This window comes from Phascolarctos cinereus, unplaced genomic scaffold, assembly GCF_003287225.1.
Source record: "Phascolarctos cinereus isolate Bilbo 61053 unplaced genomic scaffold, phaCin_HiC Scaffold_7;HRSCAF=346, whole genome shotgun sequence".
Lineage (NCBI taxonomy): Eukaryota > Metazoa > Chordata > Mammalia > Diprotodontia > Phascolarctidae > Phascolarctos > Phascolarctos cinereus.
This window is the reverse complement of record NW_027556180.1, coordinates 67,616,019-67,759,194: the sequence shown is the minus strand read 5'-3', so window position 1 is coordinate 67,759,194 and position 143,176 is coordinate 67,616,019. Positions and strand designations below refer to the sequence as shown.

General features: G+C 42.8%; 5 protein-coding genes across 8 annotated transcripts; 3 read left to right on the top strand and 2 right to left on the bottom strand.

Annotated features, from left to right (window-relative positions):
* The first annotated feature begins 25,487 nt into the window (after positions 1-25,487).
* ARPC2 (actin related protein 2/3 complex subunit 2) lies at positions 25,488-66,431 on the top strand. The gene is made up of 10 exons (XM_021002765.2): positions 25,488-25,854; positions 33,422-33,456; positions 35,153-35,265; positions 41,902-41,947; positions 45,201-45,387; positions 47,549-47,642; positions 60,415-60,541; positions 62,022-62,122; positions 62,592-62,692; positions 65,953-66,431. Exons 1-10 carry the CDS (start codon positions 25,781-25,783, stop codon positions 65,975-65,977), a joined length of 903 nt encoding a protein of 300 aa, XP_020858424.1. The 5' UTR covers positions 25,488-25,780; the 3' UTR covers positions 65,978-66,431.
* A 12,847-nt stretch (positions 66,432-79,278) lies between these two features.
* Positions 79,279-83,850, top strand: GPBAR1 (G protein-coupled bile acid receptor 1). Its single transcript, XM_021002867.2, is given in 3 exon segments — positions 79,279-79,834; positions 81,536-82,154; positions 82,156-83,850. Coding segments are annotated over 2 exon segments (999 nt in total). The 5' UTR covers positions 79,279-79,834; positions 81,536-81,555; the 3' UTR covers positions 82,556-83,850.
* Positions 83,070-88,444, bottom strand: AAMP (angio associated migratory cell protein). 2 transcript variants are annotated; one of them, XM_021002864.2, is made up of 11 exons: positions 88,214-88,444; positions 87,602-87,763; positions 87,260-87,379; positions 86,774-86,913; positions 86,343-86,487; positions 85,362-85,445; positions 85,106-85,221; positions 84,717-84,820; positions 84,474-84,564; positions 84,169-84,323; positions 83,070-83,564 (listed from the first exon to the last, which is right to left on the bottom strand). In XM_021002864.2, exons 1-11 carry the CDS (start codon positions 88,332-88,334, stop codon positions 83,489-83,491), a joined length of 1,314 nt encoding a protein of 437 aa, XP_020858523.1. In that variant the 5' UTR covers positions 88,335-88,444; the 3' UTR covers positions 83,070-83,488. The 2 variants fall into 2 exon arrangements, with proteins under 2 accessions (XP_020858523.1, XP_020858524.1); XM_021002865.2 differs by having other exon boundaries at positions 87,602-87,760.
* Positions 88,445-88,632: 188 nt separating this feature from the next.
* On the top strand, positions 88,633-90,425 carry LOC144454748 (uncharacterized). The gene is made up of 3 exons (XM_078147219.1): positions 88,633-88,853; positions 89,279-89,431; positions 90,074-90,425. The coding sequence occupies exons 1-3, from the start codon at positions 88,648-88,650 to the stop codon at positions 90,264-90,266; spliced, it is 552 nt and encodes a 183-aa protein (XP_078003345.1). The 5' UTR covers positions 88,633-88,647; the 3' UTR covers positions 90,267-90,425.
* Positions 90,426-91,931: 1,506 nt separating this feature from the next.
* TMBIM1 (transmembrane BAX inhibitor motif containing 1) lies at positions 91,932-119,905 on the bottom strand. 3 transcript variants are annotated; one of them, XM_021002868.2, is made up of 12 exons: positions 119,797-119,905; positions 103,453-103,679; positions 98,271-98,371; positions 97,409-97,473; positions 97,114-97,167; positions 96,519-96,569; positions 96,225-96,264; positions 95,924-95,961; positions 95,543-95,630; positions 95,149-95,244; positions 93,962-94,015; positions 91,932-93,513 (listed from the first exon to the last, which is right to left on the bottom strand). In XM_021002868.2, the coding sequence occupies exons 2-12, from the start codon at positions 103,640-103,642 to the stop codon at positions 93,367-93,369; spliced, it is 924 nt and encodes a 307-aa protein (XP_020858527.1). In that variant the 5' UTR covers positions 103,643-103,679; positions 119,797-119,905; the 3' UTR covers positions 91,932-93,366. The 3 variants fall into 3 exon arrangements, with proteins under 3 accessions (XP_020858527.1, XP_020858528.1, XP_078003344.1); XM_021002869.2 differs by lacking the exon at positions 119,797-119,905 and adding an exon at positions 119,345-119,542; XM_078147218.1 differs by lacking the exon at positions 119,797-119,905 and adding an exon at positions 114,022-114,082.
* Between the last annotated feature and the right edge of the window lie 23,271 nt (positions 119,906-143,176).

The following is a 143,176-nucleotide window of genomic DNA, read 5'->3' as shown; positions in this document are numbered from 1 at the left end:
TCTTCTTAATCACCATTTACCTGCTGTCTTCTATGCCCTGCCATCTCTTATAGATTTTTTTAAAATTTAAGTTGGTCAAAGAGTCATCACAGTTTTTAGCAAGAACAGGTCATGCCTGACTAACTTCATTTCCTCATTTTTTTTCATAGCTGCTAGGCTGGTAGATAAGGAGAATTCTACAGCCAAAATTTACTTAGACTTTAGCAAGTATTTGATTAAGTCTTACATGCTCTTCTTGTGAAAATGATAAAGACACCATGTTAATATGATGACTAAGCTTAGCCTTGAAGAAAAGTTGAGAAAATGTTCTTCCCTCCCTTCATTTGCAGAGATGGGATACTAAGCTTGTGTATCATTAAGTGTCAGAGTTAATTTACTCAATTTAATTGTCAAAAGGGGTAATAGCCCTGTTGGCCACACACTGCCCTTCCCCAGCCCAGCCGTGGAGGATTCTGCCTTCCTGCTTCAGGAAGGTTATTTCAGGATTGTGCTTTTCAAACTGATAATCAGGATGCCTGGAGGGTCTAGAGTAAATTCCAAGAACCATGACCTCTTAACCTCCTTTACTACTGTTATTGTTCAATTCACTCTTCATGACCCCATTTGGGATTTTCTTGGTAAAGATACTGGGGTGGTATGCCATTTCCTTCACCAGCTCGTTTTCTGGATGAGGAAGCTGAGGCAAACAGGATTAAGCGACTTGACCAGTCACACAGCTAGTAAGTGTCTGAGGCCAGATTTGAACTCAGGAAAATGAGCCTTCCTGATTCATGGCCCAGCTCTCTATCCACCGCACTACCTAGCTGCAACCTCCCTACCACATACGATCAAATGTGGCCAAGGTATTGAGTGGTTTTCCTGAACCAGTTTTTCCCCCCTTTTATTCTTTTAAAATCTTTGTTGCAAGGAAAGGCGTTCACCTTCACAAAGAAGAGATATATTCAGAAATTAACATGATAGAGAGGCTCAGAAGTACAAGAAGTTGGATTCAGAACTAGTGGATTGGTCAGAAAGGTGCAGTGGAAACAGCTCTGGAGTGAGAGACCTGGGCTCAAATCCTAGCTCTGCCCCTTTGCAGTCATTTAATCTCTGTGCCTCAGTTTCTTTATCTGTAAAATGAAGGAGTTGGACTAAGTGATCTCCAAGGTCCCTTCTAGCTCTAAATTAATGATGTTAAGAGTAATGATGAGTGATCTGAAGTCAGCTTTAAAAACTATATCCAGTGGAGGATCCTAGGAGTCTTTATCTGGCCTTGCATTTAAAATTTTCTAAATAAAAAATTAATTAGGTAAGTGTTTGTGAATGGAGATAGGTGTCTGACTAAGACAGGCGAAGCCATCTCACTCATCCGTTGCTACACCTAAGAAAATAAGAGAGGTGGGGGGTGGCCTAAAGGCTGGAAGGATGAAACCAGTGGCCGACTCATTTTAAGTCATCGTGAGAGTGGTTGAACTCCGTGTCAGTTCTCCATGGAGGATGCCAAGGTATCCATTATCTGGTCCTTCCAGCTCCCTCCTGCCCCCCACCCTCCTCATCCTGGGTAACTGAGTGTGGGCCAGACAATTGCCCCTTTCCTCTTCCTTCCCTCTCTGTCCTTATCTGGGAGGCAAGGTCTTGTCACAGGACAGCATGCCCTATCAAGGGTCATCGTGGTTCCAGAAGCACAAGAGGAATATTAAGGCAGATGTCCCTAAAAGACATCCTGGTGAAGGTCCAGTATGAACCTGGAAACGCTGTGACCTGGCCTGGCTTCCATCTGCTCTACATTTACTTTTAAAGCCTAAGTTGGTTGGTGAGTTCTCTGTGCCTCCATATTGATTTTCCAGACAAATCCCATTTTCCCTCCTCATTGGCATTGTTTCCCTTTCATCTTCAGAATGTAATTCCTGAGCATCTCCCATCCCTCCTGGCCTGACTTCCTCTCAAGCATTTAAGTCCATGGGAGCTTATCTAGCTCAGGGAGGACTAGCACCTCTGCTGCAAGGGCTTGCCGAGCCCTTTTCAGGGATGTTCATCCGCCTTTGGTGTCCACCTGTGCCCTAACTCTTACCAATGGCTCCAAGAAGCTGTAGAATTGCAGTGGCCAAATCTGATAAACTGTCTCCACAGACTGGCTAAACCAGGTTGAGGGTAACTGACAGGCCTCAAACCCATTGGTGAATTAGGGGGATGTCTGTCCCAAGCATGTGAAGACTTTCCCCAGCAGAATAAACGGATGAAAACAATTTGTTCTAACAAGGCAATTAAAGGAGGTGCTTTGGAGCACTTAAAGCTTGGTCAGGCATCAAAGACACCAAGGTCATCGAATGCATCCTGGGCCATCGCCAGTCATCTTGACCTTTGTCTTGCCACTGGACTTACTATAATTTTGGAAGAGACAGTAAGGCTGACAACTTTGTGCATCTCTTGCCTCACTTAAATCCAGTTCACTTGAGAGTCAAGATATCACCCCATAATGTCACTGGTCCTCTTGGAAAACCAAGAACAAAAGACAACAGTTTAAAATTTGTAACAGTGACTTAGATAAAGGCATAGATATTATGCTTATCAAGTTTGCAGATGAGATAAAACTAGAAGAAATAACTAATATACCAGATGATAGAATCAAGATTGAAAAAGTTCTTGACTGCCTAGAATATGGATCAAACCAAATAAGATGAGATTTAGTAGGGTAAATGTAAAATTTCACAGTTAAACTCAAAAAATCACAAGTAGCAAGTTATGGAGCAGTTTGTCAGAAAAAGATGGGTGGATGGCGAGGTATATGTGAGTCAACAATGTGACATAGTAGCCAAAAAGGCTAATGTAATACTGAACTGTCATGAGACAGGTATAGCATCCAAGAAGAAGGTGGTGATAGTTCTTCTGCAGTATGGTATTCAGTTCTAAGCACTCCATTTTGGAAAGACACTGATAAACTAGAGAGTATTCTAAGGAGGACAACCAAGATGGTGGAGTACCCAAGTTCATGCCATATGAAGATCATGTGAAAGAAGCAGGGATGTTTGGTCTGGAGAGGAGACGATTCAGGGGGAACATGAAAGCTATCTTCATGAAACAGGGACTGGATTTATTCTGTTTGGACTCAGAGAGTAAAAACTGGAAATAATAAGTGAATGTTGCAGAAAAGCAATTTGCCTGAATATATATTCATATAAGAATATATAAGAAAAAATATATATATATATATTTATTTATTTTCCTCAATTAATCTCTGGGGAAATCTCCAAATATTGCTTGTGTCTTACTTCACCATTTAAAGTATTATCTCTGTCCCATCTTTTCTAAACCCAAAAGGAAAACACACTTATACTAAAGTTTAGATGCATTTACCGCAAGAAGTCGTATCTGTAAGAAAAAACTGAATTATTCAAAACTAGAATAGGTTGTTAACAAGTCAAGTCAACAATTTGTTAAATTCCTACTATGTGCCAGGCACTGCACTGAGCAATAGAAATAGTTCCCAGAAGTAGTGGGTTCTTCCTCATCTGAACTCTTTGAATGAAGGCTGTATGACCATTTGTCAAGTACAATGCAAAGGGATTATTATTCTGATACAAGTTAGATTACATGCGGCCTCTAAGTTATCTTCCACCTCTGAGATTCTGTGATTCTTAGTTCTTGGTCTATCCACATTAGTCTCTTTACAGCCTTTCCCCTTTTCTTCCTCATCAGGATCATTTGTGTGTAGCAAGTTCACCCAAGAATGGACCAGGAAGCTGGGTGTGCTCCTTCTCTTTGTTGTATCTCCAAGACAATATGTAAACTGCCTAAGCAAAGTGAATATAGTAGAGCTGCTTAAAGATGCCTCTGGAGGAACCACTGCTTCCTCTACTATAAATTCCCCTTGTCTAAGTCCTTGTTGCCTCAATAATGAGTCTTTTGTTCTGACATAGTTGGTGTCTCCTTGACAAGGCATGAACTGGCTAGTCCATACATTGGAGCTATTCCTTGAACTGGGTCTTTAAAAGAAGCTACTCAGGAACTCCAGGATCTGGAAAGCTGGGGAGAGAAAAATGCAGTGACTTTACATAGACATAGACTCAGCTCTCCAAGGGGAAGTTTGTGAATCTACATAGGCCCCCCCACCAAGGAAAACTTGTGCACTGGGAACCCAGTGCCAAATGAACATAAGAGGGGAGAGTAGGTCCTAGAGCAATTAGAAGACCTCCTGAAATATGCAGGAGTCAAAGTCAAACAGCAGTATGAAACAAAACCACAATGCAGAGAAACAAACCACCCTTCACTGGGACTAGGAATGATGAGATATGTGCAGATCTAGGAATGAGGTCAATTCTGTAATGATTCTCACCACAATATCAGAGGACCAATGTTAAAACATTCTACCTACCTCCTGACACAAAGGTCATTGACCCAGGATACAGAATGAGACATGTAATTTTTGGATGTGGTCAACGAGGGAATTTTTTTTACTTGATTATGCATATTTATTCCAAGAGTTTTGTTTTTCTATGTTTTCCCCCATTGGGGTGGGGGAGAGATAAAATAGATTTTTTTAATTGGAGAAAATTTAATTAATTTCAATCAATCAATAAACATTTATTAAGTACCTACAACGTTTCAGACACTGAGGATACAAGGAACTTATAATCTAATGTGTAGGGGGGAGGGTGGGGAGAAGAGAACAGTATCCAACAAATATATACAAAGCAAGCTATATATGGAATAAATAGGAAATAATGAGCAGAGGAAAGGTACTAGAATCAAGAGGGACCAGGAAAGTCTTCTTGTAAAAGATGTCCTTTATTCAATGTTTTATGAGCCTACGGGCTTACAGGGAACCTGACTATAACATGAACCAAATTCAAATGTTCCCAGAGGAAATTCTAAGCTGGGTTGGGTAACAAGAACCAAAGAGGTTCATTATTAAGGAACCTCCAAGATTAAATGTAGTCAGTGTGAGCTTAGAGCTTATGTGTTCTGTGTTCTTGAGAACATCCCATTCTCCAGGAGTTGACCTTTCCTATAGAAATGTAGCTCATAGAATCCTACTTATCTTTTCTCTAAATTTTTAGGAATTTGGTCTCCCTAAATTTAAGCTTTCCTGTCCTTACTTATCCTTAACTCTAAAATGGCATAGTCATCTCCTCTCAAAGTTACTATCATTTTCAAATCCGTATAAGTTCTGACTTATTCTTCAGAATCAGGTCCAGAATATCAGTTCCCCTCATTAGTTCCTCTACTTTTTAGAGAATGAAATTATTATTAAGACAAGTCAAAAATATATCAGCTGTTCTGTTTTTAACAGAAAGCTCAAGGAGAGATATCCAGATAATTGAAATTACATATCACCACTAAAGCATGCTTCCTTGTGAGATTTATTATCTATTCTGAAATTCATTATCCATTTTCTCCTTCTTTCCAAGTGGCCTGTAGCCTACCTCCACCACAGTATTACTTCTATTTCCCCCCTCTATTGATCCTCATCTAAATGTTCTCTACCATGCCTCCCCTCTCAGGTTCATGGCTTTCTTCAAAGAAAGTAAAAGCTACTCTACCATGCCTTTTATCTGCTCTATTCTTTTCAAATATGATATGTATATTTGACCTCAGGTCTTTTTTACTTCACATCCAGTATAATTTCTACTTTATCACTTGCTTAGTTTCTGATTCAGATGGAAGAATTCCTATCCCTATCCATCTCAAAGTCCAGAGGATTGAGGCTACACCCACCTAGAATGCTAGGGAGAAATTGAAACATCTCTGAGCATAGTTAGAGAAGATACAGGGCCAGAATGCCTAAAGGGGGTGTTTGTTGGAACCCAGAGATTTCCTGGGTCACAGAGTGGGTAATAGAAGGTAATCAGTTGTATCTACAAGAGTTGAAGTGGAATGCTACTCATGCTGTGTTGTGAGATAGTCCCTTTTTTCCCTGTTGATGGTGTGATACTGAAAAGAGGAATAAGCAATAGTTTCTGTTTGTCATTTGCCAAAAGCTTCTAGAGTTCAGCATATCCAGTGGTGCCCTCAGGAAGGAAGAAGTGTGAATTTAGTCATTTGATGTGACAAGTGGGACTGGACAGAATTATAGCTGTTTGGTTTTTTTTTTTACCAGACCAGGGAGCAGTGTGGAGGAAGTCTCAATACTATACCCTATTATCTTTTGATTTCTTGCAGTAAATATACCTAAACTTTAGTATGAGTGTGTTTTTTTTGGGTTTAGAGAAACTGGGATAGAGGTAATACTTCAAATGGTGAAATAAAACAGAAGCCATATTTGGAGATTTCCCTAGAGATTAACTGAGGAAAGCACGGGCAGAATTTGTGAAAAATTTATGACATATTATGTGAAATGATTATTTTACCTTTTAAAACTCTAGACTAAACCTAGAGGAACATGGATCAAAATGAGGCAAATGCTCACAGCAGTTCAGATAACTTCCTATCTCGCCCAATAAGGAAGGTAAATTCTCTGCTCCTACCCATCTTTAATGATGGGATTAAATCTCTTATCTCATGAATATCTAGTCTCACTTATATATGTGATAAACACAGTACAATAAGATAAGAAAGGAGAAAGGTATTTAGTGAAGGGATGTAATAGATTTCTCAATGCAGAGTCTAGCCAAGAGTTTGGGATGACTTGAGCTCAGAAAACTCAGCATCTCGTCAGGAACTGGACATCAAGAAAGCTTAGAAATTAGTTAAGGAGTATGCACAGGACCAAGGGTGAGAGAATGGATACCCGAAGACACTTACATGATCTATAAATCCCATGGCAAAGGACCAGTCTTTTACAGAGCCAAGCCTCAGAGCCAGGCAGAACAGTACAGCTGTGATTTGGGGAGAAGTAGAGTGTCCACTCTTCTGTCTTCAACCTAAGTGAATGGTCTACTAGCTGTTACACCAGCACAGTCTCTACTAACCAGGTCCTTTTCACTTGCCAGTTCCCATCCCTCTATGCTTCAAGTTGCTGTTTGATTTTTTTTGCTATTTGATTTTCAGGTAATGCTTCCCTCTGCTGGAAATGTCTTTCCATTACAGCCCTGGGGCCCAAGGAAGTGACTCTTCGAATGAATAAATGAATGAATAGGTATTTATTAAATATTTACTATGTGCCAGGCACAAGAAAAGTGGTCCCTGCCCACAAAGAGGTTATATTCTACGATAGGGCAATTGATTGACTTGTCCTTTCCAGGAATGGTAATGTTGATTTGATTACCACTTTAGAGGTATAGGTAGAAGGTGGGAGGTTGGGGTGGTAGATTTCTTTTTTTTTTTTTACTCTATTTATTTTATTATTATTGGGGGTTTTTTTTGGTTAGGCAATGGGGTTAAGTGACTTGCCCAGGACCACACAGCTAGTAAGTGCTATGTGTCCTGAATCCAGGGCCAGTGCTCTAACCACTGCACCACCTAGCTGTCCCTGGGAGATTTTTGAGAGCATAAATACAGTCTGACTGAGAGCTAAAGATAGAGGACGCTCACCAATCAGAATCTTAGGTGTCCTCAATCAGTCTCTTGTCTGGGACATTCACTGGGCCCAATCTATGAACCATGAAAGAAACCTAAAATTTGCAGTGTAGTACAATGCAGTCTTACTGCTGAACTGAGTAAATCTTTTCTCCAGTTTCATTTTCCAAGGGCCAGAGGTGGGGGAAACTGAGATGCCAGAAAGGCGAGTAACTAGTGAGTCACCTTGTACATAAGCGATGAAACAGAAATAAAAATTCCCATGGGATCAGTTTTCCTTCTGTTCTTTATCTTCTCCTTTATCCATGGTACCTCTTACAACTCAATTGAATTCAGCAAACATTTACTAATTCAACAACTACTTATTTAATCTCTTCCTAATAGAGGAGGCAGTACCTGTTCTGTTCTGTCTTTTGAGAAAACAATGCCTCAGCCCTCCATGTCCACTAAGCATCAGATACTAGGCCTCTTAAAACCAAAAGAACGTAAGGCTGGGAATACGGTGTGCAGAGTATCTCCCAAATATAGATCATCCCCTATCATACTGGCATGAGGCAAAGGAACTGGGGCCAATATGAGTTCACTCAAACCCCTAAGGATCCTGATTACCACATATTTATGAGTCAGACATGAAACGTAATTTCCCTCCTGCCTCCTCCCATAGAAAGCAGGCCAACACAACCATCTCAAAACAAACACTGTCCTCCATCCATCATCAAAAGAACCTGAAAGGTAAGGGCCTCAGTCAACTAGTAATTCGGTGATTCCCTCAGTCTTTGTATAGTATAAGATTGGCTAATATAAGATTCAGAGTTACTATCTGCCAAGTCAAAAACCCCTTCCACCACTCTCTGCACCCTCAAACCCCATCAAGCTCAGCTCTAGCCTTCTCTTTGCACTGTGACCCCGGGAATCACCCACTCTGTTGTTAACAATCTCCTGACCACCACAGATCTCTTCCTCTTATACTTCCTCCACAGAAACCTATCTTCCTCTTCCAGTACCAGATGTACCTTCTTTCCTGCCTCCCAACTCATTGGCCCAGGAGAAGTAAGCATACTCATTGGTTCTCACTGGTACTTCTAGACTCCCCCTCTACCACCATCACTTCTCCTTTATGGATCACTTTAACTCTATTTCACCCTTTCCTTTTCAATTGTTGGCTATAGTCTCTAGGCCTCTGGGTCACCCTCCTTTCTCAAGGAAGTCTACATCTGCCTTAATCTTCCTTTCACTACAATATGGAGCTCTTATAAACTCAGAGGATGCTTATCCCAGTTCCCACTAATGAGTAAGATTCCTAGAGCCTGGATATTATGTCTCCTCAGGGCTTCTAGGGGTAGCACTGAGAAGTCCAAAGTGATTCTCTAATGCTAATCAGCTTGAGCCTTTACCAGTGTGTTCTCCCCAATATTATCAATTAAGAATCATTTCAGTCAGTCAGACTTAAGCAACTCTGAAAAAAAAAAAAGGATATTTACTGAAGTGGTATAGTAAGAACAGGAGATGCAAAAATTTCCCCCCCAAAAGAAAAAAAGTCCCTGGCACTCTCCCACAAGTGACAGAATCTAGTAATCGTCAAAAAACTTTTATTAAGCATGTATTATGTGCCAGACACAGAAAGAGGTCAAACAATACTCCCTGACCTCAAGGAACTCACAATCTAGTGGGGGATACAACAGTCAAACAAATACATACAAAGCAAGCTAAGCTATACACGGGATAAATAGGAGATAATTAACAGAGGGAAGGCACTAGAATTAAGAGGGGTTGGGAAAGGCTTCTTGTAGAGGGTAGGATTTTAATTGGGACTTAAAAGTAAGCCAGGGACTTCAGGAGATGAAGATGAGGAGAAAGGATTCCAGGCATGTGGGACAGCCAAGAGATGGGATGTTTTAAGGAACAGAAATGTGGGTCTGAGGTCAGAGAGTACAAATGGCGAAGGGGTAACTCACAGTTTCTGACTGCTGGAAGTTCTTTTTCTCACATCCATGGGGTTTCTCAAGAAGTTCTCCATAAGAAAAGGGTAGTTTCTTTACTAGCTTCCTCATAGAGCTGTGAACCTATGTTCACGCCTTTCCACAGTTCCCAATTAGTATGCTAACATTGGCTGATCTAGATACACTACCAGATCACTGATGGGAAGATGGAAAGTCCAATATCCTCTTCACCCTGTGAAGGTTGAACAGTCGTCCTCCAGCCAAATGGGATGAGGTGAAGGAGACCTAGGCCAGGGCCAAAGCTAAGACCTCTCTTTTCTCTCCTTTCCCCCAAGCAGATCATCCTCTTGGGTTTTACTTGAATACCCAGTTCATTGGAATCTCTCAAATGATTCCCTTCTTAACTCACTTGTTATTTTAAAGATGACCCCTGGGATATGACCAAGTTTCCTCAGCCTATCTATTATACTAGTCAAGTGCAAGATCATTCCAATTCCAAGAACCTTTTGTACTTAATTTAAAGACTATGATTACAATTGATTGCTTGGGCATCTTATCACTTGGAAGCCATGACTTGGTGGATTAAAACAATCAGTCTCACCTTTACAAATATTTTATTTCCGGGGTGGAGCCAAGATGGTGGAGTAAAAGCAGTGACTTACTTGAGCTCTCCCCCAAGACCCTCCAAATACCTATAAAAAATGGCTCTAAACAAGTATTTTACTTCTATTCAAATAATGTTTAAAAGATAAAAGATTTACAAGTATCATTGTAAAATGATTCATTTCAGAATTCTCTGATACACATTACTGATAATAGCAAAACATAAGTTTAAATTCTGTGCATATATGCATATAAACAACATCTATATGTCATTTTTAAATGAGAAAAATAAAATAATTCATATACTTTAAAGCCCTCTAAAACACCCTAGCTTCCCAAATCAACCTCCTCCCCTCTTCAACTATATCTACGTACAACTACAACTACATAGAACCACAGCTACATCAGCAATTCAGTTCAACTCAATAATCAGTATTTAAGCACTGTAAGTACAATGTGTGAGACACTGGGAATCTAAACAGTCCCTGACCTCAAGGAGTCAAGTCTAATACAATGCTATTTCCCCCTGCAATGACAGCCCTCTCTTTACATATGGGCTCTCTACCTGTACACTTGGAGTCTCTCACATTAGCAAAATAAAATACAAGCACCACATAAAAAATTATCATGACCAAGTATTATTTATACCAATGTAAGTTTTCTATCCAGTCAATCAACTAACTCCACTTAAAGTAACTAATAAAATACCCTAACCCTAAAACCTTTATCACATGAGAACATGTCTATGGAATCTATCAAAGGCATTAAACTAATTTATGCCCCGTGGGTCTTCTATAAAATAGCAAGCCAGTTTGGAACCCAGATTTCAAGTGTCTGACAGTTTAGAAGACAGAACAATTCTAGCCAAGCCCTTGCTATTAAATTACTATGAGGTATGGAGAGGAGAAAGCCAGCCTCAATCTTCTCTCCTCACCTCACTTTCTCAGTACCTTCAGTCACCTCACCCAGCTGATTGAAGGGCTAGGGCTGGGAGGCCCAGGAAAAAACTCCTCCCAGAGCCTCCCTTCATAAAAGGGCTCAGAAATTTCCAACCCTTCATTTCCCACCAGCTTCTTGCCCCTGTTAAGCTGGCAGCCCCACCTCTCCATTTTCCTTTTATTTAATGTCTTCTTGCATCAGATTGTAAGCTTCTTAAAGGCTACGACTGTCATTCTTTTTCTTATTTTTATTCTCAGCACTTAGCACAGCACCTCTGGCATGTTGTAAGTGCTTAATAAGTATTTACTGTTTGTTAAATTGACTATAGATCAGAGCATAACCTTATGAACTTCAGAGGACTGGAGGATTTGGACTGCTCAGGGTAGTCCAAGCAGCATCTCAGAGATAGCAGCAAACAGAAGAAATCTAAACTAAGCCTAAGGGAAAAGGGCTTCCTGGAATTGGGATTTAGTTACCACTTTACCACATCCTGTGCTCTAGGTTTGAACTCATCTTCCCTTGGATTCTGTATGTACTTTTGGGCAAGTGTGGCTTCATTTTAGAGAGATGTTTGTATCAAAAATTCTTACTAAACCACTTTAGTAAATACTTTCTAAAATGCTAATTGGCTGACTAAGGGATATCAATAGTTATGATTAATGGTGGAAGCACACCAGTGGGCAAGAGAGGAGAAGGGGAGGGAAAGAAGGCTCATGAACACCACACACACACACACACACACACACACACACACACACACACACACTCTCTCTCTCTCTCTCTCTCTCTCTCTCTCTCTCTCAAAAATAAATACTACAAAGTTACAAAGAATAGGTATGGCCCCAAAGAAAAGATATGAAAAACACCTCCCCCCACTCCTTTACAGAAGTGGGAGGTCAACAGGTGTGAAAGATTATATGTATTTTCAGTGTATCCATGAGTTTTGATCATTATTTTTTGTCTTCCTCATTTTTTTTCCCATTCAAAAGATTATCTGTTCTACAGGATAGTTCTGTGGGAGGAGAAGAGAAACAGAAGGGGAAATTTAGGGATTGTAAAAGCCAAAGGTATTAATAAAAATGTAATTTTAAAAAGAAAGAAAATCAATCCAACCCTTCAGGGTACTCTAGAACATGGGGGAAGAAGTAGCTCTCTTGGCTTAGGGAGCCCAGACTGCTAGTGTGAGTAGGGGTTGAGAGAGTGAGCCTAGAATGTGTGTTGTAATAGGAACGACAGGATGATTCATTATAAGAAAAATAATCAATATAAAATTAACTATACTTATAATATATACACACACAGATGTGCATGACTCAATATTAGTAGACAAAGAAAAGTCCTTTAATCAACAAGCACTTATGTGTGCAGACACTGCTAGATACTGGTGTGGGGGGAGAGGGTTACAAAGATTTAAGCACAACAAGCCTTACCCTTAAGAAGCTTCCTTTTTTTTTTTCTTTTTTAGGAGACACTAGAAGGCGCAATGAAAAGACCATCGGCCCTGGACTCAGGAGGACCTGAGTTCAAATTCAGCTTCACACACTTACTAGCTGTATGACTCTGGACAAGTCACTTAACCCCAGTTGAGATATCAAAAAAAAAAACAGCTTCCATTGTCATGCGGAGATACCTGTGACTAAGAGTGCACCCCAGGTGCTCTTGTTGCACTTCTGTGGACCATGGCCAGTCCTGAGGAGCCTGACCGCAAAAGAGAAGGGATCCAGTTTTTCTCTCATCTCTGATTCACCTTGAATTACTCCAAGAAAATCTCCTTAAACAAATATTGCGTTTGGCCCATGCCTAGGTTCTCCACAAAAGGGATTAACAAGACTCCCTTCCGAGAGTCAATGTACAAAGTAGAAAATATCAGCTATAGGGCAGTTATTTCTCTCTCTCTCTCTCTTTCTCTCTCTCTCTCTCTCTCTCTCTCTCTCTCTCTCTCTCTCTCTCTCTCACACACACACACACACACACACACACACACACCCCATAAAAGAAACACTTAAAATGCAAAAGACTCAAAAGTGTGCATTGATAGTTAAAACATGAATCTATGGTCCAACACTCCTATTAAGGTCTTCCAGGAGGCTGATATTTAAAACATGAAACACTTTTGCAACTGCTGAACAGGTATTTCACTCAGATCTATATTATGCGGTCAATTCACTCCAAGTCCACATCTTCTTTTAGGCCTGACATGCATGACTCATTCCTCTGTTGAGGATCATCTCCTCCAACGAAAGTATATATACTTCAGGAAGAATATCCTTCTGGGTAACCAGCGCCTAGATACATCAGTGATTCCACACCTCTTAAACCCACAAGATACCTACTGAGTGGAATAGAGACCACTTACCCAAATAAAAACTCAGAGGTATCTCCAGGTAGAAAACAGGTGGTTTTATTCTAGCAAGTCTCGCACGAGAGTTGGGCATCTCCTACCCAGGACAGACTGGTGTACAGAGGAGAGGCACAAACAACAGCAGGCAGTGTATATAGTCTTAGACAAACCACTCCAAAAAGCCCCTCCCCACCTGTCTGTCTCAATCTCTTTATCCTCATTGGCTGAAGCAAGAGACCTCACAGTCTACTTTCAGAACCCAAGAGATACATTTTACTCAAAACTAGCTTGGGAGCTAGAAGATTGCTTTATCTGGTAAAGTTAAGGCACAAAACAACAGAGGGGGTGGTTACAAAACAAGGGAGGGGGTGGGCAGCTGGTGCACAACCCCCTTCCCCAAAAACAAAAGTGAAACTTAGGCCCAGCTCATGCTGAAGCCTTACTACATTTATAGAGCATAGCTTACATCTTACATGAGAAACTTTCACTTGTCCCATACAGTTCCCCCCTCTCATTTCATAGTTGAAAGTTTCTCGCACCAAAACTGGTAAGTTTCTTCAGCTTCCCTATGTGTGCTACAGCTACCCAAAAATAACTCTCAGAGATTTTCTAGGTATAAAGTGAAAGATTTATTATGTTCTTGCGAGAAGCGGGCATCTGCTTTGTCCGCAGTCAAAGCGAAGCGAGGCAAGGCACAAAGGCCAGGACAAAGGTTATATAGCCCTAACACAGAGATACCCACCCACCACTGGCTTTGAATTCCCATTGGACAGGAATTTCTGCCTTACAATCAAAAACGCAAAAATCTACCCCAGAAACAAGGAATCTCATTATAATACTACCAATCCTAGCTATTTTATCCTTTTTAGTAATTAGCCATTACCTAATGCTGATATAACTAGGAACCTGAAACTTAGGCCTATTCAGGCTAGTGTAACCAACCTTGAGTTTGTAACAGTCTAAGACATTGCTACACTCAGTCCATCTGAGAGCTCTCACATTGTTTACATTGTTTCACTCAGTTAAAAAAAAAACAGAGTCTTGACAAAAGTTTGTAAAAGGAGAGATCTCCCCATTGACTTTCTCGAGAAAGTGCACCCCCATGCTGCCTCAGCTGCCCTGAGAGTTTGAGTGCTCTTTGTTCAGGGCAAGACTACATAGACCCCAATGTAGCAGCCCACCCTAACCCCTTCCCGTCGGCTCATTGACTGAGCCTCAGGTATACAATCTATTTGTGTAAAAACTACCCCAGCAACAGAGAGAACAAAGAGATATAGAAATTATGTTAGCATGTTCCCCTTTCCAGGGCCTCACAGTTTCAGCAGTCTTTTACCCAAGGTCATACAACCAGCTAAAGGACGAGATAGACAGGATGCTCCCATGTCTCAGGAATTTCTGCTAACACTATCCAAGAGCAGGAGAGGGAGAAGGCTAGGGGAGGGGGTCTTGCATTCTGAGGGGTCTTCACTTAGTGTTGGTACACATGTGCCACTCAAAAGCGACAATACCAGAACCATTAACAAGAACTAATGACCCTTTGAGGAGGCTTCACTTCTGAGAGATCATCTCTCACACCTATTTGCTATTTCATCAAAATCGGGCCTTCCTTCTTCCTGATTGACTGTCATCCACTCTTGATTCCTTAACATCATTAGTCTAATAGACTCACTGACAGGTTCGTTTGATGTAATCATTCTAGAGACGGTCTTTTGTACAGTAGTAATAATTAATTGCACCATGCAAGGGACACACATTGGGAGAAATATGACTCCACTTATTGCTATTAACAAAAACCATAATACCAGCTTCCACCAAGATCCCCCAAACCAGGACCCCCAGGGAGTATTAAATGAAGAGGACCAGATCTGAACTGGAACATGGGCAATCTTTCAAATTTCCTTATTGATATCTCTAATGGTTTGTCCCACACCATCTATTTTCATACAACAGGTGAACAGGTTTGATTTTCCACAGACACTCCCTTCCTCAGCTAAAAGGTAATCCAAAACTAACCTGTGTTGTAGGATAGCTTCCCTGCTTTGGTCCACGAAGGTGGACAGGATGTCAGTAGCCTCAGCAGTTTGATTGGCAATGATTTCTACCACCTCTTGGAGTCTAATTATCCTATTAAGCATGTATATCCGAGTTCTATACCCCCAGCTCCCATCTTGTGCCCAGGTAGTAGGTCCATATTCCTTTATAATTCTGTTAGGAGGCCAAATATCACCCCATCCATTTGCATTTCCCATGCTAGCAACAGAGGTACCAATGATTCGTTTGTTCCTTTCTAAATCATCATATACTTTTACCCCCAGATGTTTGCCTCCTTGTCCCGGGAGGAAGAAGAATTTAGGTCAAATTAGTTGCATTGTGGGGAGACATACCAGGAGTAGGACAATAACTCCTCTCAAATTTTACAATCTAAGAATTTTAGAAACACAATACAATTTAGAAACAATAATAACTTTTGTAATACAGACTATAAACTTCAGATAACATCAATTGTATCTTCATATCATCACATACAGAAATTATCATTCTTATGATATCTTTAATACTTGGCACTCTTGGTACCTTTTACAATCACATTAAATAATTCAAATTTTTCTCCGCTCTTTTTCTTCTCTCTCTAACCATCACCTTTCAGTAAATATAGGCATTAATCTAAACATTGACAAATTAAAAGAGCAGTCCCTTCATAAATGCAGATACAGAGACCCAAAAGAAAACAACAATGCAATTGTCCCTTTAAGAATCAAAAAGTCTTTTCTTATACAGCTGTCCAGCAGGGAACACCATCAATGAAGTCCTCTTGTCCTTGGTATTTGTTCCAGCCATCTTCAGCACAGCATCTCAGCATCTTCCTCTTCTTGTCTTCTTGTAGGAACCAGCTTTCTGTCCATTCTCCTATAAAAGGGACCTTAGCACAATATTAAATTACCATTTCTAATCATTTTACAGACTCAAAATTGGAACCATGGCCAATTGTCATGTTTAAGAAATTCACATCAGAACCCAGTGTCTTATACTTTACATTAATCCATTATTAATTTCCTTACCAGAGGGATGAGACTTCACTATAGAATTAATCACAGGCTCCAGTACATACATATCAATTTTTAACAATATATATATATATATATATAAAATTTAAAACTTTAGTCATGCCTTGTTTCTTTGATGGCATTTCCTCAAGCCATTCTTCTTTTAACATTATTAATCAATGGCGACAAAACTTTAGACGAGTGTGATATTATCCAAACAACAAAATAACATTCTCACAAGCCCCTGATTATCTCCATACCATTACCAAGAATTAAAAGACCCTAACTCATACCGGAACACTAGTCCCAGTTCTATAACAACCTAAGATGCACCATAATCAATAATTTTAGTAAATTTGTTAAATCTTCTGATTATAGAAACTTGCTATAGAAGGAAAAAGAGCAGGGACATGTGACATATCATGTTATGACAGGATAAAACATCTTTAGCTTTGTTTAAATTCAGACAAGAGTCGGAGTTCTCCAATCATACAGTATCTGTTCCACATCATAGCCAGACTCAGAAATAGTCAGGTGGGAAACATTCCTTTCCAAAGGAACACAATGGGGAAACTGAGCCAGGAGGATCCCATCCTAGATTGAGGCTAAGATTGTCCCCTCGGCTTTTTCCCAAATAAATCACATTTCCTCTAAGCAGACCTCCACCTGTTCTTGTGGCATTTCTCTCAGATACTGATTTAATGCAGACAACTATAACCAAATTCAAGCTCAAAACAAAATCAGTTATAGTCCCAAAAGCCTTTTTCCCTCAAACAGATACAGTTACTTTCACTCTCATGCAGTTGCAATAAGCAATAAGGATCTACCAGGACTCACATACATAGGAGCTCTCACTTTACATCTTTCCTTTCCAAATTCAAACTTGCCCTGGTATAAAAGCCAATCATCAAAAGTCATTTTTATCTACTGTACATAAACTTGCAACTTCCCAGCAAACCAAGGTCATTGTCTAGGAACTGCATAATCCTAACAAGTTCTCTTCTCAGGGCAGATAATCTTGCCCCCTTATTTGGGTCAAGACCCCCCAGTGCTACCCCTTTGTCCACATTCACAAATAAGTGAAAGGGTTTCTCCAGTGAGGGGAGTGTCAAAACAGGAGGGGAGGTGAGGACCTCCTTTAACTTCTTAAATCTCCCCTCCCCTTGTTCTGGTTCTTCTTCCAATAAGTATTGGTGCAAGGGTTTTATGAGGGACACATACAAATCAATCCAATTTCTACAGTATCCTACTAGCCCCAGGAACTTTCTGAGTTCCCTTTCAGTTTTTGGGAGGGGAGTTTGAAGGATTCCTGCCACCCGCTCTGGGTCCAGCTTCTTCTTCCCCTCACTTGTTAAATGTCCCAGATATTTCACCTCTCTGTTCCACAAATTGTAATTTATGTTTGGAAATCCTCAAACCTTCTGATCCCAAATAGTTTATCAATTTGATCGAAGCCTCACTGGTTTCTATTCTCTTTTTACCTGCCACCATCAAATCATCTACATATTGAAATACCTGTGTCCCAAGAGGAGCTCTAAACCCTTCCAGGATTCTCTCAAGAACTTGTCCAAACAAATTTGGTGATTCAGTATACCCCCGGGGCAGGATGCACCACCTATACTGCTGCTTCCTCCCAGTCTCAGGATCCTCCCACTGGAAGGTGAAGATATCCCTACTACTAGGGTCTAAGGGACAGGCCCAGAATGCATCTAAATCAATTACACTGAACCACCTACTGTCTTCATTTATTCTTCCCAAAATCTTGTAGGGGTCAGGGACCACTGGGTGGGATGGTAATACAACCTTGTTAACTTCCCTTAAGTCTTGGACTAGTCTATATGTTCCATCCCCTTTCCGGACTGGCAAGGTGGGGGTATTGAAGGGGGAAATACAGGGTTCCAGAAGTCCCCCTTCCAATAGACCCTGAATCACCGGTCTGAGTCCTCGCCTCGCCTCTCCTGTAGAGATATAGGATATTGTTTTACTCTCACCACTGTAGTGGGTTCCCTCAATTTGATCTTGAGAGGGGTTATGTTAACCCTCCCCCTGTTGGTTTCCAGGGACCTTGGCAAGTTTTCAACATAAGGAGTAATTGCCTTGTGCCCCTTCTTTTCACACACAAATAATCAATTAACAATTCTAGGTTTTAGCATTGAAACAGTAAACACAAAATTTGGAAATTTTATGCTTTCTTCAATTACATTACTTAAAAAGGAAATGTTACAAAATAGGATCATATAGAATGCCCCAACAGCCAGATTCATTCCTTTTTCTCTTTTCCCTGAAGGCACAACTAATTTAACATTCCAGATTATAAAAGAAATTGCCCTTCCAGCAACATAACTAATACAATTGAAAACAGACTCAATAAAAAATCTTTCTTTCTTTCTAGACCCCTTCATCAGATTCAACAGTCTCCTGGGGCACATAGTTAATAAATTTCTTAATGCCAAATAACAATAGGTGCTCTCAAAATTATACAAATACACATTTCTAAATTCAGGTGAGTTTAAAAATGTACTGGACCAGTATTCTACTTCTTTTTGCTTTCCCACAATAACTAATCCATATTAGATCCAATAGAACCCACCCACAGATTTAGCCTGAAAGGTGGATGGGCATAATTCCTTCCATCTTTCCACAACTTTATCTATTGGTTTTTAAATTAGACCAAAAAAAAGAATTTTATTTTTCCACCTTTCTACTTTAAACAGACCACTTCCTCACACCTTCTCAACTTACTTAAACCATCTAAAGCTATTCAGCTTTCTTTTTTGCAAATCTGAAGGGAGATAATTGAATAGGGCTCTCCCTCCCTCTCTCTTCCCAAACTGATTGTGTTCTGGTACACAAAAACTTCTCTCTTTGTCTCTACACTCAAATTTGGCCAGAATTAGAATGCAGAGAGAGAGAGAAATTACTATTTTTTCCAAAGGTTTCAAAACCTTCTTACTTTCAAAACCCTCTATTCACACTGTGCAAATAAATTATACCTTTCTTAAGCTTTCTACACATACTCCCTCTCCTGCGAGCTTAAACTCTCTTGCCTTTCTTTTCAATGGACTTTGATTAAAGTCCCTTTAAAACTGCACATATCTTATTTCTTTCTAATTCTGACCTGACACTTCGAAAATCCTTCTCAACTTGCTTTTTACCAATCATATAACCTAAATAATAAAGTATTTTTCTCTCTTTCTCTCTTCCATCCAGCCCCACCCCTGTGAGGCTGCTGTTATCAGTGAGTGAGAGGGGAGAGAAAGAAAGCCGCACTCTAGAGTCCAGCTGCAAGCATTCAGAATGCTCTTCTTGCCAAATCTTTTACTATTAAACACTGTTAACACCCATCCTTTTTCTGAACCACTTCAAAAGCTTTCTTTATATTTTGGGGTTTTGGGGTGGCATTCTTGATTCCAACAATAATTCCCTCAAATCCTGCAAATGTGTTCTGTTAGCCGGATTATTATGATCCCACCTAGGATCAAGGGTTTGATATTTTTGTTGGGCCGTATCACCCCGGCCGCAGGCAGGTGCCTCTGTTCCCATTCTACCATAGCGCCCCTTCAAATCATCCCTCTCTCCTCCTGAGAGAATAGGACATTCATAATGGACATTAGTTCACTCCAAGTATACATATTCGGCCCAGAAACTGATCTAATTGTTTTGAAAGGCCACTTGGGTCTTCCATCAAGATTTTCATTTCTCTCTTAAAGCTCCTGACCTCAGTGGTGCTCAAAGGAGCATTCACAAACCCGAAACCCCCTTGGGCCAGAGGAACTTCCCTTAAAGGGAACAGGCTTAATTGCTTTGGCTCAAGGGGTAGGTTCTCCTGGTCCTTCAGGAGCTGCTTCAACTCCCTTTTCAAGGGCCCTCGAGGAGACTCCTGCAAATCTATAAGATCGCCCTTTGGTTCCTCCTCAGGGGGAGCCAGGCTTGGCATGGGATCAGGAGGAGCAGCCTCCAGAGGAGGAGTAACATAGGGAGGGGGAAGAGAAAGGAGAGGGTCCTAAGGGTGGGGCCGAATCTCTTCCCTCTTTCCCTCCCTGTCCTTCACCAACATCTGCTGCAGCTCAGGCACCCAAAGTGCTGCATAGGAACTCTCCTCCTAATTGAAAGGTCCCTTAGCATTCACATACAAATTTAGCTTTTGGCATACCCAATCTTTGGAGGATCCAAATTTTGGCCACATGGTGCCACCCCCGTTATCCATTCTGCCCCAGATAAAACAACAATATTTAATCATTTTCTTCCTATGTTTTCCTCTTTATTTTGCTAGTCCATTCCAATTCTGCAATCAATTGCCTAAAGGACTATCTATAGGTACCTAACATTTGCGCTCCGGCTATGCTGATTTAGATTGCCCCTTTCCCATTCTTAGGGAACCCCTAGGCCCTCACCTAGGGAATTTATGGGAGCCGTCACCAAACTCCCCGAGTCTAAAGATAGACTCAGCCAAATTACCGAGGAGGGTGGCCCACTCCTCACCAGTCACCCATGAGGCCTTCTCAACGGCGTCCTTCCGATGAGGTATCTATTCCAAAATTTGACCAGGCCCGGACACCGCCCAAACTAGAGTCGTCCTAAAGGGCCCTCAACCCGTGCCAATTACCTCCAGACCCCTGAGTGCTCACCTCTGGGCTGCACATGTACAACTTACGTGACTGCTCTCAGCAACCAGCTGGCCCGAATTTCACAGTTTTCTCCCTAATCATTGGAGCCCTAACAAACCTTCTGTTTCTCTGAGTCCCTCTCTTCGGGTATATTTCAATGACTGGGTGGTAACCTCCCTCCAGGGCTCAAGACCTCCGAAAAATCTTGGATGCAAGCTTGGTCTTGACCCCAGCAAGGAAGCCCCCTCCCTAATCAAAGAAAATTCCGAACAAGTCACCAATTGAGTGGAATAGAGACCACTTACCCAAATAAAAACTCAGAGGTATCTCCAGGTAGAAAACAGGTGGTCTTATTCTAGCAAGTCTCACGCGAGAGTTGGGCATCTCCTACCCAGGACAGACTGGTGTACAGAGGAGAGGCACAAACAACAGCAAGCAGTGTACATAGTCTTAGACAAACCACTCCAAAAAGCCCCTCCCCACCTGTCTGTCTCAATCTCTTTATCCTCATTGGCTGAAGCAAGAGACCTCACAGTCTACTTTCAGAACCCAAGAGATACATTTTACTCAAAACTAGCTTGGGAGCTAGAAGATTGCTTTATCTGGTAAAGTTAAGGCACAAAACAACAGAGGGGGTGGTTACAAAACAAGGGAGGGGGTGGGCAGCTGGTGCACAACCCCCTTCCCCAAGAATGAAAGTGAAACTTAGGCCCAGCTCATGCTGAAGAAATTTTCACTTGTCCCATACACTATCAAAGATGGGAACCTCCAGCTGTCAGAATCGCTGCTTGGTCACCTGGGATCAGGAAAAGAAACAAAGCAGAAAAAGCAGCCAGAGATTTGAGATCCGGTCCTAGGCTCACCCAATCAAGCATATAATCTTGCAGCCACGTTTGTGCAGCCTAGAGCTGCTGCTGGAGAGGGAGGAGACACACACACACATGCTGTCAGAGTCTCAATCCACACATTCCCCAAGAGAGGAAGAGAGACAGAGATGGAGAGACTCAGAGAAAGAAAGAAGAGAAAGGCAAAAGGAAGACCAGAAAGTAGTCTATTGGTTCCCTTTTAAAGGCCAGCACAAAAAGGTAATACCTCCCAGGAGTCTGTTATTATTGGGTTTGCCCAAGTCATAGACTTAATCGGATGTCTTAAGGCTTCTCAACAAGGTGCCAATTGGCATGTCCATACCCTCTCTAGGGGGAGTCAGTCAAAAGTTTAGAAACAAAAGCTCAATCCCAATAAACTCATCAAGTTGATTAGGGAACTGCCAAGACCAACCCTTACATTTGTAAAATGGGAATGATAATAATAATACCTGTACTACCTACTGCCTTTGTTGTTGTGAGGAAAGTGTCTAGTAAACATTAAAACATGTAAATATGAGCTATTATTATTCCTAAGTGAGGAGTACTGACTGAATAGCCTGGGGAAAGAGTAGGAAGTCAATCACTGATGCCTGGATACTTTGGCCCAGACAATTTACTTATTCCTGAAGTCTCTCGATCTGCCCAGCACATTGCCTGGCACATAGTAGACATTCAATAATTGCCTGGTAATTTATTGCTACATAAGCTCTCTAGATCTCTGGGCTTCTGTTTCCTCCCCTGTAAAATGAGAATGGACTGGACACTTTGGCCCCAGCAATTATCTGTGTAACCTAAAGTCTCCTTCAACCATTCTTCATAAGCTCTTGGAGTTTCACTATCTCAGCTGTAGAACTTTATTACCAGTTTACAATCTAAACTCCTTGAGGGCAGAATTATCTTCATTCCAAAATTCCTTATTACATAAATATTTGTGGAAAGAACTCAATGTCTTCAGGCAAGAGGTGTTAGGAGGTGCTAGAATAGGTAGGACAAAATGAGACATAGGGGAGATGGGCCAGGTTTAGCTATAACACTGTTCATATTTATATAGCACTCAACTCCATGTTACACACAAGGAAACAGGATTTAGCTCAATTTCACAAGGCACAATCAAGATTTGAACCCACTGTTCTTCTGAATCCAAGTCTATTTCATCAAGGTCATTTGTTCCACGTCACAGAAAGCAAGAAGTGGTCTAGCTAGCACATTATGGTGCCTAGGTCTTTTTACTCCAATGTTCTCCCTACTTCAGAAGTGTCTTCTCTGGGACTGTTTCCTCATCTGGAAAACTTGGAAGGTTGGATAATCTCTGAGTTCCTTCCTCCTCTATGCTTCTCTCTCCAGGTTAGTGGATGAATAACCCACTCATTTGCATTAATTCATTTGACATTTGCGATGTATCTCTGTACAGAGCACTGTACTAGGAAGAAGGGAAGAGGCAACATTTAGATAACAAGAGAAGCTGACACATAGTTTTTAAAGCATACGGAGTACTTAACATGTATTATATTTGATCATACCATCTGTAAAATCAGCAAAGAGGTATTATTATCCCCTTTAAAATGAGAAAACTGAGGCTCAGAGATATTGAGTCAATTAATAAACCTTTATTAAGTAGTTGCTGGGCATTGTGCAAGGCACTAAGGATACAAAAAGAAACAGTCCCTGCTGTCCAAGAGTTCACATTCTATCAGAGGAGACAACATGCACATATATAAGTATATACAAGACATATACAAGGCACATAACGAAGTAACCGAAGGCGGACAGGAAAAGCCTCCTGAAAATGGAACTTGAACTGAGTTTCGAAGGACGTCAGGGACTCCAAATGGCAGAAATGAAGACTATTCTAGGCATGAGGGACAACCAACACAAAGACACAGAGACAAAAGTAGGTCAGAAGGGACCATAGAGTGTGTGGAAGACAGTAATGACTAAGAAGATTGGAAAAGCAGGAAGGGGCCCTGTTGTGAAGAGCTTTAAAAGTCAAACTAAATCCATATTTGATCCTAGAGGTAATAGGGGTCCACTAGAGTTTGAACGTATATACAGCAGGGGATTACTCTGTCATATCTCTGCTTTGGGAAAATCACCATGGTGGAGGATGATGGGCTAAAGTAGAGAAAGGCTTGAAGCAAGGAGTTCAATTAGGTCAAGAAGCCAGTAACCCAGCTCCCTCCTGACTCCAGAATTGCTTCCAATGTACCATAATGTTTTGATATATGAAAAGTCTCCCCTTTCTTGTCACAATCAAGTGCACACTACAAGCCAAAACCACAGGATTCTGGGCTGGAAGAGATCTTAGGGATCATCTCATCCTACCCCCTTAAGTCCCAGTGAGGTTGTGACTTGTCCGAGGGCAAACAGGTGGCAGCAGGGCCAGATTGCAAGCCTCCGCTTCTGAATCCAGGACTTTTCCCAACACTTTCCAGTGACTCCTTAGTCCCTCCTTCAGGGATCTTATAGACCTAGCAGAAGTACAAGACTCAAGTACAGGATATCCTACACAGCACAGCCTATATGATAGAATTCTAATACAGGAACTTTCTGCAAAAGGTGAAAAATGTGTCATGAAGTCTAGGAAGAGAATCAAAGAAGGCTTCCTGCAAGAGGCACTCCAGCACCTTTTGAAAAGGAAGGAACCCTAAAAACTAGTAATCCCTTCATTTTACATATCTATATATCTATCTATATAGGGAAAAGGGGTGGGGGGAAGAGAGAAGGAAGCTAGGTAGGACAGTGGATGATAGAGCATTGGAACTCGAGTTAGGAGACCTGAGTTAAAATCTAGCCCTGTGTGACCCTGGGCAAATCAGTTCTCAAGCTCCACCTGCCTCAGTTTCCCCATCTCTAAAAAACGCAGATAGCAGTACCAACTCCTGGAATCAAATGAGAATTATATTTGTAAATAATTTTGTAATTTGTAGATAATATTTGTAAAGCACCTGGTACATAGTAAGGTAGCTTTTATTTTGAATGATGAAATGATTGTAAAGTAGCTGCTTATAGACAGTACTTTACATGACATCTCATTTTTTTTAATTGGGGGGGCTAGGCAATGGGGTTAAGTGACTTGCCCAGGGTCACACAGCTAGTAAGTGTCAGTCAAGTTTCTGAGATGATGTCTCATTTGATGCTGACGGCGGCCCCCGGGAGCCAGGCGTTGTTATTAACCCCATTTTACAGACTGGGGAAACAGAGGCAGGAGGCAGCCTACTCAGGGTCAGTCAGCATTTGAACTCGGGACTTTCTTCCTGCCTCGAGGCAGGGGGCTCAGAGACCGGCCACCCGGCGGCCTAGCCGGAGGGGAGGTCCAAGACTAGTTCCCCGGGCAGGCGCGTAGGCCGCGGCCCCGGAGGAAGGCAGCTGAAATTGGGACGCAGCGACCGCGGGAGGCGGCGCTCCGCAATGACAGTTGGAAGGGCGGGGCGGCCCCGAGGCACCATGGGAAAGCGGAGGCGAGCGTGCGTGCGTGCGCGGGCGTGCTGGCGGGCGTGGCCCGCGCGCGCCAAGTTTGGGCGTAGCGGGGCAGAGACAAGCCGGCCAGGGCCGCCGGTGCGTGCACCCGCCCGCTCACGGAGGCTGAGAGGGAGAGGGGAGGGGGGAAAGAGGAGCGGAAATGGCGCCAAGGGGCCGCGCGCCGCGGCGGCGAGCGGAAGTGGGTGTGAGAGCGGAAGTGGCCGGCTAGAGCCGGGGCTGGGCGGGGACCGGGGGCGCTCGGTGAGGCGGCGGCGGCGGCGGCGGCAGCAGCAGCGGCGGCTGCTGGGCGAGTGGGTGCAGGCCAGGTCCAGGTGGTCAGGTCGCCGAGGCGGGAGGGCAGGGGAGGAGGGCTCGAGCCGCTGTGCGTGTGTGGAGGCGTGCGCCCTGCCCCCTCCCCCCTCACCCCGCTCCCTCTCCCCACCTCCCCGCCCCGGCCGGGGGGCAGCCTCGCGGCTCCCTCCTTCCCCCCCAACCCGCCCTCTCTCTCCTTCCCCGGACCGGGGCAGCCCCCGCAGCCGCCGCCGCCATGATCCTGCTGGAGGTGAACAACCGCATCATCGAGGAGACGCTCGCGCTCAAGTTCGAGAACGCGGCCGCCGGGTGGGTGAGCGCGCCGGGGCCAGGGGCGCCCGGACCGACCCCTCTTCCTCCCCTTCCCCCGGGCACCGGGGTCGAGAAGCCCGCAGGGAGGGGGCGGGGGACCACTGGGTGAGGTGGGGAAGGGGTTGGGGGTTAGAGCCGGGGTGGGCGGAGGGAGTCGGGGGAGCAGCCACCCATCGTCGTTTTGTGGGATGGGGTGCGGAAGGACCCGGGGGACCCCCGGCGCTCCCCTGCACAGGGCGGAGAGGAAGTGTGGGTGGCTTTCTCCCCCGTTCCCTCTCCCAGGTCAGACCTCCAGCTGGGAAGGTGGGATTTCTCTGGCTCCCCTTTGCTCTGGGCCAAGCAGGAGAGACATGGACCACCTTCTTCTCATTTTTAAGGCAAATCTGCTGCTACCTACACACTCACACTCACGCGCACAAATCTGCTGCTACACACACACACCCTTCCTTATCTCTTGCCTGAGTTTCTCCTGCCCCTTTCCCCACCCAGTGGCCTTCCTCTTGTGATTTATCCTTTAAATTCTTAAAGTCTGCACCCCGGTGCCCTGTAAGGCTCTAGTCCTACTGGCTTGCATTCTGTCCCCACTCTTGGTCAAGTTACTAAATGACATTTCTTCTCACCCTGTGATTGTCCTGCAGGCATCTTCATTTTCTGCACATGGCAGACATCTAATAAACATGGGTTGAATTAAATCTTTCCAAGGCAAGCATTTCTGACCAGCCTGAGAAGCTGCAGATGGCAGAAAATTCTCCATAACCCTCCTTCCTCTCTCCTCCCCCCACAAAAAAATCAGGTTGCTCTTTTAATATTTAGAGCATAGGGCCAGGGAATTGGGTTCTAATTCTGTGTGACCTGTAGCAGTCTATCTTTGTGGACCTGTTTTCCTCAGCTGTGGGGCTCGTTGTCTCTGTTTTATAGAGAAAGAAATGGGTAAAGAATCCCCTTACTGACTTGAGAACTAAAAATGTCACTGCTTTGAGATTCACAGAAGTAATGCAGTGGGGGAAATATTAAGCAGTTTAAAATAAGCTAATTCAAGAAGCAGTGAAAAGAAGTATTTTTAACCCATTGTTTCACTCCAGTACACTCTGTACAGTAGTTAATCCATATAGTGGGCCCATATATTTTATCATTATAAAACAAAGCATTTTTGTTGTTGTTGAAGGGATATGTGAAAGGAATATATGTTCTTCTGGAGGGAATTTTACAGTTTAGTTTTCAGGTGGTTATTTTCATGCCTTCAGTTTTCCCTCTAAACTGCTTTTGCATTTTAAAAGTTGAAGTGAATCAGCTCCAGTCCTTTGGGTGACTTTATTGTACCTTGAGCAGTCTAGCATTTAGGAGGAAGTTGAATTAACTTCTGCATTTTCACAGCTGATTTTAGTGCCATCAAGTCTTGACAGGCTTGAAGCTGAGGAAGGTTGGTTATGTGTAGATCTGTGTGATAAATGTGTGTGTGTGTTTTCAAGCAGAGGCCTGTCTTGTGGTGAAGGAATGCGTTTACTTCTAATTATGTTTTAATTTATGACTGAACCATCCCATTATTCAGGCTTTAGCTTTTTATTTTTCTCTTAAAACTACTGCTACAAATAGCAGGTGGTTATTTCAGAGGGACCAAAACTAATTGGGAATACATTAAGTAGATAGTTCAGAATTGATCACAAAGATGAGGTGTAGCAAAACATGAATTGGCTTTTTTTGAGTGATATGACTTAGGACAAGAGAGCTGTGGAAGGCAGCCAGGATGAAAACTGGTAGGATTCTGCTGAAAATTTTAGTGGAAATGGCAAAAAAATCCCATCTGCATAAAAAAGAAGTGTATTCTCAGGCCTTATTGAATATAGGTTCTCTGAGATTACAAAAGCAGCACCTCCCAAATACATGTCCTCAGACATGCTAGTGGAGTGGTTGCCCAGACTGAAGGCCTACCAGAACTTCCAGCAAAGATAGACGCTTGTGATTACCATGTTCTAGCAGTGCTTTAAATCACAGGCAGGAAAGAAAAGAGATGTGTTGTGGGTAAAGAGCTCGTAGCCAAAATTACAAGAGTTTGGAAAGATGGTGTCTTGGGGTGAAAGGTCAGAGAAAGACATCTAGGAAACTACAGATTGGGATTCTTCTTACTATTAAGGAGAACTCCTGATTCATAGCCTTTTCCAAAGTGTGAATCTTGTGTTCAGACTATTTAAACACAAGAAATACCAGGAGAACTCTTTGGAATTCTTATTCAAAATTCAACTATCCTAATTTTCTCTTTTTGTGAATGATTTTTTCCCAGTCATCTGGTCACCCAGTGCTTATTATAGTGATATCTTAAAAAAAATGACCGAATTCCCATCTACTTAGAGTACTGTTATCTAAACAGTTTAAATGAACACATTTGAACAGTGGAAACCTTTTAATTTGGAGGCCATGCAAATAAAGGTTAACATTTACTCCAAACAATTTACCTTTCATTGTTTATTATTAATTTTGTGGGTATTGGCGTATTAGAGGCAACCAGATTTCTTCCCTAAATAACACACTTATCTGTAAGTTGACATCTTCTTGACAGCCTTCAAACTAAGATGGCATCACAGACTAGAAATAGCCAAAGTATCATGAATATCCATGAAAATTAGCATGGATTTTTTTCATTGCCTTTTCCTCTACTATTCTGGATGTTGGAAAGATGGCATTTGTCAGGTCACATCTTCACATCCTATCAGCAGCACTGCCCTTCTTTTGAAGAGCAGCTTTTGCTTGAAGAAAGGGCTTCCAATCCAAGCAGAGGTTACACAGCAAATTAGTTTGTCTATTCATCACTATATACACCATAAGAATCTTATTAGACTAAAAAGTCTGGCTTTCAACTTGTCCAGAGTTTGAGTCCAAAATTTAGGAAATGCTGTCAGATGAAGATGGCTAGGGTGGCTATTGATTTTATGTGTACATTGGCCACTTACCACAACCTGTGTACATTTGGGGGAGCTGTGGTTATGTGAAAGGGAACAAAGTTGCTTGGGAACTCAGCAAATAGCCATGCCAATTGAGGTGGGCAACTACTGTAGGAAGACAAATTTGAGCAAAAAATAAATTCTGCTCTTACCTTTCCTTATTTTCATTCCTAAACACACTACAGATGTCCTCTGAGAGGCAGTCTGGCCTAGAGTGATTTGAAATTTGTTTAGCACTTAAGGAAAGATGGAATAAAGTGAGTGATTTAGGTAGATTTGAGAGAAAATAATCTAACTGGTCTTCAAGTTCATCTACCCTAACCTCACCCTGGATGTAGCCAAGTGAAATTATTCCCATTTCTTAGAAACTTGAAATTAGAGGCAGGGTAGTGCCTTGGAAAGACCAGTGGATTTGGATTAAAAGAACCTGAGTTCATTTCCTGACTCTGCCCCTACCTGTGACCTTGGAAATATCACTAAACCTCCTTGGGCCTTAGTTTCACAATCCCCAAAATATGAAGGTTGGACCTCTAATATCCTAACCTGATTCTAGGTTCCTGGGACCTCACAGATCATATAGTCTGGCTTCTTCCTCTTTAGAAATCTTATCTCATCCCTGATTTTCTGTGACTCTGCCCTTGATTTTGGCAGTTTTGGGGTATGGGTGTGGTACTGCTTTGGGAGGTGTCTGGTTCTTGGCACTTAAAAATTTGGTTCCACACTATTTACTGAAGGCCTACAGTGCCTGCCCATGAGCAAGGTACAATCACCTTGGAAACTGGGCAATGATTAGAAACCTTTAAAGTGAGAAGTGCCTCATTTTACTGCAAAAGGAAGGAAAAGCAAAGGAGAGGTATATGCATACTGATACTATAAATTTTCAGATGGACCAGCATTTAGGGATGACATCTCCACGATCTCTAAAAGACAGGCTAAGCTGTTAGTTCTTTTGGTAGTACACTACATTGTAGTGGCCAGAATACTGGATCTGGCATCCAAGGGTCTGGGATTCTGCCTTTACTGTGTATCTTAACTAGCTCTGTGACCTTAGTTGTAAAATGAGGGTATTAAACTAGATGACTTATAAAAGCCTTTCAGCTTTCAGTATAGTATGCTCTGAATTTAATTGCCAGGGTCATTGACAGATCAGTGATACATAGGAAGTTCAGAACCATAGGAAAGAAGGTAAACTCTTCTTTGTAAGAGGTTTTAATAATAGTTCAGGAAATTTTTGAATGAATTGAATGACTGGTGTCACATGAGAACCTTTCCTATTGAGTGATATATTTTAGTCATCAGATAATCTGACACTAAATGAGTCTCTGTTTTCATCATTTTTGTGCCACTGACCAATTCTTGATTTTGTGGGGTAATCTCATAAGCTCCTGCCATAGTTTCAAGATTCAGAAACTTTGGGCAGAAGTTAGATTGGGTTTTATCTTTTTACCTCCTTCCATCAGCCTGTGTCCATGATGGTAAATCAAAAGCTACAAGCACCCTGCTTTTGGATTGAGAAATTATATTTCAAAATGAGAGACTGCCTTGAGTTATAATAATTTTCTTTGGGACACAGTTATTAAGCCTGTAACTCCCAAGGTGACTCCTTATGAAACTTCTTTGGTGATTGAACATGCTACTTTGACTCCGAAGATCTTGAAAATTTTTTTCATTTAGCTCCTTTTTTTATGTCATTCTCCTTAGCCTCTCCTTGTTCCCCTTTTATGTAGCCTTAAATAGTCAACTAAAATATTAATGGCAGTGATTTGACAAATATTTTGTAGTCAGACACAAACCACTTAGCATAGATCACAGCATTTTCTGCCTTTGGCAAATGTGCTTCTGGAATCTTGTAGTCCAGAGAAACTTTTCAGAGTTCTGTATTAGGATTAGCACTATAACTACAGATTTAGAGCTGAAAGGGACATTAGAAGTTATGTAGTCTAAATTCATTTTACAGAAAACCAGGTCCTATGAATGTTGGTTAAATGATTTGTCCAAGGTCACACAGTAAGTGATAAAGCTGGGAGTCAAACCCAGGTTCTCTGACTCTAGATCTAGTGCCATTTTCCTGCACCAGTGCTTATCACTGATGTTTCATGCTTGGTGGTAAAGAAAGGAAATTAATTCAGTTACTAGGTCCCTGCGCTTCTTCTGAAGCCATATGGTTAGGTGTCTACAGCCTGTCCCTGTGCTGAACCGAGCAACGCTACTCATGCGGGCACAGCTCAACTTCTTAACCAGCTGGCTGTCTTTATTATTCATCTTTTTTATTTGTATTCTTCTTGAAGAAGGTAGCACTATATTGGCTCTCATTTCATCTCTACTTCTAAAAGAAATCTCAATCAGGTTCTACTAAATATGTGCTATAGGTCCTACCTAGTACCTTCATTCTTAGGACCCCAGAAGGGGCTGTAAATACAATGTAACTTTGTGTGCAGTTAATATATTTTATTTTTTCAGTGTATGTCTATCATATAGAATCATAAGATTTAGAACTGGAAGAGGCCTAAGTGAGCATTTAATGTTGATTTAGTGGAATCCCGTTTCCTTTAAGAATTATAAACCCCTTTTTTCTGTTATTCCCCTGTAGTCCTGAAAGGCAACTAAGCGTTAGTCCATTTCACAGGAGAAACAGCTATAGTACAAAAGAGGTTATCAACTTAATTGTGTGATCTTGAGCAAATTAGAATGAAGAACTAAGAGTGAGAACCTGGATTTCTTCTCTCCTGGCCATGTTGCCAGTTTGGAAAGCAAGGTGGAACCAGTTTGATTGCAGGAAGTTGAGAAGGCTGGCTAGTGTATGTTCTCATCTGTGTCCTGTCATTATACTTAAAGAAGAAAGAAGAGTTCAGTCATTCTTAATAGCTTTTCTATTAAGCTATTGTGTTGAATGATCATCAGTTATTTACAACTGAGAGATGTGATAGGCTCTCTTAACTGATGAGCCAGTATTTATCAAATGCCTACTGTGTGGAAAGTACAGAGAAAATAATAGAAAAATTCAGTAATATCCACTATTCTTTTGGTTAGACAAAACATACATGAAAAATAGAGAACTTAATTACATTTATACAGGGTGTTCCAAAAGATTTTTTTAAAATTTTTTATTAATTTATTTTGATTTATCAGCAATCACATCCATAAGCTTTTGAGTTTTAAATTTTTCTCTCCCTCCCCAAGAGGGCACACAGTCTGATATAGGCTATACATATACATTCCTATTAAACATATTTTCACATCCCAAAAGATTTATCAGTCCCTTCATATTCATTTACACTTTGTCCTCAATAATAATGTGAATGAGTTAAGGAAGCCATTGTTATACCCTTTTTGTAGATGGAAAAGCTAAGACTCAGATGTTAAATGACTTGTCTGTGATCATCCAATCAATCAGGAGTGACATTGGTACCAAATTTTATAAAATACTGACTTTTAGACTAGTATCTTAGAAGATACCACCTTATTTATCCCATATTAGAAAACTGATAGACATTTAATAAGCACCTGTGGTATATAAGAGCACTGTGCTAAGTGTGGGGAGATAAAAGCACAAACAAGACTAGTTCTTGCTCTCAGGGACCTTATAGTCTAGTAGGGGGGCATAAGACACAAAAGCTAGATAGCTGTAATACACAGTACTATGCAATATTATGAAAACAAAGGTTGTTAGCTTTGGAGGGAAGAGGCAGATCAGAAGAGGTGTGGTGTATGTTGGGCTTTAAAGGATGGTTAAGAATTTGTCAGTCAGGGGCAGCTAGGTGGCTCAGTGGTGGATAGAGCACTGGCCCTGGATTCAGGAGGACCTGAGTTCAAATCCGGACTCAGCCACATAACACTAGCTGTGTGACCCTGGGCAAGTCACTTAATCACATTGCCTAACTGAAAAAATAAGTATTTGTCAGGCAAAGGGAGGAAGGACTTTTAAAGCATATGAACATAGAAGTATGAATGCAAAGCAGTAGCTTGTGTTTCAGGAGCAAACTTGTCCAAGTTTTGTGTGGATTACTAGATAACTGAAGTAGAGATAGTCTGAGAAGACTTCATGAAGGTGCAGATCTGAAGAGAAGGCTATGATTTGGCAAAGAAGAGTGAAGTGGACATTTTAAGGTGTGGTAAAATGGGATCTTGTAGCTTGAAATAAATCCACTTGCTGTTTTGTTCTGAAATAAAATTTAAATCATCCTGGAATGGTGCCTGTGTGGTTATCTTATTGCCTGTTAGAATATACTTCCCTTATCACAGGTGGGATTAGAAAAGCAACCAAGAGTTTTGTTATGTTATTTTTTGTTTTTCAAATTGTCAGCACCGCTATCCTGCTCTCAGAAACTAAACTGTCAGCCAAGTAAAGAACATAATAGTAGCAGCCAATATTTGAGATGACCCTGAAGTAATCATGCTTCCTTTTTCCCCCACCTCAAGCACTGACTGTGTACACAGACTGAGAGGGCTTTATTCAGTGAGCTGTGCAGTAGGATCAGTAATAAGTTGAAGAATGGTTCACATAATTGGCTTTTTCAGAGGCTCATTTTAAAGGTTGAGGAAAACCAGATTCTTTTCCCAGTCTTATTAAAGGTAAACTGCAAGATGATTTTATTAATTGATTTAGGAAATTTCTTTCTGTTTTACAGAAACAAACCAGAAGCAGTAGAAGTAACATTTGCAGGTAAGTTTTATGACTTCAGTTATATTGTGGGAAAGTGGAAGACATATGTAAAACAGAACCATTTGTAAAACAAATGCTAAGAGTCTTAATACGTTCGCCAGCAATCAGCCTATATTCACCAACAGTCAGAAGAAATTTTTAGGTGAAAATTAAAGGTGTTAATGAACATCAAATAGCAGCTGGAAAAAGCACAGAAGACACGAGATTTAATCCAGGCTTTACTAAACATACTCATGCAAGCTTGAGCAAGTGATTTTTTATTTTTGTTTTTTCATCAGTGAAGGAAAGAGGTTAACCTAGATCATCTTTAAGGCTCTAACTACCTATCTTGGCAGAGTAGGCTTCATTCTGTTTTTGTCATCTCTCTGGGTTTTGTCATCCCAGAAAATGTTGTACAAAGCCAGTGAATAGGATATCTTCACTAAAACTTCATAAATAAAAGGTTACCTGACAATAACTAAAGAATTCTTTTGTTTTGCAAGTCTTCTCTAATGTTTCCCTCACCTAAATATCCTGTAAATTAGGATTGATGATCCCATTGTCTCCAAGTGGTCCTCTTGTTTGCTTTTACACTACGTTGACTTGCATAGATAAAACCTACTGGTTTGTTAAAACAGATGGATTTCTCTTTTCTTTACCATATATATTTTGGCATCTATGAATTATATTTACACTTTTATTTCCTACCTGTATTTGTGTTCTGAATTTCCTTATTCATATATGAACAGCCTTCTTGAGTGCCCTGATCTAATTAGAAATCTTTCTCTCTCTCTCTTTTTTTTATTCTTTTAGGCAATTGGGGTTAAGTGACTTGCCCAGGGTCACACAGCTAAGTGTCAAGTGTTTGGTCTAAGGCCGGATTTGAACTCAGGTCCTCCTGACTTCCAGCCACCTGGCTTCCCCCTTTTTTTTTTTTTAAAGCTGTATCCAAAAATGTTATACCTGCCCGTGAAAACTGAAACACCTTTTTTGTCACTATAGAGGAAGTTTTGAGAGATAATGGCTACTGAGGTTTAAATATAAAGTACATTCTGGTTCTGACAAGATAAATCATCAGTTGACTGGCTTTGGAAGTACCTTACTTGGCTCTTTATGAATCTTGTTACATCTTTTAAAAATGGCTGGGATGTGTGTGTGGTTCACAAAACTAGGTTGTTCAGTCTTGTTTTATGAACCAGACAGTATAAGTACTTCATAAGATGGTTTAGTTTAGTTTGGTTTCATGAACCACACAGTGTGGTTGTACCATTCAGTCTGTAAACCAAAATACAGTGAACCGTTGGGTAGGTAAATACTTTAAAACTAAGCAAAGTAGCCTGGAAGTGGCCAGGAAGAAAGAAGGCTGCCAGGATTGAAGAGCTTGGAAAGGCTTTTTGTCTGTTCTTTATGGCAAATGAGGGCTTAAAATCATTTCTACCAAGCTACGAGGTGTGACTAGTATAAGAATAGTTTAATGGGTTTAGATAAGATTAGGGAAGCCAGTACTTAGAACTTCTAATCATAGTATTACCTCTGACTTCCACATAAAAGTAAAATGTTATGTTTTACTCCAGTTTTCATTTTTTGTTTCATTTCATGCTGACTGTCTTAAGAGAGCATAAGGATAAGCTAATGATCACAGAGCTTTCATGGAGAATGTGCTGAGTAATATGCCCCCTGGCCCACTAAACATCCTCACCCTGTGCTTTTCCCATAGACTTTGATGGAGTCCTTTATCATATTTCAAATCCCAATGGAGACAAAACAAAAGTGATGGTCAGTATTTCTTTGAAATTCTACAAGGAGCTACAAGCACATGGAGCTGATGAGGTGAGTGCCTCGTGATTCTTTTGTGTTCCACCTTGCCTTTCATTGGCTGCTTCCCACTGAACAGTATAAGATAAATCAACTCCACCCTCTTCAATGCACCACACCTAGCAAAGGCCAGTCTGAACTGTTGACCCTACCTAACCAGTGACTGTCAAACTCTTTATCTCATAGTGAAGTGTGATATTTGGTTGGGTTTTTTTTAATGATTGCCCCCTCCAAAACTCTGGAGAATTTGACAATCTCTAAGCAGAGTAGATTGACTAAAGATTGAGTGATATACTGACATTTTTGAAGATGAGCATTGTCCATATTTCTTGACCGTTAGAAGAAAGAATAGCTAAGGACAAGATGCCTTTGATTATGCTTTTGGTTTTTTTATAGGGTTATTAGTTGTTAGAAGCATTCTGACTAAGGATGCTAAACAAAATAGAGCTTCTCTACCAGATTTTTTAAAAAAAAGTTTAGGCTTAGTTCCCCATTCTAGAAGTTAGAAGAAAAGCCCCTTTCTTTTTGGTTTTGCAAACTGAGTATTCTTTGTGCCTGGACTCCTTTCTGGCTTTCGCTATCTTAGAGGAAGTAAGATGGGGTGTCTAGGCATTACGAAACCCTTAACTGCCATACTTTGTTCATTGGCTGTTGGCTGATCTCTACAGTGACAGGTTTAGTTCCTGTTGAACTATATTTGCTCTGGGGAGGGCCATTTATGGAAGAAAGAAAATGCTTTTACATTACTGTATGCATGCTGTGGTTGGGTTTCAAAGCAGGAAGTATGACTCAGTTCCTGAATTAGTTTTCAAATATCCTAGTTTTAACAAACTCAGTCCTTGCAGTATTGAAGGAAGATGTAGCAATTTCCATTCATTTTCTTTCAAGATAAGGGAAAACAATTATTGAAGGATCACCAAAAGGAGTTTAATAATATTTTAAGGTTTCTAAATAACTTTTAATAGACTGGGATTTGTCTAAATATTTTTCTTCAAGTTTGAAGCTTCAGCAAAGTACAGGTGGTCACTTCCCTTGGCGGTTATGATTTGCTCTATCATGAGAAGTTCAAGAGGAAAAAATGTTTACAGGGTAAAGTTCTTTTACCTAGAAAAGAGATCGGGAAAGGGGGAACTGACACTCAAAACACAGTCTTTAAGTGCAGGTTTGTCATAGGAAAGTTCCAGTCAACCTCCTCTCCCCTGAATTCAGCAAAGAAGAAATGAGCTGATGTTCTAAGAAGGGGTTTTACTGGCAGAGTTAGTAAATGCATCAGGCAGCTGAAAAACCTTATGTAATAATTTTCCCCAGCATAGAAAACCATCTCTTTAAAGGTCTTGATGAAGAAAGTGGAAAATTACTGAGCTCAGGTTCTTCAGGCTCCTCTCCTGCTCCGTGATCCTGGGAGGAAGAGACGTGACAGCAGGTTGCTCAGTTTAACTGCTGGGGGTCAAAGAACAAGCACCTGCTGCTTGGGTGGAGTGAGTGGAGTGAGGAACGTTCACAGGCTTGGAGCCTCATCAGCACGAATCACTCCCTGAGTCAGTTAAACAGTGACCAGAGTGTGATAATGAGAAGCAGTTTGTTCCACATCTGAGGATTTAGCAGGCTTCTTCAGAACAGAAGGCATCTCCCGCTGATAGGGGAAAGATGTGACAGTGACAGGCTGCCTCCTGATGTCACATTAGAAGAGAGGGTGCAAGTTGAAAAGTGAATCATGGTTAAAGTGCATTTCTGGAATCATGTTGAGGAGGCAGGTTTGCTGAGGTGGGAGGAAAGGGGTGATGACAAAGTGGTTAGTTACAATATGAATTGGGTCTTGAGTACCTGTTAGATCTTTGTGGAACTTAACTAAATCTTGAGATTTAGTTTTTGCCTACCTCTCATTCACCTTTTTCTCACATTCTTCAGGAAGTGAGAGGAGTATAAAGTACTTAGAGGACCAAATTATAATTTATCAGCTTCTTTTAACTCTCTGGGTATACATACGGCTTATTTTTCAAACACTTTAAGGTCTGAGGATTTTATGGTCAGCTCCCTCTGTACCGCTTAGAAGTCTATGACCTTAAGGCTCTCACTTCACTTACTCTTCTGTAACACATAAAGAATAGATTCAGTGCAACAAGCATTTATTAAATGGCTTGCTAGGTGCTAAGGGTACTGTACTAGGAACTGGGGAATACAAAGACAGACTGAATGTCTCATTTAGCTACAAGTCACAGAGAAGGCTATATAATTGATCTCTGATTTTCTTAGTGGACTGGTTTTACGGAGACCCTCAAGTACCAGTTAGGTGTTGGCCTGGTCATTAGAAAGGAGAGGACATTTACGTGAACCTAAACAAGTTAATGTGGTTATAGTGAGATTAGAATATAGACCTAGCCTCCCAACCTGAATCTGTTGCTGACTTTTGTTGCCTCTGCTTTAATTTGGCCCATTAGAAAAAGAGTAATTACTTCACCTTATCTACCAATGATTAGGGTTAAATATGTTGTGTCTGTATAGTATAATGAATTACATTGTAAATGCAAAATGTTATTTCTTTGTAAAGACCAGAGAATACTGAAAAAGTTGTTATATTCTTGACAGCTTCATTACTGATGTGTCTTCTATCTCTATATGTAGTCATCCCTCAGTATTTGCAGGTTTCATATTGACAAATTTCACAATCACTGTTTTGGTTGACCATCAATAACTAAGTGGAAATTTTTGGAGATTTGCAGGGACACGTGTATGCTAAAAAAAAATTTAGTAAGTCATAAAAAGCATATATTTTTAATCTGTTTATCATTTACTGCTGTAAGTATACACACATAAATTTATTATCAACACTTTTATGTGTGTAATATGTTTTACTTATTTTGTGTGTTGAATATCAGAATTATTCAAAATAGCAGTTTGGAGTGTGGCCTAGAATTATTTGTAGCTTTTCACATTTGCAGGGGTCCTATGCTCCTAATACTCTGCCAACGCTGAGAGACAACTATAGCTGCTGTACTTCTCTCCTTTGCCTCTTTTCCTTCTTTCCCTCCATTCTAGCTCTTAGATGCAGGAGTGAAAGGAGTCTTCTGCTTACTCTGCTTAAAAACATCAAGGCTTTCAATTGCACATGGTAAGAAAGAGGCAAGAGGGAGGGGCCAGGCCTCGAAGACAGCTTGGAGAAATCACTAGCCTCTTACTGTATGGTGGGTAAATAGTGAAATGACTGAGGAAAACAAAAGTTCGATCTTCTGAATATATCAGTTTATTAAGCAGTGAATGCCATTTGCCCAGCAAATCAGGACCAGGCCCCTTCCTCACTTTAGGGCTGGACCTATATAGGGAGACAGACTTTTGTCATTAAAAACATTGGAGCAAATAAGGCTAGTTAATTAAAAGGAAACACTACAGTATCAGGTAATGTGATTTAGAATTGTAGAAAAGATAAGGGACTTTCCAGGTTGGGAAGGGAAGAGCAAACAGGTACAATTCCTTGAAATCAGAAAAAGAAGTGTTCCATTCCCTACAAGTGTCTGTAAATAATCAGAGGTACATGGAAACAATATCTGATCAGTACAGGGCCACTTTTCAGGTGTAAGATACATGGGTTGCTTGAGATGTACATTTGTGAGAAAACTCCTTGCATCAGTCTTTGGACCTGGTCCAATAACCTAGGTCCTTAGTTAAGAGTCTCTAAGCAGTGGAGAGAGGTGGTCCAGTTTCCCAGCCACCCATGGCTAAATTCAAACAAAACAATAAGGTTTTCTCCTGATTTCCACAACTGAATGAAATAGTCTCACAAGACAGAAGTTGAACTAGAGTCAGTGTGGTTTTACTCAGTTCCCACAATTAACACTTGCTGTCCTAATCCCCTCAATTCCCTCTGCTGCATAGATGGGGGGTGGTGGGTATGGAGTCAGACTGGGTGCTAACTTGTTCCAGCACCAGGAAGCTGTGTTTTTCCTCTGGCTCTTCCCTTCCCCCCTCACTTTCTCCTTACCCCACCCCCCTTTTTGGAAACGTGTGAGAAAGGAAACTCTCCAGGGTCATTGTGCTAATAAAACTGAGGTAGAGACTGGAGGCAAATGGATAGTATCAGCAGAGTACCCTCTTTCTCTCCAGCAGGGAGATTAGTGTGAGGTGAGACAGGGTATCTGAGATAGGGTGGTGGGAAAGTAGTTCCTTGGATCTAGGGAGGAGAGTGTTACAAGCTGTCAGAGGGACAAAAAGCAGCTATTTAAATACCTACCTAGACCCAGCTCAGGACAAAACAACCAGACTCACTGTTAAGGCATTATCTTAGAACCGCTGGTGTCTAACCTCTGTTAACTCTTCTATCAGTAGGGTCATTGTTTCCTCACCTGCCTGCAGTGATTGGCACCACCTAAGGAAGTGGCCTTTGTTACATTTAAGGTTAAGTTATTGACCTCTAGAAGAAACTTTTCAGTCCTTGAAGGGCAAGGAACTGAATAGTAGTCATTCTGGAAAGTCAACCCAACAGTGTAGTTTTAACATATTATGTTCTTTTCTTTGTTGTCTTCTGCAGGTATGGAAGGAAAGCTCTTATGTTGGTTAAAGATTTCCTGGGTCCTTGAAAATAATAGCTTTTCTGAATTGAATAACCTGTACCTCAAAGCATTAATTAAATATAATCACAGCTACATATCTTCTAAATGAAACTTTAGGGGCAGGAACTGTATCATACTCAGTATCTTTGTAACCCAAAGTATAACTAGCACAGTCTGTTGCTACCTAGTAGACACTCCATAAATACTTGTTGAACAGCCTCTCCCACATCACTGGGGGCCATCTGCAAGCTTCAGAACAGTCAGTGTTCACCAAGGGAGGAAATCAAAACTAAGTGCTGAGGAAAGATGGTGCTAGGACAAGCCATAGTAAAATCCTGAATATATATCTCAGCTATGCTTTCACCTTGTCTCTGAATGTTGACTATAAAATGTTAGAACTAGAATCTTACCTGATTCTACCTAAGAGATCATGTAGTACAGCCCCTTATTTTACAGATGACCATACAGGTTCGTGGAAGCTAAACAATTTGCCCAGGGTGGCCAGAGCTTCAACCCAAACCTTGGTTTCTTAAAAGTAGATTTGTTGGAAATGTAAGCTATCAAAGATGGGACTGTAATGGCTGGGATCCAGCTATCTATGCCCCCCCCTTTTTTTTTTAATTTTTAATTAATTTATTTTGAATTATCAACAATCACTTCCATTTAAGTTTTTGAGTTTTAAATTTTTCTCCCCCTCATTCCTTCCCTATCTCCCCAAGACAGTGTGCAATCTGATATAGACTATACATATATGTTCCTATTAAATAGGAATTCCTATTAAATACTTTCATATTAGTGATGTAAGTAAGAATTAGAACCAATAGGAGGAACTGTCAGAAAGAAGAAACAAAACACAACAGAAGGAAAAAAATAGCAAATATTATGCTTCGATCTACATTCAAACTCCATAGTTCTTTCTTTGGATGTGGATAGCATTTTCCATCTAGAGGCTTTTGGAGATATCTTAGATCCTTGTATTGCTGAGAAGGGTTAAGTCTGTCTATATTAGTCCTCGAACAACGTGGCTGTTACTATCTACAATGTTCTCCTGGTTCTGCTCATTTCACTCAGCATCACACCATACAAGTCTTTCCAGGTTTTTCTGAAGTCAGCCTGGTCATAATTTCTTATAGCACAATAGTATTCCGTTAAATTCATATACCACAACTTGTTCAGCCATTCCCCAGTTGATGTATGCTTTTTTTTTTTTTGGCACGAGGCAGTTGGGGTTAAGTGATTTGCCCAGGTCACATAGCTAGTGAGTGTCAAGTGTTTGGTCTGAGACCTGATTTGAACTCAGGACCTCCTGACTTCAGAATCGGTGCTCTATCCACTGCGCCACCTAGCTGTCCCCGCCCTTTATTTCTTTATTTTTTTAAGCTGACTACAACTTTGTAATTTTTAAGAACACATGACAAGCTACTTACTGAAATCAGTCAGGGTGGTCTTGGTTTTTATCTTGGCATTTACTTAAAGTTAGGGTATTGACTCAGTGAACTGATAAGTAACACAATCTGTTCTCACACTCAGGGTTAGAGGACAGTTGTGCATAATGTAGCAGGACTTTGAGAAAAGGTGGACAATATAGAGGGGAGATATCGTCCTAAAGGGATAGGTGACAAGACTCTGAGAAGACAGTGTCAGATCTGTCTTGCTTGGTTATTCTTGAATGAGTGTCTCCTACTCTGCCCATAAAATAGAGGTGGAGGATGAGATTATGGACCTTTATTTCAGCAGGAATAATGACTTGATTTCCCCCTCATTTTGAAATTATTTCTTTTCCTCAGATCTCTCATACCACCCAGAGCATCTCAGAGAGTGTGTGTGCTTGTGTGTACATACATACATACATACATACATACATACATACATACATACATACATACATATATGTATATTTTTTTTCCTGTAATTACTTTAATAAAGGTGTCTTATTTCCCTGTCTCCCTTCATACCAGATTGTTAAATTCCTGGAAAGCAAGCTTTGTCTCCCCAGGACTTGGCATATAGTAGACTCTTAATAAATGGGTTGAATTGAACTTTACAAATAAGTTATTTTTTAAAAGTAACCTTTGAGATGACATTATGTTATTTTTTTATTTTCTAGTTGTTGAAGAGGGTATATGGAAGTTTCTTGGTAAATCCAGAATCAGGTAAGCTTCTGTAGACTAACACTTATACCTTAGCTTTTGCTAAGGACAAAAAGATTTAATCTGAGTGTTGTACCTTTCTCTCCCTTTTTTTTTAAAACGTTTACATTTCATGGACCCAGTTTTTCCTCTGTATAAAAAATAGTACTCATGGCACTACTCTTTCCAGTGATGGATATGTCACCAAAAAATAGCATGGACAACTGTTGCCTAGATTTCCAGCCTGAAGGCTGCCATTGTTTGCCTGTTATGATTAAACTGTCTTTTGGATGAATTAAGCAAGCATTGGTTTTTCTTTTACTACTTCTTTCTTGTCTCCTGCACAATTGGAGGAAGATTATGGCTGAAATTGGGAGAAAAATATTGTCTTCTCTTAACCTACTATTGATGCTCGACCATGGACTAACTCCAGAAGAGTTGGAAATGTCTGTGACCCACTTTGATGAGCACAGCAATGAGTTATTAGAACTTTTATTTGGGAAGAACTGGTCACTTTGTTATATCTGTGATTGAATTATATTCCCATGCCCTAAAACAGTCAGCCTGGCTCCATGCTGAAATAAGATTTTAAGTTGTAAAGCTGTTTGAAGATAAGCTATTTTCAGAAATATGACCATCATTTGATATTCAGGTCATGCCACAATTATGCCTCATTTTAAAAGTCTTCCGGAAATGAAGTTGGCTACTTTTTTAATGTAAAAAAAATATGTAAATAATACAAAACAGTATTCTTGTGTTTAATGATTTTATTTTTAAACTAAAACACCTATAATTCCCCACTTCCGCCCCCTTTTCTTCCTTGGAATGTATTCTTTGCAGCCTATTATATTACTACATCTGGTAACAGTTTCTGACAAAAAAGAGTGTCGTTGAAATGCATGCTCTTTGTAATGAGTGTATTATAAAAGAGACACACAGAAGAAAACAACTTATTGTGCTAGCCTCTCCTTTCATTACCAAGGACCAAATAAAATACAAAAGTTAAAATTTAGAGGCAGAAACCTGATTTTGATAGATTGGTTAGGAAGGAAATGCTTTCTGGAGAGAGAGAATAACAAATCTTTGCTCTTCCCTCCCACCCCACACCGCTGGCAGAGGACCATCATGTAGTAATGTATATGATTGCCACAGAAACTGTATACAGTATACTAGTAAATGCCAAATTAAAAAAAACTGAAATGCCTACCTCCCATTACTTTGGGATCATTTGTGTAATCCAATTTAGAAATCTTAATCATGCAGTACTGAATTTTTACTCCATCACACTGCCTAGCATTTTCCTTTCATTTTTCTTCCTTAAAATCTGAGACTTGCTTTAGTCTTGCCTGTATTTTTTTTGTCTGGCTTCTAAAATTCAGTGAACCCCAACTCTGAAAATATTCGCTTTCTTATCTTCTACCAGCTCATCTATTTAACTGGTACCCAGGTACCCAAAATGAGGAGGTTATTGTAATTATTTAATGTTAGCGTGCCAACAGTGTGCTAAACACAGTCCAGAACAGAAATTTAAAGAGCTCATAACCTTAAAGTTCATGATCAGAATGGGACAGTCCCAACAAAAACAGAGAATGGAGACACTCTTGGAGAGTAACAGCACAGAAGTCTGGAACGTGCAGCAACTTGAAATTCATACCATGCTGGTAGAAATCTATTCTGTGCCCAAGTCTCATCAGTTGCCTAGGATATGAATCAGCTCTATTGAGATCTCTCTCATTCATACCCAAATGTCTCTTTATACACAACTCCATATCATTTGGACCTTTTGGCTCCTGTTAGCAGCATATCTAATCACTAGTTGCTGCAGTTACTTATTTTCACATGCTTATTAGATGTTAATTATGTAAGTTCTTGGTATGTTACCCTGGTAAGAAAATGTCTCTTAACTTACCCTGAACCTAAAGGACTATTTTATGGATGCATTTATCAACTTACATTTCTGGCTTTATATTCATGGTTTTTAATAGCATGTTCCTTTTTCACAAATGTGTCTAGAACAAGCCAAATTTCTGATTGCAGTTCCCAGATTGTGTTCTTGGAAGCATTGTCTTTGCTCTAAACTGGAGGTGTCAAACATGTCAGTAACACTCAAGGGAACCAGATTAAAATGAGTAGACGGTTAATGTGTGGTTTTCTAAATCAATATGCCACTTTTTGCAAGGATCCTTACGTATAGTTTAGTATGTCCCTCATTCTATGTGGGCTTGATAACAGTGCTCTCAACTATCAGGCATTTTGGTGTAACTTAGAGTTTTATTTTATAATTGTTAAGTGTTTTATATTTGTAAGCATCTTAGAATATAAGATTGACTTTACTTCAGCCTAGTGTGGTAAAAGGAAATGGGTAGTATTCTGCTTGTTTTAGTTATAGGGAAATGAGTCTAGAAATAACTTTAAGTTAATGTTAAAACTCTAGAGCTTTTGTCAAAAGAGATTAGTGAGGAGAATTTGGTAGACTTTTTTTTTCAGTTAGCAAAAATGTGTTTTCCCTCCACACTTCCTGTCAAGCCAAACAGATTCCCACATTGACTGTGTCCAAAAAACATATTTCAGTCTGCACTCTTGAGTGCATCATCTCTCCGTCCACAGACGGGTAGCAAAGTTTCAGCATAGGTACTCTGAAATTATGGTTGATCATTTCATTGTTCAGAGTTTTTAAGTCTTTCAGAGTTGTAAAATTGTTCTGATTTTGCTCTGTAGAATCTTTATTCTGCATCAGTTCACACAAGTCTTCCCAGGTTTCTTTGAAACTGTTTCCTTAGATCATTACTTATAACACCACAGTATTTCATTACATTCACATACCGTAATTTGTTCATCCAATCTCCATTTGACAAGTATCTCCTTAGTTTCCAATTCTTTGCCACCACAAAAAAAGCACTGTGTAAATATTTTTTATGCATGAGTCCTTTTCCTCTTTCTTTGTTCTCTTTAGGATATGGGCCTAATAGTAGTATGACTGGGTATGTAGTTGAATAACTTCGTGGGCATAGTTGCAATTTGCTTTCCAGAATGGTTGGACCAGTTTACACTTCCACCAACAGTCTAGTACTGTACCTATTTTCCAAAGCCCCTCCAACATTTCTCTTTTTTTAATCACTTTTGCCATTCTGATAAATGTGAGACAAAACCTCAGAATGGCTTTAATTTGCATTTCTCTAGTTTTTAGTGATTTGAAGCATTTTTTTCACATGACAGCTTAGAATTCTTTGCTAGACATTTTAAATAAGATTACAGTTGATGGATTTTCCTTCCTTAGGATACAATGTCTCATTGCTGTATGACCTTGAGAACCTGCCTGCATCAAAAGACTCCATCGTGCATCAGGCTGGAATGTTGAAACGAAACTGTTTTGCCTCTGTCTTTGAGAAATACTTCAAATTCCAAGAAGAGGGAAAGGAGGGAGAGAACAGGGCAGTAATCCATTACAGAGATGATGAGACAATGTGAGTATAGACCGTCATGCCTACATATCACTCTTTACAGTTGCAGACTAAGGAATGATCCTAAGAAGATGAAATTATTGTGATTTAGTATGCAGTTTGGGAAAATTGTATGTCTATCAAAATAATAGTCCCTTTGGAAGTCACTACATTTTAAGTTATTCTTCCTGTGGCTGTGGGAGGCCAAAAGTGCTATAGCTAAAATGGTTGGCCTGAGGACTTCAGCTTTGATGCCTTTGTTTTTTTATTTCTCCTGCCCTCCTGTCTCTCACACATTCCAGAGGATCATATTAGGAGCAGCCCGTTTATTTGTGGCTTTTGTTGTCAAGACAAGGTTATTTTTTTAAAAAGGCATTTACTATGTGTCAGGCATTGCGTTAAACATAGTCAAGCAACACAAATTCTCACATTGGCAGTGTCCAAAAATATGTCTTAATTTGCACACTTGAGTTCATCCCCTCTTTTTGAAGAGGTGAATAGCATGCTTGGAATCATAACTGCTGAATAATAATTCTGAATTATCAGGCTTACCCTTGATTTTCATTTACAGTGCCATTTGGGGAGAGAAGAGGAATAATGTGACATTGTAAAATGCATTTGTTAGCGTAAGGGATATACGTAACTGATAACCTTTACAAGAAAAAAAGGAATTAATTTTATACTTTCATATGAAGCCATCTTTATCTCTACCTCATGGAATTTCCTAAGCCACTGCTGATAGAAGAGAGAAAGTTAGGAAGTATACTGATTAATACTTATGTGTACTATATTTAAAGTGTTGAGAACGAGAGAGAAAAAAAGAGGTATTTCCATTTGAGGAGCCCACATTGTGAGAACTCTGAATGATAGCTTAGCATCAAAAGCTCTTGAAAGCTATAGAAAAAGTCTACTATGTCTCAGTTTCTGTGATAGAAAAACAAGGACTGGATTGATGTGCGACATAGGAATATATGTAGAAGGCTATGAATCCCAGATTCCATCTTAAAAATAATGCTGGAAACCCAAAGAACTCTTAATTTTCCATTGGTATATAGTGCTCTCTCCTACAAACAAGTTCTTGGATGTAGAGCTCCCTTCTCCCAGGCTGGGTCGCCTGTGATTGTCCACCACAGCCCACTTCCTGATTGAGACTACTCAGGAGCCACCACTAGGGCTCCTACATCCTTACAGGAAGTACGAACAAGCAACATGACAGCACTCCTGTCTAAGAAGGCATTTGGGTTCCACTTTCAGCAGCAGCATCTGTGGTAGTGCCATGTACTCTGGGGAGGTGTGTTACCTTCCATCTCAGTCTTCAGTGGGCAAGCTTCTTCTTGGAGAAAGTGAATCCCTAGAGTACTTGGGAGCTTTCCAGTTTGCTAATAACACCATACTTTTTTCTTTTTTTTTTTTTAACTATCCAAGTCTAACAGCCTCAGTAACTTTATTTACTTTGTACTCAACAGAAGCTTTTGAGCAGGCTTTTAAATATATAAACTACTACTTTTAGTGTGAGATGAAATTAAGTGAAATTAAACACAAGTTCAAAAATTTTTATTTCAGAAAAGTTAAAATGGCGTCAGAATTAAATTGCAGAAACTGAATACTCCATTGTGTATATAAAGTACTTCACAAACCTTAATTTGCTATAGAAATGTTAATTAAGGTAAAGGTTAATTGGAGGCTTGAATGGTTCTTTCCATAGTTCTTTGTAGGCTGCCCTTGCTTCTGGGGCATTACACCATAATCAGGTTGACTGTTGGTATTCTGTCAGCTTACAGATTTTTAGATTTGCTTTCTTGCCTTCAGTTTCTTATTGTGCTCTCAAAGTTAATTTTACTGAATTAAAAATTAAAGATCTTAGAGTTTTATTCCTTAATACAATTTCTTTGTAGTCATTAATACTGTGTATGTAAAATGAAAATTTGCTTTACTCAGTGATTTATCATATAATCTCTTGTCTACAAACTCTATTAATGCATAGACATATCTCACTGTTGTCCCCTCTAGAGAAAAGCTTTTAGTGTCACCTTCTTAACACACTCTATGGTTCATAGAAGTAAATTGGCTCTTAACCTTCATGGTTTCTCCATAGTTTCTTCCTATTCTTCTTCATCAATAAAATATTTGATATGGCCCCATGGTGACTTGCTTTTTTCACCATCCTCTGTTTTCTTCTCCACAGGTATGTTGAATCTAAGAAGGATCGAGTCACCGTTGTCTTTAGCACAGTATTTAAGGATGATGATGATGTGGTGATTGGAAAGGTATTCATGCAGGTACGGAGGAAAATAAGGCACCCTAAGGATATGCTTTTATACTATCAGAGCAGGAGTTGTTCAGTTGTGTCCAACTTTTTGTGACCCCGTTTGTGGTTTTCTTGACAGAGATATTAGAGTAGTTTGCCATTTCCTTCTCCAGTTCATTTTATAGATGAGGAAACTGAGGCAAACAGGGTTAAATGACTTACCCAAGGTCACATAGCTAGGAAGTATCTGAGACCAGATTTGAACTCAGGAAGATGCATACCGTTCGCTGTGCCACCTAGCTATCTTAGAGCAAGAGTAGTTTCACCTATTATAAAAGACCAGACTTTTATCTTTAGGGGCTTAGTTTTGGAAGGGGAACCAGTTTATATAGTCCTGCCCACCCCACCTAGTAGCACAACTTGTTTTCCAGGTAGTGATGGCTCAGAGAGCCACCAGAATCAGTTAAACAGAGGATGAATTCAACACTAACTCTTCTGAATAAAGAAGTGTAGTAGATGCGACAGTTAGTAAATAAGGGTAACGCATCAGATAAGTCTTTTACCATCTCTTACTAGTTCCTTAACTCTGTTAAAGTGTGTCTGTGCCTTAATACAGTTCTGTGTGAGGATTCTCTAAAATATTCACATAAAGCAGTACACACCACAGAAATAAGAAAGAGGGCAGAATTGCTTGACAAATGTAGCCTGAACTTGAGTGAGATCACCATAGGGCATACCTAATCACCCTCCTCCAAAAAAGCTGTTTTAATAAAAAGCACTAAAAAGGTTTAGTGGGATATTTTATAATTGGGTTCTTGGTACTGTTGAGCTCAGCCATTAGGCTCATGGCCATCTTGTTATGGTATGTGTCAGTCATTGAATACATGTATCTAAGCTTTTTTTTTTTCTACTTCTGAGATAGAGCATCATTTAGATTTCAATACAGTGGTTAAAGTTTAAGAAAATAAAATAGTGCTTTGGTTTTTTTATTATGTGACAGTGTGATAAGATTTGGAAAGGTGAAAGAACCAGAATTTGCCACTGGGAAACTTGCTTATAAGGGAACTGCATTAGGGATAATAAGAATAATTTATGTGTTCTCCTTTGAGCAAGAAAAGTGCCATCTGGGTGCAGCTTCAATGTACTGTCAGTTTTTTTTTCTGTTCAGGAAGGGAAGCTAATCAGAAATTCTAATATTTTTAGATGTTTTATGTTTTATTCTGTATTTAGGAAAATTTAGATTAATACTTTGGCACTGTGGAGCAAGTAGGAAAGTAACTAGATGTGAATATACATTTTCAGACCTAGAAGTCGGCCTCTTAGACAAGCTTCCATGGTAGTTTATGCAAAATTGATGGAAGAGTTAAGACCAGGAACATGGGAATTGGGCTAAATCCAGAGCCACAGGCTAATTTTAAAGGCCACAAATATGCTGCCATGCATAATATAGAATTGGCTGCATTTACCAATCCTGTTCATTTATTAGAAGAGATGTCTTAAATTTATTTGTACTTTACACAGATCTTATCATGGATGATTTATCAACGATTAGGTCCTTTGAAGAATTTGGAACACTTAACCTTTGTCTATAAATTTAAACCCCTCTTTGAAAGTGAGGGCATTAGTAGGATAGTTATCTAAAAGGAAAAGAAAGAAAACCACTTGCTTTTTGTTGCTAACTTATTTGAGGCATATTTGAAAAAATGCTCTGGAAACATGGATGTGAAGTTGTCATAAAGATTTCTGCCCATTTGCTCTCTGCAAATTCAGAGAACTGAGAGAATTTACTGGTAATGACCAAAAGACACACTTGCTGTTTTGTTGGAGTCTTTAAAACCATCCACCTGAGACCTGCTTCTGGGCTCTGGTAGTTTAAATGTTTAAGATGAGAGATACAGACACACAGCACAAAAGAAGCATGTGGTTGGACTCAAACAGGGTCACTGCTTTTTTTGTTGTAGCTACCCATACTGCTATCTAGATACCTCTTGAACAAAATAAGTTGACATTATCATTTAGCAGAAAGACTTGTAATTTGCTTTTCTGCTTTGAGCCCCTTAATTGAATTCTTTGTTGCGTTTCACTGTACTTAAAGTAAAAGGGCCTAGAGTTCCATCCTCTCACCCCATCTCAAATAATGTAGTGTTCCACTTTGACATATTTCCTTTGTACTCATATAGAACTAACTTAAAATTGTAATCTAGAACTAAGAAGAGTCTGATAAATGTTCAGTATTATAGAAAGCTCATGATTTTAGAGACAGCAGTCTTATTCTGGTGTTTAAAGATCAGGGCTTAATTAGCTGTACTTCCTTTTATATCATGAAGTGCAAGGAATTAGAGTAGCTAGGAAAAATACTCATCTCTTCTAGGATTAAATAAATTAATGCCTTTTAGATTTACATGCCATTGCAGTTTTGAAGAAGGAGAAAGATGGCATGTTGTACCCAAATCTGAAGAGTTGTAACTTTTCATGGTTACAGTGGAGTATGCCAATGAGAAATAGATGGAAAGTAGAGGGTATGTGATTTAGGAAACCAAGTAGGAGACTTGAAAAATAATGACACTAAATAGACTGGACTGTTTACAAAGTTTTTCAGTATATTTCAAAATGTACAGAATTGATTTCTAAGTTATTAATGTCTTAAAAACATCTCTGCGTCTGGACACAAGTACTGAGTGTGTCATTGAGTCTTGAGGTGTACAAGGCAAAAGACATTGACGTGGTGCATCAACAGAACCTCATGTAGGGGAATTCAGACTGAGACTGTAATTGAGTTACAGTGCTAAGGTATCCAAGCTGGAGTTTACCAGTCTTGAAATAGTGCATCTTGTTCTTCCCAGGTTTGTGGATAGACCTGTTACTGCTGTATTCAGAGCTGTTTGTATATCCCAGTAGATAATCCGTAGTAATATACTCTCTTGTCCTATTTACACAAATTATTTTCCAAAAACCCTCTACTAAAAAATTGTATTTATAGTTCTGTTTCTGCTAGTCATGCTAACAAAACAATTAGATTATATTTTGAGCTTTTTGTAGCTCTCTTGTTCTGTCTGCAGCCACAGTTATTCTTAAAGCCTGGCCATCCCTTTAAGAAAAAAACACCAGAACTTACATATTATTTAAAAGATGAAATAAATAATCAAAAAACCTGGAGAACAAAGAAAGTGGTGATGGAGTCACATATATAACTTCTTTCTCCTAATAGGGTTTTGTCAGTTAACTCCAGGAGGATGTTGTCACTTATTTCACTATGCAGATTGAGAGTGTGATTTACAGCAAAGTGTTCAGTGTTGGTCAGTTGTTGTTCCTCATTCTCGGAGAGGACCAAAATGACATCACTATGCTAGAGTCAAGTTACAGTGTGTCTGAATGTGACTGATCAGACCAATTGGAGCTTGGAATGTTTTACCCCAGGTTGGACACAAATAGTCCATGTGAACATTTAGGGGGGATTCTCTAGGTTTACTTATCTCACATTTCTTTTGAGTTATTTCAGTTCTGCTTTGCTATAGGAAATAATGGATAGTTCAGCCAGATTCCTGACTTTAATGCAGACCTGTGAGTAAGTTCAGTAATGTTTACCAGCCAGAAATATCTCCTGGATGCTTCCCACCTGAGATCAGTCACAGAGTCTGGTAGAAAACAGGAGCACAGTGTCCATGCCAGTACCATATGCTGTATTTTCAGCAGTTGTCCAAATAGATTTTTATTTATAGAATCATAGAATCAGCCAGACATACTGGTACATGCCTAGAATCCTGCTGCCAGGGAAACTGAAGTTGGTGGATCACTGAAAAGCTCACATTTATCTAGATTTTAACCTACAGAATTCCTTATAATAAGTTTACATGTAATTATCTCTTCTTACAAATGAGGAAACTGAGGGTCCTAGTGGTTAAGTAACTTGCTCGTGTTAACCCAGCTGTTGTTGTTTAGTCCAGGGCTTCTTAAACTTTTTCTACTCTCGACCCCTTCAGCCCTTCTTAAACTGTTTAAGAAGCAGCAGTTTAGTCATTTTTAGGAGTGTCCAACTCTTCATGACCCCTTTTGAGGGTCACAAGATACTAACAAAGGTACTAGAGTGATTTGCCATTTCCTTCTCTGAGTCATTTTACAGATGAGGAAACTGAGGTAAACAGGGTCATATAGCTAGTAAGTGTCTGGGGACAGTTTTGAACTCAGGTCTTCCTGACTCCAGACCTAACTAACACTATCCGCTGTGCCACCTAGCTGTCTTATTAACCCAGCTCAGAAATGGTATAGCCTGGACTCTTGACTCCCAGATTTTAGATTCATTCCACAATAGCACAGCTGCTGCCAACTATACTTACCCCTATTTCTACTCCTCTACTTTTCTTTAAGCGAAATAGCCTCATTTCTCTTACCCTCGTTTTGAGTGTCTTTATTCTAGGCACCCTTTTTCATACCTCAGCATGTCAGTGTCTGACCGGAGCAGACCTCAAACTGAACACTCACTTTTTTTGCCTGCTCTGTAACAGTTGACATCATTTCGAGCTTGCAGTAAAATAAGTTGGGTTGTTCTTCTTTCTCTCTATCTAATCTTTTCTCTCTGTCCTGCCCGCTCTGAGCAATCAGTCCTGTTCTTTCTTGGCTCTTCTTGTAACCCCTAATATAATCAAAGGCATCCATGATCTCGGCAGTTTCAGTGTTCCCTCCAGTGGAGCACCTTTGAACCCACGCATGCCGATCTTGGGTGCATGTCATGCAGTTGTTTCCCTACCCTGCCAACCACAAACTGAAATCAGTGCCGCCTTATGCTCAAATATCTGTTATTCCTTCTATTAACAGTTCTTCCTTATTGACTAGAATTAGGTACGGAATAGCACTTCGTTTTGTTACTGAAGTGAGGTAAACCAGAAGAATAATGTGTATGAGGACAACAGCTTGAAGCACTGTCGCTATAAGAATGGCCAGTCAGGTCTCCAGTGGACGTAAGATAAAACAGTTACCTGCCTCCTGACAGAGGCCCTGAACTCAAAGTAGAGAACAGCGTGCGTTTTTTTTTAACTTGGGCACTGTGTGTATTTGAGTTACTTGATGATGAGGGTCCGCTTTTCCTGATTTTTAGCAGAGGGGAGAAGGAGAGTCAACACAAATGCCAAAAAGAAGACCGTCGAAACTTTTTTTTTTAAGTGCACAGGTGGAAGCCCAGAAGACAGCACTGACAGGCAGGGCAATTGTGAAAGCAACATGTGGCATTATATACTTTTTTTCCCCAAAAAAGCAATCCTCTTGTGTTCTATGTATATAGTACTTTTGGCCTTTTAGTGTTTAAGTTCAGGATAAAAAAGTAGACCTTTTTAAGAGAATGAACTGCACACAAGCGTCAAGATTGTATTCACAGCTTGCTCGTTGCAGAAAGTCTCAATAGGTCACTGCTCGTCCTGCCTCCTTAGTTTGTGGTCTCTTTCCAGGACTCAGCATCTATTTTCTTGTTCTCTTTGGGTTTTCAGTGCCTGAATTCCCATCAGAACAGCACGTATTCCTCCTGTTAGCTGTCCTTACCCACAGTTCGCCACGGTGTATCTTCCCTTTGTTTGTGGTTGTACTCACAGGAGTGCATCTCTTGAAGTATGCTGCTAATCCAGTTTCTTGTTTCACCTTCTTGTGTATGAAGTGTATGTGCTTTTGTTGTCATGTTGTAGTAACCAGTCACATCCAGACAAATCAGCAGTACCAGTGTTGTTGAATCTATTTTTTGTGTTGATTTCTAGTTCATTTAATTCTCTTAGTCTGCATTTGTAGATAGTCACTTTGGAAATAAAGGTTATTAGAATTTCCTGTCTTCTTGGACGTTGTCTCCTGGGAAGTAATAGATATCTCCACTAATAGTCCTCTTCCTATGTTCTGGCTTTTCCTGTTTGTATTTGAGGTTTATGGCAATTTTTACGTCCCTCTCCATTTTAAGTTTAAAGCAGGGTTTCTTAATGGGTTTGTTGTTGTTACAAGGAGCCTTTTGGCAGTCTGAAGCTTATGGACCCTTTTTCTTCTTTTTATGACCAGTGTCTCTGATAAGGGCTCATTTCTAAAACATATAGAGAACTAAGTCAAATTTATAAGAAATGCAAGTGATTTCCCAATTGATAAATGGTCAAAGGATATGACTGGCGGTTTTAAGATGAAGAAATTAAAGCTGTCTATAGTCACGTGAAAAAATGCTCTATGTCACTATTGATTTAGATTAATATAAAGTATTTCTTCTTCTTTTTTTTTAAAAGGCAATTGGGGTTAAGTGACTTGCCCAGGGTCACACAGCTAATAAGTGTCAAGTGTTTGGTTTGAGGCTGGATTTGAACTCAGGTGTCCTCCTGACTTCAGGGCAGGTCCTCTATCCACTGCGCCACCTAGCTGCCCCTGGTGGTAGAGTATTTTTAAACGCATAAAATACATAGGATTACAAAGGAAACTAGTTGTACTGAAGTAATTAATAAAATATTTTAAAAGAAGGTGGTGTACCCTAGGTTAAGAACCCCTCCTTTAAGGCTTCTTGATCAGACCTAAAAGCCTCCAAGAAAATAAATCTTCATTATTGCTTTCAATCTCCAGACAAGGATAACTCAGATAAAGTGGTGCTCTAGCTAGAGGTTTTTTCCCATTCCCCTAGCTGTTAATGCCTTCCCCTGTAAGGCTTCCTTCTTTCTAATTTGTTTTTATGTTCTGCAAACCAGTTTATATACACATTATGTTACTTATTAGAATTTAAACTTCTTGAGGGCAGGCTTTGTTGCTTTTCATATTCGTGTGTGTGTGTATTAGATTCTTCAACACGAGGCTGGAGTTACAGTGGTTTAAAAAAAAGTATCTCTGTTTCTTCTTAGCAGTTCCAGTCTTAGTTGAAGTTAATATTTGTATGAAGTTTGAGATAATACTTTTAAGTTTTCAGTCCATATTTTTATACCTATAAAGTTTCTTAAACACAGTAGGGTAGTGATGCAGTGCGTGGCCCCTACATAATAAGCACTGAACAAATTCTTGATTGGTCATTTCTTTGCCTTAAGTCCTGGTCCAGAAACCTAAATCCTATTAATAATAACTCAGGTTTATATAGCACTTTAAGGTTTTTGAAGTCCTTTACATACATTTTATCTTATTTGGTCTTCAGAATAACCCTGTAAAGTAAATGAGTTATCCCCATTTTATAGGTGTGGTAATTGGCTTGGATGTTAAGTATATGAAGCAGGATTCAAACCCAGGTCTTTCTCACTTCTTATCCAGCCATTTGTCTACTATGCATACGTTCTCTGACACTTAACTTTTTAACTAGCTGCCCCAGTTTTTTTCCTCACTCAAAAAGAAATTTACCCACAACCTGAATCCTTAGCCAGCGGACCTGCTATTAGTAGATAAAAGTTAAGAAGTTGTTTAAACCTGTGGCAGAAGGAAAAGGTGTTTTCACCTAGAAAGATTTGTATGTACTGATGCTGAGTGAAGTGAGCAGAACCAAGAGAACATTGTACACAGTAACAGCCACATTGTGCAGTGACTAACTTTGATAGACAGCCCTTCTCAGCAGTGCAAGGACCTAAGACATCTCCAAAGGTCTCATGATGGAAAATGCTGTCCACATCCAGAGAAAGAACTATGGAGTTTGAATGCAGATTGGAACATACTATTTGGTCTTTTTTTTTCTTCTGTTTTGTTTTGTTTCCTCTTGTGGTTCCTATTCTTCCTGTCAACATGACTAATGTGGAAAACATGTTTAATAGAATGTATAGCCTATATCAGATTGCATGCCATCTTGGGGAGGGAGGGGGAGAAAAAATTTAAAATTCAAAGATTATGAAAGTAATTGTTGATAAATCAAAAAAATTTTTTAAAAAGAAATAAAAAGGTGTTTTCTAGAGTAAGTAAGTTCCAAAAAACCTTACTTAGCTGTTCAAGAGCATCTGTAAAAACTTACTCCCAAGCCACAGGAATTTCCATTCTGAGTCAACTTAACTCCCTCCCTCTCTCTCTCTCTCTCTCTGACCTTTCCAACAATCAGCTGAGTAAGAAAATGTGAGCCTGTTTCTTCTGAAGTTTTTTCCTTTTGAGGAGAGAATACATGTAAAAGGAAACCGAACGTGCCCAAATCAAGTCCACAAGCATTTAGTAAGTGCTTACTACGTGACAAGCCACTGTGCTAAGCACTAGTCACAACCAAACTGCCCTTAAGTATCTTATATTCTAAGGGAAAATAGCATGTAAACATTGAGGTGTATGCAAAAGATATATGGTGGAGATGGAAGGCACAACCTGAAGTAGATAGGATTTGATCTGGGTTTTCAAGGAAATCAGGTAACCTGAAGTTTAGAAGTAAGACATTCAGGTGTTCCAAGAAGAGAGGCAACCAGTGCCAGGATTATGGAATAGGAGGTGAAACATCCTGATTGAGGAATTCCACGTAGGCCAGTATTGTTATGATGTAGAGTGAGCAGAAGAGACTGTAAAATAGATTGTGGAAAAGTAGGAAAGGGCCAGGTGATGAAGAGCTTTGATTGCAAAAAAAGGAGTTAGTATAGGATCCTAGAGATAATAGTGAGCCATGTTGAGTTTGAAATGGGGACATCCAGTTCCTTTTTTTTTCCTTGATAATTAATTTATTTTTAGTTTTCAACAGTCACTTCCATAATATTTTGAGTTTTAAATTTTCTTCCCCTTTCACTCTTTTCTCTCCACCCCCCCCCGAAAGATTGCATGCAATCTGATATAGGCTCTACTTATACACTCATATTAAGCATATTTTCACATTAGTCATGATGTAAAGAACAGTTAGAACTAATGGGAGGAATCACAAGAATAAAGCAGTAAAACAAAACAACAAAGAAAAAGGAGAGCAAATAGGCTGCTTCCCTCTGCAGTCAGACTCCACAGTTCTTTGTCTGGGTGTGGAGAGCGTTTTCCATCATGAATCTTGTGGAGTTGTCTCAGATATTTGCATTTGCTGTGAGGAGCCAAATCCATCAAAGTCAGGCATTGTACAGTGTGGCTTTACTGTGTACAGTGCTTTCCTGGTTCTGCTGATTTTACTCTGCGCCAGTTCATGTAAGTCTTTCCAGGTTTTTTTGCAGTCTGCCTGCTCCTCATTTCTTATTCCATAACAGTATTCCATTACATTCATATTCTACAACTTGCTCAGCCATTCCCCAGTTGATGGGCATCCCCTCAGTTTCCAGTTCTTTGCCACCACAAAAAGAGCTGCTATGAATATTTTTGTACATGTGGGTCCTTTTCCTATTTTTATGATCTCTTTGGGTTACAGCCCTGAAAGTGGTATTGCTGGGTCAAAGGGTATGCACAATTTTACAGTCCTTTGGGCATAGTTCCAAATTGCTCTCCAAAATGGTTGGATCCACCAACAATGCGTTCAGTGTTCCAGTTTTCCCACATCTTCTCCAACATTTATCATTGTCCTGTTTTGTCATGTTAGCCAATCTGATAGGTGTGATGTGGTACCTTAGAGTCATTTTGATTTGCACTTCTTTAATCAGTAGTGATTTAGAACATTTTTTCATATGACTATAGATACCTTTAGTTTCTTCCTCTGAAAACTGCCTGTTCATGTTCTTTGACTACCAATTGGGGAATGACTTGTGTTTATAAATTTCACTCATTTCTCTATGTATTTTAGAAATGAAGCTTTTATCAGAGACACTGGTTGTAAAAAAATTTTTCCCAGTTTTCTGCTTCTCTCCTAATCTTGGATGCATTGTCTTTGTGCGAAAACTTTTCAATTTAATGTAATCAAAATTATCCGTTTTGCATTTCACAGTGTTCTCTATCTCTTGTTTGGTCATAAGTTCTTCCCTTCTCCATAGATCTGAAAGGTAAACTATTCCTTGCTCTTCCAGTTTGCTTATAGTATGTCCTTATATCTAAATCCTGTACCCATATTGACTTTATCTTGGTGTAGGGTATAAGATGTTGGTCTGTGCCCAGTTTCTGCCATACATTTTTCCAGTTTTCCCAGCAGTTTTTGTTAAATAGTGATTTCTTATCCCAGAAGCTGAGAAGTCTTTGGATTGATCAAATAGTAGATCAACATAGTCATTGACCATTGTATCTTGCATACCTAACGTGTTCCACTGACCCACCACTCCATTTCTTAGCCAGTACCAAGTAGTTTTGATGATTGTTGCTTTATAATGCAATTTAAGATCTGGTACAGCTAGGCCACCTTCTCTAGCATTTTTCATTAGTTCCCTTGATATTCTGGACTTTTTGCTCTTCCAGATAAATTTTATTACTATTTTTTCTAGCTCTGTAAAATAATATTTTGGTAGTTTGATTGATATGACACTGAACAAGTAAATTAATTTAGGTAGAATTATATTAGCTCAGCCTACCCATGAGCAACTGATATTTTTCCAGTTATTTAGCTCTGACTTTATTTGCATGAAAAGTGTTTTGTAATTGTGTTCATATAGTTCCTGGTTTTGTTTTGGCAGATAGACTCCCAAATATTTTATAATGTCTACAGTAATTTTAAATGGAGGGACATCCAGAAGGCAGTTGGTGATACAAGAATAAAACTTAATTCCTAGAAGTTGTTGAGGTCACTAAGCAGTAGTTTAGAATGAAAATAAAAGGGGGCCCAGGACAGGATCTTGGAGACAGCCACATTTAGCAGTCCTAACGTGAATGAAGGACCAAGAGCAGACCCTGGGGAAAGGAGGGATTAGATGGATAGTTAGAGGACAGCAGTGTCAAGAAAGAGAAGAAAGTCTCCAGAAGGAGATGGTGATGAATAAATAATGTCAGAGGCTGCAGAGAAAGAGAGCTGAAGAAGGATCAGAATTGAAAAAGGCCATTAGATTTGGCAGTTAGATCATTGGACGGTACAGAGTAATGTAAGATTTTTTTTCAATATGCTGATTGGTTTTTGCAAGGTTTTTTTTCCCTTTAATTCTTTGTTATAAGATGTGATTATCTGGGAAAGAGGTAGTAGATATACAGAGAAAGTCTGTATAAAAGTGATATAAAAACAATATCTAAAATCTTTTTTTTTTTTTAAATTTAAAAGAGATCATTGGTAACCTTGGAGAGGGCAGTTTAGATTGAATGGTGGCATCATAAACCAGATTGCAAGGTTTAGAGGCAAGGAAGAGGAGAGAAAGTGGAGGCACCAAGTGCCTTCCCCCATCTCCCTAAGGCATCAGTTATTTCATAAGCCACTCAAGCCTGGGAGACCAACAGAGTGAAAATGCAGAATGGGAGTCGTGGAGAGAAGTGTAAAAAGCCTGGCAGGGCAAGAAGGGATCTACCTGTGAAGAGTTTATCTGAGGAGTTTATTTATGTTTGATCCTAGAGCAGGAGTTCTTAACATTTTTGTGTGTCTAGACCCCCATGGCAGTTCTCTGAAGCTGTGGACCCTCTCCCAGAATCACATTTTTAAATGTTTGAAATACATAGAATTACAGGAAATATGTTGAAATATAGTACGCAATTAAAAAAAAAAAAGAAGTTCATAGATCCCAGAACTCTTACTCAGAACTTCTGTCCTGGAAATACTGGGGAGGCATCGGGAGGGGTAATATAATCAGACCTTTCTTTTGCTTCAAGTAAAAGTAGCAGATAATTACAGTTGTTTTTAATTTATTGGCAATCTGCTGGGATATAGTATTGGCATTTACTCCCTGTTTGTATTGACCCAGGTCCTCAAGGCCAAAAGCCTTTAAATGTTAAGCACTTGGTTTTTAACTTGGTCTTCTCCTTTAAAAAGCAGTGGTTAACCTCATACCTTGGAGATGTTGCAGGTTCCATTCTAGACCAACACAGTAAAGCAAATAGTACAATAAAGTGAGTCACATGAATTTTTTGTTTTCCCAGTGCATATGCAAGTTGTGTTTGCTGTATACTGTAGCCTGTTAAGAGTGCAATCATATTATGTCTAAAAAAAACCAATGTGCAGACCTTAATTAAAAAATACTTTATTGCTAAAAAAAAAATGCTAACCATCTTCTGAGCCTTCAGCAAGTCATAATCTTTTTGCTAGTGAGGGGGGGGATCTTGCTTCGATGTTGATGGCTGCCAACTGATTAGGGTGGTGGTTGCTGAAGGTTGGAGTAGTTGTGGCAGTTTCTTACAATAAGACAACAGTGAAGTTTACTGAATCGATTGACTCTTCCTTTAACAAAAGATTTGTGTAGCATGTGATGCTGGAACCCTGCCACTGCTTTATCAGTTAAGTTTATGTAATATTCTTCAATATTGTTGTGTCTTAGGGAATAGGAAGGCCATAGTCGAGGGAGAGAGTTGGAGGAACAGCCAGGTAGTGGGAGCAGTGAGAACATAACATTTATCAGTTAAGTTTGCTGTCTTATGTGGGCATGGTTCATCACAAAATAATTACGCCATGGTTCATTACAAAATAATTACAATAGTAACATCTAAAATCACAGATCAGTGTAACAGACATAATAACAATGGGGAAAGTTTGAAACATTATGAGAATTACCAGAATGTGACTCAGAGACATGATGTGAGCACATGCTTTTAGAAAAATGGCACCCTTAGACTTGTTTGACGAAGGCTTGCCAAAAGTCTTTAGTTTGTTTTTTAAAAAAAGCATTATCTGCAAAGCACAATAAGATGAGGTTTGCCTGCAGTACATATTTAAGTTTTGCTACAAGCAGACATAAGAAGTTTTTCAATGACATCCTCCGAAAGGACAGATAAACCCATAATTTTACTTCCTTTCCCTGCCTCACCTAACCCAACAGTTCCAGGTTTCCTTCAAGCGTGTATTTGCCTCCCATTTGATGCTAAGCTATCTTCTTTACCTTTTCTTTTCTTTGAAGGAGTTCAAAGAAGGACGCAGGGCCAGCCACACAGCTCCACAGGTCCTCTTCAGCCACAGGGAACCTCCTTTAGAGCTGAAAGACACAGATGCAGCTGTAGGAGACAATATTGGCTACATCACCTTTGGTGAGTTGGACAGAATTGGGACCTTCATGCACTTGTCTTAGTAGTGAACTCAGAATACTGAGCACTGAAAGAGCTTGTTCATATTGGGATATAGTATTGGCATTTACTCCCTGTTTTGTGTTGACCCAGGTCCTCAAGGCCAAAAGCCTTTGAATGTTAAGTACTTGGTTTTTAACTTGGTGTTCTCCTTTAAAAAGCAGACGACTAGTGGTTAACCTCATACCTTGGAGATGTTGCAGGTTCAGTTCTAGACCAGCACAGTAAAGCAAATAGTACAATAAAGTGAGTCACATGAATTTTTTGTTTTCCCAGTGCATATGAAGAATTCTCCGACCTCATTACTGGCAGAGTGGGATCTGTAGGTGGGGGGTGTCCAATTAAAGTGAAAGACAAAACCTACCATAAACAACTACAAGTACTTCAGTAATTGCCTGGACCTAAAAAGTAGGGCCCCCTCCCCAATAACTGGAACACAGGATCCATTAGATAAATAGGAACAAGAGATCAAGCTGTCTGTGCCTTACATTGGAATTAACACCTGTACCATAGGAGTAAAAGGATCTCCAAACCATTTGTGTGTCTTGCCTCCTTTCTAGTTAGGGCTTCCAGGGGTTTTGCTAATAGGATTTTAAAAATATTTTTAAATTTTTTTTTATACATTTCCCAGTTAAATGTAAGACAATTTTTAATGGTTTTTTAAAATGCTGAGTTCCACATTCTTTCTCCCTCCTGCCACACTGCCTTCTTGAGAAAGCAAGCAATTAAATATCAATTATACATATGAAGTCACAAAACATTTCCATATTAGCCATGTTGCGAAAGAAAACACAGAAAAAATAAAGTTTAAAAAGATATGCTTCAGTCTGTATTCAGAGTTAATCAGTTCTCTCTCTGGAGGTAGAGAGCATTTTTCAGCATAGATGCTTGGAAGTACTGACAGAGGTTTAAAGGATATACAAAGTGTCTCTCACGAACATCTCCTTACTTCGGTAACAAGATGACTAGACAGGTGGTTTGGCTCTTTTCCTGAGTGATTAATGTAGATTATCTACCACAAAGTCAGTCTGATACTACCTCCGCCCCACAGAGAATTGTCTAATGCCTTAGGAACCAGTAACCCTGGCATGAATAGGGGACAAATTCCAAAAAGAAATATGCATTCCTAGAGTTGTGAATTAGAATGACAGTTCAGAGGGGAGAGCCCATCCCTTTGTGGAGTTGGATTCTGAACTAGGCTCCCCTTTGCTTTTGGTATATGCAGAGTTTCCTCTTTACCCTCACTTCATAATGCAGCCATTCATTGCCACAAGGAATAACTGAGATTACCTAGGAAGCAGCCCCCATAGCTTGTATGTGATTAAGTGAGTGGGTTGTGCTTAAGGAAAAATGGATCAAGCTGAAACCTTCTGTTCCTTCTACACTTCTTGGAATCCTACAAAGCATACTGGTGACTTCTTTTGTTCTTTTGTTCCTTCTCCAGTGCTGTTCCCCCGCCATACCAATGCTAATGCCAGAGACAATACCATTAACTTGATTCACACATTCCGAGATTACCTGCACTATCACATCAAATGCTCTAAGGTAAGAGGCACCCACCAGGACTTAATGAGCAGCCAGAGGAAATTTTCATGTCTTCCAGACTCCAGCATTGACGATCTGAAAAACTTTCCCTGCCACAGACTTGAATTCTTAACTGTGGGAAATTTCTATCAAAGTTTTCCCACTTGCCCTTATGCATTATCCTATCCTACCTCCTATGAACACCTCCATGTTAGAGATTTCAGCCTAGATCCCATGTCTTCAAGGTTATTACAGATCTCCACACCCATGCCAACCCCCAAGGTGTATCTGCCACACTTTAGGTCTTATCTATCTGAAAAAGACAAAGATCACCAATGGGATTTCCAGTTCCCAACTCCAGTGGGAATACTACTTCCTAGCATCAGAATTTCCCTTAGAATCTCTTCCCTAATGAGAATCAAAATAACTTTATATAATTTTAATTTCAAAGCTGAACCTCCCCTTCAGCGTATAATTTGTTTGTCTCCAGGCCTATATTCACACACGAATGCGGGCAAAAACGTCTGACTTCCTCAAGGTGCTGAATCGTGCACGCCCAGATGCAGAAAAAAAGGAAATGAAAACAATCACGTAAGTGGAGGCCCACATCAGCAGGGTTTCTATCCTTTATTCTATAGAAAAGAACATTGTGTCTATTGACAGTCTTTCTTAGGGCTTGGGTGCACAGTCTAACGAAGGATTTAAGAACATTTATAGGGATGGCTTAGCTTGCTTGTAGCCAAACTCAAGCATCAGTTAAGGATAAATAGAGAGAATTTGTGTGAACCTTCTTTAATAAACTAGACATTCTTAAATTGAAGAGTAGTCCTTTAGGCCATTGGAGAACTGAAGCCTTTTCAAGGGAATGGACTTATTGATTGGCAAGACTAGGACCGAGGCAGAGCCATGCTAGATTCCAAGCTACTTCTCCAAAGAAGTCTTTTTCACTTGAAGATGCTTGGCTCTTCTGCTGCTGTCAAAGAAGGGATAAGGCAGAGTAGAAGCGTAAGCTCCCTGTCACAGCCCTCAGAACAGAGATCAGATAACCTCAAGAGAGCCAGCTGGGACCCCCAGAGAGCCTGGCCAAAAGGTAGCTCCTCTGTCTGTCTACAGTGTTTGCCCCGTAGAAGCAGATTCCCCTAGCAGATATTAAGTACCTGCCACGTGTACTAGACAGTGGAGGGAAATCCAAAATAAAAAAGATGCTCTTTGCCTTCAAGGAGAGAATGGTCTAGTACACTTACCAGTTTTCAGCTCCCAAGTCATGTTTGATGAGATGTTGAAACTCAACTGAATCTGCCTTATGCTTTACTGCACTGGAGTCTTTGTGTTCCCTCTTACTTTCCCTTCTTTGTCCTGGTCTGCATTTGGCAGGTGAACACCTGCCTAGGACCATTCTGAGGTGTACTGTCCCTCTTCTTCTGCCCCCCGACTTCTGGATGTGAGACGGGTTCTCTCTAACTGAATCTGCCACTGCTGCCATTTTATTGGAGTGAGGAGGGTGCCTGCCCCATATCTCAGTACCAGAGGCTTGTGCTAGGAGTTTTCATTTACAAAAGTGTTAGGAATTCTGCCCAAAGCATTCTTTTAAGTTCTGACCTCTGGGGAATAAGGCCATGCCAGTTATATGACAGCAGTGAATTGATACTGGGAGACTTTTTCAGCTCTTTGAATTAAGCTTGCTCCAGTAGACTTGTCACTCAGATCTGAGTGGGTCCTCCTGAAGAGATGACTGAGTGCTGAAGCAAGAGTGTCAGGATGTCCTGTCTGCTGCTTCTGGACAGATCCCTGCATGAGCAGTACAGCCTGTCTGTACCTGGGATAGGAAGGTGATAAGCTGTGCCCTGCGGCCAAAGCAGATTCTCCTACTATTATGTGTTTCAGTTCTTGTCCCTTCCTGAAGTTCACGATTTCCCCTCTTCCTGCTTGCTCTTCACAGGAGTTCCTATTTCAACAGGTACCACATGGGTGACCTCAGTCGTGAGGCCACCAGCTTCGAGCTGCATTCAGGGCCCAGTGGAGAGCCAGTCAGTTCAGTTGAGGCCAGGAGATGAGACGAGATAGGTACAGCAGAAGGGAAGCTTGTGTCGGTCAGCCTGTCAGAACCCAGACAGGAAGGCCAGTAGCGTAAGTAGATAGTATGAGGATTGCCTTTGGGACGATTCTACCCTGGTAGCGGCTTGTCCACCTGGAGGAAGAACCAAACGTAAATCTCACTAGGTACCACCTGTTTGCCAGCCAGTAAACAGTCAGCATCTCTTAATGGAAATATTTTCCATTCCAGAAGGTTTCCTTACATAACCACATAGCCATCAAGTGTTCTCTGGGGCCAGAAGTCCCCATAATTGCCAGTGGTTTTCCCTTTCCTGCCCACCAAACTTTTAATAAAAGCTATTAAAAAAGTAACGGGGTGAGTGTAATACTTGTTTCCTCTGTTTACTTTCTGAATAAAGTCTAACAAATAGGAAAATGACAAAGACAGTGGCAGCAGATAATTAGGGAGGAAGCAGAGGAAATGGGTAATTCCCAAACTCTTTGGCCCTGACCAGGAATCAGACAGATCCATTTCCCAGATGGAGACTGAATACACATTAAAAATGATTCCTCCTAATGAAGTGCAGACATTTTCCTGAGTTGGAAGAAAACATAATTCTTGAAGAAGTCTTGTAGGCAGAGTTAGCCTTTTTCCACATCTTGTCTTCACTGTAGCCCCAGGGGGACTGGATAGCTATGGAAATTAAGTGAAAGTAGATAAGGTGGTCTTTCTTTGATAGAAACACCTGGGTAAGAGCATGATGCATACCTGCTCTGGATCTTTTGGTCTAGCATCTAGCACTCAAAACTTTTTGAAGGACTTGTTTGGGGTGGGGTTTTTGTCAAGGAGGAGATTTAATGGGGCCTAAATTCAAAGTAATTAATCAAAATAAGTATTAAGCATCTAATAAATAGCAGGCACTGTGCAAGGCAACAGAGTTACATTTCCCACATAAGATCTGGCTTCCTGGGGTTCCAGCTCTAGCAGAGAAGCTTTACAGACTGGCATACAAAATTACTTCTCAATTCCACATAAAAGTTAGGGGTGCTTTCAACCCTGGTCTCTGTCACAATCATGGGGAAGAGGGAAACTTCCTTTTAGTACTGGAGGTCAGGGGACAAGACCCATAGAGACCCTAGGGACCCTTAGGTCACCATCTGGGGCTCTTTTATAGAGCTGGCTTCCTCACAATCTAGTAGTCAGAAATAATGATGACGTGACATCCTTCTTTAATAACATTGAACTAGATGACCCCCCTGATGTCCCTTTCAACCCTAGATCTGTCATTTTATGATCTGATGCTATCCACATTGCAAAAGGTACAAGACTGGCATGTCTCACTCATGGACATATATGCCCAGTCTGACTAAAGGGGAACACCCCAACTGGTTTAAGGACTGAAAAAATCCTAGAAAGACAGATTGTTGTAGTCCAAAATGTGTATGATTACAGTGTGGAGCTGTCCCCAGTCTTCCTCCCATTCTGTCTTAATGCCCTTATGTGTCTTTCCTGGCTTCTCATGGTCATTCTTTGAAACCACTGAGGTGCTCAGCAGCTTCAGAAAAGTACTCTGTGAGAAGGCTGGTAAAAACCGTCTCCAAATTCCCTCTGGCTGGGCTTCTGTGGCAATGAAAATATACCTCACATGCAGATGCCTTTCACATTCCTTACCCAAGGTTGCCCAAGAACCTGGCTCTTCTCTTCCCTTTCTTCTCTCTTTTTCCTGTCTTATCTTGGGTGGTCACCTTAGAAACATCGTGAGGTGGGATGACCAGCCAGCAAGAGACCGGCCCTCATGTTTCTTCTCTTTTCCAAGGGGGAAGACGTTTTCATCCCGTTAAACTCATGGGAACAGACGGAGTAGAAGGCTGACAGCAGAAGGCTGGAGCACTTGCTACCGGATAATCGTAGCTTTTAATATTGCACCTCTCCAGATTCTAAAGGAATTCTCCCATTTTTGGTTCTATTTTGTACACGTTTGGAAAATAATCTGCAGAATCGAGCTGTGCTTGCAAGGACTTCATAGTTCCCAAGAATTTAAAAAAAAAAAAGAAAGAATTCCACTTTGATCAATTTAATTCCTTTTCTTTATCCCCCCCTCACCGCCACCACCTCCCCTCCCTACTCCCCTCCCTTTTCTTTCCAAGCTGTTTTCGCTTTTGCAATACGTTACTGGTAATGAGTTGCAGGAAATACAATATTAACTTGTTTTTCTCCTAAGTATTTGAGTTTAAAACTCCTGTATCTAAAAATACGGTTGGGGTCATTAATAAAGAAAAATCTTTCTATCTTAAATGAGAAGTTGGTGAATTTCTGATCTGATTGCAAAGCAGAGGGACCTAGGAAGGGGAGCCTGATCCAGTGAAAAGAATGCCAGATTTAAAGGCAGAGACCGAGTTCAGATTTTGCCTCTGGTGCTTGTGGGGATTTGGGGCAACTCCCTAAACCTCTCTGGACCTCACTTTGCTCATCTGTCAAATGGGAGTGTTGGACTAAAACCTCTGACATTCCCTCTGGGTCTAAAGCTGTGATCCTGTTCTAGCGTTCTGCTTGACTTGAGACCTAACTTGCCTTGAACCATTGGGGCCAGGTGGGAAGTCTGCAAGCCTAAGAGGTACCTCCAGAACACGGGTATTAAGTACGATAAGGAAAGGTAGCTAGCCAATAAAGCCGTTGAGAGGAATCCTAGAGCAGGGGTGGGGATGGATCCAGAAGGCCAGTTGATTAGCTAGCTAAAAACACTCTCTTTCCTCTTCCCCCTGCCCCCCAGTAGTCCTCCAGCCCAGGCTTACATAAATCTGACAAACCAGAATATAAACTTACTTTACCATCAATTTTCTGCATGTCCTGTACTGAGTGTTGGAAATACACACATAAAAGGCAGTCCCAGCCCTTCCAGAGCTTATGCTCAAACAGGAGGAAAGGAAGTTGTGGTGTGGAGTCCTTAGGTTGGCAATGCACGGAATAGCCAGTTAGCATGCCCTCTACAGAAGCAATAGTATTGATGCATTGATTTGATTACTGTGCCCAGAGCAGAAAGTGGGAAGGAGAATGTGTGTAGTGGCCAGACAGATGGCAAGATGGCCAAAGTGGATGACTAGATGACATGACGCGAGCATGGTCTGGCCTGGGGCTGCCCAGAGCTGGTTAATTTGTTTCTCACTCATCAAAACATCTTGGCCCCCAGGGGATGTTCTCAAAAGAACACTGGCCAGGAAACCTACTTGTAAGATTAGAAAGTACTTCTGATCACTGATAGAAGGAAAGAACCTTGTTCAGGTTTGGGGTGGAATCTGGTGAGTCACTTTTCTCCACAGACACTTCCATGTAAGTTGATATCTACCCTTCCACCCTGTTCAGTACAGCTCTCCAAAGACCATTAATCGTGTAAGTTTATCTTTGGAGAATCAAGGTTCCAAGTGAGGAGATGTCTTAGAGTGTTAATAGTACCAATGGTGCCATTCCATTCATCTCATTAAGACCAGTTGTTTATAGGACTTGTATGTATCTTGGGGTTTTTACGCCTGATTTCATCTAAGACTTTGGAGCCTTGTGCACTCCTATTCCCCTGCCAAGAGTACATATCTTGAAATTTCAATGGAGCCAGCATGTTTACACACTGAGGAGGGAAGAAGACAGAAGGGGAAAACATGGTGGGGACACACACCCTCAAGCCACTGGTGGTGGCCTACTGGAAGCCCAGGCGCTAGTCTGGCTTGGGGGAATCTCAGGCGATCCAAAAGCTCCTGTCCTCCCTCTTCCCCACAGGGCCAAGAAGTGGCCCCTTGCTTTCCAAGAGTTTACAATTTGAAAACAATGCTGTAGAAGTCTGAATTGTGATGTCCTGTGCCCCTGACAGGAGCAGAGGAAACAGGGGACCCTGTGGAATCCCAAAGTTTACCAAACTCCTGGCCTGTTATTTTCCCCAAACTGCTTGAAGATGGATGGATACGGTCATAGTGGAACTAGGGGCTCACAACCTAGGCAAACTTGAAGTGTAGTGGGAAATGAGAGCCTTTGTCACCCCAGAACGGAGGAGGCACCGGCTGACCCATACTCTCCCCCCTGATTCTTCCTTTTAGCATGTGAAGAGCAGGAATGAGACAGGAGAGATCAGGTAAGGCCTGGCTGGGAAGGGATTTATAATTTTTTTGTAGAGGCAGTCGGAAATCATTAGAATTTATCAAGTAGGGGAGTGATGTGTGATGTTTGTGTAGCACACAGAGCTTAGGCCATATTGGTGTTCAGACAGTTGTTTATATCCTTAGGCAGATAAAAACCTTGTGTGTTCTGAAAGTGCCTTTACTAAATCATTATTGGGATAGCTAGTGTAAACCCTGACATTATTGACTCATCTTTATCTGATGGAATTGATCGGGCAGAGGTGACAGAATGTTTGAGATGGTCAGCTAGGCTTCCATTTGCCAGGTCCACAACGGGAAAGAGAGTGTTTAGTCAGTTATCCCTATTTTTCCTGGGAGAAAAAGAGAAAATTAATGGGGTGCTCTTTTTCTATGCCATCTGTGTACAACAGTGGGCTGGTAGAGTATGGCAGTGAGGTTGCTGATTCTGTAACCCTTTTTATATAGGTCACCTCTCAGTCCAGAACAGATGCCTGTTACCACTTTATTACCCTTGCTTCCTGCCTATGCTGTCCTAAGCACCTGGCTGCGTCCACACACAACCAAGAGACCTGCCAGGAGAAGGCAGGGGTACAGAGAAGATGAAAGACACCACCAAAGAGCTAGCAATTTATGCTCTAAACAAGGTCTAACAGCACTCAAGATGTTCTGATGGTTTTCTGGCCCTCCTGTTCATTCTCTGGTTAAAAGCCAGGCCTCTGAAGGCAACACACTATGAATTACTCTGGGCTTATGAGCTTCCAAAGCGTGAGATCTGGAAACAGGAGAGAAGGAAAGGGGCTGGACTTGCTGGCTAACGAGAAGGAATACCAGAGAAAAATGAGCCATTATCCAGCTTTTTCCTTATCGAGAGGCCAAACTCACAGTAAAGTTCATGAACAAGGAAGAAAATTGAGACCCATTTTTTCACACTTTTAAGAAAACAAAGATGTTTTCATCCAACAAAAAATTCAGTTCGACAGACGCTGGTTAAGCGAGTAATAAATGTAAGGCACTGTGCTAAGTTTGGGGATACAAAAACCCAAATGAACCAGTCCCTGCCCTCAGAGAGCTTACATCCTATGAGAGAAGAGGGGAATACTGTCTGGGTACATGTAAATTTAAAGAATGTGGTTCAGTGAAAAAGAGGCAGGATTTGGAGTCAGTGGACTTAAAACTCCCAGGTAGAGGTCAAATATACCAGTCTTGCCCCTGGTTTACCTGTACGACTTCAGGCAAGGCATTTAAACTGTCTGGCTAGAAGTTTCTTCATCTGGAAGGTAAAGGTCTTGTAAGATGATTGATAATTTGGCTTCAAGGAGAGAGAATTGACCACTAGGGGAATGGCAAAGGCCTCTTCAGTGCCTTGATGAAGCTATGGAGGGCTGTCACCATACGACTCAGGTATAGCTCATGTTGCTAGTTTGACAGAAATGGCCCAGTGCAGCCCCACTCCTTCAGACAAGGGGCTAGCCCCAGCGTGGTACCTCCCAGCTAAAGATGCTGTCCATGTTTGTGAGATAGGATTCCACCATTATCTCCCACTAAGGTCGGGACCTGGTTTGTCTACTACTTAACACATTGTTTTGGCACATGGTAGCCAGTTAATGAACATCTGCTGAATTTGTTCAGTTGCATTTCTGCATGGGTTAGATCACAAGATCCTACCTCATTCCCCTTAGTAATTGTTTCCAAGCCTTTTTCCTTTCACCTTGTACCCCCAACCAAGCTCTCACATCCCAATGACAGCAGATGACTAAGTCTCCTTCACTAAGAGTGAGGTCACCTGATTTCAGCCCCTTCAGTTTCTCTTTTTCATTGCTCAAAACATGTTACCTCTCTTCTTTCTTGCGGTTTTTCCCATTCTTTCAAAACGTGACTAACGTGAAAATATGTTTAATATGATTGTACATGTGTACCTTATATCAGATTGCATGCTGTCTTGGGGAGGGGGGAGAGGAGGGAGGGGAGAAAATTTGGAACTCAAAATCTTATAAAAGTGAATGTTGAAAACTAAAATACATTTTTAAAAAGAAAGAAAAAACATCACCAATTCAACATTCCAATACATTTCATGTCACCAAGCCTTTATTAAAAACCACCTATGTAGCTAATGCTAGACACTGAGAATACAAAAATAAAAACAAAACAGTCCCTGCCTTCATAAAGTTTATATTCTACTGGAAGAAAATAACAAATACACAGATAAGTAAATATGAAAAATTTATTCAACAGTTGAAACTAGTGGAATCCATCTAGTTCAAACCAGTATAAGAGTATAAGCCATTCATATATATATATGTGTATATGTATATATATATATATATATATACACACATACACTGTTTTATACTGGTTCAAACTGGTTTATACTGGTTTGAATTTATGCTGAATTGATTTATACTGGGTTGAACTGAACTGGTTTATACGTATTGGTTTGAACTAATTTATACTGAACTGGCTTATACGGGTTTGAACTAAACTGGTTTACACTGGTTTGTTTATACTGGTTTGAGCTTGTTTATTTGTACTGGTTTGAACTGCTAACAGAAGAGGGAAACAAAAGCAAATGACTGAACCATTATGAAAGGCATCTTGGTATAGGAGCAACAATACTGAGAGTTCAAGTCCTGGTTCTGCCACTTATCTGTTATTAGACAGTGGAAATCAATTGACTTCCTTTTTCAATCTCTCTTTCCTCCTTCATAATCTCTCCCTTGCCTGTGGAGAAGAGGGGAATTCCATTATGAAGACTGAATGGGATTATAGAAGTCAATGTGTTTGTCAACTGTAAAGATGTGATATCTAGTATTACTATAGATATTTCTCCCAAATGCTTTCCAGCTGTGGCACTTCAGATCGGAAGTGTGATACAGTGGAAAGGGTGCTGTCTTTGACTCAGAGGATGTCTCACTGGGCAAGTTAACTTAATCTCTCTGGGCCTCAGTTTCTCATCTGTAAAATGAGAGGATTGATTAGTCGACTTCTAGGTTTCCTTTCAGCTCTATGTTAATACATCATGCTCCTACCTATTCAATTCAGTGAATGTTTATTAAATGCCTAATATATGTCAGGCACTGTACTAGAGGAGGGGGAGAGAGGGAGCCGGGGAGAGAGGGAAGGAGCAGGAGAAGGAGGAGGAGGAGAAAAGGAAGGAAGAAAGGAAGGAAGGAAGAAAAAGAGAGAGAGAGAGAGAGAGAGAGAGAGAGAGAGAGAGAGAGAGAGAGAAAGAAACAAAGAAAGAAACAAAGAAAGAAAGAAAGAAAGAAAGAAAGAAAGAAAGAAAGAAAGAAAGAAAGAAAGAAGAAAAGAAAGAAAGAAAGAAAGAAAGAAAAAAGAGAAGCATTCTGTGCTTCCTCATTTCTGTCACTTTGCTAGTATCCCTCCCTCTCCCTGAGCTAAAACAACTAGTAGAAAATTTCCCAAATCATCCATTTATTAAGTGCCTGATACATGCTAAGCATCGTGTCTACTTTAGGGGTAATTCCAGTCCTCAAGGTGCTTACATTCTAACAGAGGAGACAATATGTTCATGTATCATTATTTACAAGATGCATATAAAATAAATACAATGCAATCTTAAAGAAGAAGTCACCAGTAGCTAGGGAGACCAGGAAAGGCTATTACTTATCAAACTGGGCACGTAACAACTAACTGACAGTTTTTCACTTTTCACCTCTGGGATCCAGCAGTGGTGCGCTGGGCCTGGAGTCAGGAATACTGGAGTTCTGATATGGACTCAGACACTAATGAGTTGTGTTTCCCTGAGCAGGTCACCTAACCTTTGTCTAGCTCAATTTCTTCATCTGTAAAATGGGGATAATAATAGCACCCACATCCCGGAGTCATGAGGATAAAATGAGATATGTGTTAAAAAAAAAAGTAGCACAGTGCCTGGCATGCAGTAGGTATTATAGTTTGATGTTTTTGCTATTGTTACTTAGGCTGGGTTCTAACCTTGGCAACAGAACCATTCTGCAAAGCATTTTGACCACGTTTTAGTCGTCAGTCTTCTCCAGCTGCTGCATTTTTATTGATCCTTTAAAGCAGAATTCAAATACAAACTTGTCTAGGAAACCTTTGCTGATTCTGATAATGGCGTTGGTCTGTCAGACCTAGGACTTCTCATAGCATTTTGATTAGGACCTCTCTGACACATATCATGTAATATAGTGTAATATCATTATGTGTATATTTCCAGTGCCTTGCACATAGTAAATATTTAACAAATGTTTTACATTGCTTCATTCATTCATATGGCTAGGAATTTCATGTAGGCAGGGATCTTTTTTTTTTTTTAGGAGGGATCTTCTTCTAAATCCCCATCTTACCAGAGGCAATCAATCAATCAATCAATCAATAAACATTTATTAAGCACAGAGGTGCTTTGTATATGCTTGAAATTTTGAGTTTTGTATGTATCACATTTATTTTACCAAGCTATGTATTCACCAGGGACTTGTGTAGCTCAATGAAACTAAGAGCAGGGTTACCTAAGCCAGACAGACCATAATGGAGAGTTCTGACAAAAGGTGATCCACCAGAGAAGAAAATGGCAAACCACTCCTGTATCTTTGCCACGAAAACACCATGGACAGCAGCCTGGGGTGCTGTGGTCCACAGGGCCACCAAGAGTCAGATTCAACTGAACAGCAAACAGGTTCTTTGAGGGCAGGAACAATATCTCCATTTATAGGCACAGAATCATAAAACCTAAAATTGTAGTTCTTGTATGTCAGGGACCTTAGAAGACTTCTAATTCAACCTCATCATTTGACAAATGAGGAAAGAGACTCAGCGTAAGTGATTTAGCTAATAGCTAATACATAAAGTGCTTTAAGGTTTGCAAAGCATTGTATGAATATTATCTCATTTACAACAGCCTTGGGATGAAGGTGCTCTTGCTGTTGTATAGATGAGAAAACAAAGGCACAGAAAAGTCAAGTGACTTGCCCAAGTTCACCCAGCTAGTAAATATCTGAGGCCAGATTTAAACTCAGGTCTCCCTGACTCCAAGTCCAGTGCTTGATTCACTGACTAAGGTCACGCAAGTAGGAAGGGGCAGATCCATATTTGAACCAAAGTCCTGTGATTCCATATTCAGTGCTCTGTCCAAAGTGTACTGCCTCACATTCTCACTCTCTGACTCGGTGCTCTGCAGTCAGTGATTGAAAAACGATTGTCATATGAAATGAAAGTGAACATAGGGGACAATAATTGGAGGTCTTATTGACCATAAGTGATATGTGTTTATGCACACACTGCATAACTTTTCAACTTTGCCACCCCACTTTTAAAACTGTTGCCTTGCCTGGGGCTTCTCAGTCATGTCTCATCTCCTCCCAACTGATGTGGGTCTAAGTGGAATTTCAAGTCTGTTGGTAGAAGTCAGTCAATCTTTCTTTCTTTCTCTCTCTCTCTCTCTCTCTCTCTCATACACACACACAAAATCGGGGTTAAGTGACTTGCCCAAGGTCACACAGCTAGTAAGTTATGCATCTGAGGCCAGATTTGAACTCAGGTCCTCCTGAATCCACGGCTGGTGCTCTATCCACTGCGCCACCTAGCTGCCCCCTGCATGGATTTTTTCAAGCCCTTTCCAGGGATCTTTGCATCCTGTTTAATCTGGAAGAACTGGTGTTTGACCCTTCTTGGCTAACTTGGGATAAGGAGAGGACCAGTGATTTCATTTACACTACAAATTCCCAGGAAGCAATTTCTTCAGCCACTGCCAGGAAGCAAGATCTAGTCTGCGATTTAGAGCGTACCTAGAACACTGAGAGATTATGGGACTTGCTCAGTGTCACATGGCCAATTTTATGAGGTAGCATTCGAACCCTGGTCTTCCCCACCAAAGACAGCAACCTTGCCTTTTCCTAATCTGAAACTCTGAAGAAAGATTGAGCAGATAGTTTAGGACAACACTGCCCCCTTCTGGGGATCACTGAGCCCTTGCAGTTTTCTGGTGTTATCCCACCCCCTGCCCTATGTCCCCCCCAAAAAAGGCTTCAGTCAGGCTTGGTCTCAACCCACTTAGAATGAACCAGGATCCACCCTGCCCAAACTCAGGAAGCTTTTCTCGAGAGGCAGAATAGTAGAGTGTTAAATCTGGAAACCTGTCACTCCCTCGTTCAATAAATTCTTATGATTCCCTATTGCCTTGACCAAAAAATATAAATTCCCATCTTTGGCAATAAAAGCCCTTCTCAGTCTGGCCGTACCTGGTCTTTCCTGCCTTGTTCTACATTTTCCTTCCCATACCACAGTCCAGTAAAAGTGGCGTTCCCCTGTTTGTCCCATGTGACACCATCTCTCATCTCCTTTCTTTGCACAGTTGTCCCCCTTGCCTGGAATGCCCCACCTCCTCACCTGCCTCTTACAGCTCCGTATCTCCTTCAAGACTTCTTCTTTATGAAGGCTTTCTTAATTCCCATTCCACATCACCACCCCCACCCCAGTTTCTAGTGCCCTCCCTCCCAAAATTACCTTGTATTTATTTTTGTATATATCTTGTCTATACTCGTTTATGTATATGTTATCTTCCCTGGTAGAATGTTAGCTCCTGGAGGGCAGGGACTTGTTTCACTTTGTCTTTGTATCTCCAATGCCTGGCACATAGTAGGTGATTAATGAATGATTGACCATGGGCAAGTCACAGCTTCTCTGAGCCCATTCCTTATCTGTAAAAAGAGTGATAACATGGGGGGCAGCTACGTGGTGCAGTGGATAGAGCATCGGCCCTAAAGTCAGGAGGACCTGAGTTCAAATTTGACCTCAGACACTTGACACTTACTAGTTATGTGACCCTGGGCAAGTCACTTAACCCCATTGCCTAGCCAAAAAAAAACAAAACAAAAAATCAAAGAGTAATAATAATGCCTGTAATATATATTACAGGTTTGTTGTGAAGTTCAAATGAGCTAATGTAAAAAATTGATTTGCAAATTTTAAAGCCCTATCCCTTTTTATAAGTTTTTATTAATATTTTCTGTTTTTACAACAACACTATATATACCAAAGTGTTCTCCACCAAACCCTCTCAGAGAACCATCCCATATGAAATATAGTATTTTTAGGGAGGAAAAAAAAGGCTGCATAGTTGATTGACACATTGGAAAAAGTCTGAAAATATGCAATATATAACACCTCTGGATCTCACACCTTCACCAAGGGGTACATTGAAGGTATCTTTTTCTTTTCTTTGTTTTTTTTTCTTTTTGGTGAAGCAGTTGGGGTTAACTGACTTGCCTGGGGTCACACAGGTAGTAAGTGTCAAGTGTCTGAGGCTGGATTTGAATTCAGTTCCTCCTGAATTTAAGGCCAGAGCTCTATCCACTGTGACACTTAGCTGCCCCCAAAGGTATCTTTCATTTGAGATCTGTTTGATCTCTATAATTTTGTTACATTTACTTTTGATTTTTTAGTTTTTTATCATGTTTCTTTCTATTTACATTGTTGTAGTTACTAAGTGTATTGTTTTCTTGGTTCTGCTTCCTTCGCTCTGCATCAGTTCATATAATTCTTTCCATGCTTCTCTGTATTCATCACATATCATTTCTTATAGCACAGTAGCATTCTATTACATTCCTGTACAACAAATATATAGCCATTCTCCCAAATGATGGGCATCTACTCGGTTTAAAAGTCTTAGCTATCAGAGCAGCTAGGTGGCTCAGTGGATAGAGCACCGGCCCTGGATTCAGGAGGACCTGAGCTCAAATCCGGCCTCAGACACAGTAACACTTACTAGCTGTGTGACCCTTGGTGAGTTACTTAATCCCATTGCCTAGCAAAAACAAAAAACAAACAAACAAACAAAAAGTCTTAGCTATCACAGAAAGTGCTGCTATAAATATTTTGGAGTATATGGGAGCTTCTTATTCATGGCTTCCTTGAGGTACAAGCCCACTTATGGAGTCCCTGGTTCAAAGGGTATGGTGCTTTACATAATTCCAAATTGCTTTCCAAAATGTTGTACCATTTCGCAGCTCCACCACTAATGTATTAGTGAGCCTATCCTACAACCCTTCCAACACTGACTCTTTCCATTTTTGGTCGTTTTTGCCAGTTTGCAGGGTTTGAGGTGAAACCTTAAGGTTGTTTTAATTTGCATTTCTCTTATAATTGGTCATTTGGATCATTCTTTCATGTGGTTGTGAATACTTCATTAACTGATCATTTGAGAAATGTTTGCTCATATCATTTAGCCATGTATCAATTGGGGAATGGTGAAGTCTTAGCCTTAGCCCTATGAAATGTCAGCTGGTAGTATTCTCCCCTAAGTCATCACTCAGAAGAACCTTATTACTTTAATGTTCTCAGCCTTTTAGACAGGCAGGGATACCTACTTCCTTCTGCTTGTCCTTGGCCTCCTAGAATTTAGTGTTTCCCTCTCCTCTTCCCTGGTTCCTCCTTCAGAGAAACCCTACAGAATGTTTTCTCCTATGATAATAAAGAGAGAAGAGTACCCAGTAATGCCTAATGAACAGAGGAGTTCTTGCCCTACACCCCTCCCCCTGGACTTCCTCTTGTGTTAGGAGAAATATGAGTTAACCAGAATCCTTGAGAGTCCTTCATACTACCAGCACATCCCAGCCAGTCCCCAAGCTTAACCAGATGGCTCAGAGGAATTTAAATATTTAAGAAAATGAAGAGAGATTAGCAAAGAAGAAAGCGAAAGACCTGGGTCTGGAATAGAGGCTCTGGCAACTATCATCTAGACAGCTAACTTCGGGAGGGAACCAGGGAGAGGCAGAAGGCTGAAGGGTAGGTAGTGAGGAAAGCAGCGTACTGAACCAAAAACCCTATGTGTGGTCCTCTCATCTGGGGAAGGGTGGGAGAGCCAGTTCCAGAAGATATAAGAGGATGAGACTTGAATCATGTAGATGACCAGTCAAGGGTCTGGCCAGACAGAGGCCAGAACAGAACCCAAGCATGCTGGCTGGCTCTGAGCCCCCTGAGTCAGATGTGTTCCTACACCACCCTTCACACAGTATTTAAACAGCAGAGAAAAAATGCTGAGGCCCAGCAGGAGGCCAAGGTTAGAAACCAGATGGAGGTCTGCTTATTCCTGGGATCCAAGGCCCTATACCCTACATTTCTCTCCAGGCCCACATCTAATTCTAATTTTTCCCAGGACCATCTCCTTCCTATTCAATGGTAGGAGAGTGTAAACATCTCTTGAGACCCACAATCTTCCTACCCATGAGGCTCCTGAGAAAACAGGTGAAGGTCTGAGAATTATCTTCCTTCCTGATTCATGTTTGGAACTGTTTTCCACTTTGTCCAGGCCTCTGTCTCCTTCATCTGCCTCTCCAGGTTAGAGTTATCCCCAGACCCCAAGGAGAACTCTTACCAGTGATTAACACAATGCGTTATTAAAAAGACTCTTCTCAGGGTCTTATCCAGCCTCAACATCTCCCTCCGCCCAGAAGGTAGGAAATCAGATGACATTCCTGTCTCTCTTCAGAAACGCGGACACAGGGAAAGACCCTGGCCCTGACGAAGTGTGCACTCAAATTCTTGCTCTAATTCTTCATAGTTGTGTGGCCCTGGATAAGTCACAACCTCTTGGAGTCTCAATCTCATCTGTAAAATGGGCATCATCATACATTTGCATTACCTACCTAGCTCATGGAATGAGTATGAGGACCTAAGTCAGTCATCATTCTCCCTCCTCCCCTGGTTTCAAACCTGCTTTTGCTGTTGTAGGCCTCCCTCTGGTCTGTGTCATGGGAGCTGATCTCCTAATTTTTTAGATGCTTTTCTCTCCCTCTCCCTTAGCCCCCAAAGACCTCATCACACAAGACTAGAAGGGAGAAGAGAGATTTAGGGCTCTTGGTTCTGCCCCTTCTCCTTTCTCCGCCCCTGTGAGTAAAGTTCCCATAGTCTCTGGGCCTCTCATTTGCCTGGATGTTTGAATATGAAGGGAGGAAAAGGAGTGATGGAGATTCCATGCTTGCCTTCCCCCCCAAGATTATAGATTTAGAGCTGAAAGAAACCTCAGATATCATCTAGTCCAATCCCCTAATTTTACAAATGAGAAACTGAGGCTGGGAGGTCATGACTTGCCTGAGGTTAACCAGATGGAAAACAGCAGACAAGCCTCTGCCTCCAAATTCATTGATCTTTACACCTCTCACTCAACTCCACCTCATCCTCAACATAGCCTGCACCATCATCAGGGGCAGTCTTTGCTCTCCTCATTGCTAACGCCCTGGTCACCATTTTAGGAAGTCCTACAACTGTGCTTCACGTTATTTTTTCTCTTTTTTGGGGTGGCAATTGGGGTTAAGTGACTTGCCCAGGGTCACACAGCTCGTAAGTTTCTGAGGTCAGATTTGAACTCAAGTCTTCCTGACTCCAGGGCCAGTTCCCTATCCACTGTGCCACCTATTTGCCCCTATTTACATCACTCTTCACTGGACTCCAGGACTCCACCTCCTGACCTCAGGCATTGCCCCTGAAGGGTCACCCTCCCCACCCCCCCATTTTCTAGCAGCTCTCTATGTATGACTTCAGACACTTACTAGTTGTGTGACGCTGGGCAAGTCACTTAACTATCTGCCTCAGTTTCCTTATCAGTAAAATGAGCTGGAGAAGGAAATGAATGGCAAACCACTCCAGCCTCTTTGCCAAGAAAACCTCAAGAGGGGTGATGGAGAGACACTATTGAAAATGACTGAACAACTCCATGTCTTGTCTTCCTTTGTTCGATGTAAGCTCTTTAAGGGTCTACCTTGCTTATATTTGTATTCCCACAGGGAGCAAGTAAACACTTAATAGATGCTACCATATTTCTACTAACTACTTAAGTGACTTACCCAAGGTAACAGTTAGTGATGGCAAAATTGAGATTTGAACATAGGTCCATTTGGTGTGGGATTGGGGGTGGGGAGGGGAGATAGTAAAAGAATCTCCACTGGAAAAACATCTCCCCTACACAACTCTTTTGGATTAAGGTAATGATACTAAAAAATAAATGTATTGGGGCAGAGGGAGGGGAAGGGGAGAAGAGTTAACACATTAAATCTTATCTTTTCCTAACTGAAATTAGAGTCTTTTTAATTAAGCATTCAGGCAGGGCCCGGGAGAAGACAGGTTTTAATGCCATAAGCTAGGGCCAGAAAAGTCCAAGACTGGGGGAACGAAAGAGAGCTGGGAAACAGGGGTAGCCAGAGCTAATGAGGCCACGAGAAAGGAGGGGACCCTAAGCAGGGGTGGAGGGACAATGACATTCACCTACTTCACAGGTTTGTCCAGTTTTGGACAGCTACCAGCTGCTATCCCCTCCCTTACCCCTGTGGGTGAGCCAGATGCCAGATCCTTCTCTGATGCCTCCTCCACCTCTTCCCTTGAACCCACCCCCCACCCCGCCTCATAAGGGCGGACCTTTCCTTCCCTCCCTCCTTCCATGGTGGGGGCCGGGGAGACAGCTGAGCACAGCCCAGAGCCTGGGCCCTGACAGGCAAGCATGCAGCAGTTTGTCCTCATTAAGGTACCACAAGCCAGATGGAGCCCAGGGCAGCACCCTGGGGCCTAGAGAACGGGACTCAAGGCTCCAATCAGCTGAGGCTTGTAAGTAACAATTTCCCTTCCCTAAGACCCCTGTGGAGAGAGGACTCCTACCCCAAACCAGGGCCCAGCTGAGATCCTGAAGAGGTCACTGTCACCAGCTACCCCCACCTCTAACCCAGCAGCACAGAGCCCATCCGTGTCTGTCTGTGGAGCTCATAATCTGATGCTGGAAGTTTGCTTGAATTTGAAGTCACATGAACAGGGTTCAAATCCCAGTTCTACAATTTCAACAAATTGATTCCCTTCTTTCAGTCTCATTTTCCTTATCTGTAAATTGAGGTTTGAACTCATTCCCTTTCCAGCTATAGATCACATGAATCTCCACCCTTTCTGCTGCCTTTGGAGGGGTGGCGGCAGTACAGGATGAGGGGGTAGAGGGAGGTCACTGGGGTAGCATTTAATAAGAGAGGAGAGAAATCAGAGCAGGTGACAGGGGAAGGGCTGGGCAGCCCGGGGCTGTGGCAGTGTTCTCAAAGTGGGTTCATCTGAACCCAGAAGGTTGCTTTCTCTCCCTTCTCCAGAGTAGAATGTAACGCACCTTAATGTAAGGTAAGATCCCCTGAAGGTTCTGTGGAACCTCAGTGGGGAAAACCTTGGAGCAAAGGTGGAATTGAGAAAAGGCTAGAAACATGAATGGCCAAGTGAGAAAGGAAGAGAAAGAATGGGACACGGGTAAGGGAACTGGGCCAAGTCATGCCTGGGGTGGGTAACACCGCAAGGTCCCCAGACCCTGGGCTGGACCCTGGCTCTCCCTGACACTAGCAGGGAATCCCCAGAGGGGAAGACAAGGGAACCTTGAGCTGTGTATGTGAGACAGAGACTAGGCTGCAGAGAATTGGGAGAATAGCCTGCCTGTCCATTAGCTCGGGGTACCTCTGGTCCTCTGATGGACTTGAGGGGGGAACAGGAAAAGGGAGAGGACCATTTTAGAAAGGAAATGAGGGGAGTATAGAAACTCTAGTTTTATTGACTTTGTTCCCAGCAACGCAGTTACCCTCCTATTGACAGCAGCTGTGAACTCTCGGTCCTGGGCAGAGCCGGGATGGCAAGGTCCCTGCTTTCCCAGGATGAGGTCAGCCTGGCTAGAGCATCTGAAGGAAGCACATGAGATGGGGTCAGGGAGAAGTGGGAGGTGTTGCGAGCCAGAAAGAGGCGTCCATCTGGCCAGCGCAGCAGAACCAAGATGCAGGCTCCGTCTCCATCCTGCTGCCGCGCACCTGCCCCAAATGGGGATATCAGGCCACATCAGGGGGGTCCGACCTCTCCACTCCTGCTCTGAGGTCTCCTCCCAGGAACCGCGTGCTGCTGCTCTTCCCTCCCCCCCTTCGGGCCCCCACCTCCCCAGGGACTGCCCTATGTTGTTCCTGTTGCTAGTACATCGCGGAGCCGAGTTTATGGGCTGGAAGTCCGACCCGGAGGCTGCTCAATGATCTGTGACACAATGGGAGTGTGGGGAGCAAGGGGGAGGGTGCCAGGGACAGCCCCAGTCCTCAAGCTCATCTTCCTGATTCAGGCCTTCCTTCTTATCAGTCCCTTCTTGACTTTAACAGTAATTACCACAGCTCCAAGCCCCTCTTGTGGTTCAGAAGTTACCCTGATGGGCAGTAAAGGCATAGAAAAAATGGGTAGGGGACAGGTGTCCTGGCTCAGGAACCCAGCCCTCCAACAGAACCTAATCTGTGGCCCCTTCCTCCTCCCCAGGAATTGTAGCCCCGGGCATCATGATGGCATCTAACACCACAAGGGAGAAGAACTCAGGGCCCCTGCTCCAGGTTGGGCTTTGGTTCTCCCTCATCCTGGCAGGCCTCATCGTCGGCGCCAACCTGCTCCTGGCAGTGGGAATTGCCCGAGACCGCCGCCTCCGAAGCCCTCCTGCTGGCTGCTTTTTCCTAAGCCTGCTCATGGCCGGACTGCTCACAGGGCTGGCCCTACCCACACTGCCTGGGCTGTGGCATCAGAGTAGGCACGGTTACTGGCCCTGCCTGCTCCTGCACCTCGCCCCCAACTTCTCCTTCCTCTCTCTGCTCGCCAACCTCCTTCTGGTGCACAGTGAACGCTACTTGGCCATTCTGAGGCCCCTCCGCCCTCCCCGAGGAACCCGCTGGGCCCTACTGGCAGCATGGACTGCCCCCTTGCTCTTTGCCAGCCTGCCTGCCTTAGGCTGGAATCACTGGGCATCTGATGCCAACTGCACATCCCGGGCCATTTTCCCTGCCCCTTACCTCTACCTTGAAGTTTATGGCCTTCTCTTGCCCTCTGTTGTGGCTGCTGCCCTCCTCTCTGCCCGGGTGCTGGTCACTGCCCGGCACCAGCTCCAGGATCTGTCGCCTGGAGAGGGCAGTGTACCGGGATGCCCCTTCAGCACTGGCACGGGCCCTGGCCTGGCGCCAAGCAAGGGCACAGGCAGGTGTCACATTACTGTTTGGGCTATGCTGGGGCCCATATATCGTTGCACTCCTCCTCTCAGTGTTGGCATTTGAGCAACGACCCCCTCTGGGACTTGGCATTCTCCTGGCACTCAACTCTTTGGGCAGTACCAGTGCTGCTGTCGTACCTGTAGCCATGGGGCTTGGGGACCGGAGATACACAGCCCCTTGGAGGCAGGCTCTGCTGAGACTCTGGGGAGTACTCCAGAGAACAGCCACCCATCGTAGATCCCAGCCTGAACCTGGAGCCCCATGCCAAGACCAAGGTGGCAGCACATGCAGGGGAAATGACTGAGGCAACTTCCAAGACCCAGCTGCAAGGCTCCCAATGACACTTGTCTACTGCCCGCCTCCAAGGCGCCATCTCCCCCGCTGACCCCTCTTTCCTTCTCCCTGGAAGCCTTCTGAGAATTCGAGGTATCACCCCTCCCACCTATGGAGCTGCCTGGCCACCCATCTTTCTGTCTGCTGGACTGTCCTGAAGAATGTTCACCTGTCCAAGCTAAAGGCTCTCCTGCCTTCCCCAGTGCCTCAGGGCAAAGAACCTGGAGAAGCAGGCTAGTCTATCCATGGCAATGAATTTCCAAGCTGGGTGGGTCAGGAGAACTTCAGCAAGGACAGCATTGGAAGTGACAACCCCTTAGAAAACGGTACAATGCTGCTCAAAGTGGGTGATCCCAGGGAAAGAGGGACCTGGGAAACAGCCTCCTCAACCTAGCGCTGGGAACCACCAGGTTAGGGCCTATATCCCACCCCCTCCCATACCTCCCACTGCCCTTCTCCCTGCCCAACTTCCTATAGACAAGGGCTCTGGGAATCATATTTTATTTACATTTTTTAAAACCTCTGTAATCATAACCCCTTTCCCTTCACCCCCCACCCCACCCCCACATCTCAAGGTCCTAGAGGGCCTTGCAGGGAGGGGGAGAGAAGGAAAGAGTTTCTAAAGATCTGCTCCTCATCTCCTACAACCCCCAAATGAACCAGAGCCCCAAGGAACACCACAAGTGGAAGGTGAGAACTGCAGAACTGAACTTCCCTCTGGACGGTCAACACGAGGGAGAGGGGGGCAGTGTCTATATGGAGAAAGGTGGGAGATGGCAGCATCTAGGAGATGAAGTCAGAAGGCAGCCTCCCTGGCAGCCCCTGGGTGGGGGGGAGCCAGCCCCCCTCCATCTCCCCCTCTCCCTATAAAATGAGAGCCTAGAGCTAGGGACAGGAGTCTCTGCTAACGGTCAGGTCTCTGGACACAGAACACTTTGGCTTTGTGGTCTCCAGATGTGGTCACCACCAGGGAGGCATCTCTGTGGAGAAAGAGCACAAAAGAGAAGTGAGTGTTGGGAGAGGGGTGGTGGGAAAAGGGGGTGATGATTGCTGGCACAAGGGGGCTGGTACTGCACCCATACCAGAGTCCTCCGCACTAATGGCTTCAGTGACCTGGCTTCTCCCAGCTCTTCCCCCCCGTATCTCGGCCCCTGACAAGCTTCAAGTTCCATCTATGAGAAGCCTTTCCTGGGCCCCCTTAACGCTTGTGACATCCCTCTGTTCACTATCTCCAATGTTTCCTATATACAGCTTGTTTGTACACACTTGCTTTGCATGTTGTATTCCTTACTAGACTATGAGCTCCCTGAAGGCAGGGGCTGGTTTTTTTAGTGGGGCGATTGGGTTAAGTGACTCGCCCAGGGTCACACAGCTAGTATCAAGTGTCTGAGGCCGGATTTGAACTCAGGTCCTCCTGACCCTGGCCTGGTGCTCTATCCTCTATGCCACCAGGGTTTCTTTTTTACCTTTCTTTGTAACCCTGATGCTTAGGCATAGTGCTGGGTGCTTGGCTCCCCTTAGGGGTCAGGCACCCCAGGATCCTCGTGACTCCCAAGGTTCCCCTCCCTCCCCACGTCCACTCACTTGCTGAGAGCAAAGTCAAGGATCTCAGCTGTGTGGCCTCGGTAATCATTCAGCAAGCGTCCTGTTCGAGCGTCCCAGAGCCGGACAGCTCCATCAAGGCTACAGGTATACACCACTGCTGCCCCCTCCTCCCACAGCAGCTGCACGATGCCTGACTGCAGAAGAGCGAGCAGAGGCCGTGAGACACGGCTCAGCCAGAGGGGCTGTTACACGTCTCCCCATAGGAAGAGAAGGGGTGAGAACAGGAGGGGAGAGTAGGGGGGCATGCTCAAGCTGGCCTCCCCCCCTCCCTCGAGCTGCCTTACCTGGTGCTGGCACCGGTGTCTCAGGCTCTGTGTAGACAGGTCATAAATGGCCAAGGTCCCATCAAGGTAGCCAACGGCAGCCAGTGGCATCCTGGGCAGAGGGGCAGTATCAAGCAGAAGAAGTACAGTCGCCTATTTGCCCACCATACGGCCCTCTCCTCTCCACTCTGCTGCCAACCCATCTCCTATCCACTCCTCCACTTTAGTCTGAGCTGCTACAGTCCTGTACCCAAGCTCACTCACACACTGCAAAAGCCCAAGGATTCCACTGAATTGGATTCACTTTCTTCATCCTCCCCAGGGTTAGGCTGTGGACCCACAGTGTCTGGTCTGAAAACACCTACCACCTAGGGAAAAGAGAAGGTGCCAGAGCCAAAGTCACAGATAGAAAATCTTGGGCACCTCCTTCCCATGAGCTGGCCTTAGTTTCCTCATCTGTAAAATGAGGAATTGGGTTAGAAGATCTCTATGGCTCCTTCCAGCTCTAACACTCAACAATCCTATAATCCAACATGGGGAGAAAGGCCAGGGGAAAGGGAGCCTCGGTGACAGGGTAGCCAGGGCAGCACTGGAGCCAGGCTTGCAAGCTCTAGGCACCTACAGGCTCCACGTAAAGGAGTTCTCTCACTCACCTTGCCGGTGGCTGCACTGACCAGCTTGGCCTGACAGTCCACAGAACCAGTGAGAATCAGGCTCCCATCAAGGTTGGTGGCCACACATGTCAGTGGGCCCTGGTGACCTTCGGTTCCTACAGCGGAGAGAGAGGGATGAAAGATAAGGCAGAGCCTGCCTCCTCCCCCAACCCCTCCACACCCCCTTTCCTCAGACTTGGCGGCTCTCTCCATCCAAACCCTCCAGCCCCACCAAAGGCACTTGTAATTCCTGTACCTTTGAGTATGTGGATGGGGCTTCCCTGCTTCAGGTCCCAGATCCGGACAGTGCCATCTTCATAACCAACCACGGCTTTCCTCCCTGATGCCCCACAGACAGAGCCAACAGAGAGGGAGGAAACAGGCTCTCAAACACTCAAGACACTCCTGATATCTCAAGTTAAGAACAATAGGGTGCAGGGCCAGATGCTGCCCCAGGAGGATGCAGCAGGGTAGGAGGACTGTGTCCTTGGAGAATGGAAGCTAAGGGCCACAAAACCCAGAGAGGATTGTTGGGAGCTTCTTGTCCTGAGAAGAGTTTGTGGACGACAAGCATGATAACGACGATATAGCTAACGTTGTATTCTGCCATTTACGGAGCACTTTATACATTAACTCATTAAATCCTTGGAAAAACTCTGTGAAGTAGGCAATACAGGTATTCTTATATCCGTTATTTTACAAATGAGTAAACTGAGGCAAAAAGAAGTTGAATGACTTGCCTAATGACACAAAGCTAGTAAATGAGTAAGCTAATGCGTAACCAAACTGGGACTCACACCAGAGTCTTCCGGCACCAAAATCACAGTATCCAAGAGCTAGAGGTGCCTCAAAGGCCATCTACTTCAACCCATACCCAAAAGCAGACCATTCTCCAACACCCCAGACGAATGGTCAAGCTACTTTAGCCTCAGGAGCCTAACGAGGAAGAACCCATTACATGTCAAATGTAATCTCATTCCCCTTTTGCCTTGCTCTGACCCACATGTGGCCCTCAAGGTCCTCAAGTGCGGCCCTTTGATAAAATCCAGTTTGTCCCCCACCCCTGCTCTAACTGTTCAGAAGGTTTTTTCCCCGTCTCTCTCTAACTTCCACACACTGCTCTGTCTTCCGAGGCTAAGAAGAACGGGTCGAATCTCTTTTGCACGTGACAACTCTTTCAATACACTGAGGCCTGAGCTCTTGGATGCAGAAAGGGTGCCAGGGAAGGGGCTCTCACCATCAGGGAGGACTCGGCCACAGGTGGCTGGACAATTGGGTCCCTGGAAGGTCTTGCAGTCACCACTAGGGACCTTCCACATCCAGGTGTTACCATCAGCTGTGCCTGCCAAAAGGACGGGTGCACGAGGGTGCCACTCCATCCACTAGGTGGGCCAGAAAAAGAGGGAGAGCAGTTAGCCAAGAGAGCCCCATGCCTCCCACTTCACTGGAGTTCAGCGAGTTCCATTAATCCCACCAGGCTTTCCTTATTTCCTGCTTCAAAGACATCGTAGATGAATGGGACTATCAGGACAACAGTGATAGAACGAGGTGGTTCTTGGGTATCTTTGGGCAGGGTGATCAGAGCAGAGAGCAGACTCAAAGCCACTCCAACTCCCAGCCCAGTGCGCTCTCAGGAGAACACCCCACCCACATGCCAAGAGTTCTCACCTCCAGGTCCCCCACTTCAAAGGACCAAACCTCCTCCTTGGTGTCCACCTGCCACACTTTGAGTAGGCCACTCATGTCCCCAGTGGCCACCAGGGCAGAGTCATGGCTGAAACCCGCACACGTTACAGAGTCCTTATGACCTAAGAGGTGACAGCAGGTAGAAAAGGGATATTGGGGAAATAGCAGCACGCTGGTAATCTGCTCCAATGGAGATTTGGACTCAGATACCCTGCCTCCTGGGGTTGGCACCACCAGGTGACAGGCAGAGAAACTGAGGAAAGGGGCCAGTGGAAGGTTGCATCTATAATCCCTGGCCCACCCATTTCTTAAGTCCAAATTTACAAGTTCCCTCTTCCAGTCCCCTAGATTAAATAGAATTCAACCCAGTTTGGGCTTTAGGGTTTCTCTTACAAGCCTCTCCATTCTCTTTTGGATGCATTCTTTCCTGTCCCAGCCTCATTTCCCCCAACCCTCCAGCTTCCTCACCGGGACACTCCAGGAGCAGCTCCCCGTCACTGAGCCGCCACACAAAGGCTTTATCGTCCTCGCCCCCCGTTACCGCCAGAGTGTTGGTCTTCGGGTCCAGGCTCACACAAAACACAGAGGCTGCTCCAAAAAAGACAGGCAGACCAGGGTTGTACGGGGGAGCTCAGGGTGTCCCCCACAGCAGAGACCCTCCCCTTCTGTTCTTTCCTACCAAACCAAAAAGGTCCAGGGACAGCTGATCAGGAAGGGGTCTCCACTCCCCACCACACCGCCCAGCTCCCAAGACAAGTTTAAGACCAAGGAAAGGGCTGGATATTAGGGTCCCCCTGCCTCGGGTACTACCTGAGTGATGGGCAAAAGTAACCTCGCTGTCGTCGGGGCTCTCCATGCCACCATCCACACCCTCGTCCGCCTCGTCCCCCCAGGCCTCGTCAGCCCCCTCCCCCTCCAGCTCCTCTTCTTCCTCAAAGTCCACTCCGTCCATCTCCTGGGCCAGGTCATCTGCTTTGGGGACAGGAAGCAGGCGTTAAGATAATCAACCCCCCTCCTTCCCCCGGGAGGATTAGGGGGCTCAGGGAATGGGGGGAGCAAAGGGGAAGGCTGGCTGGGTTAAGGGGAGAAACAGGAATTTAATGGGGATGAAGGCAGGAAGCACTAAAGAGGAGCTAGGGGTGGTGAAAAGTGGAAGAATATTTAAGGGGTACAGGAAAGGGGAGCTAAAGTTCAAAGATTTTCAGACGAAAGGTTAAAGGTCACCACCTCTCAGAGGTGAAAGTGGGATAAAGGAAAGGGAGTTAAGGCCTGGAAAACAAGGGTGCAAATGTCCCGGGGCTGGAGTCATTGGTCACCACAGCAGGCCACGATGGAGTGACTGAGGAGCCAGGGTGAGGTCAAGGGTCAGGGCCCTGCCCGCTCTGCGGGCCGGGGGGGGGGAAGGGAGGGGGCAGCTCTCACCGGGGTCTGGCGGGCCAGGACCCAGCTCCACCACCTCGATGATCTCCTCGTCGCCATGGAAGTGCAGGGGCTCGGGGGAGGCTGCCCCGTCCTCGGGCCCGGGATCAGGATCGGGCTCCATGACACTCAGCGAAGCCGGTCCAGCAGCAGCGGCCCAGCCGCCTCCAGAGCCACGGCCGCGCGACGCCACCTACCACGGTCCGGCCGAGATGGGGCAGGGGGCGGTGCTTCAAAGCGGAGCGACGCCGACCTAGCCAACCGCGAAGGGGCCGGGCCGGAGGAGCAGCCAATCAAAAGGGGCGGTTGGCCGACGGCGCGGGGGTGAAAGGGCGGGCTGGAAGGATTCGAGAACCCGCTCCGCCCCCGCACGCCAACAACTTCACCTGCGTGCCGCTAGAGGCTTGTGGGAAGGGTAGTTCTCCCGAGATTTCCGCATGGATTCTGGGAAGTGTAGTCTTCGTTCCCTTGGCTGGGCACGGCAGAGGGCGAGGATCCGCAGCCTCCGCGCCGCCGGTGCGCTTGAACCTAAACTACAACTCCCAGCAGATGAGGAGGCGGGGCTTGAGGACCGAGAATATGGCGGCGACGGTTGTGGCTGCGCTGAAGGGCCTGGGGCTAAAGGGTGCCCCGGGGCGCGGGGGTAAGAGGCAGGGCCCTGTGGCCAGGGACCGGGACTTTTTTCTTCTCCATCCTCGGATTCGAGGGCGTCGGTTCCTTTCCCTCCTCTCCCCTCTCCTCCCCGCAGGATCATGGGGTCAGGGGCAGGCGCTTGTCCAGGGGTCATTGTAGGCATGCCCCTGTCTCCGAGCGCGCCGTCCCGCCCCCCCCCCACAAACGTGGTTGTCAGTGTCTGTGACACTACCTCCCTTCACTCCCCTTCCTGGAAGTGCTTCTTCTTGAGGCCCTTTGCTTTCATTCCCTTGGGCCAGGCTCGACTGCTGATGCCGCCTGCCTATGACATATCCCTTCCCCCCCAGCTAGGGTCCCGGCTCCAGAGCCCATTGGGGTCTGTCCATTTGACCCGGCTCTGATGGTCACAGGCCCCCTCTCCTCCTCCATCCGCAGGGTTTCTCCAGGGAACCTCGGCTCGCAGGGTCCCGCCACAGCACTACTCCAGCCCGCTGCCGTCCAAGCCCGAGCCCCGGCCCTGGCCCCCGGGCTGGAGTACATCCCCAAGAAGAAGGCCAAGAACCCCATGAAGCCTGTAGGGCTGGCGTGGTGAGTCCCAGCCCTGCAGCGGGGTGCGCCCAGAGCGAGCCCCGGGGCCCCATAGCTCAGACTCGGGAGACAAGGGGTGTTAGCCAGGAGGGGCTCAGGCCGCTGACCCTCCGCATCTGGGAGGTAGATCCTTAATAAGGGCTCCACTTAGAAGGCACTTGACATATGTTTTATTTTCCTCATAATTATATTTTTCCGATCAACAAAAATATGCCTTATCTCCATCTCACATCCCATTTCCCTTGAGAAAGAAAAACAGCCCCTATTACTATCAAGCAAAGGCCACGCATTGGCCACGTGTCCAGCACACGTCTGCCTCCTTGCTCCGAGCCCATCCGCAGCTGGTGCACGTGCCACGGGTCAGAGCCCATCCCCCTCTGGTGCACGTGCCACGGGTCAGAGCCTAGAGCCCATCCCCCTCTGGTGCACGTGCAGTGGGTCCAAGTACACGCTAGTCACCAGCTGATCCTCCCGCGAGTCTGCGGGTGAGGTGGCACCACTGTTACTAATGTGGAGCGATAGCGGTTGGCCTTCGGCCCCTTCTCCTTATCAGACAAGCCCCCCCTCCCCAATGGTGGGGGGAGGAGGGAGATCTTAGGGAGCGGGGCCGGCCCAGCCGAACCGCATCCCTTCCACTCCCAGGGCCATCGGCTTTCCCTGCGGCATCCTTCTCTTCCTCCTCACTAAGCGAGAAGTGGACAAGAACCGTCAGAAGCAGATGAAGGCCCTACAGAACATGCGGACGGCCAACAGCGGCCAGTACGAGAGTCAGAGGTTCAAGGCCTCGGCCCCGGAGACCCTCACCCCGCCGGCAGGGGCCGGGGTGCAGTCCTGAGGCCGGCGACCCCGCCCCGCCGTGGATGGAGTAGAGAGTGATGATGGAGGGAGGCACTGGAAGCCGGCTCCGTGTGGTCCTCTCCGGCTCCACCAGGGGGCATCTGGCACCCAGGTGCCCGGGCCGGGCCCGGCCAATAAAGTCATTATTTCCCAGAAAGGAGGCCAGAGCTTCGTGCCTGGGAAAGGCGGGCGGGGCTGACGACTGCAGGTGCCGCCAGGCTCCGCACCACCCAGCTGGGGAGAGTGGGGATACCTGAGCCGCCTCCACAGGCTGGCCAGTGAGCCCTTGGGAATGGCGTTTATTAGAGCATGGGATTGAGAGTGGAAGAGAGCTTTCACAGGTGGGGAAACTGAGGCACGGGTCTGGATTCAAAGTCGCTGGCCTTCTGAACAAATAAGGCCTTTCACTATTTCCCAGCAGCTTAACATCCCTCATAACAGAAGCATTAGGTGTCAGAATAACTGGGCTTGGGACCTGACTAGTCCCTCATTAGCCAAGATCCCTCTGAACCATTTCCCTGTTTATAAAAGGGCCAGGTTAGAATAAGTGACACTTGTCTCCCCAGTCCCCCAGGTCCCTTCCAGGTCTACTCTTCCATGGTTCAGCCACTTGGTCCCTCATCCTTGTCCTTGGATAGGAGAAAAAAAGGGAGAATTTAAGGATTCAAGAAGCTTTTATCAAGAACCTACTATAAGGGCAGCTAGGTGGCATGGTGGGTAGAGCACAGGCCCTGGAGTCAGGAGGACCTGAGTTCAAATCCAGCCTCAGACACATACTACTTCCCAGCAGCATGACTCTGGGCAAGTCACTTAACCCTAATTGCCTCACTGAAAAAAAAAATCTGCTACATATATAAAGGACTGTTTGGAGGATACAAAAAACAAAATCATCCCCTCTCTGTGTGGGGGACAGGAGTGCTGATGTGGGAGCCAGTTTGCCTGGAATGGAGAATGCACAACAGGGATCAGGACTGGACTATTTATTGGTACAGGAAACAGTGATAGTTGGCATCATCTCTGCAAGGAGCCCAGAGCGACCTGCCCAGAGTCACACAGCCAGGGTGTCCTGGGCGGTACTGGAACTCAGGTCTTGTAGGTTCCAAGTCTGCTCTCTGACCACTAAGTTACCCGTTTTCTTGCATGAATAGAATAAGACTGGAAAGGTAACCAGGAGCCAGACTTTTGAGGGCTTTAAATGACAGGGTAAGGATTTTGTCATTTATCCTGAAGGCAATAGAGAGCAGGGCCTGCAGTCAGGAAGACATCTTCCCAAGTTCAAATCTGGCCTCCAGACATTAGCTGTGTGACCCTGAACAAGTCTTAACTCTGTTCACCTCAGTTTCCTCATCTGTAAAATGAGCTGGAGAAGGAAATGGCAAACCACTCCAGCATCTTTGTCAAGAAAACCCCAAATGGGGTCATGAACGTCAGACACAACTGAAAAATGACTGAACAACAGGGAATTTAGGGTTCTGAGCAAGGGGGTGCCACAGTCAGATGTATGTTTTGGGATCATCAAATAGCAGCTGTGTAGAAGGATTGGAGGGGGACAGGACTTAAGGCAGTGACAAGCTAGGAGGCTTGTAACCTGGGTGAGAGCCACAAGAGGAATAAGGTAGCTAGCACCCCCCCCCCACCTCAAGAACCAGAAACAGACATTGAGTTTCTAACATAGAATTTTATTGTATTTCCTGTTACAACTCTGTGGTGCTCAAAACTCCGGAAAGATCATGTACAGAAGCCCTTTTTTGACCCTTGTGCTGGGCTAAAGTCGAGAACACTGTCCCTCAAGTCCCTACCTCCCTCATAAGGCACTTGGTGTTAAAAGCTTAGCCAGTGGTTTCCTGCCCTTAGGAGCAGGGAAGGGAGGTGCCGATGGGGGATTCAACTTTAACCATCCTGAGGGAGAAGGCAAGGGGAGGGGGCCCTATCTTCCACCCCCAGCAGCCACCCCAAAACTAAGGGATGGTATGAGCAAACAGCCAGGTTCTAGTGGTAGCTCTACCACTCTGTGAGGTCTAATGCAAACATTTTACCTCTGGGCCTCAGATCTTTCATGTGTATAATAGAGGGCTTACCCTAGAATAGCTGAAGGGTGTTCCTTCCGGTTTAAAATTCTGTGAGAAGCCTAAGGCTGGGATGTTCTGTAGGTCGCAGCAGGGCCCAGAGAATAAACTGGAGAGCATCTTTCAACCCCAGCTCTGTCTGTATCCCTGCCAGCTCCATATTTTGCCTACATTTGGGTCACTGGCCCCACCAGTGGGGGTGGGGCACCTGTCACGCTATCAACCCATTCCCATTCATACTACACATCCCTTCACTGTCAAGTCTAGGATGCCAGAGATGAAGGTCAAAGAAGAAACTACCCCCACTCCCACTGGCCAAACACCCTTCTGGAAATAATTCCAGGACTGGGGTGATGGGAAGGAGCCAGGTGGAGATGGGTAGAGACTGAGGTTTGCCTTCTAGCCTTAGGCAGAGGTCAAGGTTTATGGTAGGTAGGCCAGGGCTGGGCACTATTATAGATGGTGCCCAATTCCCACTAAACAATATATACACATCATTGGATCATGTCTGTACAAAGGGTAAAGGGGAAGAACTATTTGGGTGGTGGGGGCGAGGGGAAAACTAAGAAAACGACAGGATTTTGGGAGTCTAGTGCAAGAGAAAGAGTAGGCACTGACCCCATTCTCCAATCCCATAGGGGAAAATGCCAGAGAGGAAGGGCACTGTAGATAGCAGCTCAGTATGGAATCCCCTGCAGAGAATGGGCATCACATTTCCTTGAAATATCCCTGCACCTTGTTTCCCTTTAGTTACCGAGACAGAGTGATCTCTGACAGGGCAGTATTGACAAAAAGGAGAAGAAACCTCGGATTCAGTCTTAGACCAGTCAGAAGAGAGTCACTCACTGGCTTCTCCAGTCCAGCATGTCCCTCCCTAAGACAAGCCCCCGACAGGACTGCCCCCACCAGATCTCACCAGCAACATGTAAAACCTTTCCTGGGGAAGTTACTGAGAGAAAAGGGCCACGGCAGTAACTGGCCAACCCAGAAAGAGAAAGCAAAGAAGGAGCATGGGCAAGAAGAGAGGCCCCCTTAATTGTGATCCCCCAGAAGCTGCAGCACAAAGGTGAAGATGTAGACGATGTCCGTGTAGATTTGCAGGGCACCTGTGATATACTCCTCTGGGCTGATGGTGTGCTTCCTGTTCCCCAAGACCAGCTGTGTGTCATATGCCAGAAACTGCAGAGAGGAGAGCAATAATGAGGATCCCTTGTCCCTTCCCATGACCCTACCCCACAAGCATAGGGAACCCCCTTCCCCCAGTCACCAAAGTGTCTCCTATGTGCCAGGCACTGGAGATAAAAAACAGAACAGCTTTTTCCTGGAAAGAGCTTTACATTCTGTTGAGAGAAATAACGCAAATAGAGGAGTGAACAGAAAATGTCTTCGAAGTAAATTAAGTAATTTAGGACTGGAGGATGAGGAAAGGCTGCCGGGAGGGGGTGGTGTCTGAACCAAGCCTTGGAAGGAAGGTAGGCTGAGACAAAGAGGAAATGTGTTCCTGGAGTAGGGCACAGCTTTGGCCAGGGCACGGGGACTGGATGGGTGTGCTGTACAAGAAGCAATAAAGCAGGAGCCTTTGTCTGGGCCCTGGGGCCTAGGGAGGAAGAAGTGGAGGGCCACTCACCAGAGTGAAAGCGATAGCCCCGAGGGCAGCATACAGCATATGGAGCCAGTAGACCTGTAGAAGCAAAGGGTATGAGTTAAGGGCCTGGTGGTCTGGTGGGAGGTGTGAGAGGAGAAGCCAGCCCCCCACCAATTACCAAATCACTTCCCCTCTCCAGATGATAGGGCCACAGACCTAAAGGGGAGGGCCTTACTTCTCCCTAACAGACATGGATCTTTTTCCAGTCATTCCAAACCCAGTGTGTCTCATTATTTTACCACCTCTCTCCTAGTGTCCAGCTTCCCCTCTTGAGGTGCCCCTCCTCCCATAGGTCCTGTGCCCTCAGGTAAACCTGCCAGCTTAGGGTCCTCCAACCCAAGTCTGACCTCCGAAGGCTCTGACCTTTCTTCCCAGTGCCACCACAATCCAACACCTTGTCTCAGCTAACTCAGCTAATCCAAATTATTTCCCACTACAGCATTACTGGTAAGTTTAATTTCCCTTTTGTATTTTTTAAACCAAGATTGTCTTAAATCCAAAGAAATAAACCTCTAATAATGGCTTTTAAGAAACTATGGGGGTAGGGGCAGCTAGGTGGTGCAGTGGATAGAGCACCAGCCCTGAAGTCCGGAGGACCTGAGTTCAAATCCGGCCTCAGACACATAACACTTACTAGCTGTGTGACCCTGGGCAAGTCACTTAACCCCATTGCCTAGCAAAAAATTAAAAAAAAAATTGAAAAAAAAAGAAAGAAACTATGGGGGTAGTACAATGGATAGAGCACAAACCCTGGAGTTAGGAGGAGGAGAGTTCAAATTTGGCTTCAAACACTTCACATTTACTAGCTGTGTGACCTTGGGCAAGTCACTTAACCCCATGGTGGGGGGAGGGGGCCGGGAAGGAGACAAAAAAAAGAAAGACTATGGCAGGCCAATGAAGAAGGTTTGGGTGGAGGGATGCCTTCCTAAAACTTCCAGATAAAAAAAAATGAATTATTTATTTTTAACATTTTTTTAAAAAATGAGTTCTGAATTCTCTCCCTCCAACTCCTCCCCCAACCATTAAGAAGGCAAGCAATTTATCAGTTATAAAAACTTCCTGATTATTTTTAACATCTGAAATTCACAACAAACAGGCCACCAGTGCCTAAGGCCTATTCTGGAGCCCAGGAATCCTTAGCCTTAGCAAGGGAGGACAATCATACTCACATATTTGAAAGCTAGCACAATAGCAGTGACAATCCCAGTCACTGTCAACACAATCCCAAGCACACAGAAGAGCCCTGCACAGGATGTGAAGTCCACCTGCCAAAGGAAAGAGAAAGAAGAGACAATTAAATGACCACCCTCACCATGAATTCACATGAATACTACCTCAGCCTCCATATCTGTACCGTATGTCACAGAGGAGTGAGGAAGAAAAGTTGAGTGGTTGGGTATTAGGGGAGAGAAGGGGGGAAATCTTATGACTGTAGAGAAATGGATTCCCCTTGTATCCCCACAGTCCTTAACTGTCTTCGACCTCGGTTCAGGGGGATGGAGTGAATACGCTTAAGGAAAGGTGCATCTTGGAGCCCAAGGGATGAAAGTGCAATGCCCTCACCTTGGTCTGGAAGCAGAATATGGTGACAGCAATGGTGACGATGGCAGTGATAATCATGGCCAAGATGACTGCTTTAGTGTTATGCATACTGTGGGAAGAGAAAGATTACTGACCAAAAGACTGACCTATTCGTGTAAATTAAATAATTCCTGGTCTACCATGTCATTGTGAAAAAAGAAAATTCAACAGGAAATAATGTGGGAAATGTTATACTCCCTATATAAGGCAGTGGGAGAAGTCCAGCAGTATTTATAGAGGGGGCTGGACACTGTTCTCTGCCACCTAGGGATGGGTTATATGAGCCATGATCCTCAAGCTAACATCCCCAACCATACATTTTCCAAGGGTAACGGGTTGGGGCTATTACCCAAATATACATACCTGGCTATGCAGCCAGTCATGAAGCTCATTGCTAGGGTCTAAAAAAGAGACCAAGAAGAGAATAAGGCATCTAAGACATGAGAGGTAGGGAGAGACAAATGACCTCCAGATCACCAAAGCTAGGTAATCACCAGGTAATATGAGAAGAGGTAGCCAACAGGGGTGGTGGCAAACACAAGAGGCCCTCTTCAAAACACCTCTCCCATTTGGCACTGCACAGAAGCCAACCTTTCCCCTTCATCTTCCGGTCCAACCCTCCCAGACTCCCCTCCCCCACCCTATCCTCCTTCTCTAGACTCACAAAGATGGTCAACAAGATGATGTTCCATGGGAACCGGCGCCTGGCATGGAAGAGGAAAAGGGGTCAGGAATCAGGCACAAGCTTTCCCAACAAAAGCAGGTCTCCATAGTCCATGCGGGGATAAGCCTGGGGTGGGGCCAAGGTTCATTTCTCATATCTGATTATCCGTTCACCAACCCCTACCACCTTTCTATCTTGCGCCCCCTTCTATTCCAGAGATTATACTCTCTGCTACCCTTACCTCCCCCCAACACACACATACTATTACACTTTCCCCAAACCCTAAGGACTCACCTGGGTGCCTGGCAGCAGACAAGGGTCAGGTATGTAGCCAGAAAGACAGCACTACAGGAAAAAATGAGTAGCAGTCTGTTTTTTCCATCTTGTGCTTTTTCTACTCCCCCTCCAGCCCACACCCCAGTACAATGCATTAGCCCTCACTAGTTCCACAGGGCTGCGATGCGGAAAGCTGTTTGGAAAATAAGAAATCTGTTTGTGGGAAGACAGTGGCCAGAGGAATGAGACTGCCAATTAGAAACTATTCAAAACTTCTGTCACGGGACTGGGGGAAGAAGGATTAGCACAATGGAGATAGGCCAAATGTGGCTGGTGACCATTTTTCAGTGGCCTACAGGACTGTTCTTTGAACGCCACTCCAGATCTTCTTCCTTAGAGACAGAACAGCCACATACTCCCATCTACTAGCAGAACTGAAGACCAAGCCCTGGCAATGACGATTTTATAAAACCACTCAAAAAGCTAGGTGGTGAGATGGATAATAATCTGGGGCACACCCGTAGATTGAAACTTGACGTCATACTATCTTGCCCCATGAATTTTCTTCCCCCCACTCACCTGACCTTGAGCCTAGGAAAGAAAGCATACTCACTAGGAAGCATAGTAGACAGCCAAGTTCTTCCTCACAAAAGCTCGAACAGGATCCCTGTGTGGTGAGGGAACGGGAAAGAGGACCAGGAGAGTCAGCACAGCCCTGCCCTGGACAATGTACAACCACTTCCCTTGTGGCCTCTGCACCAAATCTCTAACCCTCAATCACTCTCCCTCTTCCTGAAAAAATCTGCCTCCCTCCCCAACTGGGGGACTACTCAAGGCCAAAATCCCCAGAAACTCAGGAACTAGGGGAGGCGAGTAAGAAAAGTGGGTAAGAAGCCTCAGAGACTCACGAAAAGGTGAAAAGAGCAATGATGCCAACTGTGATGAGCAACTGGATTGAGATGATGGCATAAACCTGAAACACAGATCAAAGGTGAGATGGTCATCTGAGGAGAAACCACTCCTACGACCAGAAGCCCTTGACCAGAAGCCCTTCCCCAGTACGTAGTTCTTATCCTGAAGAATGTGCTATGGGGCTGAATGAAGTGAGCAGCACCAAGAGAACGTTGCACACAATAACAGCTACACTGTGTGATGACTAATACTGATAAACTTAACCCTTCCCAGCAAGACAAGGATCTAAGACATCTCCAAAGGCCTCTAGATGGAAAATGCTATCCACATCCAAAGAAAGAACTGTGGAAGTTGAATGCAGATCGAAGCATACTGTTGACTATTTTTTTTTCTCTTCTGTTGAGTTTTGTTTCCTCTTTCTGGTGGTTCCTCCTATTGGTTCTAATTTTTACTTACAACATCACTAATGTGAAAATATGTTTAATAGGAATGTAAACCTATAGCCTACATCAGATTGTGCGCCGTCTCAGGGAGGGTGGTGGGGAGAAGGGGTAGAAAAATTTGAAACTCAAAAGCATATAGAAGTGATTGTTGATAAATCAAAACAAATTAATTAAAAAAAAAGAGAAATGTGCTATGGTGGGGAGACTAAAAACGTCAGGAGAGGCCAAACATTTTGTCTAGATTGGATTTTTGACAAGGTCCAGGAGGATGGGAATAACAGAAGGGAGAAGGAACAGGAATTTTGGTGCAGGATGGCATTGATTTACATGCTTGTAAGATGGTAGCTTATGCAAATGAGCAGGAATAAGGTAGCTCCTCCCTTGGGCCCACAAAGGAGACACAATGTCTTCTTACCTTCTGGATGAAGCGGTGTCGGACCTTCTTGTCCTCCCATTCTCCAGTCCCAAAGTTGTCACTCACTGCTGGTTCCTCTCCTCCATAGACTTCACCTCTGCCTGTAGGGACAGTCCCTTCAAGTCATCTGAGGGCTGAGATATGCCCTCAGACCACAGATTCCCAACTACTTACTCTCTGTTCTCCCCACCTCACAACCTTCTCTAGCCAAATTAAAAGCCCCTTCAACATCTGGACATTTCCTGGTGAGTTCTACCTCTTCAGAAATTTTCATTAAATACCAATGCAAAAAGTGCTGCTGGGAATGCTCCAGGCCAAGCAATTCAAACCAAGATCCCTATCCAAAAAAACACCCCTCACCTTATCTAATAACAATAACAGCTAGTCCTTAAAAGTTTGCAAAGTGCTTTACACACATTATCTTATTTGATCCTCAGCCTCTACCAAGTGCCCAGCATGGTAAATAAGGGCAGCCCTTCCCTCAGGGAGCTTACAATCTAGTTGGAGAGACTGGCCTAAAAATAATTAGAAAATAACTAACCATTTAAATCTAATTTTTGAGGTCATCACTTGATGTTGTAAAAGGACTTACAAGCAAAAGATCACTGTAGGTTAGAGAAACTGAGTTAGGCTTTGTGGAGAAAGTGGGTCTTAAAACCAGGACTGGAAGAATGAGGCTGATTCTAGAAATGACTCAGATTCCCCTACCCACCCAAAGTGGGAGGTATGGAAGACGCAATCTACAGGTATAACTATGGAGGCCTGAATCAGGTACTGATGCCAAAACTACTTCCAACACAGACACGTACAACACCATCCCAGGGATGCAGATTACAAACATTCTTATTCTTTATTTTCTTACATCTACCTAAAGTGTTACGTTTCAGCACAAAATTAATTATAGAAGGCTGGATTTAGGAAATTTTGTGCATCAATTTGTCTATATGAAAAATTTTTTTTCACACAAGGAGTTAAGGGATATGTGAATTCTGCGTTCAGATAAAAGCAGAACTCACCAAAAATCACCAGTCATAATTTTAAGTTTAGATTTGATTAAAATAATAAGCTAGGAATTGGGCTTTGATGCAATTCTAATTAAAGATATCTCATAAATGTTTGGGAATTCCAATTGATAGCAATGGCATATTCGATGGGTTGTCAATGCTATCAAGGGATTTCTATTATATATAGCAACAGTGTATTCTTCAGTGTGCTGACTAGACCTGCCCAAGGTTGTTTTGGGTTGTTTTGGGTTTTTTTTTTGATAAGGATCTTGGTTTGAATTGCTTGGCCTGGAGCATTCCCAGCAGCACTTTTTGCACTGGTATTTAATGGAAATTTCTGAAGAGGTAGAACTCGCCAGGAAATGTCCAGATGTTGAAGGGGCTTTTAATTTGGCCAGAGAAGGTTGTGAGGTGGGGAGAACAGAGAGGTATCAGAATATCAGAACAAGTAAGGCACAGTGGAAAAACCTGGGGTCAGGAGAGACTTGGGCTAAGCCTGGTTAGGTGACACAGTGCGTTGGACCTGGAGTCAGAAAACCTGAGTTCAAATCTGAGATTCAGGTGTTTATTAGCTGTATGACTCCAGGGAAGTAAGTCCCTTAACATCTGTTTGTCTCAGTTTCCCCATCTGTAAAATTGGGACAATAATAGCTTCTATCTTCCTGGCTTATTGTGAAGATCGAATGAGGTAATATTTGTAAAGTACCTAGCAAACCTTATAAAAAGAGCCATATAAATACGAGTTGTTATTTCCTACTCTTATACTTCCTGGCCATGTGACCATGTCTGGTAGAACATGAACTCTCTGAATTAGTTTCCTCATCAGTGAAATGGGAATAATAGTGCCTACAGGATCTACTTCACTCTCAAAGCACTGTAGAAATGCTGGGTTTTGCTTGAAGGACTATTTATTAATATTGTGTTAGAAAGTATGCATAATCGTAGACTACCTTGAAGCTAAAGACTGAATATCAATTCTAGGTCCATAGCCCTTTTACATCCATCCCCTTCCAACAAAGCCTCTGCCCTAAATCAAGAACCTCTCTCTGAAGACTACTGCAATAGCCTTCTAACTGGTCTTCCTGCCAGTCTTTCCTTCACACAGCTACCAAAGTGATATTCCTAAAGCATAGTTCTATGTTATTATTATAGGGAGAGCCTCAAGAAGCTTCAGTGGCTCCCTATTGCCTCCATGAGAAAAAAAAATACTAACTTCTCTGTTTGGGATTTAAAACCCTTCACAACCTGTCTCCAGTTTATCTTTCTAGGTTGGTACCATATTACTGCCCCTCACAACTTTTACGTTCCAGCCAAACTGGCCTGCTTGTTGCTCCTCTTACATGACATTCTAGCTCCTCCTGGCTCCATCCTTCTTATGGGCTGCCAATCCCCAACGCCTGTCCTCCCTCCTCACTCCCAGCTCTTACAATCCCTAGCTGCCTTGGACTCTCTTGGACAGCCTCCAAAGGCTGATCTGAGGTACCATTTCCTTTTGAGATGAAAGACTTCTTGATACTCTTCAGCTGTTTTTCCCCCTTAACAATATATTTTTTTTTACTATTTTTTCTCACTTACATGCAAAAACAATTTTTAAGTTTTCTTTTTAAATTTTGAGTTCCAAATTCCCTCCCTCACTGCCTCCCCTCCCCCTCATTGAGAAGGCAAGTAATTTGATGTAGGTTATAAATATGTGATCATGCAAAACATATTTCTCCATACTGGTCATATTGTGAAAGAAAACAGACAAAAAACATACAAAAAATAAAGAAAGCACGAAACAGTATGCTTTGATCTGCACTCAGACTCCAATCATTTCTTTCTCTGGAGGTGAACAGCATTTTTCCTCATAAGTCCTTTGGGACTGTCTTGTATCACCTATTGCTAAGAATAACCAAGTCATTCACAGTTCTTCATCATACCATATCGCTATTACTATGTACAATGTTCTCCTGGTTCTGCTCACTTCACTTGGTATTAGTTCAAGTGAATCTATCTAGGTTTTTCTGAAATCATCCTACTCATCATATCTTCAATAGTGTTTCATCACAATCATATACCACAACTTGTTCAGGCATTCCCCAAATGATGAACATCACTTCTATTTCTAATTCTTTGCCACCACAAAAAACGGCTGCTACGAATATTTTCTACAAATAGATTCAACTGTTCCCTTTTAAAAAAAAAACTCTTTGGGAGTTTATTAGCTGTATGACTCCGGGGAAGTCCCTTAACATCTGTTTGTCTCAGTTTCCCCATCTGTAAAATTGGGACAATAATAGCTTCTATCTTCCTGGCTTATTGTGAGGATCGAATGAGGTAATATTTGCGAAGTACCTAGAAAACCTTATAAAAAGAGCCATGGTAGATCCCTCAGCTATTAATGCTGCTTTACTCTCCGAATTACTTAGGAGCCTTTTTTGGGGAGGGAGGGGAGTAGGAGCCTGAACTTCTGACGTCATTAGTATAATCTACCAATGCAGATCTGAACTTGCTCTGTAATCAATTTTGTATCTATTTATCTGTAAACATGCTGTTTTGCCCAGTGGGACAGGGGAGGGGAGGATGGGGCCTCTGTAGGTAGTTTAGTACAGTTCTTTGTTAACCACCACAGGTTTTCTGAATTGAATCTATCAGACTCCCTCCAAGTGTCTTCTATTTAGTTTCCAAAGGTGTGAAGTGATCCAACCTCAAAGGAAGGAGATTATGCAATCCCAGAGGGGCCTGAGGCATTTCTCAAGGAAAGTGGGGGGGGGGAGTGAAAATGAAAGGAGAGGAGAAAGAAATTCACAATTTCCTAGGGGGATAACTTTGAATAATAGTTATCTTCTGTTTTTGGAGATCAGAATTGGACAAAGCCTCTCCTCTCCTCACAACCCCCAGCTAGGCCAGTTAAAAAGAAAGCATAAGGGCTTGAAAAATTCCTTTTAATCTTATTATCCTAAACAAGCCCACCTAGTCTTGGACTGGGTTAGTGCCTAATTAAATGTTTATTAAATTGAATTCTTACCCCAGTTTTAATGATGAAGAAACTGAGGCTCAGAATATGTGAAAGCCCAGCAATCATCAAGCTACTACTAAGTCTCCTGGATCCTTTCCACCCCGCCACAGAAGTTACAGCTTTTTACATCAGTCTTCCTAAGAGTTATGTGTTGTACATATGTTAAAAGCAGGTACATTATGGGTTACAGTCTTGAAGGAAGGGATGGGGCACCTATGGGAGGCTGGTGATCACCTCTCCTCTGCTCAGTCTGAGAAAGCTTTTATGGAGTAAGTAAGCAGCCACATGTATCAGGTGACCCAAGCACTTATTCTTAACTAGGTATCATGAGGAAAGTGATAGAAAAAAAATCAAGATATAACCCCTGTCAGATTTGGCTCCAACTTAAAAAATTTTCTAGGTTTTGAAGACTGCACTGTCTTTCACATACGCTGTCCTGGGCAAACCAACTATTTCTCATTCCCTTATTTCATCCTAGAATGGTCTCAACCTATATCTCGTCTGTCAAAATTCTTCTCTTCTTTCATGACCCAGCTCAGCTACCCCTGCCATTTTTTTTTTAATCTATGGCCATCACTAAACATGATCCCTCCCCCTCCTTGAGTTTCTCATGCTTTTCTTTCTGATCTTCTATGCACTTATCACATCCTCACTACAGACTACTAATGTATAATCACAATAGGTGTGCAACAGACATTTGTGGATTGGAAGTAAAGAGACTGCAATCTTTACAAAGAACATGTAGAAAGCTGCCCACAATGAGCACAGGCTGAGATTGTGGGGAGGCACACCTGCCCACAAAGTAGCAGCTCTAGCCTAGAAAGGAAGGGGACTTGAGGAGAAGAGATAGGAAAAGAAGAAAAAGGAAGACAGGGAAAGAGGAGAGGGAAGAAAAAAGGAAGAGAAAAAAACAAAGACATAGATGACAGTCTGAATGAAGGGGGCAACTAGGTGGCAAAGTGGATAGAGCTCCGACGTTGGAGTCAGGAGGACCTGAGTTCAAATTCGGCCTCAGACACTTGATACTGATACTAGCTGTGTGACCCTGGGCAAGTCACACTTAACCCTGATTGCCTCACTAAAACAAAAAAGACAAGCATTTGACTAAATGAAGCCACAGATGCAGCTGGAGACATTGACTGTTTCCATACTCATCCTCCCATCCCCCTCACCAGCTTACCAAAGTTCATGGGCATTGGATGGATGGGAGGCATAGGCTGAGGATATCCAGCTGGGTGTCCAAAGCCTGGCTGGGGGTATGCTGGGTAACCCCCAGGGTAACCTCCCCCAGGATAACCTCCCCCTGCTGGGGGAGGAGGATAAAGGGGGTTTCTGTCTTCATATGGAGGTGGAGCACTGGGGTTTGACATGGTTGTTCAAGATTGAGGGGGCCTCAGCCTCCTGTACCTACAGTGGAGAGAAACAAGGAAAGAAATCATTAGTATCCAACCCCACCTGGCTTGTCTTTTTCTCCCCACTATGCTTTTCCTCTGTAGTGGGGTCCTCCAGTTGGACATTGCAAATCCCTTCTCACAATTTTGTCTTCATAAGTAGACAGAACCTTTAGATTACACACACACACACACACACACACACACACACACACACAAATGCTTATCTTTTCTAGACTACGTGCCTCAGTGGTCTCCCTAGCCTCCTCCTCATTGGTCCCAAAGACCCTAACCCTCACTCCTAATCCCTTCCCCCAAGTCCCAAATCCTCTCTCCCAAAGTCCCCGACTCCCCAGTTCTTTACTCCTCTCCAGCTCTCTCTGGGCCTGCCTCACTTATTGTACCAAGCAGTTTTCTGGGTTGGCAGGAAGGATAGCAAAAGGAGGGACTGAGGTAAAGTGTGGAAAATTCCTGAACATCAGTGGTATGAGATGACAGTCACTGAGTCAATGAAATCACTTTATTTGGATGTTAAAAAATACCTTCTAACACCACACAGTTTTAGGGCAGGGCTTTATGGAAACTGGTGGATGGCCACAGTTAAGTCACAGTTTCTTCCGGCCTAGGGAAGCAGTGAATCCCAGAGCTAGCTGGGGCCCATTGAAGGGGTCAGCCCAGCCCCCACAGCAACTGGCAGAGAACTGCAGGGCTGGGAGCCAGGCCTGAGGTGGGGCCAGGACTCTTAGCCTAGCAGAAAGAAGAGGAGAAGCAGCTTTCAGAAAATAAGTCATCCAGGCTCAGAGTGGGAGAGGCCCTGGTTGGGGAGGGGGGCTATGAGAGAAGGGAATGGAGGGACCTATGAAGGGGCAGCTGGGGGAAAGAAGAACTGAGGGGCCTGGGGCTAGGTGAGAGATCGTGGCATATGGGGAAGGGTAGGACAGGGACAAGACTTTCTGGTTTCTTCAGATAACAGATGTGACTCAACTGACAGGCATGTGGGGGTGGGACTGGAGGGGGCGGTGTCTGTTTCCATGAGTAATTTTCACATTAAGCTTGAGCTAAGCTAAGGTTGGGCAGACATTCCCATTACCTCTGAATCTGGGTGTGTCAGTAGTGGCATGGTTGGGGTACAGAACCTACAATTTTACTTAGGGTTGTACCTAGGATACCTAGAGAACCAAACAGATTAGTCTATGCTATCATGGAGGCAGCAGGGAACTATCTAAGCTCCCTGAGCAAGGGAATGATATCCTAACTGTGCTTTAGGAATACAGTCTGGCAACTGTGGGAAGGATGGACTGGGAGACCAATTAGGAATTAGATATCCAAGGTAGTCTAAGGCCCAGAGATTTAGAGCCTCTCATTTCTTTCTCTGTGTCTCTATCTCTCCATCTCTCTCTCTGACATGGAAGTCATAGTCACTGCAACACTATAACAAAGCCATGTGACCACACACAACCACCCTGGAGAAGACACAAGGATGCCATGCTCATGCCTAATCTCTCCATGGTCCACAACAGCACCACGTGGCCCATTAGCTCTCACTCTAGGATTTGAACTGACCAGGGTGGAGCAGAGAACTGAGGACTTGAAGGAAGTTATTAATGACCTTCCCATCAGGTGAAAGTCTACCTGAGCTGGGCAAAGGCTTTGGGGTTGGAGCAGAGAAAAGGTCACTGGGATGAGGTCCTGGGCTCCTGGATTCTGTTTCCCAATGCTACTTCCATCAAAAAAGGACGTTCTCCCCTGTGTCTATATTCCTCCACCCACACAACTCCCACCCTAGTTATGAAAATGGGCTAAGGAGCCAGGAAAAGACCTGAGAAGTCCCTGAGCCACTCCAGTGACCACTCCTAACAGGAATTATTTCTAGGACCCTTATAAAACCACCCTCTGCCCTGCTCAGCCCTTCTGATGATGGTGCATGGCTTTAATACAGAGCTCTGCTTGTAGGGACCAGCCCTCAGAAAAGGCACCATGGTACAAGTCCTTGGATCTGGCTTCAAACCTCATCTCCGCCATTTGCTTCTACCTGTGTGACTTTGGGCAAGTCACTTTACCTCACTGGGATACAGCTTCCTCATCTGTAAAAACTGGGAGGCTAGACTAGATAAACTCAAAACTCTAAGAAGCATTCCTGCTCTAGATCTGTGAGCAGCTGGAAAACTTTTGGAATGCATGAAGGATATCTTTGCCAGCCACCAAATACAAAAGCTGAGAGCCACTGATGAAGCATGCTACCCAGCACCTGACAAAGAGGCCACTGACTTAGGGAGCACATGGAGACACAGATGTTTTAAACGTGGCCAATGACAGACGTGGTTTTGCTTTGACAGTGCATATCTGTCACAAAGGTTTTGTTTTTACTTCTCCCTCACTGGGACAAGAGAGTAGGAGAGAAAACAGATAAAAAAAGTTTTTTTAAATATCCTTGCAGACATGGCTAATATCAAAATGCTTTACAGACTACGTGTATAATCTAGATCAAAATGCTTGCCTTCTTAAGGGGAGGAAGCAAGGGAGAGAATTTGGAAATAAAATTTTTTAAAAAACAAATGTTAATTTTTTGCATGTAATTAAGGAAAAAAAATTAATTTTAAAAATTAAAAAATTACATGTGTATTTATGTATATGTATATATATTTATGTGTATATGTATATATTTATATATGAGTGTATAGATATAGATATATAGGTATATAGATATCTCTCTCCATCCTTCAAATAAAAAAAAGCAATAATTCTCCAGGTCTCCATGAACTCTCTCAGAAAAAAATGGGTTATCTCATCTCTTCTCTACTAACTTACAGGAACTGGTATGATTCAGAGAAGGGAAGGCTAGGAGGGAGGAAGGAGACTGAATAACAGGCTTTGAGTCTCTGAATGGGTATTATCAAGACCTAGCTGTTATCCTTCTGTACCGAGGAAATAAGCCAGAGTCAGAGCAGGCAGGCCCACTAACATGAAACAAGGGGAAGAACTTCCCACTGCTTTTAGTGACACCAGGACAAGAGAATGAAGGGAAGCTATGGCATCTTCACCACAGAAATTCCTAAATATATAAGCATAATTTTTCCCCCCTAAGCAATGGGGTTAAGTGACTTGCCCAGGGTCACACAGCTAGTAAGTGTCAAGTGTCTGAGGCTGGATTCAAACTCAGGTCCTCCTGACTCCAGGGCGGGTGCTCTATCCACTGCTCCACCTAGCTGCCCCAAGCATAATTTTTTTAAAAATATCACAGGACAGATAGACTAACCAAGAGGGTACAATGCACTACAGAAAATGATGGATATATGCCCAAAGGGCTATAAAAATGTGCATACCCTTTGACCCAGCAATACCGCTGCTAGGGCTATATCCCAAAGAAATCATACAAATGGGAAAAGGACCCACACGTACAAAAATATTCATAGCAGCTCTTTTTGTGGTGGCAAAGAATTGGAAATTGAGAGGATGCCCATCAATTGGGGAATGGCTGAGCAAGTTGTAGCATATGAATGTAATGGAACACTTTTGTGCTATAAGAAATGATGAACAGGCTGACTTCAGAAAAACCTGGAAAGACCTGTATAGTCTGATGCTGAAATGAGAAGAACCAAGGGAACATTGTACACAATAACAGCCCCATTGTGCAATGACTAATATTGATAAACCTAGCTCTTCCCAGCAATACATGGATCTAAGACATCTCCAGAGGCCTCATGATGGAAAATGCTATCCACATCCAAAGAAAGAACTACGGAAGCTGAATTGCTATTTTTTTTCTTCTGTTGAGTTTTGTTTCCTCTTTCTGATGGTTCCTCCTATTAGTTTTAATGTTTACTTACAACATCACTAATGTGAAAATATGTTTACTAGGAATGTAAATATATAGCCTTTATCGGATTGTGCATGGTCTTGGGGAGGGTGGTGGGGAGGAAGGGGGAGAAAAATTTAAACTGAAAAGCATATGGAAGTGATTGTTGATAAATCCAAATAAATTAATAAAAGAAAAAAAAGAAAATGATGGATAAACAAAAGGAGAATGAAAACCTAGTGACTGAATATATAAAAATCATAAATACAGAGCCGAATGGGACCTCAAAGATTAACTCCCTTATTTTATAGATGAGGAAACTGAGGCCCAGGGAAAGTCAGGTTACTCCCCCAAGGTCCCACAAGTGTCAGGAGCCAAGATTCCAACATAGGCCTTTGGTCCCCAAATCCAGCACTCTCCCATAAATGCTTTGTTTCCACAGAACATAAAAGCAAGTAGAAGGCACCTTAGGTATTATGAAATCCAAAACCTCTATTTTACAGATGAGGAAACTGAGGCCCTGAGGAAGTGCCATGTCAGAACCAGTTAGTGGAGCCAGGACGGCAAGCCTGACTTCCTAACTCTCGGTCAAAGCTCTTTCCACAAACCAAAGACACACGCTTCACTCTCACCCCTACCAATCTACCATTGAGTGTTTGTGGAAATGTTTCATTTGGAGGCCCAAAAAAAGAACTGTAAGCATTCACAGCCTGTAAATACTTTTAAAAAAATTTATTTAAGCAACTAGTGGTACAGTGGATAGGTAAGTCAGGGATGGAGGCAGGAAGACAAAAGTTCAAATGTGACCCCAGATACCTAGTAGCTGTGTGACCTTGGGCAAGCCCCTTAACCTCTCTTTGTCTCAGTTTCCTCTACTGTAAAATGGAGATAATTTAATTAATAATTTAATAAAATGGGCACCTACCACCTAATAAAGTTGTTGTGAGAATCAAATAAGATGATATTTGTAAAAAGTGCTTGGCCCAGTGCCTGACACATAGTAAATGCGTGTCCTCCTTTATTCCCCATGAAAAGCCCATGGAATCTCTACCTCCTGGAGATCATGACCATCCATCCCACCCCACCCCACAGACTGCAGCTCCCCCCCACCTCGCCCAATTCCTTTATCTGGATTAGTGGAGAGACAAAGGAGAGAAAATATCTGGAGTCAGAGAATTTGGGCTTCAATCCTGGTTCAACTATTTATTTACTGTGTGATTGTGAGAAAGTCACTTCCCTTTCCTAGGCCTAAGAGTTTCCTCACAAGTAAAGTAAAATGTGATGACCTTAAGGTCTGTTCCAGGCCCCTAGTTTATCTCTAAGACCTCCAGAAATCATTTGAGACCACTTTGTCTGGAGGCAAGGTATAGATGGGTGGCCACAGGTGTCTGGGGCATCTGTAATTATCTTTTTAAAAATAGATCTTTGTAGATAGTTAACTGTTGTTATATCATCTAGATTTCCCCCACTATCTCTTCCTTTCCTCCTCCCAGAAAAACCACCCTCCCACAGTTATCCTAATAAAGGGGTAGTTATTCCCGCATTTCAACTGGATGAGCGAAACATAACAAAAGCCCTAAGTGACTCGTTGGAAGTCCTTAGTGGAAATAGCAGTTTCCTATTCCACATACATTCTCCTAGTCTCAGCTCTTCCTAGAATCCAACTTTTCTATTCAATTAAATTTAACATACATTAAATGCCTACTATGTGTCAGGGAGCAGCTGGGTGGCTCAGTGGATAGAATGCCAGACCTGGAGTCAGGAAGTCTCATTTTCCCCAAGTTCAAATCTAGCCTCAGACACTTACTAGCTGTGTGACCCTGGACAAGTCACTTGACCTGGTTTGCCTCAGTTTCCTCATCTGTAAAACGAGCCAGAAAGGAAATGGCAAACCACTCCAGTTTCTTTGCCAAGAAAACCCCAAATGGGGTCACGAAGACTCCGACATGACTGGAAAATAACTGAATAACAACAATGTATCAGGCACTGTTGGAAACAAAAAGAATATGAAGTTCAAAAAAAGGACCTTACATTCCAAGGAAAGGAAAAATGTGCACTGGTAAGGGAAATGTCTAAAAATGTATGTGCAAGGGACACCTAGGTGGCACTGTAGATAAAACACTAGTTCTGGAGTTGGGAGGACCCGAGTTCAAATCTAGCCTCAGAAAATTACTAGCTGTGTGTCTGTGGGCAAGTCACTTAATCCTCATTGCCTCCTAAATAAATTTTTTTTAAAAAATACGTGTACAGTCATACTATAATCACTATATACATACATACCATTTTTTTAAAAGTAATTTCAGGGCAGGGGGAACAGTTGAGTAAAGTCTTAAAGATAGCTAGGAAGTTGGAGAAGTGGACGAGGGAACAGAGAACATTCCAAGTCCATGCAAAGGTGTGGAGTCAGGAGATGAAGTGTTATGTATAGAGACAGTTTGGCTGGGATATAGACTTTGTGAGGGGATACAACGTGAAATCGGTGGGAGAAGGAGGATAACTTGACGCCTAAGTGTGAAGGACTTTAAGTGACAGAGAATTCTGTATTTTATCATGGAAGACAACAGGAAGCTATTGAAGCTTCTTGAACAAAAGAGTGACAACATCAGACGTGGGCTTTAGGACTATCACCTTGGTAGATGAGTGGAGAAGGAAATGGAGTAGGAAGGGACTGAAGGCAAGAGACAGAACTACTGAAACAGATAAGGAAAGGGGAAACCGGAATCTAAACAAGGGGGATGGCCATGCCAGTGGAGAGAATGGGATGGCAGGGAGATTGGGGAGGCAGAACCTAGAAGATCTGGCAACTGAGTAGATAAGGTGGATGACTTTAGCAGGAGGAATCAGAGCTATCTTCTTTAAGGTTGCAAACCTGGATACGCAGAAGGAAGGTGGTACCCTTGACAAAAATAGGCAAGATGATGAAAAAAAGAGGTGGGTTTAGGGGCAAAGAGAATGACTTCCATTTTAGACATCGTTAGAGGCCCATAGGAGATCAAAGTAAAGATGTCCATCGTACATCAGTAATGAAGGACAGGATTTTAGGAGAGGGAGGAGGTTTGGATGTGTGCATTTGGCAGTTATCAGCACAGGGATGACGACTAAATCATGGGAGCTGATAAGATCACCAAAAGATAATGTAGAAAAAAGAGGGATTCCTTGGGAAATGGACAAGGATACAGCAAAGGAGAGTGAGAACAAGTCAGACAGGTAAGGAGATACAGGAAAGAGTGGTGTCACAAAAGCCCTGGAAGAAGAGCATAGCCAAGAGGAAACCCAACTCTTCTCTAAAGACTTCACAACTGCTACCAGCAAAGCTATAGAGTTCTTTACAAGGTAGAGATGCATGAGTGACTAGTTAGGTGGGCCGCTAAAGTGGGGAGGGAAGAAAGCATTGATGCAGAGAACTCCAGAGACCAGACAAAGCTGGCTTAACAGCTCTGACCTTAACTAGTTGTATGCTCCTGGTCAAAACAAACACTCTCCCTCCTAAGACTTTCAAGATGCTTCTTTGATTGTTAAATGGACCAATCTTTGAGATCCCTTCCTGCTCAAACATGCTGTGATTAGACATTTTCTGAAGGAGCTTGATGCTTACGGCCCGCCCTTTGTCCTATCCAGAGGCTGATTCAGCCTTCTTTCTCTAGACAGAACAGTAGCAAACTGATTCCAATACACCCCAATAAAAGCCTGGGGTGACCCACAGAGCCCAATGCTGGGAGGAGCGGGGACAAGTTTTGCCTAGGGCATCTTCAGCTTGGTTAAACAGGTCATATTTTAATGACCTGCCTCACTTTTATCATATTTATTCTTCTCATCTGGTATCAATTTTGATCTCTGCTCCAACAAGCTAAACTGGAAATATCTACCACTTTAGTAACCAGTTATTTCGTCTTAACATATATTCAATTTTATTTCTGGTGGTAATGTTTGATACTCCAAGGCCTTGTGATTCTGACTCCTATACTTATTCTGCATTGGAAAACAGGTGGGAAAATAGGAACACTAATGCACTGTTGGTGGAGTTTTGAAAGGATCCAACCATTTGGAGAGCAATTTGGAACTATGCCCAAAAGGCTATAAAAATGTGCATACCCTCTGACCCAGCAATAGCACTTCTACAGCTATATCCCAGAGAGATCATACAAATGGGAAAAGGACCCACGTGTACAAAAATATTTATAGCAGCTCTTTTTGTCGTGGCAAAGAATTGGAAATTGAGAGGATGCCCATCAACTGGGGAATGGCTGAACAAGTTGTGGTACATGAATGCAATGGAATACAACAAGGATCTAAGACAGCTCCAAAGGCCTTATGATGGAAAATGCTATCCACATCCAAAGAAAGAACTATGGAGTTTGAATGCAGATCAAAGCATACTATTTGCTATTTTTTTTTCTTCTGTTGTGTTTTGTTTCCTCTTTCTGGTAGTTCCTCCTATTGGTTCTAATTCTTACCTACAACATCACTAACGTGAAAATGTTTAATAGGAATGTATATGTATAGCCTATATCAGATTGCAAGCCATTTTGGGGAATGAGGTGGGGAGGGAGGGGGAGAAAAATTTAAAACTCAAAAGCTTATGGAAGTGATTATTGATAAATCAAAATAAATTAATTTAAAAAAAAACACATTTTGTGAGCCTGGGCAAGTCACTCAACCACTGTCTGCCTCAGTTTCCTGATCTGTAAAATGGGGTCAATAATAGCTCCTACCTCCCAGGGCAGTTGTGATAAAATAAGATATTTGTAAATCACTTTGCCCACCTTAAGGCACCATATAAATGCTGTTTTTATTATCATTGTCGTTATCATATAGCAGCGGTTCTTAACCTGGGATCGATTAACTTTTTAAAATATTTTTTATAATTGTACATCAACATAACTGGTTCCCTTTGTAATTCTATTTACCTTATTTTATGTATTTTATGCCATTATTCTGAGAAGGGGTAGCTTCTCCAGACAGCCAAAGGAGTCCAGCATACCAAAAAAGGTTAAAAATCATTGCTACGTAGATGTGAAGCCTTTAACTAACCTTTTGGTCCTTTCTTAACCCTTGAGCCAATTTTCCAATGTGTTTTTTTTTTGGTTTTGGTTTTGGTTTTTTGGTTGGGTTTTTTTTGCCATCTCCTTTTTAATGAAGTCATGGACTATTTAAAGAACTTGGATGGTCTTACTGAGTTCTTGGTAGAGCTAATAATGCCATCAAGAGAAATAATAAAATCAGAAGAATTAGCATGTTTTAGGAGAAACTGGTTTGGCACCCACTTTATTTAGGTTTCTATCCCTGGAGGTCTTTGGCTTGCTGGGGAAGAGAAGATAGGGATAACCATTTGTCAGGGATATTGTGGAGGGGAATCAGCATGGTGAAAGGAACACTGGATTTGGAATCAAAAGACCTGGGTTCAAATCTTAATTCTGCTGCTTTCCACATATGGGATTCTGAGCAAATTTCTTCATCTCTCTGGGCCTTAGTTCTTCCACCCATAAAAATGAGAAATCTAGACTGAATGACTTCTATGGTCCTTCCAGGTTCCAGATCTAACCTCTGGATCAACAGGTTCTGCTCCTGCTTGAATCCTGGCTGCTGACTTATATGTAGTAGGAGCCCTTCAGTCCATCCCTATTCCTCTCAGTTTTCTGGCCTGGGAAAAACAAGAACCTAGAAGCAAAGACTGGAGACAAAAGTTGAGAGCCAGAGCTGCGAACCACCAATGGAGAAAAAACAGGCTTTAGCCCTAGGCTGCCAGTTCCTTGAACCCTCCTCACCAGAGGCAGTTAAGAAATTCAATGTGCTTGGGGCAGCTAGGTGGCAGTGGATACAGCACTCACCTTGAAGTCAGGAGGACCCAAATTCAAATGTGACCTCAGACCAAACACTTGACACTTACTAGCTGTGTGACCCTGGGCAAGTTACTTAACCCCAATTGCGAAAAGAAAAGAAAAGAAAAGAAAAGAAAAGAAAAAGAAAAGAAAAGAAAAGAAAAGAAAAGAAAAGAAAAGAAAAGAAAAGAAGAGAGAAAAAAAAAGAAATGAAATCGCAATATCCTGGAAAAAGAATGGGGGAAGGGCATGCGGAATCCCCAGAAGACCCAGATTCCAAATCCTAATTCCACTCCTACCTGGATGACCTCTGGCAAATCACTTCACTTCTAAGGCTTCAGTTTTCTTATCTTGAAAATGGAAGGGTCGGGAGAGGATTGTTCTAAATAACCTTGAAGTTCCCTTTCATCTGTTAATCTTAAAATCTAACAGCAAATCTATACGTTTGGTGACACTACCATAGAAATCAATTCATTCCTCCAAGGGGCTACAACAATATTGAGGGTGGGACAATAAATAACACAGGAGCCGAGCTCCATGGGAAAGTTTAGCCATGCTGACATCCTCTTAATCCCACAATGTCCTAACAACCAGGCAAAGAAGAAAGCTGTCGAGCCAGTTAAAATCGTAAGTCGTAGGATGTTAGGGCTGGGATAGACCTCAGCGATCACATGGTTCAACTGCCTCAAATTTACAGATAAGGAAACTGAGGCCTGGACAACTGACTCTTACTTAAGACTTACCTTAATCACACTCAAGATCACATGGCAAGTTCGTGGTACCCTTTCATTACAACATGCTGCCCTAGAAAAAAAGTCCATAGGCTAGGAAAGAAGGAAAGAAGTTCAAGATTGCTCATGACTTACTAAACCCCAACCCCGGATTACAATTACATTGATCTCTGCTCCTTATTCATTCGATGCTGAATGGGACTAGAGGAAGGTCCAGTTGACAGAGGCCACTACAGACCTATGCTCTCTCTTAACTAGGCTCTCACTACAACAAGTTGATCCCTTTATTCTGCTGGTATTGATTCAACTCTATCCCATTCTCAGTTTCTAAAATTCTCTTTGTCAATACCAATACCATGCTTACATAACCTTCAGCGAGGACCTCCATAACACTTCAGTGAGAAAATAGAGGCCATTTGCTGTGAACTCTCTCTTCTCTTCTCCTTGACACCCCCCACACACACATATATACACACTTTCTCTCCTGTATGCTCTGATAATGAAGTGGCTTTTCTCCTTGTCAAGATCAACCCTTCTATATGTCCTCTTCATCCCATTCTCTCCACTTCTCCAGCAGATCACCTTCTCAATAAGCCGTCTTTAACCTCCAAATCTCTTCTTACCACTGGTTCCTTCCCTGCTGCCTATAAACATGCCCAAGTCTCTTTCACTCTTCCCTATACTCTACCATCCCTTCACATTATCATCCAAAATCTCTCCTCCATTTCTCAGCTAGATGCCTAGAAACAGTTGAAGAATGAGTGATTATTCTGGAATGTTAACTCGAAACCGAATTTTAACACATTGCGTGGCCTTTCCCCTTGTCAAGATTTCTATAAATATTAAAACAAACTATCTTGGGGGAAAAAGAACATGGGAGGACTATGTTTGAACATTTCTCTAACCTAAGAGTAACTGAATTTGGAATTAATTAATAAAAATTGCTTCTGGCAGACATGTGCCAAAAATTCAGAGTACAGTATTAATTTTCTTTTTCTTCAACAATGTAAGGAGCAAAGAAGTGTACTAGGCTTCAGGACATTTTTGTTTTCTTATCTCCTCATTACTCAGTCACTTTTCTGGGCCTTAGGTTCCTGAATTGACAAAGGGGAGAGGGGTGGGGGACAGATGGTCAGGTCAGTGCATCTCAAAGGGCCCTTCCAGTTCTGACATTCTATGAGTCTTGGATCTTGGCAGAGAAGCAGGTGGGCTCATTCTGCAGCAAAAAATGAGAGAGATTGGACAGCAGCAAGAGCTAACTTCCACAGGCAAAGATCATAAGCCTTAAGAAAGAAGGAATAAAGACAAAGTTTTGCTCTCAAAGATCTCTCTGTATTCTCTTGGTCCTGGAGCAAGGATCTAGGGTGACATTGATCAGATCTCCAAGCTAGCCTGGGAAGTCAGTGACTCTTTGGAGCCCTGGACTCTGAGGAGGAAAGAGGAAGCCCCAAGAAGTCTGGCACATGAAAAGTTATTGTTCTAGAATCTGCTAAACAAGGACTCTACTCCCAGTGTTTAGACAGAAGGCATAGGAGAGGAAGTGAAAGGAACAGCCAAGCCATCCAGGCAAGCTGCCCACCTCCTCGACAAAAAATGATGTCCAGGGTGGGACTGGAAAGAGCTGGCTCAGAAACCCCACCCCTCTCTACCCTTTGGAAATGCTTAGCCCTAAGCCTCAATCTGGCTCCAGACTTACAGATCTTTCCTCCTTCTAATCCAAAGTACTCTACCCCACTTCCCTCAATACATCAATTCACACCATACCACACCTGCCCTTAGTACACAAAATACCAGAAGGGGTAAAGTGAGTCACAAGGAGTCAGGAGCAGGTCACACAAGCCCACTACCAACCACATCTAATGAAGCTTTTGGGGCATGGTTATAAAGTTCCTGGCCCAAATGTGAACCTAGAATCTAGAACAGATTAAAAAAAACCCCTTGTACAGGGAAAACAAGCAGGGGTTTGGAAATTCTTATCCTGGCCATGAAGTATCCCCTTGGCCATAAGTTCCCCTCACTTCCAACGCAGCCAGGGCCAAAACTGAAAAACACACACAAACACTCTCTCTCCCAACCCCCTTTCCCTCTCTCCTAGGAGAGGCCAGGAATGTCACAGAAGGGAGACACCCACTCTTCCACCTCACACGTATCCCTCTTGCTCAGACATGTTGCTCTCCTTATAGTAAGGGCTAAGGCCTGGTATTTGCCATCTGGTTCCTGCCCTCAGCTCATGTCACAGAATCTCCAACTTCTCCAAAGATCATCCCCTGTCCAGCCCTACCTCTAGCCCAGATGGAAGCAGAGAGGTTTCCCCTACACTGACAGGGTTCCCAAAAAAGAGACAGACTTCTCAGGAAAAATGGTAAAGAAATGACTCAAGCAGAGGCAGGAGCCAGAAACACACAGCAGCCTTTATTTAGCCACATTAGGATTGCCTTCAGTCTCTCAAATACCAAGTATGGTTCAGTTAAGAGTTTAGTCCCTCTCTGGCCTGAAGCCATTTATTGACAAAAGGTCAGAAAGGCTAGTTTATGTATAAGTGTGTGTCTCTCCCTCCCACCAATAAACAGGCACCCCCACCTACCACCCTGCAGCTATTCCCTAAAGCCTTCAGACAAGGCTGGCTAAGGACAGGAAGGGGTGAGGCCAAGCAGGGTGATTTCAATGAAGTTAACAGTCTGAATCTGCAAGATAAAGAGGCAAAGGAAACAGTTTTCTGAAGGGAAGGCAGACAACAGGCTGGTAAAACCAAAACTCCAGCGTCCGTATGCTATTTCTGAAACACTGCGTGACTATAAAGCTCACCCTTTACCTTCTTGCTTTCCCAACTCTGAGCATCATATGCTTATAGATTTAGAACTAGAAGAGGCCTTAGCAGGCACCTAGTTCCAGTTCTTCACTTTAACTGTTCAGGAAAGTGAGGCCCAAACAAGTGATGCAACTTCACCAGTGGCACACAGGTGGTAAGAAGGCCAGTTGGGATTCAAACCCCAGGTCCTCTGACTTGAATGCTTTCCACTGACCCCTGCTGCTCCTCCCTCCCCATTTACTTATTCAAGGCAGGGAGGGTGGATGGCCACCACGGACAACAGAACAGAAAGAAAACAATAAATACCCTCTTCTCTCCCCTTCTCCATTGCTCAGAGGTCTGGCCTCCCCAGCTCTACTCAGACCAGGACTGAAGGGCAGAATCAACCAAGAGATGGATGAAAGAGAGGTATGTAAGTGCATGCAATAAAATACATGGGATTAAAAAGGAAACTGAGTCTATTTAAATACAGTCATCAAAATATTTTTGAAGAAACAAGTTCACAGACCCCAGGTTAAGAATCCCTGCATAATGATCAAAGTCTACCTTTCTTTCAATCAATCAACACGTGGTATTATCAACAGGTTCTGTTGTCGAGATTTCCTGAACCTTTAGGAAACAGCCACTGTCTCCTACCAAGGCAATCTAACTCCATTCAATTGTACCAATCATTGGTAGATGGGTGTAGGTACCACATCCTACCCCTTGGGTCATCCAAGATGCTACTATGGGGATCCACACACACACTCACTTCTTGTTGGAGGTTTGAAGGAGAATGAATGGAATAGATGCCCTTTGATAAAGTGAGCCTCTCTCTATTCTCAGGGATAGAGTGACTCCACAGAGGTGATTATTACTTCCCAACTCATTCTGACATCTAAGGATCTCCAAGCATCAGACCCTGTCATTATTTTACAAATCATCATTTTACAAGTGAGGCACCATGGCATCCTCTCTTGCTCTGAGGAAAGGCAAAGACACAAAAAGCCAAGAATCATGTCTCTTGATGCTGGACAACCCACAGCTACCTCTTTCTACGTTACAAATTGGGGTTCTTATGACTGGAGGGAAGGAGTGCCCCCTAATCATGTTCAGACACACAGAGTAATCTGACAGAAGTACCTGGCTCTTTGAGCAGCCACTAACCAGGCCGGAGTCACCAGCCAGGAAACCAAATCTGACCCATAGGATGAATATTTTAGGCCCCAGAGAACCAGACACCAGGGCTGCCTTCCATGGCTTCGAACTCTGCTCCTGGCTCCCAGTCACAGAGCCCATTCGGAGCCATAACCCCATTACCCCCAGCACATGCAAGCCCAAGGTGGGGGGAGAGGGGCAGGGAATGAGCTACAAAGAGGCACCAAGAGAGGAGGAACCAGGACTGAATGCTGACTCATTAAGACCCCAGCAAACTCCGTGGATCAGGGCTGAATTAGCCATTTCATCCTGGCCTCACGATGTGCCCTCCATTCAGCTTGAGTTCCCCATAGTCCCTTCTCCTCTATAGTCCTTCTCTACACGGAGTGCTTCCCCACTTTCTGCCAGACCCTAATTCTGCTAAACAGGAAGCTAAGAAGTTCAGTTGGGAACCTAGGGCATCTCCCAAGGCTGAATCCATTCTAGGGTGTCTGGAAACTAGAACCAGTCCTAGTGACGGAGCGCCCACTTGCACGCTCCAAGAATTGAGGGCTCTCCACCCCACTGCCCTTTCCTTTCTGGTCTGTAAGCAGCTCCCATTCCAATCCTACCCAAACAAAATGATCCTCAAGCACCAATTTCCGTGGAAAGAACACTAACATTGTGGTCTCAGGACCAGAGATCGATTCTGTGTAAGTCTCTTTAGTTTTGTTATGAGGTTAGCCTAGGTCTCCCAGATGTCTAAAGCCTACCAAGGTGCACCTCAAAGACTCCCTTATTCAGAGTCAGACAACTAAGAGATTTATAAAAACCCCAGACAGACACACCCTGCCAGTCAGCCAAAGAAATAAGACAACAGCCACAAAATAGAAACAAACAACCGCAGAGGAAGAAACACTAGCTACACACAGAGGGAAGTGCGCAAGTAGATGACACGAGGCCAGAGGCCCCCAAAACTTGAGAACGACCCGACCCAAGCCGTAAATCCAAACAAACGAAGAAGAAGAAAGGAGAAAGCCAACAGCTACTTCCAGACCCCAGGAACCCTTCTCTCCCGACAGCTGTTAGGAAGACTGAATATAACCCTGGACAACTAGCTACCCGAGTAGGGAGAGGGCTGAGAAATGCAGCCCGTCCCCAGCCTTTCCTTTCCTCCCTGCCCCATTCTCATACACAGCTCCAATCAACCAACAAGGTATTAATTAAGCCTCGATTACTGGCCAGGCACAGACGGGTACAAAGACGCAATCGAAAGTCCCTGCCCTCAAGTTGCTCATATTCGAAGAGAAGAGACCACGTTCACGGAAATGGGGCTGCAACAAACACACACAAAGCTGAAACCGGGGCAGTCAGGGGAGGGAGCGCCCTAGCAGCGGGTGGTTCACGCACCTGAAACTGGGTCTCAAAGGAAATCAGGCATGTTTCAAGAGGAGAGGGTGGAAGAAGGCAACGTCTTCCTGGCCAGGGGAACGAGTATAAAAGCTCGGATAAGGGAGTGTCGAGTTTCGTTTCGTTTTGGGGGTGGGGAGACGACAGCAAGAAAGTCGGTTTGAAGGGTTCTTAATAGTCCATGGAGGAAAGTATTCAGAAGTTCGCGAAGGGAGGACGGGGTCAACTGGCGAAGCGTTTTAATTGCCCAACTAAGGGAAGTTGATAATATATTGGGTCTTAGAGCAACAGCGAGCCACTGGGGTTTACGAAGTAGGAGTTAAGGGTGACGTGATCAGACTTGAGCTTTAGGAAAGCCACTTCGGCGGCTGCGTGGGGAAAAGTTTGAAGAGGCACAGCTGGAAGGAACCCTTTCCCCAAACCAGGCTGACCCCCGGGAAGCCCCTTCCTACCTGGCCGTCCGCCGACCTACGCCGCTCTCGATGGCTCCCGGCCCTCGGGCTCTGGCTGGGGTTAGTTTGAGATGCTGGTCTCCAATGCCCCCACCCACGGAGCCGCCCCTAGGAGGGCGGGGCCAAAGGGCCCACGCGGCTCTCCAGCTGCCTTCTCGCTACAGCTGTCCCAGCCCCCGGCGTCCGCGCTGTCCGCAGAGGGCGCAAGGGAGCCAGTCATTTGTTGCGACGGCACCACCATCCCAGCAGCGCCTCCGGTGCCAGTGGGCACCGCAGCTTCCAAGTCCCTGTGTGTGCCCGGGACGGCCGGGAGGAGAATGCCGGCTTTCCAGACTGTTGCCCTCCTCCTGTCTTTTGTGATCGTCATTCCCACCCGTGCGCTCCAGCTCTCCTCACTGTCTCTTCCGTCCCTTCCGACGCTCTCTCTGAGTCCGCATAAAGGCTCTTGCCCTCTTTCCCCTACCTTCTAGACAATCAAAGCCAGCTGCTGAAAGCCTAGTTTTCTTCCCGGAGGCTCCATTTCCCAGCAATGGCCATCGCTTAATGTACTCTACCAGGCTCCAGGGACTATTGCCTTTTCCGGGAATAGCATCTACTACTTTCCCAAATACATCCATAGGTGTCACAGAGGAGCTCCCATCTGCAAAGCTGCCTTCGAGTACCAGCTGGGAGACACATATACATATTATGTGGGGGTTGCCTAAATTACTGGAGCAATGGAAAGAAACCTGTTGCGCCCTAAGATACATTTCATCAAAGATTCCCTCCAGTGAGACCTCCATGACGCCAACCAAGCTGAGGTGCAGGCCCTGAGGAGGAGCGGGTAAGGACCTCCCTACTTATAATTAGAGCTAGGAATTTTCAGACCCTGGGACCTTCCCAGCAGACCTTTCCCCCTCTCCCCACTCGAGAATCATAGCAGCTTTTGATAGGGGAAGGGGAAAGGAAACTGTGCTTACTGGAAGCATTTCTTTTTTTTTAGTTTTATTAATTTATTTTGATTTATCAATAATCACTTCCATATGCTTTTCAGTTTAAAATTTTTCTCCCCCTTCCTCCCCACCACCCTCCCCAAGACGGCCCACAATCTGATATAGGCTATATATTTACATTCCTATTAAACATGTTTTCACATTAGTGATGTTGTAAGTAAACATTAAAACCAATAGGAGGAACCATCAGAAAGAGGAAACAAAACTCAACAGAAGAGGGAAAAAGATAGCAATTCAGCTTCCATAGTTCTTTCTTTGGATGTGGATAGCATTTTCCATCACTAGGCCTCTGGAGATGTCTTAGATCCATGTATTGCTGGGAAGGGCTAAGTTTATCAATATTAGTCATTGCACAACGGGGCTGTTATTGTGTACAGCATTCTCTTGGTTCTGTTCATTTCCTTCAGCATCAGACTATACCAGTCTTTCCAGGTTTTTCTGAAGTCAGCCTGCATCATTTCTTATAGAACAATAGTATTCCATTACATTCATGTACTACAACTTGCTCAGCTATTCCCCAATTGATGGGCATCCTCTCAATTTCCAATTCTTTGCCACCACAAAAAGAGCTGCTATGAATATTTTTGTACATGTGGGTCCTTTTCCCATTTGTATGATTTCTTTGGGATATAGCCCTAGAAGTGCTATTGCTGGGTCAAAGGGTATGCACATTTTTATAGCCCTTTGGTCTTAGTGGAAGCATTTCTTAGTAAAAGGAGTGGTCAGCCTCGACCCTTGGGCTCCTGTTCTCAGCTGGGCTAGATAAAGAGAAAGCCCTCCAGGGCAGAGGTGGGGAATTGTGAAGTTTGGATTCAGTCAAAGGGCCATATGTGAGGACCTAGAGGGCCACACAGGGCCCTGAGGCTGCAGGTTCCCAGGAAGGTAAACATTAAGTGGTTCCCTGAATGCTCCATATTCTGATTCTCAAAGTGTCAAGTCAGAAGCCATGCAGCTGTAGTCCAAAGAGCCTCAGCTTTAAAAGCAAAGAAACTCTGTTGGGAGCAAAGGCGTAACTAGAAATTATGGTGCCATGGGAAAGAAACATGAAAGGCACCTTGCCCAGTATAGGAGAGAGTCTTCTAGGCTGCCAAGAGAGGAAGAAGCAGAAATGTGGGCTAGTGAAGATCTCTCCTAGGAAGCAACCACCCTGCTGAGTGTAGAAATGGAATTATTCTTGTTAACTAGACAAATTCAACATGCACCTTTTAAAATTCAACCTTGAGCAAAGCTAGATTCTGCTACTGATTAGCTGTGTGACCTTGGGAAAATTACTTCATCTCTGAGTTTCAGTGACTCTCCATATAAAGTATTAGACTAGATGATCCCTAAGGTTCCTAATAATAATAATACATATTTTGTTACATTTTTTTAAAATTTATTTATTTTTATTTTCAACATTTACTTGCGTAAGATTTTTGAGTTTCAAATTTTCATCTCACCCTCCCCCCACCCTAAGATGGCATGCATTCTGAATATCCTTCCCCTAGTCTGCCTTCCCTTCTCTCTCTCTCCCCCTTCTCTTATACCCTTCCACTTCTACTTTCTTGTAGGGCAGGATAGATTTCTGTACCTCATTTCCTGTATTTCTTATTTCCCAGTTGCATGTGAAAACATTTTTTTAAACATGTGTTTTTAAAACTTTGGGTTCCAAATTTTCTCCCTTCCTCCCTCCCCACCCACCCTCATTGAAAAGGCAAGCAACTCAATATAGGTTAAGCAGTTAGGCAAAACACTTCCATAGTAGTCATGTGAAAAACTAACTCTACTTCCCTTAATCCTATCCCACCCACCCCCATTTATTCTATTCTTTCTTTTGACCCTGTCCCTCCTCAGAAGTGTTTGCTTCTGATTACCTCTTTCCCCATCTGCCCTCCTCTTATCATCCCTGCTCTCTTGTCCCCTTCTCCCCCTATTTTCCTGTAGGGTAAGACAGATTTCCATACCCAATTGAGTGTGTATGTTATTCCCTCCTTAAGCCAAATCCTATGAGAATAAGATTCACTCATTCCCTCTCACCTTCCCCTGTTTCCCCTCCACTGTAAGAGCCTTTTCTTTTCTGTTTTTTGTGAGATAATTTACTCCATTCTACCTCTCCCTTTCTCCTTCTTCCAGTATAATCCTCTCTAACCCCTTAATTTTATTCTCCAGATAGGAACCCTTCATCTTCAACTCACCCTGTGCCCTCTATCTATCTATCTATCTATCTATCTATCTATCTATCTATCTATCTATCTATATACATACAGATAATTTTTTCCCTCCAACTACCCTAATACTGACAAAGATCTCATGAGTTATAAATATCATCTTTCCATGCAGGAATGTAAATAGTTCAACATTAATAAGTCTCTTATGATTTCTCTTTCCTGTTTACCTCTTCATGTTCCACTTGAGTCTTGTATTTGAAAGTCAAATTTTCTATTCAGCTCTGGTCTTTTCATCAAGAATGCTTGAAAGTCCTCTATTTCACTGAATGACCATTTTTTCTCCTGAAGGATTATATTCAGTTTTGCTGGGTAGGTGATTTTTGGTTGTAATCCTATCTCCTTTGCCCTCCTGAATATTATATTCCATGCCCTCAGTCCTTAATGTAGAAGCTGCTAAATCTTGTGTTATCCTGATTGTGTTTCCACAGTACTTGAATTGTTTCTTCTGGCAGCTTGTAATATTTTCTCCTTGACCTGGGAACTCTGGAATTTGGCTACAATATTCCTAGGAGTTTTCCTTTGGGGATCTCTTTCAGGAGAGATCAGTGGATTCTTTCAATTTCTATTTTGCCCTCTGGTTCAAAATATCAGGGCAGTTTTCCTTGATAATTTCTTGAAAGATGATGTCTAGGCTCTTTTTTTGATCATGGCTTTCAGATAGTCCAATAATTTTTAAATTCTCTCTCCTGGATCTATTTTCCAGGTCAGTTGTTTTTCCAATGAGATATTTCACATTGTTTTCTAATTTTTCATTCTTTTGGATTTGTTTTACAGTGTCTTGATTTCTCATAAAGTCACTGTCTTCCAATTGCTCTATTCTAATTTTTAAGGAAGTATTTTCTTCAGTAAGCTTTTGGACTTCCTTTTCCATTTGGCCAATTTTCTTTTTAGGGCATTCTTCTCCTCATTGGCTTTTTGGACCTCTTTTGCCATTTGGGTTAGGCTATTTTTTAAGGTGTTATTTTCTTCAGCATTTTTTTGGGTCCCCTTTATCAAGCTGTTGACTTGTTTTTCATGATTTTCTTGCATCACTTTCATTTCTCTTCCCAGTTTTTCCTCTACTTCTCTTACTTGCTTCTCAAAATCCCTTTTGAGCTCTTCCAAGGCCTGGGACTCATTCATATTTTTCTTGGAGGTTTTGGATGTAGGAGCTTTGACTTTGTTGGCTTCTTCTGGTTGTATGTTTTGATCTTCTTTGTCACACCAAAGTAAGATAATATAGTCTGACTCTTTTTGTGAGGCTTGCTCATGATCCAGGCCAATTACTTGAGTTTTAAACTCTTTATTAAGGTAGAGGTCTGCTTCCAATGTGGAGAATGTACTGTCCCAAGCTTTGGGGGTTTGTACAGCTGTTTTCAGAGATACTTCTAGGGACCTATAAATTTTCAGTTCTTCCAAGATGGTATGATAAGGGGCAAGGTGTTTACTCCTTGCCTGGCCTGTGCTGTGGTGTGAGTGACCACAAGCCCTCTTTTCTCTCTTGGAACTGTGAGGAAGATTTCCTCTCCACGGCCACTACAAGCTCCATCCTGCCAGCGTTCCTCCTAGCCCCAGGACTGCCCCTCAGAACTGTGACCCAGATCCAAGCATGGGCAAAGCAAGAGATTCCTGGCTCAGCACTGGCAAAGAGATCCCTGCAGTCCCCTTCTGATCAGCTACCTGATTCCCCCTCAGTCTGTGGGCTGGAAGCTCAGGAGGCAGCCACTACTCCAGGGGTGCTTGGTCGGGAACTGAGGCTGAGACCTAGCTCCTCTCTCACCGCAGGAACAGACTTTTCCCACTGCCCTTCTAAATTGTCTTTGGCGTTTGTGGGGTGAGAGGTCTGGAAGCCGCCACAGCTGCCCACAATTCAGTCCTCTGAGGCCTGCACCTGGATCGCTGTGCCCTGCACACCGATGCCAAACTGCGTTCTGCTCCTAGCCCAGCACAATATGCCTTTCTGATCAACCATCCAGATTATTTTGGGCTGGAAATTTGTTTCACTCTGGCTTTTTTGTGGATTCTGCTGCTTTAGAATTTGTTTACAACCATTTTTTATAGGTTTTTGGAGGGGTTTGGGGGAGAGCTCAAGCAAGTCACTGCTTTCACTCTGCCATCTTGGCTCCGCCTCCTTTGTATTTTTATGTTACATATAACATACACATATTAAAAATCCTTGTGTTTATATGTTGTATATAAGATATACATGTGTATGTTACAAATGCATGAAGCATGATACTTTTTGTTTGCACATGATAGATACACCCACAAAATGCAGATATCCCCACAGAGCCCAGACCCTCTGCAGAACACCATTGGACATACACAGTAAAAGATCAGAAAGCAATTTAGGGAGACTAGAAACCTTCATCTTGTGCCTTACAGATGTCCCTAGAGATGGCTGAGTTTTACCCCCAAGAGATCTCTTGCTATATATGCAATCCTTTGTTTGTTTATTCATTCATCTCCTTATTAATTTATTTATTTGTTATTTGTCCTTTCTCGAAGAGGACCATAACATCAGAGAGGTGATGCCACGACATACAAGTAAATTGGATTTAAGTGAGGGAGGGCTGTGCAAAGTCACCAGCCCCAACTTCCTCCTCCTGAGTCATCCTAATCCAATGGTAAGATATCGATAAGAACACCTGGCAATGGCCCTATTTATTTGTTTGTTCATTCATTCATTCATTCATTCATTCATTTGGGGAACATTCAGGCCCTAGATTCCCTTCTCCCCCCGCCCCCTGCATTTTACCCACTAGGCTGAGCTGTTCCCTCCTACTCTGGCCATCTTGCTGGCTATTTCTGAGTCGGCCTGGCCTCTGACTCCAAGTGACTGAAAATGCTCTCTCCCCCTACACCTAATGGTCTTTTCCCACTTCTCCTCCTTTGTGACCCCTCTGTGGCTTTTGATAGGGTTGATCAGCCTTTCCACCTACCTTGGTTTTGGGGACACTACCTTCTTTTGCTGCTTCTACTACCTGTCTGTTCCTTCTCAGACTCTTTAGCTGGCCAGAGGTAAAACTTTGAGGTGAGAGATAGCTTGTCTTTTGTGCTTGTCCCTTTGAACTCCTTGCTAAGTCTCCCTTGTGTGTAGGGAGGAGTCAGTCAGCAAGTGTTTATGGAGTTTGTGTTACTGCTAGGTCCTGTTCTAAGTGCTAGGGAAACAAAGAAAGATGAAAACTACAATCCATACCCTTAAAGAACTTCTGTTCTAATGGAAGAGACCACATGAAAATATCTATGTACATACAGTGAAAATGCAAGTGGGGAAGAGAGGGAGGATGTGCTGAAGGCTACCTATAGAAGGTGAGGTGTGTGCTGAGTTTTGAAGGGAGCTGGGGGAAGAGTATGGAGATCTTTCAAGTCTTGGAGGACAGCCAGTAAAAAGGTATAGAATCAGAAGATGGAGTGTTGTGTGTAAGGTGCAATGAGTAAGCCTGTGTAGCTGTATGTCCGTGGAGGGGAATAAAGTATAAAATGACTAAAAAGATAGGAGAGGCCACCTCCTAGGAGGGGCTTTAAGTGCCAATCAGACAATTCTGTATTTGATCCAAGAGGTAATAGGGAGCCATTGGAATTTATTGAGTATATGAGTGATGTGTTCAAACCTGTTTTGGTTTTTTGTTTGTTTTTTAGGAAAACCACTTTTGACAACTATTTGGAGGATGAATTGAGATGGAGAGTGACGAGGCAGGGAGATCAGCCAGAGGATTATTGTAATAGTGCAGGTATGAGATGCTGAAGGCCTGCACACACACCAGGTGGTGACTGTGCAACTGGATAGATTGAGACATAAGTGAGACCTGTAAAGCTAGAAATGATAGATTTCAACAAAAGACTGAATAGAAGAGGTGAGAATAAATGAAGAATTGAAGATGACGTAGAAGAGGCTGGCCTGGGTGGTTGGGAGGATGATGGTACCTTAAACAGTGATAGGAAAGTTGGATTGAAGGCACAATTTAGGGGTAAAAATAATGAGTTATGCTTTGAACATGTTCAGTTTGAGATGCTTTTGAGGGGGCATCTAGGTGGTGCAGCAGATAGAGTACCAGCCCTGAAGTCAGGAGGGTGTGAGTTCAAATGCAGCCTCAGATACTTACTAGCTGTGTGACCCTGGGCAAATCACTTAACTCAATTGCCTACATATACACACACACACACACACACACACACACACACACACATATACACACAAGGTGCCTATGAGACAACTTACTAGCTTTGTAACTGAGATTACCTCCAAAAAAAAAAAGATGCTTATGAAACATCCAGTTTGTAATGATGTCCAATAAGCAGCTGATGACGTGAGATCACATTGAGCTCAGGAGAGGGATTAGGGCTGTATATGTACATCTAGGAGTCATATTCATAAAGATGATAATTGAACCCAGGGGACTTGAGGCCCTACACAAACACACAAAGGGCAATTCACTGGTGTATGCTGTGCTTTACCCTGCACTTGCTAATCTCTTAAGTGAAATGCTTATTGACAAAATGTTAATAACTGATTAACCAAAATGTTTGCTCTGTTAGGACCTTTATCAAAAGTCTTTTGTTCACTGTTGTTGTTCAATCCTGGCCAACTTTTCATGATGTGGTATGGGGTTTTCTTGTCAAAGTTACTGGAGTGGTTTGCCATTTCCTTCTCCTGTGGAATTAAGGCAAACAGAGGTTAAGTGACTTGCCCAGGGTCACGCAGCTCATAAGTATCTGAGATCGAATTTGAACTCCAAGCCTAGTACTCTATCCACTGAGCCACCTAGCTGTCTCATATAAAGAGACTGCCTAAAGTCAAAGGAATGAATATGGAGGGGTAGAGTTTAAGATGTGAGTGGCAGGCATACCAAGGTTAGAGTTTTGGTTTCCAGAGATCTCTTTTTTAAAAAGTTGTATTGATGCCTTAAAAAAAAAATCACACTCATTCTGGATATGCCTGTCCTCAGCCCATGAGCCTTCTTTTGCAACAAAGGGAAGAAAAGAAAAGGAAAAAAAAAAACCAGTTTAGCACACCAAGAAACACATCACATTCCATACCTGTAGTCCTTTCTGGGGCTACCTCTGGCAGTTTGCACTGCTGGTGTCATCCTCTTCTGCTCACTCTTATACCACATATCCAAAAAGTTGCCAAATTATACCAGTTCTTTACCATTCTCTCCCATCTCTCTCCTCCTCTCTATTTGCACAACTTGTTTCTACTGTTGTTCAAGCCCTTTGACTATTAGCCTGGACTATTGCAACAGCTTCCTATTCAGTCTCTTAATATCAAGTCTTGTCTCCAAAACGTCCTCCACACAGCTGCCAGAGTGCTTTTCTTGAAGGTCACTCACATCAAACCATGTCACTGACCTGTTCAAGAAACTCTGATGGCTCCCTTTTGATGCTAGGATCAAATACTTCACTTTTATCACCCCTTTTCAATTTCTCTTTTTATATAAGTTTTATAATATACATGCTAATTTGCACAATAGTACATTTAAATTCAATTTGTAAGTATGTGTATATCTATGTATCTATCTAGATACATATCTATATAGAAATCTATATCTAGATATTGTGAGAAATGCTAACAGTTTGAATCCCACAGAATCGATAAGAACACAGGACAGGGGGAGATTGGTTTATTGATTTATTGGTTTACTGGTTTACACAAATATGTAAACCAGATGAGGGGGAGATTGATTTTCACAGATTGTATAGAAACAATAGATATTGCATTGCAAACACAGATGTTACACACGATGTTCAAGAATGTTGGGACAAGTTGAGGATTAAAGCCAAGTAATCCTATATAATCACTTGCTCTACATCTGTATAGGTGGGTGGTCCCGTGAGGGAACATACACACCTAATTCTCGAGAGAATTGACAATAAAGGTATTTCTTCTCTCACTCCACAACTGTGATTTCGTTATTACCCAGCTAACTCTTTTTTGGGGAATTCACAGAGCCCAGTCTCGGGCTGAATTCTGAACTGAGTCTGAGTTTTTTACAACAATATCTATTCTCTATATCTATCTGTGTAGCTATATCTGTATCAATAGGTATCTATCTATATAAATCTGGCATTCATGCTCAAAAGTTGGTTTTTTTGTAGTTTTTTGTTTTGTTTTGTTTTTTACTGAAAACAGTGTGCAGTAGAAACAGTTTGGAGACTTTTATTGTTTTCCACTGAGTCCAGATCTCGGTTCTTCTGCTTTTAAATTCTGGGGCCATTTCATTCTCTCTGCTAATCTTTAATGGTCTCCAGGATCTTTTATATGCAAGTTTGCCAATCAGAGTCTGAAAGAGGCACACCTTTACATGTCAACTTTTCTGTCCTTGGCTCCTTACATGCAGTCATTTCCTGGAGCCCATGGGGGACTCCATTGATCAGGATTGCCCTCAACTCCCAATCTCTGGAGCTTTCTCCCCTGTCCCTTCTCCATCCCACATTCTCTAGCCTATGGGTCACTAGGAGAGCAGATTTTCATGTTGATTGGGTCTGATCAGGTGCTGTTCCCTAGCAGGAAGTTTGTTCCATAAAGGGAGGGCTAGGTTTCGATTCTCCACACCAGTCTGTGCTATGCTAATATTGACTAAGGATGGTTACATGGCCTTTCACACATTCTTGCAAAATATGAACACATTAGTTATCCTAGCAAGCTGCTCTAAGCCTGGAGGCCTCCGTTCAAAGAAAGCATTGTTTTAATTGGTTGGGGAAGGGTAAAGAGGGCTGATTTAATGAGTTTGCTAATGAATTTCCTTGGTTGGGGGGCCATATATTTGTAGCTAATGAAAGTTCTACCTGGCCCCTTCTTCCCAACCTCAGGGGCTGGGCCTGCCCCCTTGACTTTGTCCTATTACCTCAACCCAATAAATTCTGTTTGTTTTAATTTGAGACCCCTCTAAGTTCCCATCCCATTTCATATCAGTCTCCCAATTCTAGGCATCTTTCCTCCCTGTCAGGAAATTTTTCTTTTACTCCTGATGACTAGTTAACTGTATTTCTTCTCATTCTTTTGCCCAACCAAGATGGAGGCAGGATTGTTTCCTGAGCCCACCACAGTTTCCTTTCTGTAAGTCGTCGATTCAGTGTCAGTCAGGGCACAGAGAGGCCCCTTCCCACAGGAGAAGCTTCAGTTCTGGGCTCAACTAGGCCTAGGTTCAGTCCTGGGTGAACTTAACCCCAAAGAGAGGAAAGTTAGGCTCTTCTCATGATTTCTGGCTTATTGGGCCCCAGCTCTTTAAAGCCAAGTATGCTTCATGTCTAGGGTTTGCCCTGAAAAGGAAATTATATAAGGACCCAGCGGCCTCTAAGGTACCTTTCAGGTCTAAAAAAAACCCAAAACAAAACCTATGTTCTTTCTAGGAAAAAATATACATGTAGATATCAAGTTTCAGACAACTATTTTTTTCCTCCACCACCCAGAGAAAATTCTTAAAATATCATCATCAGTGTGCATTAAGAATGCTTAAAATAGAAGGTAGAAAAATTGGGAAAGAATTTTTACAACCATTCTCTCTGATAAGGGCCTCATTTTTCAAATATATAGAGAATTAAGTCAAATTTATAAGAATATAAGCCATTCCCCAATTGATAAATGGTCAAAGGATATGAAGAAATTAAAGCCATCTATAGTCATATAAAAAATACACTAAATCACTATTGATTAGAGAAATGCGAATCAAAACAACTCTGAGGTACCACATAACACCTATCAGATTGGCCAAGATGACAAAATAAGAAAATGATAAATGTTGGAGAAGGTGTGGGAAAATTAGAACACTAATGCATTGTTGGTGGAGTTGTGAAATGATCCAACATTTTGGAGAATAATTTGGAACTATGCCCAAAGGGTAGCACTTCTAGGGCTATATCATAAAGATCATGCAAGTGGGAAAAGGACCCACATGTACAAAAATATTTATAGCAGCTCTTTTTGTGGTGGCAAAGAACTGGAAATTGAGAGGATGCCCATCAATTGGGGAATGGCTGAACAAGTTATGGTATATGAATGTAATGGAATACTATTGTGCTATAAGAAATGATGAACAGGCTGATTTCAGAAAAACCAGGAGAGACTTATATAGTCTGATGCTGAAATGAGAAGAACCAAGGGAACATTGTACACAATAACAGCCCCGTTGTGCAATGACTAATATTGATAAACTTAACCCTTCCCTGCAATACAAGGATCTAAGGCATCTCCAAAGGCCTCATGATGGAAAATGCTATCCACATCCAAAGAAAGAACTCTGGAGTTTGAATGCAGATTGAAGCATATATTTGCTATTTTTTTTCTCTTCTGTTGAGTTTTGTTTCTTCTTTCTGGTGGTTCTTCCTATTGGTTCTAATTCTTACTTACAATATCAATATCACTAATATGAAAATATGTTTAATAGGAATGTATATGTTTTTTTGGTTTTTTTAATTTTAATTTTTATTATTTTTTTTCCATATGCTTTTGAGTTGAAAATTTTTTTCTCCCTTTTTCTCCCCCCCCCACCTTCCCCCAGATGGCACATAATCTGACATAGGCTTTCCATTTACATACCCATTAAACATATTTTCACACTAGTGAAGTTGTAAGTAAAAATTAAAACCAATAGGAGGAACTATCAGAAAGATGAAACAAAACTCAACTGAAGGTAAAAATAAGTGAGAGCGATTCGACTTCCATAGTTCTGTCTTTGGATGTGGACAGCAGTTTCCATCCCGAGGCCTCTGGAAGTGTCTTAGATCCTAGTAATGCTGAGAAGGGCTCAGTTTAACATTCTTAGTCATTGCATAACGTGGCTGCTATTGTATACAAAGTCCTCTTGGTTCTGCTCACTTCACTCAGCATCAGACCATATAAGTCTTCCCAGGTTTTTCTGAAGTCAGCCTGTTCATCATTTGTTATAGAACAATAGTATTAGGAATGTGTATGTATAGCCTATATCAGATTGTGTGCCATCTTGGGGAGGGTGGTGGGGAGGAAGGGGGAGAAAAATTTTAAACTCAAAAGCACAGGGAAGTGATTGTTGATAAATCAAAATAAATTAATTAAAAAAATAAATGGGAAGGCATAGGAATTGACATCCTATAAATAAAATAAAAACTATTTCATAAAAAAAGAATGCTTAAAATAGAAAACAATAACCCATCACATTAAAAGCCTTTTCTAGTCCTTAATTTTTATAGTTTCCCTTCAAGACAACCCCTAATTTATCCTTTGTATATCTCATATATAATTTCTGTATGTAGTTTACTGCATTGGTCTTTGATCCTCATTGGACTTTGAACTCCTGGGGTTAGGGATGGTCTTTTGCTTTTCTTTATACCTCCAGGACTTAGCATAGTGCCTGGCACACAGTAGCAATTGATAAATTCTGGTTGACCTACCACACCCATTATACTCTCCTGGGAGATAAAGACAATTCTCCAGGTCTGTGGGACATATTCATATTCACCTCTGATCTCCACTTTCTGATCAAGTTACAGGTTTAGATCTCCTGGCAAACCAGGGCAGTGGCTTGGGTTTTCGTCATCTTTACAGCTATGGTATGCTTCTGTTATTGTGAGATGGCCACCAAAAAAGATGTAATGTAACCTTGGGGTACATTATACCCCTACAATCCTCCTGTGCTCTGCCCCTCAGCAAGCCCCACCTAAGTATCATGTTCAGGTCTCAGTACCAGGGTTTAAGAAGGACACTGAAGGGCCGCTAGGTGGCACAGTGGATAGAGCTCTGGCCCTGGAGTCAGGAGGACCTGAGTTCAGATGTGGCCTCAGACACTTGATACTTAGTAGCTGTGTGACCCTGGGCAAGTCACTTAACCCCATTGCCTAGGCAAAAAAAGAAAAGAAAAAAGGGACGTTTATTGATAAACTGGAGAGTATTGAGAGGGCAACTAGAGTTCATGGCGTATCAGGATTGTTTGAAGGAAATAATAATAATAATAACAATAACAGTTAACATTTATATAGTGCCTACTGTGTGTTAGCCACTATACTAAGTTATGATTTCATTTGATCCTCAAAACCCCTGGCAGGTAGGTGCTATTATTATAATCCCCACTTTACAGATAAGGAAGCTGAGGCAAACAGAGGTTGGGTCCAAGATCACATGGCCAGTAAGTGTCTTAGACAGATTTGAACTCAGGTCTCTGGACTCCAGACCCAGTGTTCCATGTACTATGGCACCCCCCTCAATGCCCAACTTGCACATTATTTCTTTGTTCAGTGTTTGGTTCTATTTGGCTGAAACCCCTGAATTGGGCCAGACAACACAACATAGTAGAGTGAAAAGTGTGTTGGGTTTAGAGCTAGAGGGGCTGGGTCCAGTTCCAGCTCTGTTATTCACTAGCTGTGTGTCCCTGACCAAATCACTTAGCCTTCTGGGCTCCAGTTTCCTAGTCTGTATAAAATGAGGAGGGTTGGACCAAATGACATCAGAGGTTTCTTCAGCTCTAGATCTAATCCCATGATCTGGATCACCATAGGGCACCCACGGTGCTGGCCTTAGACTGACTATGAGTCACAGCTGTAACACTGTTAGGAAAAGATTGTGAAGTCATTTTCCCATTATAGCCAATCCTTCCCAGACTTATGTCAGAGTCCTGTGTGCAATTCTGAACCGGGTTGCTAAAGAGTAAAAGAGGAGATATAGAGGAAGGTCAATGGGGATATGAGGCAGATAAGATTAAAAGAACTGTGCTCCTGCCACTAAAGAGACGTCTGAAAGGGAGCCTCCATTCTTTAATAATGAACCCCTTTCCCTTCTCTCTTAATCTTATCCTAACCAACTCCTCCAACCCCCATGATCTCTTCCTCCTCTGAATTTCCTGTATGACCTTTCCCTGTAAATTCGCTTTCCATTTAAGCAAAGTGGCCTAAAACCCTGGGAGGCTGGTTTCTGGCCACAGAAACATAATTAAGGCAGGAATTTTGAATAAAGATTTGTGTTTATTGCTTTTCTCCTTCCCTTTTATTTGCATGAGACATCTACAGAATTGCAGGCTAAGGAGAAACTGTAGCATTTGAGATCCACGTAAGTCTTGTGGGCTCAGTACCAGGCACATAGTAAGCTAACCCTTCATATGCCCTGGCTGCGCAGGCTCTTTCTCTGTGTATATGCCTTGTTCCTGTATCATACTAGTGCATGTCAGCTCTTTCTGCAAATGATACCTCATTTTTATGAGTCCAAACCAGGTTTATGGGGGAGATGGTCTATTGTTACTTTTCTTATTCTCCTTACTTTCATTAAATGTTTTTGTTTTGAACTAATAGTGTCCTCTGTCTGAAAAATAAAAGTAAACACATTGGTGGAGGCTCAGGAGCTATCAGTCTTTTGTAGTGGATAGAGAACACCAAGCACCTCAAACCAGAGTGTTTTTTAGGGGGACCGCCTGAGTGAGAAGGGAATGTAGTCCCTATTCATGTAAATATCATCCATAGTGCAGGATTTGGAGCATGAGGACCTGATACTGATTCCAAATCTGAGCTCTGCTACTTATTACTTTTGTGACCCCTGGGAAGTCAACTAATCTCTGAACCTTCCTTTCCTTCTCTGTAAAATAAGGATATGGGGCTAGATGGCCTCTGGGGTCCCTTCTAATGGTATCCACCCCAATCTATGATCTCTAGATGCTACAAATGTATATTTTATTGTTCCAATCGAATTACAAGTTCCTTGAGGGCAGGTTGCCTCCTTGATTCCTTTCCAGCAAGGTATCTTATTATCTAACAGTGGCTTACAGAATGTCAATGAATGGCTGAGAGTGACCAGTGATTCTTTCTATCTTTATTGAGGCCAATTTGGCATAGATGGGATCAGTAAGGTTCTTATTTAACCAACGAAGGTCAGCCCCTTTCCTGTAGTTCATAGTCTTAGAGAGTTGCCTTGGGGGACTAAAGGCCCTAAAAACTCACACCTACCCAAGGTCATACAGCCAGTATGTATAAAAGGCAGCACTTAAACCCAGCTCTCTAGTGGCTCTGTTATGCTGCCTCTCCAGAGGCAGGATATGAGAGAGAATGCTATGATTTCAAAGGTTGTCTGAGTCTTCTCATGGAGATGAAGGGCCCTGCTGGGAGAAGAGGAAGTCTAATTGGCAGTCACAGAAGGCATCCAGGACAAAATATTAGGAAGCAGGTCCAAAGTTAGCTGTCAGCAATTCCCAGAAAGGATCAGCAGAGGTCAGGATTCAACTACTTTAGCCTGACAATCTCTACACTATAAGCAGAGAACTGGCAAAGTTCTGGATGACTGATAATAATTATGAAGATTAGCATTTATGTAACACTTTTAAGGTTGGCAAAGAGCCAACAGCCCAGCAGCAACCCAAAAGGACCGCTCAGCCTCACTTATCTGATTGTTTGGGGGGGAAAGTCTTTTCTACTTTCCCCAGTAGGTGTCCTTCCCCTCGCCCCGAATGCCTAGAGAGAATTCCTGTCTGAGAGACTTTGTACCCTTACCCTGCAGCTGCAGCCTACATCTGATTTCCAGTGCCCTTCAACCCCTGCCTCCAGGCATTTTCTGTGGCACTACCCCATGCCTAGAATTCTTTCATCGGTACCTCCTGGCATCCCTGGATTCCTTCAAGTCCCAGCTAAAATCCCACCGTCTTTAAGAAGCCTTTCCTGATGCCTCCTTAATGCTAAGTGCCTTCCCTCTGATATTATCTCCGGTTTGTCTGGCATACAGGTTATTTATACATTTCATTGTTGTTTAGTCGTTTTTCGGTTGTATCTGACTCTTCCTGAATCCATTCGGGGGTTTCCTTGCCATTTCCTTTTCCATTTTACAGCTAAGGAACTGAGGCAAACAGGGTTAAATGACTTGCCCAGGGTAACACAATTAGTAAGTATCTGAGGCCAGATTTGAACTCACCAACGTGAGTCTTCCTGATTCCTGGCTTTATATCCACTGCACCACCTAGCTGCCCCTTATTGATACATAGTTGTTTGCATATTGTTTCTGCTATTAGGCCATGAGACCCTTGAGAGCAGGGACTGTTCTTTGTCCTTTGTATCCCAAGCACTTAGCACAGGGCCTGCCTGGCACATAGTAGGTGCTCAATAAATGCTTATCAATTTACTTGCAAACCTTCAAGGCCCAGCTCCAATTAAGCAATAAACCAACAAGCTAGGGACAGCTAGGTGGCGCAGTGAATAGAGCACCGGCCCTGAAGTCAGGAGGACCTGAGTTCAAATACGACCTCAAACCAAACACTTGACACTTACTAGCTTTGTGACCCTGGGCAAGTCACTTAACCCCAATTGCCTTAAAAAAAAAATTAAATAAACCAACAAGCATTTATCAGAGCCTCTGTTCCAGGCACTGTGGGACATACAGACAAATGAAACAATGCCGTCCTCAGTCCTTGGGGGAGCCAATATGGATACAGCCCACCTCCTTTCTTGAAGCTTTCCCAGACTACTCAGTTCATAGTTATTTCTTCCTCTACCACTCAGCAATCACTTTTCTTTTTTTTAAATCAATTTTTATTGATATATTTTGGTTTTGCATCACATTCATTTCTGAATACATCCTTTCCCTTTCCTTCAAACCATATCTTGTAACAACAAAATCTAACAGTTTAGCAAAGGAACCAAGATATTAAAGAAATCTGATATATCTAGCATTCCATACCCATAGTCCCCAACGTCTGCAAAAAGGGAGAGGGCTGTGTTTTCTCACCTCTCTTTTCAAGGGACAGGCTTGGCCATTATAATTACATGCCAATAATGACATTGCTATCTTGTGACATCCTTCCTATTTTCTTGTATTGATTTAATTCATTTCATATATGTCTTATCTCTACAGCTATAAGGTCTTTAAAGACAGCAGGGCAGATTTCCTTTTTCACACTTTTATAATAATGGTTATAATAATACAACATAATTATAATATTTATAATTACATTTGCTTGGTCATTTCAGGCCTCTCTGATTCTTTGTGACCCCATTTGGGGTTTTCTTGGCAAAGATGCTGGAATGGCTTACCATTTTCTTTTCCAAATTATATTTATTATAATTAATGTAATGTTATAATAATGGTAATAGCTGACATCCGTAGAGCATCAGGTGCTTTACATAATGATGATGATAGCCAACATTTCTATAGCACTCTAAGGTTTGCAAAGAACTTCATTTATGTTTTGCGCGACTGCAGACGTACAGTCAATTTCATACTGCTTGCCTTCTCAATGGAGGGGGGATAGGAAAGCAGGAGAGAAATTAGAACTTAATTTTTTAAAAAAAAATTAGTGTTAAAATTCTTTAAAATGTAATTAGGGAAAATTTAGTATAAATAAATAAATAAATGTAGCTTTTTAGAAAGAACTTTATGTTCTCTCATCTGGTCCTCACAACAACCCTGTGAGATAAATACTCCAGACTCCTTACATTTTAAAAAATAAAGCGTCTCCCATAACTATAGTCCCAGGCCAACATGGTTCTTTTCTTTCATTTAAGCAGCTCTAGAAAGCTCATCTCCTCCATGAAATCATCTTTATCGTCACTATCACCTTCTCCATTATCAACAATTTCTTTTTTTTCTGAGGCAATCAGGGTTAAGTGACTTGCCCAGGGTCACACAGCTGGTAAGTATCGTGTATCTGAGGCCGCATTTGAACTCAGGTCCTCCTGAATCCAGGGCCAGTATCAACAGTTTCTTAACACTCCCTCAGTTCCTCCTTTCATCACTTCTATCCTGGACTATTGCAGTGGCCTTCTAATTGGTTTCCTGGTCTCAAGACTCTTCCGTCTCCAGTCCGTGTTTCACTGAGCTGCCAGAGTGCTCTTCCTAAAGAACAGATGTGACTTGTCAGTAACTCCATATTGCCCCTAGGGTCAAATATAAATTCTTCTGCTTCCCATTTAAAGCATTCCATCCTCTGGCTCCGACCTTGCTTTCTAGACTGATTTTGTATTAGTCTTCCCTTCACACCAGCCATACCGGCCCATTCCACTTTCCCCATATTGGATACTCTATCTTCTACTTCCATGTTTTTTTTTTAGCTTCTTAGGCATTTGGGGTTAAGTGACTTGCCCAGGGTCACACAGCTAGTAAGTGTCAGGTGTTTGGTCTGAGGTCAAATTTGAACTCAGGTCCTCCTGACTTCAAGGCTGGTGCTGTCACCGGCTGTGCTTTCTATGTATCTTGTATTGACTTGTGCTTGCATGCAGTATTTCCCCTCTATAGAAGATAAACTCCTTGAAGGCAGAAACTGTTTCATTGTTACCTTTGAATTTCCAGTGACCGGCACGATGCTTGGCAAATAGAAGGCTTAATTAATGATCCTGGAATTGGATTAAATTGAATTATTACTGTGTGCAAGGCACGGTCTTCAGTGTTTGGGAAATATGGAGAGGTTTAAAATGTCGTCCCAGCTGTTGCTTCCTGACCCTCCCTACCATCAGGGCCTTCTGGGAAAAGGAGTAACGGAGAGGAAATCTGGATTTATCTAAGCTTGGCATATGTTTAGTCTGTGTGTACTTGGAAGGTATCCCAGGTAACACTGTCGTAATAGTCGGTTCCAGTCACGTCCTGCTCTTTATAACCATGAAGCAGAAAAGGAGTGTAGTTTGTAATTCTGTCCACCAGATGGGGCACTACTCCAGCTACTGGACCGTTTGAGATTGCATTGAAAAATGCACAAAACAGTCTTATGCACTGCCCAGCGTCATCAGGCCACCCGCTTGGAAGAGCTGGCTAAACAGAAACCCTCAAGGACTGGGTTCTGAAATTGTTCAAGGGCAGCAGTTCATTCTGTGTTGTTATAACCTTTTGTTCTTTGTTGTAACCTAATTATCAAATTGCTTCCATTCTTTTAATTATAATCTGTTTTATTACAATTAACATCATTTCTGAGATTTTTTGGGGGGGGATATTAAACTTTTGATGAAAATAATGTAGCTTGAGGCTTTTTTATACAAGTACAATCATATTAAATATATTTCCACATTAGTCATGTTGTGAAAGAAGAATTAGAGCAAAAGGGAAAATCCATGAGAAAGAAAAAAGAGAGAGAATAGTATGCTTCAATCTGCATTTAGACTCCATGGTTCTTTCTCTGCATGTAGATAGCATTTTCCATTATGAGTCTTTTGGAATTGTCTTAGATCATTTGCATTGCTGAGAAGAGCTAAGTCTGTCAAAGCTGGTCATCGCACAATGTTGTTGCTGGGTACAATGTTCTCCTGATTCTGCTCACTTCACTCGGTATCAGTTTATATAAGTCTTTCCAGGTTTCTTCTGAAATCTGCCTGCTCACCATTTCTTCTTTTTTTTATTATTAATTAATTTTGATTTATCAACAATTACTTACATAAGCTTTTGAGTTTTAAAATTTTCTCCCCCTCCCTCCTCAAGACAGCACGCAACCTGATCTAGGCTATACATAGACATTCCTGTTAAACATATTTTCACATTAGTGATTTGTAAGAAAGAATTAGAACCAACAGGAGGAACCATCAGAAAGAGGAAACAAAACAAAACAGAGGATAAAAAATCCGCTCATCATTTCTTACGAAACAATAGTATTCCATTACATTCCTATACCACAGCTTGTTCAGCCATTCCCCAATTGATGGGCATCCCCTCAATTTCCAATTCTTTACCACCACAAAAAGAGCTGCTGTAAATATTTTTGTACATGTGGGTCCTTTTCCCCTTTTTCAAATGATCTCTTTGGGATACAGCCCTAGAAGGGCTATTGCTGGGGGTATGCATATTTTTATAGCCCTTTGGACATAGTTCCAAATTTCTCTCCACTTCATGACTCCACCAGCAATGCATTAGTGTTCCAATTTTCCCACATTCCCTCCAACATTTATTATTTTCCTGTTTTGTCATGTTAACCAATCTGATAGGTGTGATGTGACTACCTCAGAGTCATTTTAATTTAAGGGCAGCGTTCTTAACCTGAGGTCCATGAGCCTGTTTTTGAACATATTTTGATAAACTATATTTCCATATAATTGGTTTCCTTTTGTAATCCTATGTGTTTTATTTTATGTACTTAAAAACATCTTGAAAAGGGGTCTATAGGCTTCACCAGACTGTTAGAAAGTGGAATGGGCCAGTCTGGCTGGTGTGAAGGGAAGACGGATACAAAATCAGTCTAGAAAGCAAGGTCGGAGCCAGAGGATGGAATGCTTTAAATGGGAAGCAGAAGAATTTATATTTGACCCTAGCGGTAAATATGGAGTTACTGACAAGCAACAAAAAGGTGAAGAACCCCTTTGCCAGAGGATGAAAAATAAAGCATCTTTCTGTAATAGGAAGGATATACAATCCATTTTTTGCCACACTTCCACACCACATGTGGGAAATTTCCCAGCTTGATTTTTATCCTTTCTATTCATATTACTTAGGCAATCCACTTTCTTTGGCCACATAGTTTGGTAAACAGTAGAAAAGAAAAGAAAAAAGTGCTTCTCTTTTGCGCTTTGTCTGTTGGTCTCAGAAAACAACAACTCAGTAAATCTCCCGAGGACGTTTCCTCCTTGGATCAGGAGGGGCAGAAATATGTAGAGAAAGGGATTGGATTCTGAGACCTGCTGGTGTTTGCTGTGTAAATGAAGGAGAAACCATCTGAAGTACCAGGGGATTAGGCATATCTTGGTCTTCTCCCTGACTGCCGAAGTTCTCAGAAGCTGCCTTTCTTACATCCCAGTCCATACTCACTCTTCTGCTCACCGCTCCATTGTCTGGCTGCTCTGTTTGGCTTTCCAGACCTAGCTCCTTTGGCTATCGTGATTCTTGGTATAGACCACCACAGCAGCAGTAAGCTAAAGCTACTACCACCATTGTCTCTCACTCCATCCCTCCATTTTGTTTTAGAGAACAAAACAAAACAAACAAAAACCCTAGCAATTTCTGCTTTTGTTCCCCAAGCCTAGCTGACTAGGGGAAAAAAGAATCTTCAATTAGAATAGGAAGGGGAGGAACCAAGATGGCAGAGAAAAGGGAGGGACTCGCCGGAGATCTCCCAAATTCCCCTCCAACTTTAAATAATGCCTCAAAACAAATTCTCGAGAATAGACCTCACGAAAAGAAAAAGTAAAACAATTTTCCAGCCCGAGACAACCTGGAAGGTTAGTAGGAAAGGTCTGTTGTATTAGAGTGAGAGTGGAACACAGTCCAATGCAGGCTCCCCCAGCACAGGGGACACTCCAGCAAACCAGAGATAGGTCTTGGGGGGTGAATGAATCAGCTGTGGCAGCAGCGGCTTCTTGAGCTCTCAGTCCACAGATGACCGGGAGTTGGACAGATGGTCAGAAAGGGATTACAGTGGCCCCTTCGCTGGGACTGGGTGCGGGGCTATGTTGCATTGCCCATGCTTGAATCCAGGTCAGGTGTCCTGGACTGAAGTCTCAGGAGGAATACTAGCACATCACGGCTTGCAGCTGCTGGGGAGCCAGGACCCTGGTCACAGTTCCGGGGTGGAAGACAGTGCTGACAGACCAGAGCATGAGCCAGGACAGGAGTAAATACACCTCTCCTTAGATCATACCACCTTGGAAGCATTGGAAACTTGCAGACACCACCCCCCTCCCCAAGCTCTGAAAACAGCTGCACAAAAAACCTGAAGCTTGGGACAGCGCCCCCTCCACCCCAGGAGCAGAGCCCAACTTTAAGATAAAATTAAAAGTCAAGAAATGGGCTAGAAAAATGATCAAACAACAACAAAGAAGCTGACCACAGAAAGTTGCTAGTATGATAGAGAAGATCAAAGCACAAACTCAGAAGACAACAAAATCTTTTAAAATTGCTGCATCCAAAGAAAAATGTCAATTGGTCTCAGGCCCAAAAAGAATTCCTGGAAGAGCTCAAAAAGGATTTTTAAAATCAAGTAAGAGAGGTAGAGGAAAATTTGGGGAGAGAAGTGAGAGTAATGCAAGAAAATCATGGGAAAAAAAGATTCAAAAGGTTGGTTAAAAAAAAACGTCAGGAGGACCTGAGTTCAAATCCGGGCCTCAGATACATAATACTCACTAGCTGTGTAACTTTGGGCAAGTCACTTAACCCCAATTGCCTCACAAAAAAACCGAAACCAAAACCAAAAAAAGGCATAAAAAATACTGGAGAAAATAATACCTTAAAAAACAGAATTGGCCACATGGAAAAAGATATATAAAAATCCACTGAATAAAAGAACTCCTTAAAAAGTAGAATTGGCCAAATGAAAAAGGAGATACAAAAGCTCACTGAAGAAAACAATTCCTTAAAAATTAGAATTGGGCAAGTTGAAGCTAATGACTCCATGAGACGTCAAGAAACAATAAAACAATATAAAAGCAAAAATCAGAAGAATAAAAAAATACCAGAAAATGTAAAGTATCTCATTGGAAAAACAACTGACCTGGAAAACAGATTGTGGAGAGATAATTTAAGAACTATTGGACTACCTAAAAGCCAAGATCAAAAAAAGACCCTGGACATCATCTTTCAAGAAATTATCAGTAAAAACTGCTCCGATATTCTAGAACCAGAGGGTTAAATTGAAATTGAAAGAATGTACAGATCACCTCCTGAAAGAGATCCCAAGATGAAAACTCCCAGGAATATCACAGCCAAATTTCAGTGTTCCCAGGTCAAGGAGAAAATATTGTAGGGAGCCAGAAAGAAACAATTCAAATATCATGGAGCCAAAGTCAGGATAACCCAAGATTTAGCACCTTCTTCATTAAGAGACCAGACAACTTGTAATATGATATTCCAGAGGACAAAAGAGTTAGGATTACATCCAAGAATTTCCTCAGAGGAAAAAAATGGATATTCAGTGAAATAGAGGACTTTCAAGTATTCCTGATAAAAAGACCAGAGCTGAATAGAACATTTGACTTTCAAATAACAAGACTCAAGAGATGCATGACAAGGTAAACAGGAAAGAGAAATCATAAGAGATTCAATAAGGTTAAACTGTTTAAATTCCTACATGGGGAAATAATACTTGTAACTAGTAGGCACTTTATCTTTACTAGGGCAGTTAGAAGGAGTATACATAGACAAAGGGCACAGGTGTGAGTTGAATATGAAGGGATATCTAAAAAATAAAATTAAAGGATGACAAAAAGGAATACACTGGGAGAAGGGGAAAGGGAGAGGTAGAATGTGGTAAATTATCTTACACAAAAGAGGTACAAAAGAGCTTTTACAGTGAAGGGGAAGATGGGGGAGGTGTTGGGGGAGCATTTGAACCTTACTTTTATCAGAATTGATTC

Bases quoted from the DNA above. Each gene is read 5' to 3' on its own strand.
- ARPC2 (XM_021002765.2), top strand. From the start codon at position 25,781: ATGATCCTGCTGGAGGTGAACAACCGCATCATCGAGGAGACGCTCGCG. The intron at 25,855-33,421 runs GTGGGTGAGCGC...TCTGTTTTACAG, and splicing joins TTCGAGAACGCGGCCGCCGG to AAACAAACCAGAAGCAGTAG. The intron at 33,457-35,152 runs GTAAGTTTTATG...CTTTTCCCATAG, and splicing joins AGTAGAAGTAACATTTGCAG to ACTTTGATGGAGTCCTTTAT.
- LOC144454748 (XM_078147219.1), top strand. From the start codon at position 88,648: ATGGATTCTGGGAAGTGTAGTCTTCGTTCCCTTGGCTGGGCACGGCAG. The intron at 88,854-89,278 runs GTAAGAGGCAGG...CTCCATCCGCAG, and splicing joins GGGTGCCCCGGGGCGCGGGG to GGTTTCTCCAGGGAACCTCG. The intron at 89,432-90,073 runs GTGAGTCCCAGC...TTCCACTCCCAG, and splicing joins AAGCCTGTAGGGCTGGCGTG to GGCCATCGGCTTTCCCTGCG.
- AAMP (XM_021002864.2), bottom strand. From the start codon at position 88,334: ATGGAGCCCGATCCTGATCCCGGGCCCGAGGACGGGGCAGCCTCCCCC. The intron at 85,222-85,361 runs GTACAGGAATTA...TCTCCGCTGTAG, and splicing joins CCCCATCCACATACTCAAAG to GAACCGAAGGTCACCAGGGC. The intron at 84,565-84,716 runs GTGAGTGAGCTT...CCCTCTGCCCAG, and splicing joins TCCTTGGGCTTTTGCAGTGT to GATGCCACTGGCTGCCGTTG.
- TMBIM1 (XM_021002868.2), bottom strand. From the start codon at position 103,642: ATGTCAAACCCCAGTGCTCCACCTCCATATGAAGACAGAAACCCCCTT. The intron at 97,168-97,408 runs GTGAGTCTCTGA...CTCACCACACAG, and splicing joins ATTGCTCTTTTCACCTTTTC to GGATCCTGTTCGAGCTTTTG. The intron at 95,962-96,224 runs GTGAGTCTAGAG...TCTCTTTTTTAG, and splicing joins TCATCTTGTTGACCATCTTT to ACCCTAGCAATGAGCTTCAT.